The 144,179-nt window shown below is 39.3% G+C and overlaps 2 protein-coding genes and 1 long non-coding RNA gene across 3 annotated transcripts; 1 reads left to right on the top strand and 2 right to left on the bottom strand.

Annotated features, from left to right (window-relative positions):
• Nucleotides 1-28,856: 28,856 nt before the first annotated feature.
• ADAM7 (ADAM metallopeptidase domain 7) lies at nt 28,857-84,855 on the bottom strand. Its single transcript, XM_040262018.1, has 22 exons — nt 84,804-84,855; nt 82,965-83,068; nt 79,307-79,383; nt 73,858-73,936; nt 72,202-72,278; nt 69,986-70,178; nt 68,358-68,411; nt 66,884-66,955; nt 63,563-63,732; nt 59,584-59,668; nt 57,817-57,947; nt 56,083-56,257; nt 54,511-54,600; nt 53,375-53,570; nt 52,611-52,713; nt 47,780-47,966; nt 43,472-43,552; nt 42,058-42,136; nt 41,041-41,146; nt 40,555-40,654; nt 34,788-34,844; nt 28,857-28,964 (listed from the first exon to the last, which is right to left on the bottom strand). Exons 1-22 carry the CDS (start codon nt 84,853-84,855, stop codon nt 28,857-28,859), a joined length of 2,376 nt encoding a protein of 791 aa, XP_040117952.1.
• Nucleotides 84,856-86,699: 1,844 nt separating this feature from the next.
• LOC120865859 lies at nt 86,700-95,175 on the top strand. Its single transcript, XR_005721534.1, has 4 exons — nt 86,700-86,710; nt 87,938-87,949; nt 92,557-92,558; nt 95,101-95,175. It is a non-coding gene; the product is annotated as an uncharacterized LOC120865859 (long non-coding RNA).
• Nucleotides 95,176-117,470: 22,295 nt separating this feature from the next.
• On the bottom strand, nt 117,471-140,965 carry ADAMDEC1 (ADAM like decysin 1). Its single transcript, XM_040243255.1, has 13 exons — nt 139,796-140,965; nt 138,916-138,992; nt 137,142-137,220; nt 134,653-134,729; nt 133,235-133,421; nt 132,951-133,013; nt 132,191-132,262; nt 131,018-131,187; nt 130,579-130,660; nt 129,484-129,614; nt 128,527-128,701; nt 123,074-123,157; nt 117,471-118,139 (listed from the first exon to the last, which is right to left on the bottom strand). Exons 1-12 carry the CDS (start codon nt 140,090-140,092, stop codon nt 123,077-123,079), a joined length of 1,491 nt encoding a protein of 496 aa, XP_040099189.1. The 5' UTR covers nt 140,093-140,965; the 3' UTR covers nt 117,471-118,139; nt 123,074-123,076.
• Nucleotides 140,966-144,179: the final 3,214 nt, after the last annotated feature.

Below are 144,179 nucleotides of genomic sequence, written 5' to 3'. Positions count from 1 at the left end.
TCAGCTAAGGAAACGGAAAGAACCAGAGTTCAGCAGTGGGCCAGAAGGGATCCTGAGGCAATTTTCCAGGGAAAGTTTAAAAAAAAATCAGGGAAAAGGGAAAAGGAAAAGACTCTATGCTGCACTGAGTTGCTATAAAAATCAGATTAAATGCAGAACATCCCAGGTGAGAATTCTGTGAAAGAAAATAATTAAAAAATGTAATTTGATGTAAAAGCTGTATTCCAGAAGGACATACTGAGATTAATATTCGCTACCTTTGAAAGAGATGTGAGTGCTTCAGTCGGCTTTCCCAGGGCACATGTGAACACCGAGTGCTTGATGCTGTAATGCCATTATCCCGCTTATCATTCCCAACAGTCAGAACAGTCCCATTATCTCACTGGGAAAATGGATTGGGTTTAACTGCACTAAGCTCACAAACTGGCCATTTCCAGCTTTGTTCTTTCTGACTACTAAACCCCAACCATCATTCAAATCTGTCAAGCAGAGAAATTTTATAAAATGCACTTAAAACTTAAGTGGTTGAAAGAGCCTATGGTTGCCTAGCAACAGAGCTTTCAGAGGTAAGCAATGTGACGCACTGAAGAAATCTCTAGAGAAGAGAGGAAACCTTGCTTCTAGCTGTAGCTTTCTTGCTTCTTTAAGTAGGGGAAGCATTTCTGCACTTGAGGGAACTCATGTATAAACTGACGTGCTTGAGTTAGATTATCACTAGGGTTCCTTTCATTATTTTATCTGTGATTGGATGGAATATCAAATTAGTATCATCTCAGACTCTGAGATATGACCCTTGGGTTTAGATTCTAATTTTGCTTGCTTGCTAAATCGCTTCTGTCATGTTTGACTCTTTACAACCTGTAGTCTGCCAAACTCCTCTGTCCATGGGAGTCTCCAGGCAAGAATACTGGAGTGGGGTGCCATGCTCTCCTCCAGGGCATCTTCCCAGGGATTGAACCCACATCTCCTGCATTTCCAGCATTGCAGAGGATTCTTTACCCACTAAGCCATCTGGGAAGACCAGATTCTAATGTTTTCACTGATTAATGCATTTTTGACCATTCCCAGTCAAATTCCTTGCTTGCCTAACCCTCTAAGTAAGATACTGCCCTGTCAATATACAATTCTTTTGCATGGTTTACTTAAAGAACAAATGTTTCCTGAGAAAGTATAGAATACAAGGCACTATACTTGGGCTAAGGGAATAAGAATGAGTAAATCACAAACTGCATCTTCTAGGAACTTGCAGCCTTGCAGAGCCAAAAATAAATTTAAAAAGTATCTAGATGTTCTATTTCTTCTTGTGTTGGACCATTTCTCTTTAATCTTTGTTCCTTCCTCTGTTTTCCAGTACCTGGCAAAATGCAGTTGCTCAAGTAATATTTATTGAATAAGTAAATGACTTAAAAGTGGATTTGGACAGAGGACACGGGGGTGGGGGGAGAGGGCAGGTCCCAGTCCATAGGGTTGCACAGAGTAGAACATGACAGACCAACTAACACTTCCACACACATGCATATACATGTGTGTATTTCTAACTCTAGTGTTTAGCTGAGCATGACCATAAGCAGCTTTGCCATGAGGCTTCATAATCTCCAGATACTCAGCAAGAAGCAGAGTAAACAGACATAGGCTGGGTCAAAACTAACAGACACAAATGTAGTACTCATCTCTAAGAGCATACATAAACCTGAATGAGTTTATCCACAAGCAATGTTAATTATTTCTTGATTTGGGTTATCATTTAAACACAAAAGGGTGTGATCTGATGGATGGTGCAAACTAAAGAGAATGTCTAGATAATGGAGATATATCTAGTCAAGTGAAATCAACATATGATTGCAGGAGGTTCATTTGGCCTCAAACAAAATGGAAATCAATAAAGGAAGTAGAGAAAACAAATTGTTTTTAATAAAAGAAATCCATACTTTTTTAAAATTAAGAACTGGATAAGCAGACATAATGAAAACATGTAGCTGAAAAAGTACACTGACTGTATGACTACTGTCCTAAGTCATTACAATAGTCTCCTGACAGTAGCTGGCAAGAATAACTTGGAAAATAATTTAATCCAGTAGTAGGACAAAAACATCATCGGTAGTACTTAATATACCTTTTTTATATGTATATATCTATATGCATGCATGCATGCTAAATTGCTTCAGTTCAGTTCAGTTCAGTTCAGTCGCTCAGTAGTGTCTGACTCTTTGTGACCCCATGAATCGCAGCACGCCAGGCCTCTCTGTTCATCACCATTTCCCGGAGTTCACTCAGACTCAAGTCCATCGAGTCCGTGATGCCATCCAGCCATCTCATCCTCGGTCGTCCCCTTCTCCTCCTGCCCCCAATCCCTCCCAGCATCAGAGTTTTTTCCAATGAGTCAACTCTTTGCATAAGGTGGCCAAAGTACTGGAGTTTCAGCTTTAGCATCATTCCTTCCAAAGAAATCCCAGGATTGATCTCCTTCAGAATGGACTGGTTGGATCTCCTTGCAGTCCAAGGGACTCTCAAGAGTCTTCTCCAACACCACACTTCAAAAGCATCAATTCTTCGGTCCTCAGCCTTCTTCACAGTCCAACTCTCACATCCATACATGACCACTGGAAAAACCATAGCCTTGACTAGACGGACCTTAGACAGCAAAGTAATGTCTCTGCTTTTGAATATACTATCTAGGTTGGTCATAACTTTTCTTCCAAGGAGTAAGTGCCTTTTAATTTCATGGCTGCAGTCACCATCTGCAGTGATTCTGCAGCCCAAAAAAATAAAGTCTGACACTGTTTCCACTGTTTCCCCATCTATTTCCCATGAAGTGATGGGACCGGATGCCATGATCTTCGTTTTCTGAAAATTGAGCTTTAAGCCAACTTTTTCACTCTCCTCTTTCACTTTCATCAAGAGGCTTTTTAGCTCCTCTTCACTTTCTGCCATAAGGATGGTGTCATCTGCATATCTGAGGTTATTGATATTTCTCCTGGCAGTCTTGATTCCAGTTTGTGTTTCTTCCAGTCCAGCGTTTCTCATGATGTACTCTGCATAGAAGTTAAATAAGCAGGATGTCAATATACAGCCTTGACATACTCCTTTTCCTATTTGGAACCAGTCTGTTGCTCCATGTCCAGTTCTAACTGTTGCTTCCTGACCTGCATACAGATTTCTCAAGAGGCAGGTCAGGTGGTCTTGTATTCCCATCTCTTTCAGAATTTTCCACAGCTTATTGTGATCCACACAGTCAAAGGCTTTGGCATAGTCAATAAAGCAGAAGTAGATGTTTTTCTGGAAATTTCTTGCTTTTTCGATGATCCAGTGGATGTTGGCAATTTGATCTCTGGTTCCTCTGCCTTTTCTAAAACCAGCTTGAACGTCAGGGAGTTCACGGTTCATGTATTGCTGAAGCCTGGCTTGGAGAATTTTGAGCATTACTTTACTAGCATGTGAGATGAGTGCAATTGTGTGGTAGTTTGAGCATTCTTTGGCATTGCCTTTCTTTGGAATTGGAATGAAAACTGACCTTTTCCAGTCCTGTGGCCACTGCTGAGTTTTCCAGATTTGCTGGCATATTGAGTGCAGCACTTTCACAGCATCATCTTTCAGGATTTGAAACAGCTCAACTGAAATTCCATCACCTCCACTAGCTTTGTTCGTAGTGATGCTTTCTAAGGCCCACTTGACTTCACATTCCAAGATGTCTGGTTCTAGATTAGTGACCACATCATCATGATTATCTGGGTCATGAAGATCTTTTTTGTACAGTTCTTCCGTGATTCTTGCCACCTGTTCTTAATATCTTCTGCTTCTGTTAGGTCCATACCGTTTCTGTCCTTTATCGAGCCCATCTTTGCATGAAATGTTTCCTTGGTATCTCTAATTTTCTTGAAGAGATCTCTAGTCTTTCCCAATCTGTTGTTTTCCTCTGTTTCTGTGCATTGATCTCTGAGAAAAGCTTTCTTATCTCTTCTTGCTATTCTTTGGAACTCTGCATTTAGATGCCTATATCTTTCCTTTTCTCCTTTACTTTTTGCTTCTCTTCTTTTCACAGCTATTTGTAAGGCCTCTCCAGACAGCCATTTTGCTTTTTTGCATTTCTTTTCCATGGGGATGGTCTTGATCCCTGTCTCCTGCACAATGTCACAAACTTCATTCCATAGTTCATCAGGCACTCTATCTATCAGATCTAGTCCCTTAAATCTATTTCTCACTTCCACTGTATAATCATAAGGGATTTGATTTAGGTCATACCTGAATGGTCTAGTGGTTTTCCCCAGTCATGTCCAACTCTCCATGACCCCACAGACTGCAGCCCACCAGGCTCCTCTATCCATGGAATTCTCTAGGCAAGAACACTGGAGAGGCTTGCCATATCCTTGTCCAGGGGATCTTCTCAACCCAGGGGATTCTTCTCGACCCAGGGGATTCTTCTTGATTGAATCCCTGTCTCTTATTTCTCCTGCACTGGCAGGTAGGTTCATAACCACTATCGTCACCTGGGAAGCTCATATATCTATATATGAGTGAGAGAAAGTCAGTCGTGTCCGACTATCTGTGACCCTATGGACTATACAGTCCAGTGGAATTCACCAGGCTGTAATACTAGAGTGTGTTGCTGTTCCCTTCTCCAGGGGATCTTCCCAACCTAGGGATTGGACCCAGGTCTCCAGCATTGCAGGTAAATTATTTTCCAGCTGAACCACCAGAGAAGCCCATATATCTACATATAGGTTTGCAAATCCCCAAAGTATTAATAAATGCCACTGAAGCTTCAATTGTGTGTCAGAGTCCTGTACACTTCAGTTGGACTCCAGCTTCAAATTTCCAATGCCATCAGGACCTGGAGAGCAAATCAGGAAATGCAGACAGAAGCCCGGGTCTGTAGTCTGGAAACTAATAGTAGAAATTAATGCAAGACTGCAACACAATTTACAAACAGCTGCCTGTAAATAAATACAGCAGAATAGACCCTGGGCTTGAAGAAGTAAAACCAACACTTGACCCTCAAAATGGCAGCCAGTTTCTTTCTGGATCTCTTTGGTTTTATCTAACTTGACTCAGAGGTGAGTCTTCACATGATGGGCTCACAAACTATAGTCAGGCCTGCATGACTACGGCTGGAAGGGGCTCAGGGTGGTGATCCTGAAAAAGGTTTCAATTCTACGCATTCAATGAGGTCTCACTGTAGTTTGTCTGTTTTAAAGACAAAATTAGAAATTGTATTGCCTTATTCCTCGGGTAACAATCCCTTTTTCTCAGTGGAATGTGTAAACATTTAAGTCATGCACGAGATACAGAATCTGAAATAGTGCTTCCCCATTGGGACTTAATGCGAATACATGAAGAGGTAGGGCCAGCAAATTAACAATCTCAGAGACAAAGGTTTACAATAAACATCTTATGCCCGTGATATTCTAGTCAAAAAGAATACAAGCAATAATACTGAATTCAAAACAGGGGAATTAGATAGCAAACCTGCCCTCTGGTCCTCTTTACCAGTTGGAAGAAGATGCCTTTCATTTTCACATTCCTGAATTAGAGTCATGCATTGTGTTTTATGAAATTGCATTATTAAGATGTTTTGATTTGTTTGTACTCTAGGATGTAAAACCAACTGGGGGATCTGGGATGTGTAAGATGTTTATTTTTGCTCTTTGATTATTAATCATTGCCTTCACTTTCCCTTGCTCTTCACCCGGTATTTCAGTGTTCATAAATACCTGTCATAGGAATTATAAATAGAATAAGGACTCAGAGTTAATGAAGATATTTTTAGCATAGTGATATTGCTGACACGAACATTTCCTGTGTGCAGTTTCTGTCCTAATTTCTTTACATATATTAGCTCCTTTGATCCTTATAACAACCTTATGAGATGGATATTGTCATATTTTACGCTTGAGGAAAATCAGACATGGAAAGCTTACCAAATTTGACCAGGTTTACATGTGTAAGTGGTGTAGTTAAGAATGAAACATAGGATTTATTAATATGAGTCCCTTCTATACACTTAACCACCAAACTCTTCTGCCTCTTAAAAATGTTGGATGCTATCAGCAATCAGAAGACCCATTTAATAAGCCTAACTTTAGTGTCATCTATGAATTAGATATTAGGATCAGATGGTAAAAAAAATCTGCCTTCAATGCAGGAATGAAGTGAAGTGAAAGTGAAGGTTGCTCAGTTGTGTCTGACTCTTTGTGACCCCATGGTCTATATAGTCCATGAAATTCTCCAGGCCAGAATACTTGAGTGGGTAACCTTTCCCTTCTCCAGGGGATCTTCCCAACCCAGGGATCGAACCCAGGTCTTCTGCATTGCAGGTGGATTCTTTACCAGCTGAGCCACAAGGGAAGCCTGGGTTCATTCCCTGGGTTGGGTAAATCCACTGGATAAGGGAATGGCTACCCATTCAGGTATTCTTGCCCAGAGAATTCCATGGACAGAGGAGCCCAGTGGGCTATAGTCCACAGGGTCAGATATGACTGAGCGACTAACACTTTCACTGTTCAACACATGCTGTAGATGAGTAACAACACATTTTGTCAGTAGGTCAAAAAGATACATGACACAAACTACAAATGTGGGAAAAGGTACCCATATTCAGATTCTGTGTCTAATATTACTAAAAAAAAAAAAAATCGGGGCAGAACGAGAAGCAAGTTCAGATTTTTATAGCACCTGTCTTAGACTTGAGTTGCATCCTCATAGATTTCAGCCACAATATTTCACAGAGGAATTTGTTCCTGCAATGTTTTCAAACCTGCTGGTAAAAGTCCTTTATCACTACTGCATTTCTTGGTTTTCTTTCTGCTTGGGATCTAAATCATTTTGCATGCTCTATTTCTGTATCTGGAGGTAGGAGGGAAGACTAACTCCCACATCTTAGTTCAACCTCACAGTACCTCGATTTTGCTTAAATGTACTGTTCTCAAGGATTCATTTCTGGGAAACATGAGGCTAGAGTTTTTTGAGGATTGGTGTTTCTTAGTAGAGGTCACTGCAGTATAAACCAAACTAGCATCTTTGTTGTATTTATGTAAATTCATGCAGCCTAATCGATAGAGCCAAAGGAAATGGATAGGAAAGAAACTATTACATGGTAACATAGTTTCCTGCTCTCCTACCCCAGTGTATTGATCATGTTAGGTGGTTTAAGGCTGATGGCTCATTGGATTATATAAGTCACTGATATATCAGTGGCAGTAACAAGACTTCCACAAATCACAACCATGAGCTTCTGTGACTCCCAGGTCTATCTCTGTAATATTTTTCATTTTGCTTTTTAATAGAGAGATCTGATACTTTAGTTCATGAGACAATCAATCCTATGCTAAATCTAGACTTAAAAACTTATGGGCTTATCAACCTAAGGCATTAACAGAACTCAGGGAACTTTACAAGTTGTCATCCTTCCCTACTTCTAAGGCCCTAAAATGCCAGAGCTATCACTGCTCAGGCCCCTAGTCCTTGCTTTTTCTTTTTTCTTAGCCACAATGACTTGCAAAAATCACTCATAAAGATTTTCCCCATGAAGCAAGCAATAAAAAAGGATGCAAAGCATTTGGGAAATGCAAAATGCTACATAAATATAAGAGCAGTTCTGTTTATTGTAAAACTTGCATGAAAACAAATATGACTGGCTTAATTTAGGAGGAGAATTGATGTGTTCAGTGAGGAAACTGGTGCAGTGTGAAAAGCGTAGATTTGGGTTCTGAGAGACAAGAATTTTACTTTCAGCTTTGGCACTTACTAGGTAGGGGGTCTGGACAGATTAATCTCTCAGAGCTTCAGTTTTCTATATAAAAATATATAATATTATAATAATCACAGGTACCCATGAACACACATGCACACACACACACACACACACCCCTCAGAGATTTGTGAGAGCTACATGAGATAACAGGTAAAGTGCCCAGCAGAATGTCTATCTGACAGTTTTCCTAATGTTTTTGATGCTAAATCACTAGAGCAAATGTGCTCTATAGAAGACAAATATGCACATGGTGCATTCGGTAAGTAATCACAAAGGAAGAGAAAACCTTAATGATGTCTCATTCTTTCTCATCCTAGTGGCTCTGCTTGGAATAAAAATCCATGCAGACCTGGAATGACATTGAATGAATAGATAGAACTCTTCCTGAAACTACCCAATAACAGGTCATTGCAAGTTTATCAATGATGGGGGAATGATGTTGATGTTGGGAATGTAGCAAAGAAACACGGTGCAGAGGAAGCAATCCTGGACATGTGCCAGCTGTGGAGGGATCTGGTTCCACCCGGTTGCCAGCTAGCCAGCCCTCCACTCTTCGTGGGTGGCAGTTTCCTCACCTGAAAAAAAAATGTGGAAAATGGCCCAACAACCTGTGATAGCCTTGAACTGCATTTTGAATCTGTGAAGTGAAATTCCTTCATGAAAAAGAGATTTTCCACAGCTCCGCAAATAGGCCAGCTGCTAAGAAGAACTATAAGGTTTTTAGAGCAGGAAAGAAACCAATCTCTATTATTTCCAGGATGAGAATTTAGCTTCAGCCATCTCTGGAGCACTGGCTGTTGGCAAAGCCATGAGTTCCATCACTAAGGAGTAAAGCACAAATGACTTTATTCTAAGTTGGAAATGTCACATGTAGATGCAGCAACATTTTTCTAACCAGTATCATTAATAAAGTCGTCCCAGACCTTGAGGACTTTACAAGAAAGTGAAAAAGTAAATAAATAAATAAAAGAAAGATAAGAAAAACCTCTCGACTTGAACATTGAGAGTGAGACAAAGTGATTTTAAAAGCATCTTCCATTTCTAAATTTTCTATTTTTATTCTACATATATAATGGAGTTCTTAATAATCTCACAGTTGTATTTGGAAATGACACAGATTTAAGGAATGCTAAAATGACTTTTCTGCTCAGAAATATAAAATGACTCTTCAGTGCCTAAATAAATTTCAAGATCCCAAAAGCAGGCATTCAGATCCTTCACCACATACAATCTATCAGTTCAACATGATAGGTTTTCCAGGGTTTCTTTCAACATACATTACTCAATATACATTTAAAATTGCCTTTCTTTGTAAAAACTCCTTAAGTAAGGGATTGCAGTTTAATTTTTCCGGTAGTCCTTGTGAATGTCTTGCATATAGGTGGTGATAAAATATGAAAATATAAAAGAACAAACATCACGTCTTTTTTCTCAAACACAAAATGAAGGAGCAAAATAATTAAGGAAACCCAATGAAAGTGTCTTCCCTGATGGATCAGTGGTAAAGAATCCACATGTAAACGCAGGAGATGCGAGTTTGATCCCTGGGTTGGGAAGATCCCCTGGAAGAGGAGATGGTAACCCACTCCAGTATTCTTGCCTGGAGAATCCCATGGGCAGAGGAGCCTGGCGGGCTACAGTCCAGGAGGTTGCAAAGAGTCGGACATGAGTGAGCAACTAAACAACAAAAACAACAATGAAAGTGTCAGGGAAGGAATAGAGAGTGGATCTTCTTTAACTAGAGGCTTAATAGTTAAGCCTGGTGGTTCAGACGGTAAAGTGTCTGCCTGCAATGCGGGAGACTTGGGTTTGATCCCTGGTTCGTGAAGATCCCCTGGAGAAGGAAATGGCAGCCCACTCCACTATTCTTGCCTGGAAAATCCCATGGATGGTGGAGGCTGGTAAGCTACAGTCCATGGGATCGCAGTCAGTCAGGGCTGAGTGACTTCACTTCCTTTTCTTTCTTTAGATCAGAGAGATAAAGGACTGATTGCAAGCAGGCAGTCTTAGCTTGGCAGTGAACCTGTTGAAAATACTTGGAAGAAACAATCAGATCTATTGAGTTGAACATATATAGATCTGAACAAACTATTTCTGTTCAGTCAGTTATACCAGATGAGAAGCACATGAAAATCAGTGACTGTTCAAGATGGTGCATCCTAATTTATGACCTGGTGCTGTGTGATCTGGAGAAGGCAATGGCACCCCACTCCAGTACTCTTGCCTGGAAAATCCCATGGACGGAGGAGCCTGATAGGCTGCAGTCCATGGGGTCGCTAAGAGTCGGACAGGACTGCTCGACTTCACTTTCACTTTTCACTTTCATGCACTGGAGAAGGAAATGGCAACCCACTCCAGTGCTCTTGCCTGGAGAATCCCAGGGATGGGGGAGCCTGATGGGCTGCCGTCTATGGGGTCACACAGAGTCGGACACCACTGAAGAGACTTAGCAGCAGCAGCTGTGTGATCCTGCACAAATTCCTTAACAACCCTGAGCTTAATAAAACTGATATTAAAAGAGGAAATGCACAGAACAGCACAGAGCTCCATCCTTATTTTTTAAAGTCTTTATTTAATTTGTTACAATATTGCTACTGATACATGTTGCGGATTTTTGGCCAGAAGGTCTGTGGTATTCTTAGCTTCCATGATACCACGGATCACACCCATCCTCCCTGCATTCGAAGGCAGTTTAACCACTGGACCACCAGGGACGTCCCAGCCCTTCTTAAATGTTCAGAACCATGTTAGTATTTTTCCTCTCTGCTGATTCTGTATTTCTTATTCTCTATGAGATAATAAAGAAAAAGTCATGGGCAGTCATTTAGATGATCAAAAAACATACACCGATTTATGACCTGTAATCTTCTGGGGTCCACTGTGAATGAGCTTTCCTTGCAACCATTTGTGGGTCACTTTCATCTCTTTGCCCTTTTCTATATTAGTGCTTCTTTTAGACTGCAAATCAAACATGTGTCATGATACATGTAGCATGAGGCTAAAGAATTATTGACTCATTTTTTTTTCAGAAATGGAAATTAGGGAAACTTCCCTGTGCAGCCATCATTTTTGGATGAGTTTCTGGACATTTTGACAGCTTTGCAGATTCTGAGCTCAGAATTGTGTCCTAGCTCTATTTATCTGTCACCTCTCCTCTACCAAGCAGAGATTTAGCAAAGCACCATAACTCTTTTAACTAAAGATTTCAGGATTTCCAAATGGGCCATGATAGAAGAATTGGCTTGGCTCCTATTGGGTCCTGCATATTCCTGAAAGTCTAATGTGGCGCTTCTGAGGAGAAAAATGAAAAAAGTTAAAATGTTAGTTGCTAAGTTGTGTCCCACTCTTTGAGCCCCCATGAACTATAGCCTGCCAGGTTCCTCTGTCCTTGGAATTATCCAGGCAAGACTACTGGAGTGGGTAGCCATTCCTTTCTTCAGGAGATCTTTCCAACAGAGCACCATCACAAATCCAAAACCCTATTAAATTAACCAAAATCACTGAAACAATTTCTCCCAGTGGTCTCATCATGTTTAGCTTATAACGTCAATGTTTTTCTATTGCTAATTTAAATCTAACATCTAATTTAAATATTTCTACCTAGCTCTCAAGCTCTTCTACTGAAGAGCTTCATCTACTCATTAAATACCATCTTCCCTTTGCTCCCCAGCACCTGCTGCCCACAAGCTGCTAATGTTATACTGGGTTATTATGGAGTCCTGCCCCAAGGTCACAGCTGCAAGGCCTTCCACTTAGACCACAGAAGCAGAGCCCAGAACCAAGATCACCTTGGAAACTGACTGAGTCCCTGTGTAACTGTTGTCAAAAGCCCTCCTGATCATCACTAGCCAGCTTTCTGACTCCAAATTAGGCAAAAAATACCCACCCAGTGTTCACCTTATAGCACCCTAAGCAATCACCTAATGCCAGCTTTCCAGCAGGAATTTTTTTGGTCTTGAGAAAATTGCTACCAACCCATGAAAAGCATCAGTTCACCTTAAGCCAGCCCACTGTTATAACAACATCTCCCACTCAAATAATAAAATAAGTAATAATATAATAAATATAATAATAATAAAATAAAACTCTCCCTTCCAATGACTCTCCCTGGCCGGTTCAGGAGGTCTACACACGGCACTCACAGTGCCCAGTTATCTTTGCTCTTTGTTCTTAACAAACTCACTCCATTCTGAAATGCTCTGTATCTTGAAATTATTTTCCACCCTGTGTTTGGACTGCCATGACACCTATTTAACATAAACGTCACCTCCTTCCTGAAATGCACTCCAAGCTCCCTAGTCCCAAATCCTTTTTCTCCAAGATTGTGTTGGTCTCATCTTGTCCATAAAACTTTTCTGATTAGTCCAACTTTTGTAATTATGAATTTCTCACTCTTCCACTAACATCCTCACCATCCCCCCATCAATGTGGACAATTCTGTCTTGGAACTGTGAATGTTTTGCTTAGATAAGTTAATGGCCTCCACCAGTGACCCCCAAACATTTTTGGCACCAGGGACTGGTTTTGTGGAAGACAATTTTTCCACCAACAGGGAGGGGAAAGGAGGGGATGGTTTGGGGATGATTCCGGCACATTACATTTATTGTGCCCTTTATTTCTATCATTATTACATCAGCTGAACCTCAGGTCATCAGGCATTAAATCCTGGAGGTTGGGGACTCCTGCTCTAGGCCAAGTCTTCCTCCTCATAATCCTACCAGCCATGTCTCTTTGTATCCATACTTTATGCTTAAAAGAGGTGATGTCAATAGGAGCAGGGCCTAATGCAAAGGATGGAGAGGGTAGTTTAAGTTGTTTTTTTTTTTTGCATGTTTCCTGAGATTATAGTGAACTGAGTTTCATAATATTTTAATGACTTAACTAGATAAAAGCCGATTTGTTTTAGAGCCCATGTAATTGCATGCGGCACCAAATGAGGAGAAAGGATGAATGTTCTTCCCACCTCTGCATGAAACTAAGCAGAATTTTGACTTGTAGTCAATGGGGTCCAGGCAGGTCACAGATGCCACACTCAGCTGAGGATAATTGATGAGTATGCATGAAAAGAATAGCAAGAAGAGAATTTGCTGTTTTGGAAAAAGATGTGATTAGGGTTTTAGGAGAGTCAAAAAAGATGGCAAAGCATCTCACATCTACTCAGTGTCTTCCCGAGTTTTTTTTTTAAAAAACTAGGATTTCTCTCTCATACTAAATATTCAGCACAAAAGCCACATTTAAGTAAACAGTGGCCAAATGTCTTCATCCTAAGTGCTTATCCCCCAGTAGCACACGGGGTGGGTAGGGAACTCTAAATAGCTTCTTACTTAGGAGAGGGGTGGGCAGTGAGGCTGAAAATGCATGTTAACAATCTGCCTTCAGTGATAGCAGAGGCTGAGCATGGGATGCCCTTGTTACAGAAGATTATTTGTTCTCATTCTGACTGTTTTAGGACATCGACAAGCCATTTTCTATGCTGAGAATGGAGATGGGAAATCAGGCATGACTCATTTTTCTAAGTTGAAAACACAGTATTTCTTTCTATATTACAAAAGTAATCTCCATTGGCTTTTACCTAGTAAATTATGCAAACACACAAAGAAAAGTTTAATAATCTTCTTGCCTCCTTTATTTCCTTTTCTCTACAATAACCAAAGTTTTGAGCCTAAAAGATAGCCTATCAGAAAGTCTCTGGGGTTCAAATCCATCCACACTCACATATGAAGTAGTTTACTCTGTGTTCCTTTTCTATCTGGATAAGTGCTTGCCACTTAACATGAGACTTTTTTCTTAAAAAATTAACCTTTTTTCCCCAAGCTGATATAAGTAAGTGCCTTGAGAATAGGATGATTTAAAGTATCTTTTGGAGACTTCCCTGGCAGTCCAGTGGTTAAGACTCTGCTTTCTGGTGCAGGGGTGCAAGTTCGATCCCTGGTCAGGGAGCTAAGATCCTATATGTCTTGGACCAGAAAGTCAAAACATAAAAACAGAAGCAATATTGTAACAAATTCAATACAGAAAGTCTTTAAAAATGGTCCACATCAAAAAATCTTTGAAAACATAAAGTATCTTTTGTGTCTTATCAGATAAATCCTTACCTCCCAAAGCAACCAAACACACACAGCACCAAGGTGTACTGCAGACCATGTCTTGGGCTTCCTACCATAATCTGGTTGCCAATAGAAATACCAAAGTTTCCTTGGCTATCATTGGTTTTATTGAAAAAGCTAGCTAACTAAAGCAAATCTTGTAGTCCTATTTCTAATATGCTGTCAAAATGCAAGTGCCTTAAGGAGGAACTTCGTACCTCTTGTAATTAAGGGAAAAAGTATATACTTAACAATATGCATGGGCTTCCCTGATGGTTCACACAATAAAGAATTTGCTTGCAATGCAGGAAACCCAGATTCAATCCCTGGGTTGAGAATATCCTCTGATTCCAAGGGAATGGCTACCTACTCCAGTATTCTTGCCTGGAGAATCCCATGGACAGAGGAGCCTGGTGGGCTACAGTCCATGGGGTCACAAAGAGTCAATCATGGCTAAGCACATACAACATATACATAGATCCAAATTTTGGCATGAAAAAGGGAAGGATTTTAACCATAGGACTGCAAGTATTAGCATCATTGGCTTAGAAGATTTTATCATTTTTCTTGTGACATAGCTATTCCTTTTCTAAAAACCATTTTTAGTTATCTCATACAAGTGGGCATTCTCTGACTCCGCTAATAAAATTTTTTCTCAGTGGTAAGAAGAAAATTGCACTATCATCTGCTAAGTACTAGTGTAATGTAACGTAGTCTGATCACCACCACATCTAATTAAAATAGTAAATCGCTTTTTAAAATCCTGTATTATGAAGATTTGATTATAACAGTCCTATATTAGCAGTGCCCCTTAAAGAGGTTAAGTAAACCCATTACCCAGAAGATATCAGCCCTCAGTGCCAGACTTCTTAGTCAAAAGCAGGATGCTTTGTCAAGTCAGTCAGATTTCTAGTGGCACTGACATCGTATGATACTGTTTCAGCATTACAGCAAACCTGGGTTCTGTCTTGATCACTCAAAGACTGGTAATCTCATTGATTTACAGAAGCCATGCATTGAATTTCACAAGAGAGCAATTTACCCTTTGTATTCATACGTCTGTTTGTTTGTTCAATTTCTGAGCCTCTTCATAGGACTGAGCTTCCCTGGTGGCTCAGATGGTAAAGAATCTATCTGCAATGCAGAAGACCTGGGTTTGATCCCTGGGTTGGGAAGATTCCCTGGAGAAGGAAACAGCAACCCTCTCCAGGAATTCTATCCTGGAGAATTCCATGAACAGAGGAGCCTGACAGGCTACAGTCCACGGAGTCACAAAGAGTTGGACATGACTGAGCAACTATCACTCACTCATTCACTTCATAGGACAGTCTGATTTCTTGTCCCCTCCATCCTCTTTATTGCTTGAACTCACAGATACCAATGTATATGAGGAATTCACACAAGCCTAGTGGCAGGCACAGACTCCCATCTCTCTAATTATTCCAGTCCTCCTCCTATTCTACTCATTCCAACAAATTTTTCCTAAATTGCCTAGCTCTCCAATTCCAGTTAATTTTCAACACGCAGTTTCTTGACACTTCTACTGCATTTTAAGGACCCACTTTGTACATGTCTCTGTGGATCAGCCTCAGTTTTGTCTCTTAGTCAATTTTACATTGTCCCTCTGGCAGAATAATGATGGCACAGTCGTGGTGCTTGTTGAATCAACGCCGGGATTTAGTCTGCCCTGCCTAAACTCTCCACTGCTGCTGCTGCTGCAGCTGCTAAGTCGCTTCAGTCATGTCCGACTCTATGCAACCCTAGAGACGGCAGCCCACCAGGCTCCCCAGTCCCTGGGATTCTCCAGGCAAGAACACTGGAGTGGGTTGCCATTTCCTTCTCCAATGCATGAAAGTGAAAAGTGAAAGTGAAGTCGCTCCGTCATGTCTGACTCTTAGCTTCCCCATGGACTGCAGCCTAATGGGCTCCTCCGCCCATGGGCTTTTCCAGGCAAGAGTAATAGGGGAAACCAACTTGTAATATAGGGGAAAAAATGATTGTGAAGATCAGAAAAATGGCATCTTTTGATTTTCATCCAGAAAATAAATATATTAAATTTTCGTCACAATTGCCTACATTATTTACTTATTTATATGAACCAGAACTTTGATTTCTAAATTAGATTACTGAGTCTCATAAAGGACAGCTGTCTTATCTCTTTTAAAAGTTTTTTTTTTTTTTCAAAAGAATAGATGCATGCATACGTAACACCAAAACACTTTGCTGTACACCTGAAACTAACACATTATTAATCAACTATAAAAATATAGTATATAATTTAAAAAAAAATAAAATAATTTTTCATGAAATACATATAGTTTTAAATATCCGATAATATTCAAGATTTATAATGAAAGATAAGGGCTTCTGCTGTATACTTCCCCATTCCTGGTTTCCATCCACTATACACCAAACAATCAATACTATAAGTTATTTCCACTATCTCAATATTTCTAAATAAGTCACTTATGCTTCCCCTCAGCTATATCTCACAATGTACTACATAACTGGATATCTTCTTTAGACCTGTCATAAAACTTATTAGTTCTCTCTTTGGCTATGTCTAACATGCTGCTCAGCACATCCATTGCATTTTAATTTTTAATTATATTTTATCTATTTTTAAATCTACAGGTTATTTTTGTTCCTTATTTCTTTTTCTGTTCAACTTTTAACTCTTTAAAAGTAATTATGTACTTATTTCTTATTTTTGAAACTGCTAATTCAAACGTTAATTATATATGTGAACTTTAGTCTGTTGTTTTTTCCCTACTAATTCTCACTTCTAATGATTTAATTTCAATTCTGCTTTGAAATTTTCTAAAATGTAGTATGCTGTTCATTGATTCCTTACTATGAGACAAAAATTGAAATTGTGATTAAAGTGGCATTCATTTAGCTTGCATCTCTGAATTCATGTTTCCCATGGTTTCTGAATTCATAGAATTTCCTTTGCTTCTCTGGTGGCTCAGACTGTAAAGAATCTGCTTGCAATGAAGAAGAATCGGGTTTGATCCCTAGGTTGGGAAGATCCCTTGAAGAAAGGAATGGCTACTCACTTCAGTATTCTGGCCTGGAGAATTCCAAGCCAGAGGCTACAGTCCACAGGACTGCAAAGAGTCAGACATGACTAAGCAACTAAAACTTCCCCTTTCCTTCAGCTCCTCCTCTCTCTCCTCCAGTCAGTAACTCTTCTTGCCTGTTCATTTGATGCCAGCCCCCGTATGCCAGCTGTTGTACTGCACAGCAAGATTAAAAATGTTTTATTTATTTATTTTTGCTTTTATTTTTTATGCATTATTTGTGTGAAAAGTTTTATAAACCTATGACAGTACACTACTATATAGCCAATTGTGTTAGTTGGGTACCGAGGCTAACTTTGTTGGACTTACAAACAAACTGGATTTATGAACTGACTCTTGGAATGAAACTTGTATTTAGGGGACTTACTGTAGAAGAGCCCACCGTAATGACCTTGTTTAACTTAATTATATCTTTAGAAGCATTATCTCCAAATACAGTAAAATTCTGAGGTACTAGCTATTAGGACTTCAGCATATGAGTTTGCAGGTGGGGAATCAATTCAGCCCATAATACACCTCCCTCTGGCCTCTCCATATTCATGTCTTCATGCATGCAGAACACATTCACCCTATCACAACAGCCCTAAATGTCTTAACTCACTCTAGTATGTACTCTAAAAGTCCAAACTTTCATCTAAATATGATCTAAATCAGGTATGGGTGAGACTCAAGGTATCACTCAACCTAAGATGAAATTTCTCTCTAGCTGTGAACCTGCTTTTGTCCTGGCTCCTTGGAAATGGCAGCTGGGTTTTAGTCTTTATGTATCTTGCTGTCCATAATTTGCCACAACTGCACATGCACACATTTATTTTTAGTCCCTTATATTAATAGTTACTTGGTGTTTTGTTGCTTGAGGAAGTATTTGTCCAGGTGCAAACACTGCAGCAAAGGTCTCAGGTCCCAGGTCCCAGTCTGTCTCACCCGATCCAGCCATCAATCTGAGGATGGGGAGAAACTATGTACTGTACCAACATCTAGGGGAACTGAGTCCTATGCCAAGAATTATCAATTTCTCAGTTATTTTCCACTAAGTATCTGACTTCATTGGGCTTTATTTTAATTACTTTAAAAAGTAACACATTTATTTAAAATATAAACAGTAGGTAATGAACCCATCTTGTATTCAACCCTGTGCTACTGGTCCAAGGATCTGCTGGAGGTAGTCAGCTTTTAGCACAATAACTGAGAAAGTGAAGAAAAAGTGAAAAGTGTTAGTCGCTCAGTCGTGTCTGACTCTTTGTGATCTTATGAACTGTAGCACCCAGGCTCCTCTGTCCATGGAATTCTCTGGGCAAGAATACTGGAGAGGGTTATCATTTCTTTCTCCAGGGTATCTTCCTGACCCAGGGATCTAACCTGGATTTCCTGTATTCTTTACAATTCCTGGATTCTTTACAATCTGAGCTAAAAGAGGGAACAGAATAAATATTTTTAAGTTATCTTTTAAAAAAAAGTAATAAAACTTTTTGGAGTAATTTTCCCTAGTTTTACTTTCATTTCAGTTGCTCAGTCGTGTCCGACTCTTTGCTACCCCAAGATCCGCAGCACCCCAGGCCTCCCTATCCATCACCAACTACCTGAGTTCACTCAGATTCATGTCCATCGAGTCAGTGATCCCATCCAGCCATCTCATCCTCTGTCGTCCCCTTCTCCTCCTGCCCCTAATCCCTACCAGCATCAAAGACTTTTCCAATGAGTCAACTCTTTGCATGAGGTGGCCAAAGTACTGGAGTTTCAGCTTTAGCATCATTCCTTCCAAAGAATTTCCAGGGTTGATCTCCTTCAGAATGGACTGGTTGGATCTCCTTGCAGTCCAAGGGACTCTCAAGAGTCTTCTCCAACACCACAGTTCAAAAGCATCAATTCTTCGGTGCTCAGCCTTCTTCACAGTCCAACTCTCACATCCATACATGACCACTGGAAAAACCATAGTCTTGACTAGATGGACCTTTATTGGCAAAGTAATGTCTCTGCTTTTGAATATGCTATCTAGGTTGGTCATAACTTTCCTTCCAAGGAGTAAGTGTCTTTTAATTTCATGGCTGCAATCACCTTCTGCAGTGATTTAGGAGCCCAAACAAATAAAGTCTGACACTGTTTCCACTGTTTCCCCATCTATTTCCCATGGGACCTGATGCCATGATCTTTGTTTTCTGGATGTTGAGCTTTAAGCCAACTTTTTCACTCTCCTCTTTCACTTTCATCAAGAGGCATTTCAGTTCCTCTTCACTTTCTGCCATAAGAGTGGTGTCATCTGCATATCTGAAGTTATTGAGATTTCTCCTGGCAATCTTGATTCTAGCTTGTGTTTCTTCCAGTCCAGCGTTTCTCATGATGTACTCTGCATAGAAGTTAAATAAGCAGGGTGACAATATACAGCCTTGACGTATTCCTTTTCCTATTTGGAACCAGTCTGTTCCATGTCCAGTTCTAACTGTTGCTTCCTGACCTGCATACAGATTTCTCAAGAGGCAGGTCAGGTGGTCTGGTATTCCCATCTCTTGAAGAATTTTCCACAGTTTATTGTGATCCACACAGTCAAAGGCTTTGGCATAGTCAATAAAGCAGAAATAAATGTTTTTCTGGAACTCTCTTGCTTTTTCGATGATCCAGCGCATGTTGGCAATTTGATCTCTGGTTCCTCTGCCTTTTCTAAAACAAGCTTGAACATCAGGAAGTTCACGGTTCACGTATTGCTGAAGCCTGGCTTGGAGAATTTTGAGCATTACTTAACTAGTGTGTGAGATGAGTGCAATTGTGCGGTAGTTTGAGCATTCTTTGGCGTTGCCTTTCTTTGGGATTGGAATGAAAACTAACCTTTTCCAGTCCTGTGGCCACTGCTGAGTATTCCAAATTTGCTGGCATATTGAGTGCAGCACTTTCACAGCATCATCTTTCAGGATTTGCAATAGCTCAACTGGAATTACATGACCTCCACTAGCTTTGTTCATAGTAATGCTTTCTAAGGCCCACTTGACTTCACATTCCAGGATGTCTGGCTCTAGATGAGTGATTACACCATCGTGGTTATCCAGGTCATGAAGATCTTTTTTGTACAATTCTTCTGTGTATTCTTGCCACCTGTTCTTAATATCTTCTGCTTCTGTTAGGTCCATACCATTTCTGTCCTTTATCGAGCCCATCTTTGCATGAAATGTTCCCTTGGTATCTCTAATTTTCTTGAAGAGATCTCTAGTCTTTCCCATTCTGTTGTTTTCCTCTATTTCTTTGCATTGATCACTGAGGAAGGCTTTCTTATCTCTCCTTGCTATTCTTTGGAACTCTGCATTCAGATGCTTATTCACTTCTCTTCTTTTCTCAGATATTTGTAAGGCCTCCCCAGACAGTCATTTTGCTTTTTTGTATTTCTTTTCCAGGGGGATGGTCTTGATCTCTGTCTCCTGTACAATGTCACGAAACTCATTCCATAATTCATCAGGCACTCTGTCTATCAGATCTAGTCCCTTAAATCTACTTCTCACTTCCACTGTATAATCATAAGGGATTTGATTTAGGTCATACCTGAATGGTCTAGTGGTTTTCCCTACTTTCTTCAATTTAAGTCTGAATTTGGTAATAAGGAGTTCATGATCTGAGCCACAGTCAGCTCCTGGTCTTGTTTTTGTTGACTGTATAGAGCTTCTCCATCTTTGGCTGCATAGAATATAATCAATCTGATTTTGGTGTTGACCATCTAGTGATGTCCATGTGTAGAGTTTTCTCTTGTGTTGTTGGAAGAAAGTGTTTGCTATGACCAGTGCATTTTCTTGGCAAAACTCTATTAGCCTTTGCCATGCTTCATTCATATGCCAAGGCCAAATTTGCCTGTTACTCCAGGTGTTTCCTGACTTCCTACTTTTGCATTCCAGTCCCCTAGAATGAAAAGGACATCTCTTTTGGGTATTGGTTCTAAAAGGTCTTGTAGGTCTTCATAGAACCATTCAACTTCAGCTTCTTCAGCATTACTGGTTGGGGCATAGACTTGGATTACTGTGATACTGAATGGTTTGCCTTGGAAACGAACAGAGATCATTCTGTCGTTTTTGAGAGTGCATCCAAGTACTGCATTTTGGACTCTTTGATTGACCATGATGGCTACTCCATTTCTTCTGAGGGATTCCTGCCTGCAGTAGTAGATATAATGGTCATCTGAGTTAAATTCACCCATTCCAGTCCATTTTAATTCGCTGATTCCTAGAATGTCGACATTCACTCTTGCCATCTCTTGTTTGACCACTTCCAATTTACCTTGATTCATGGACCTAAAATTCCAGGTTCCTATGTGATATTGCTCTTTACAGCATTGGACCTTGCTTCTATCACCAGCACATCCACAGTTGGTTATTGTTTTTGCTTTGGCTCCATCCCTTCATTCTTTCTGGAGTTATTTCTCCACTGATCTCCAGTAGCATATTGGGCATCTACTGACCTGGGGAGTTCCTCTTTCAGTATCCTATCATTTTGCTTTTTCATACTGTTCATGGGGTTCTCAAGGCAAGGATACTGAAGTGGTTTGCCATTCCCTTCTCCAGTGGACCACATTCTCTCAGGCCTCTCCACCTTGGGTTGCCCCGCGGGCATGGCTTAGTTTCATTGAGTTAGACAAGGCTGTGGTCCTAGTGTGATTAGATTGAGTAGTTTTCTGTGAGTATGGTTTCAGTGTGTCTGCCCTCTGATGCCCTCTTGCAACACCTATCATCTTACTTGGGTTTCTCTCACCTTGGGCGTGGGGTATCTCTTTACAGCTGCTCCAGCAAAGCGCAGCCGCTGCTCCTTACCTTGGATGAGGGGTATCTCCTCACCGCCACCCTTCTTGACCTTCAACGTGGCAAAGTGCAGCCACTGCTCCTTGGACGCTCCTTAGTTTTACTTTGCTATCATATTAATTCACTATACTATCTACATAAAAGTCAGTTTAAAATGCCTCCAACTTACTATTGCCTCTAGTCTAAGCTGGCTCATCCTCTCTCTTGGTGAAAGACCTGATGAAGCCTTGTCTATATAAAACAGAACCCTAGAAGCCAATATAAACTTACCCTCTGCCCCATTCCTCTCCCCTCACTCAGAAAAAAAAACTTTGTGAAGCCACCCTCTTCTGTCTGTCTTTACCATCCTTGGTCTCTATAAAGAATGGCGTCTTCTAGTCTGGACAATTCATGAGTTTCTCTCTAATCCATATTTATTAGTGTCTTTTTTTTTTTTCCTTTAAAGACAAGTTTGATCATGCTGCTGTCCCTGAAATCCCTTTAATAAGTCCCACAGCCTTTAAGGTAAACTCACATTGAATATCCTCTACAGTCACCTTCAACATGTGCTGATTATACATGTTTTCCTATACACCTTATAATTCAGCTACAGTAACTACTCACTATGAATGGACCCATTAAACCCTGGTGTCCACAGACTTTCCTGTTCTCCTTGTAGTCCTCATTTTCTGCTTGGTAAATCTTTGTACATTTGTTAAGATCTTAATGAAAATGTGCCTTTCTTGAAGGCTCCTCCACTCTAACAAAGTGTACACCTCCTCTTCGTTAACCTGGGCAACCCTATCTATTACCTTCCTCCTTTGTGCCTTTCATCACCTGTTTTGCCTTTCCATGAGGCTTGGGTTCCTTGGGCTTTCCTGGTGGCTCAGATGGTAGAGAATCTGCAATGCAGGAAGCTCAGGTTCAGTCCCTGGGTCAGGAAGATCCCCTGGAGAAGGGAATGGCAATCCACTCCAGTTTTTTTGCCTGGGAAAACCGATGGACAGAGCACCCTGGTGGGCTACAGCCCATGGTTTCACAAAGAGTTGGGCACGACTGAGCAACTGACACCTTCACACTTTCACTTTGAATTTTCGTTGTTGTTCAGTCACTCAGTTGTGTCTAACTCTTTGTGACCCCATGCAGTGCAGCATGCCAGGATTCCCTGTCCTCCACCATCTCCCACAGCCTGCTCAAACTCATGTCCATCTAGTGGGTGATGCCATCCAACCATCTCATCCTCTGTCATTTTCTTCTCCTCTTGCCTTCAATCTTTCCCAGCATCAGGGTCTTTTCTAATGAGTTGGCTCTTTGTATCAGGTGGCCAAAGTATTGGAGTTTCAGCTTCAGCATCAGTCATTCCAATGAATATTCAGGACTGATTTCCTTTAGGATTGACAGGTTGGATCTCCTTGCAGTCCAAGGGACTCTCAAGAGTCTTCTCCATCACCGCAATTCAAAAGCATCAATTCTTTGGTGCTCAGCCTTCTTCATGGTCCAACTCTCACATCTGTACATGACTAATGGAAAAACCATAGCCTTGACTATATATAGGACCTTTATTGGCAAAGTATTGTCTCTGCTTTTTAATATTCTGCCTCGGTTGGTCATAACTTTTGTTTCAAGGAGCAAACCTCTTTTAATTTCATGGCTGTCATCATCATCTGCAGTGATTTTGGAGCCCAGGAAAATAAAGTCTCTCACTGTTTCCCCGTCTGTTTGCCAGATGTGATGGGACTGGATATACCATGATCTTTGTTTTTTGAACATTGAGTTTTAAGCCAGCTTTTTCACTCTCCTCTTTCACCTTCATCAAGAGGCTATTTAGTTCTTCACTTTCTGCCATTAGGGTGGTGACATCTGTTGTACCTAGAATAATAACCTCCAATACAGCAAGTATGCAATGAATCCATGCTGAATAATGGAGTAAATGGATAATTAAAGAAGCAGAACCTAAATTATATTGATCCATATTTGCTATATATTTAGTTATTTTAAGCCATTTTCCCCCTCTGAAATGTATAAGGATTATTGGTCCCTGTTTCTAGGTTTTTCTTGTTTGCTTAAAGAGTTAGAGATCATGTTTTGGCTGTTCTGTGATCCTGGGAATGATTTTCATTGTAACACTCTCTTTTTTAAATTTTTATTGGAGTATAGCTGCTTTACAATGTTGCGTTGATTTCTACTGCACAGCAAAGTGAATCAGCTATATGTATTGTATACATGCATTCTCAGTCGGTCACTCAGTCATGTCCGATTCTTTGGGATGCTTTGGACTGTAGTCTAACAGGCTCTTCTGTTCAGTGGGATTTCCCAGGCAAGAATACTGGAGTGGGTTGCCATTTCCTCCTCCAGGGGATCTTCCTGACGCAGGGATTGAACTCTTATCTCCTCTGTCTCCTGCTTTGCAGGTGGATTTTATTTTACCTGCTGAGCCACAGGGGCAGCCTTGTATGTATACATATATTCCCTCCCTTTTAGATTTCTCACTCTTCTTCTGAGAGTTGAATATCCAAGTGAATCCAGGGTGTAGTTGGCATTACACTGGACTTATGACTGCTAATTCATTTCTGAAGGCGGGATATTGCATGTCAAGTGTTCAGCTGGTGTTATTTTCAGCATAGAAACTGTTAAACCACCAAGGCAGCATTAATGAGATAGAATGAATTGATTTCTACTCTGGATTGACCAGCACGGCTTCAATATTGTGGCATCAAATGTGCTCTGTGTGTTACTTGGAAGATATTTTTTTCATTCCTTCAGCAGCATAAACACTCCAGTAGGTAACAATATCTAAATCCAAGTCTCTCTTCAGAAAGAGCACCACACACATTTCTGAAATCAAACTCATCTCCATTTACTTTCCCTGGACCTGAATAAGCAGGTCCCTGAGTCAGGACCTCAGGTTAAAAAAAAAATTTTTTTTTAATTTCACCATTCCTGGATTATCAGTATAAGCTATTATATCAAGAGCCTGATGCTGATAAGGTAAGAGAATGGAAGAGTTTAAATATGAGATGAGAATGATTTTTATTATTTCTTTATTTATTGAAATAAATGGGACATTGTTATCTTTTTAAAAAGATATTAAAAAAATATAGTTTGGCTGTGCCACGCAGCATGCAGAATCTCAATTCCCTGATCACGAATCAAACGCTTGCCCCCTAAAGGGGAAGCTCAGAGTTTTAACAACCAGACTTCCAGGGAAATTCCAAGAATGATTTTTAAATGCTGGATGATTTGCCTAAAATCATTTGTTTTTCTATCCAATGAGCATTTTTTGAGTCCAGCTGGAATGATGACAGACCTTTGAATATTTCCTTCCCTCTAATCATTAGCTTGAAGAACCTACAGAAGATGTGAAAATGAAACTGATATCTGCTGCTTTATGGCAAAACACAGGCCCACTCACTGCACCTGGGTGGCAAACCACTTTCTAGATCAATGTTGCCTTCTCCAAGAATAAACTCTCAAGTCATTCTGTGACCACCTGTGATGCTGTTGTCATCTTGGGGCATGACTCAGTGCTCAGTTACTAAGTTGTGTCTAGTTCTTTGAAATTCCACGAACTGTAGCACACCAGGCTCCCCAGTCGATGGGATTTCCCAATCAAGAATACTAGTTCAGTTCAGTTCAGTTCAGTCGCTCAGTCAGGTCTGACTCTTTGCAACCCCATGAATCGCAGCACCCAGGCCTCCCTGTCCATCACCAACTCCCGGAGTTCACTCAGACTCATGTCCATCGAGTCGGTGATGCCATCCAGCCATCTCATCCTCTGTCGTCCCCTTCTCCTCCTGCCCCCAATCCTTCCCAGCATTAGAGTCTTTTCCAATCAGTCAGCTCTTCGCATGAGGTGGCCAAAGTACTGGAGTTTCAGCTTCAGCATCATTCCCTCCAAAGAAATCCCAGGGCTGATCTCCTTCAGAATGGGCTGGTTGGATCCCCTTGCAGTCCAAGGGACTCTCAAGAGTCTTCTCCAACACCACACTTCAAAAGCATCAATTCTTCAGCGCTCAGCTTTCTTCACAGTCCAACTCTCATATCCATACATGACCACTGGAAAAACCTTAGCCTTGACTAGACGGACCTTAGTTGGCAAAGTAATGTCTCTGCTTTTCAATATGCTGTTTAGGTTGGTCATTACTTTTCTTCCAAGGAGTAAGCGTCTTTTAATTTCATGGCTGTGATCACCATCTGCAGTGATTTTGGAGCCCCCCCAAAATAAAGTCTGACACTAGAGTGGGTGACTATTTCCTCCTGCAGGGGCTCTTCCTGACCCAGGGATGGAACCCGCATGTCCTGCATTGGCAGGCAGATTCCTTACTACTGAGCCACCTGGCATGACCAGTCAGCCTCAAAACTTGAGTGGGGAAGAGTTCCGATTGTGGCTTTGGTCTGAAACATATGATCAGATTTTTTTGTTTTGCCATTTACAGCTGCATATCTGGGGACTGATGATGCTTAGTTTTCCCATCTGTAAAATAATACTGGTCACAAATCTTTGCAGTGGACATCCCAGGGTGAGTGTATAAAAGTCTGGAAGTTTAGGCCTGGTGTCTAAAAGGGTGGAGTACAAATGTCCTCTCTTTCCTTACCTATTAAAGATGACCATTCATCTGGCACATTCTTTATTCAAACAAGGAAGAAGCTTTCATTAGAGACTCTGCCTCTGTAGTGATGCCTACCATCCCCCCATGCATTGCTCCTTTCGAGTGTCAATAATTCTGCTGGTCTTCCTTCTCTGCACAGAATGTGGGGCAGCATCAGACAGCTTTCTTAGGCATGCTAAAATGAAGTAGAACATCACCCAGAGAGAGCCCTGTCCTGTTGAGAAAGCATCTTCCAGAACCTAGAAAGTTCAAGTGTTAGTTGCTCAGTGTGTTGGACTCTTTGTGATCCCATGAAATGTAGCCTGCTAGGCTTTTCCGTCCACGGGTTTCTCTAGACAAGAATACTGCAGTGGATTTTCGTTCTCTTTTCCAGGGGATCTTCCTGACACAGGGTTCGAACCCAGGTTTCCAGCATTGCAGGCAGATTCTTTACCACCTGAGCCCCCAGGGAAGCCAGAACCTAAAGTAGTTGTAAAACACAGAAAAGATTCCAGGATCACAAGCACCCCCTAGGGAGTGGCTAATAGAATGGTAGAAGGAATTGAAGCCTCAGCTGTATCCCCAAACACAGCCCTCTGTGAACAACAGCATCTCAACTAGCGATTGCCTAAATTGGGGGGTCACTCCTGGGTGGATTCTCTTGTCTTTCCTGGCTGTGTAAACCTATGAATCATTGTCCCTGTGGCTCCAAAGGTTAGGAGGTTTGCTGGATGGAAAATGAAAGTGGGAGTGAGATATATTCATTTCCTTTCTAGGAGTCTGAAATTGAAGGAGTCTGCCTTTTCCTTGTCAAAATTGTATTTACCTGAGGAGCATGGGAGTGATTGAAAGCATACTCTTTGGAGTCAGACTTCCTGGGTCGATGTCCTGACTATGATATTTAATTAGCTAGCTCTCTCTAAGTGGATTATTTGACTTTTGATCTTAATTTTCCTCAAACTGTAAAATGAGGATAATAATATCAGCTCATATATACGAATGTAAGAGTTAGATCATAAATAAAGATGAGCACTGAACAACTGGTGTTTTTTAATTGTGGTATTGAAGAAGACTCTTGAGAATCTCTTGGATGGCAATGAGATCAAACCAGTCAATCTTAAAGGAAAGCAACCCTGAATAGTCATTGGAAGGACTGATGCTGAAGCTGAAGCTCCAATATTTTGGCCACCTGATGTGAAGAGCTGACTCACTGGACAAGACCTTGGTCCTGGGAAAGACCAGGTGGGAGGAGGGTGGGAGGGTGGGAGGAGAAGGGACGACAGGATGGGGTGGTTAGATGGCATCACCACCTCAATGGACATGAATTTGAGCAACCTGCAAGAGATAGAGGAAGACAGAGGAGTTTGGCATACAGTCCATGAGATCACAAAGAACTGGACTCGACTTAACGACTGAACAATACTCACAGAGTTGTTTCAATTTAAAAATGAAATTATGCTATTAAGTACTTAGATTAATGCTTAACAAATAGCATGCACTCCATAAACGCTGTCTTTGCTCTCCTGGTAGCAAATCGCTGGTGTCCATGGCTTTTGCAGTCACTTATCTAGGATTCTCTAAGATAGCTCTGGCATGGTTTCTTCCAAACTAGCCCTCTTTTTTCTATGTCTTTCGTCTCTGGAGACCCCAGAAGGTTTAAAGTTATATCTTCTTTTCTGAGCAATCGATATCCATTATGTATAGCTCAGGATAGCTTTTCCTGGAGAAAGATGTTAATGCATTCTGTCAAAGCCTTGAGGCAGCCACTTCCTTACATAATGGCTTCTGAGTTTCCTAAAAGCCTGACCTTCAGTAGGAAAGTGATCAGGAAGCTGCCAATCAGCTCAGTCTCCCAATTATTTCTCAGTCTTTGGTGATGATCCATTGTCATCAAGGGTCCACCATTGAGTCCCACAGTCACACAGGCTGTGGCTTCTCCTGACATTTAAAATCCATTAGGTGTACCTGGTTAGCAAGGGGTGGGGGAGGGTGGAACCTTCAAGCATCCCTGGCCGCAGTGGCCAAACTGATGGACTCCAAAAACTAAGTAAACAAGATACTACACAATTTAAAAACAAAAGCAAAACTCACAAGAGTCTTCAGGAGACTGGGTTATTTGGGGCTATTGACAAGTCAGCTTCAAGAAGACTGGATTTCAAAACAGAGTAAATAGGGTTTGTCTTTCCAGTTAGAATCTCCAATCAAACCTTTCAGGCTGCCAACCCGGCTCTCCTTTCTTTTCAGCGATATGCTCTTTATTTTCTCCCTCAACCCACAATCCTGGCAGACAGGGAAGTTTTGTCTGTCAAAATTCACCCAGAGCTACTTCCTTAATAATCAGGAAGAGGACTTTAACAAAATTCTTAGTGAGTTAGTTTAAAGTCACTGTTTCCTAGGACTGGTGTCTAACAAAGGAATGGAATCAGGCTACCTGCTCGATTTAGTTTCCTATGTCGCCTCCTAGTGATCCTTCTAGAAACTTCATTGATGGGTTATCAGGTACCGAGAGACCTGCCACAGAAGTGGCAGGGAAATGTTTTGCTTTCCTCAGAATGATTTCACAATTTTAGCACATCCAAAGTCCATTTTTTTAAATTCCACAATCACCTATCAGTCCAGATGCATTGATAAAGAGGCAGAGTGGCTCTATATCTGGCTGATATTTGAGAAGATTCTCTGTAATCACGGTTCGCATCCAGGAATTCAACCAACTATGGATGAAAAAACATTGAAAAAATAAATTCAAAAGTTCCAAAAGGCAAAAATTGAATTTGCCACATCTCAGCTATTATTTATGTAGCATTTACATTGTATTTATAACTATTAACAAAAGTACTGTTTTCTTTGCATCAAGTATTATAAGTAATATAGAAATGATTTAAAGTATACATTTGCATTGCATAAGTCTTAGACTCTCAGTCTTGTTAATCGCTCAGTCTTGTTAGTTGCCTAGTCTTGTCTGATTCTTTGCGACCCTATGGACCATAGCCTGCCAGGCACCTCTGTCCATGGAATTTCCCAGGCAGGAATACTGGAGTGGGTAGCTATTCCCTTTTCTATGGGATCTTCCAGATCCAGAGCTTGAACCCAAGTGTCCTGCATAGCAGGTGAATTCTTTACCATCTGAACCACCAAAGAAGCCCATAGGTTGCATGCAAATAATAGGGGAAAATAAAAAACAAAAAGGAACATCTTCACCATTTTATGTAAGCTACTTGAGCTTGGGAGGATGTTAGTCTCCCCTGGGAGCTTGGAACTAATCGTCCGTTGATACCCAAGGAGGACTGTAATGGATGCTACTGGGAATGTTGCGTTTGTTTCAGTTTGTGTTGTCATCACTGCAGTCCTAGACTTCCCTGGTGGCTGTGCAATTCAAAAATCTGTGTGCAGTTCAGGAGACCTGGGCTCTATACCTGAGTTGGGAAGGTCCCCCGGAGAAGGGAATGGCTCACTGCAGTCCTGGCAGGACTGATGTAAAAATATACTTGGTATTCCTTGGCACCATAACATTTAGATAATATAGTGTAACAAATATAGATTTTAATTTATTTTTTCAGAGGATATTTTAAAATGACTTGCAGAAACTTACATTGCAGAATTCATCCCCTGCCCATCCTTCACCCTTTGAGATGTACAGCCACTAGTATCTCTGATCAATTTGACTTCTTTTTATATTTTATACTGTTTTTTCTATGGGGTTCCCTGATCCTGCATCACTCAGTGGTTGGAGATTTGGGCCCTGGTTTTGTCCAAACGCTGGGAGCCTATAAACCTTTGGCCCTCAGCCGTTGATCTGCATGTGGGCTGGGGAGCATAGTCAGGGTTCAGCTGGGTTTCGCTCCAGTCTTGGATTTTCCTCTTTGTGGTGTTCTCCTGAGTACTCAACACCCAGGCAGGTCTTTCCCCAGTTATCTGGGAGAATGTGGGAGGATCATCAAACCTACCATGCTTCTCCTATGCCCACATCCTTTTTGTACCATTTCAGGCTGGTCCACTCTCACCCTCCATGTGATTACAACTTCAGTCTAACTAAGGTGCATCTTTGTCCTATTTGTTTCCTATTGGCACTTTTAAAAATTAATTAATTAATTATTAATTAATAATTAATTAAGTCTTATAAGTGGAATATAGTTGCTTTATACTGCTGTGTCAGTTTCTGCTGTACAACAAAGTGATCAGCCATATGCATACACACATCCCTCCTTTTGGGGATTTCCTTCCCATTTAGGTCACCACAGAGCACTGAGTAGAGTACTGTGCTATATATACACACTGAGTAGTGTGTTCCCTGTGTTATACAATAGGTTCTCATGGCTGATATATGGTTTGAATTTCTTCTTCCCAACCCACAATGGCCAACTGAATGTCATTTAAAAAAATATAAATGCAAAATTAGATAAAAGGTCTTAGCGGCACATGTGATGGGCCCTGAAGAGCCCCAGATTCGTTAGCTTCCAGATAAATCCACCTCTGTCCAGGGCAGAGGGCACTTGACCTAAGTGCAGAGAGCCAGTCCAGCATCTCAAGACACAACATTCCAAGCTGGTAGCAAGTTCAGTCTAAGCTGAGGCATTAATAAGGGCTGTTTATTCATGACTGGACAGCACGACGTTCAGGGGGCTGAAGTGAAGGGCAGAATTGCTAAGATAGTAGGTCTAGCAGGTGTGTCCATTCCAAGAAGGAACCTTGACAGTGCTTGTGGATTCAAGGGATAGGATTCAAACCCTGGGGAAATGACAAGAGCCAGAAATATTAGGGCTATAAAATAGTAACTGATCCACAACCAGAGACAGAACTCTGTCTACAAGGGGACCGCTGGTTAGAGGTAGCTGTGAAAATGCTTCTGAGTCTGTAGACAGTATTAGAAGAAGATCCCTAGGAAATAGAGCAGAGAGAGGCATTTGAAACAAATGTAAAGTCTTAAAGGCCTAGGGTGAGTGATATGGATGAGCATGATGAATATTACTGAAAATTAAAAAGAAGCTTAATTGTCAGAAAGCTCCTGGGGTTGTTTGAAAAACAGGGCAGCAGATAAGAAGTCTAGAATGATTATCTAGGTAGGAAGCAATGAAGTGGGAGGACCTAAGGAATTCCAAACATTTATAATTGGAGAGAGAGAGAAATTTGAAAAAAAAAAAAAAAACACTAGAAATTGGTAGTTAGTTGAATGTGGAGCCCAGGACAGAGGAAATGAGTGATGATGGAGAGTTTCCTGAAAGAGATGTGGAAACAATAAGGAAAGTAAAAACTCAAAAACAAAATATGATTATTTTAAAGGGAGAATAAGATATCACCAAAATCTATATTGTTCATCAGCACATGTATTGTTCAGGGGACTGGAATATGTGAACATCTCTCCATTTTGTCCATGAAAAAAAAAACCAATTTATAGTTGATATACAAATGTTGTGTTAGTTTCAGATGTACAGCAAAGTGAATCAGTTGTACATATACATATATCCACTTTTTTATATTTTTTCCCATATAAGTCATTACAGAGTATTGAACAGTTACCAATTTTTATATAGATATGTGTGTATATGTCAATTCCAATCTCCCGATTTATCCTTCCCCCCAGCCCCATAATCATGTTTGTTTTCTACATCTGTGAGTCTATTTCTGTAAATAAGCTCATTTATACCACTTTTTTAGACTTCACATATAAGCAGTATCACATGATATTTGTCTTGGATATGAAGATTATTGCTTGCTTTAATGAGACTAGTGTATATGATACAGAATTTTTCTTTTTTTCAAAAATTTACATAAAATGTTTCAATTAGCATGTTTTGCTTTAAGCATGCATTTATCAGTATTCTTTCTCAAGGAATGGCTTTAATAAGAACAGATGCTTACTGAAAGCACATTAGGTATAAAGTGCTGAGTCACTGCTATCCTTTGCTGATTTAACTAGCTCCTCCCATCAACCAGTCAACATTGCAACAGAAATTCACCAGGAACAACCAGCTTTCTTCTTTCATTTGCAGCTTTTATTTCATTGAATCAGAAAATGTGCATTTAGCACTTAAAAACTTAATTTCAGTAAATGAAAAAATGATTGCAGGTAGCTTGAGCAGTTAAGAAAAAAGAAAATAGAGAACATAGGAGAAAATGATAAGATGCACCCTTATAAGAAAGAGCTGAAATCATTCCCAGGACAATCCCACATACCAAAGTAATCAACTGGAAACAGCACAGAAATTGCACACTGGAGTGCTCAAACCCATATATTGCAAGGATCTCAAAAGCCTTCAAGGGAAATTGTATTTCCTCTCTGCTGGAGTCAATTTTTTGAAAATTTTATACGTCTACGAGTTTTCTGGCTAGTTCTTAAAGAAGTCTAAAAAATTAAGGAAGTTAGAATTGACTTCTTGGCTTTTTGAATGACCAGGAGAGCTTCATGTCCTCTTTGGCCACCCTCACAAGTTTAAGAAAGATATGGTAGCTGAAGTGACTATTCTTTTTCCTCCTTCACCAATAGGGAATGATCAGAACAGCCATTGACCTTTTAATTAGGTAGTGGAATCTGATGCTTCCTGCATGGATTTCCTGGGCATCTCTGCAGGAAAGAACTTTATTTAAACCATAATTAGTGGTAATTATGAAGTACTTTTATGTTCCCAAAGAAATAACCTGTAATAAAAGATGTTTTCCTTCTTAGACTCAACATTGTAATTTACTTCCAAGTTTTGACTCATGTTTTAAGTAATTAGATTAATATTTTGTAAGAACATACTAGCGTAAGAAGACTACTTATTGTTGTATGAAGCTAAAGGAGCATGTGAAAAAGGATAGATTTTTTTTTTTTTTGGTATATTAGCATATGTCTAAGCCACAGGTTGTGAATTCTACAAGTAAATGTTATAGAAAGATGCTGTTTCTCTTCAGCATGTTCTGTCTGGATAAAGAACAGCTGAGAAACTACCAGAATTTGTGTAGCAAATATTTAGGGAAGGTTAAGAAGATCTTGCTTCCAGGATCCTCAGCCTAGCCTCGCACAGCCATTTTGGATATCCAATTTCAAGCTCTAAATAAAAAGAGATGGTTAAAAATGAATTATTTTCTGCAAAATCTATAAGCATGTTATATTTCAGTGACTCATTTATATCTGCTAATTACAGTAACCTTTTCACATTTCTGTTTGTACTACATTTATCCATGCTTTCCCAGATCTCCTTAGCCATGGCTGATTAAGCAGTTATTGTAAAATCGACCAGTCTGTCACAGAAGAAAGAAAGCCATTTTGTTTTTTAATACAGAAAGGCAGTCTGCTTGCCCTAAGAACCATCTCTCTCCGCTCTCCAATATGAGGCCGCTTCATCTTTGTGGAGTGGAAGGACCGCTTGAAAACATTTCTGGCAGCTCAGTGGTAAAGAATCTGCCTGCCAATGCAGGAGACATGGGTTGGATCCCTGGCCCAGGGAAGATCCCACATGCAGCGGAGCAACTAAGACTGTGCACCTCAACTACTGAGCCTATGCTCTGGAGCCCATGCTCCACAACAAGAGAAGTCACTGCAATGAGAAGCCCACACACCCCAACTAGAGAGGAGCCCCCGCTAGCCGCAGCTAGAGAAAAGCCTGCACAGCCTCAAAGACCTAGCACAGCCAAAAATAAAATAAATAAAATTATATTTTAAAAAAGAGCAAATTTCTAAAAAGCATTTCCTTCTCCATCCCCAAAGGGAAAGTGTAATGGGCAGGATTTCCAGTAAGAATGCTTTCTAGGGAAAACCCTCCTATTAACCCAGTGCTTTGTAGACACCCAAGAAAAGTCGATGAGTGGATGAATGAGGGAATGAAAACAAAAACTTTAAATTGTAGTCAGTCACACAGTGCTCTTTTGTCCCCCTTTGGCAAAAAATACAACTTTCTGATTAATTTTCTATCATTAGACATAGTCATTCAAAATAAAATTATCCATCAGGTTCAGTGAATTATTGATTTTTAAGTGAAAGCTTCAGCAAAGCAATCATGAAGCAAACTGTTCCATTAGAAAGGATAACTTTTCTATAATTGTTTAGTTGCTCAGTCATGTTGGACTCTTTGCAACCCCATGGACTTGTAGTCCGCCAGGCTCCTCTGCCCATGAGATTTCCCAGGCAAGAATACTGGAGTGGGTTTCCATTTCCTCCTCCAGGGGATCTTCTTGAACCAGGGATCAAACTCTCATCTCCTGTATTGGCAGGCAGATTCTTTACCACTGAACCACCGGGGAGCCCATTTTCTATGATTACCAGTACTATCATATCTTTATTTTGTTTTTGTTATTATTTCCAAAATGTATTCAGACTCCGACACTGTTAAATTCTAGCTTGCTCCTTTGGTAAGGTTGAAAACTCCTGGACTAAAATGAGCACTGCTGAATTATCTGTGAGACATTTAAGCATATCACGGAAAACAATTTTAATCATCTCAATCTTTTGATAAGAACAGAGAATCTCTCCAATCAATGAGTAGGCAAAAAAAAAAAAAAAAAACACAAAAATAAGCTAGCATTTGAAGAGGAGGGAACGATTTGATGTGGGAACTTACCATTTTGGCACTTGAATTGGGATTTGCCATTCCTCTGTGCTCTTTATTTGCAGATTTCTATAATAAACACTTTGTTGTGTCAGGAACTGAACCAGAAGATATCATGCACAGAAACACATACACACTAAGACCACCCCTTTTTGATCCATGAAAAACTAAGCCTGTGTAGGAATGAAGTGGGCAAAGGTGAGTGAGGGTGGAGGTAGTACTGGTTAAGTGACGTTTTATCAGAAACCACGTTTTCTTCTTAGCCTTGCTGTAACTCCAACAGACAGTGCCACCCTGACTGTCCAGCACTCTCTGAGACCCTTTTGTGTGATATGAGGATTCTGTGAAGCCACAGACTGAACACTATCTTGGTCACCCCCTTCTATCCATTAAAGAATGCAGAATGAGAATTGCTGATTTTATAGAGATATAGGTGAGCATCTTGGTGATTAGCACCCAGCTCTAAATAACACATGTTCTATGTGTGCTTGAGGATACAGGTGCAGATAAAGACTCCAGTGGTTCCGGTGATCTTAGAGACCCTGTAATCTCTCTCTTCTTTTTGAATCTAAGTAAATGATGACTTCAGGAAGTAAGCCCATCAAAGACACTGGAGATTATGAGATATTGGTGCATATTCAGAGATTGCATGATTCACTCAAATTTCCTGTCATGAATAATCATCTCTTAAAGAAGGCTGAGCACTGAAAAATTGATGCTTTTGAACTGTGGGGCTGGAGAAGATTCTTGAGAGTCCCTTGAACTACAAGGAGATCCAACCAGTCAATCCTAAAGGAAACCAACCCTGAACATTGGAAAGACTGATGCTGAAGCTCCAATCCTTTGGACACCTGATGCACAGAGCTGACTCACTGGAAAAGACCCTGATGCTGGGAAAGACTGAGGGCAGGGTGAGAAGGGGGCAGAAGAGGGTGAGATGGTAAGATGGCATCACTGACTCAATGGACATGAGTCTGAGCAAGCTCCAAGAGATAGTGAAGAACAGGGAAGACTGGAGTGCTGCAATCCAGGGAGTAGCAAAGAGTCAGACACAGCTGAGCGACTAAGTAACAATAAGGTGGTAAAAATTATAATGGAAACCTATAAATCTGAGCTAAGGAAAAATATCTCAGCTCATTTATCTTAAAGAAAGATATATTTTACTTCTCTGCTTTCCTACTTATGTAATGTCTCTGTTTTGGCTTCATGTCTCTCATGCACGTGTGTGCTGATTTAGCTAACTGGTTTCTCTGTCATCAATACTGATTCGGGAAACACACCTCCTCAGTTAGTGGAAAGCCCTCTGCTGCTCAAGGCCTCTCTGGAAGCCATCATTCAGCTTGACCCCTGAGAAGCAGGGCTGGGTCTAGAGCAGGGTGAGCAAGGCATTTGTCCCAGGAATAACATTTAAGGGCTACAGACAAACTCTGTGATCACAGTAAATAACATGTTACTGTGTTGTTTTTTTTTTAAATCAGAACTAATTCCCAAGAATTCATGATGAGACAGTCAGTGTTTTAAATAAAGACAGCATCTGTGTACTTAATAGGAGTCATTGTACTCCTGTCACCATAATCTCAGCCCTGCCAAGAAGTTCCTATTTCTGCCCAGAGTCAGAGAGCTGTGTTATATCACTGGACCTTTGTGGTTAAGTGGCACGAAGATTATTGGTGACATGGACACAGATTAGCACAACTAATAGAGAGGGGGGACATACCAAAGTGATGTAGTGTGGACTGGAGAAGCTGGTTGGAAGTTTCTCCAAGGACTCCATGGTTCTTTGCTGCTGCTGAAAAGAGGTACTCTTTAATGCTCAGACAAATAGGACTATTTCCCATGCCTACAAAATCAATTTTCAAGTCCTCCCTAGAATACAGTCTTAGTAAATGTACAAATGTTGAAACACACAGAGATAATGTTCTTGCATATGTTGTTCTCTTGTGAAGGATGAGTCTAAAAACCTACCTACAAAGCAATCATACTGTAGAGAGTGGGAGTTTCTTTGCATGCGTTAGTGCTAAGTTATTTCAGACTCTTTGAGATCCCATGGACTGCAGCCCGCCAGGCTCCTCTGTCCATGACATTCTCCAGGCAAGAATAACCAGAATGTGCTGCCATGCCTTCCTCCAGGGGATCTTCCCGACCCAGGGATTGAACCCATATCTCTGTATGTGTCCTGCATTGCAGGCAGGTTCTTTACCACTAGTGCCACCTGGGAAGCCCAGGAGTTTCTTTACGTTCTGGCCTAAGTTACCCTGTTAAGTGCTGTCTCTTAACCTTCAGTGGTTTTTATAATACAATCAGAAAGAATGGTTCAGTGGAAACAGAACCAGGGAGAGGCCCTGGGTCCCAAAAATCTAACCAAGCATCATTAACGTAACTGAAAAAGGATCCCAAACACCATCTTTCCCCAAATCACAGTTTTCCTAAGAATTAGCCTTTTGATGGGTAACCAATGTATCAAACAGGCATCAGTTGAATCATTATTATTTATATAATTTTATGACAGATAATACAAAAAGCCTAAACAAGAGATGCAAGGACTCGAACTGTCCTATAAAATCTGCTGCTGCTGCTACTAAGTTGCTTCAGTCGTGTTCGACTCTTTGTGACCCCATAAACAGCAGCCCGCCAGATACCTCCGTCCCTGGGATTCTCCAGGAAAGAACACTGGCATGGGTTTCCATTTCCTTCTCCAAGGCATGGAAGTGAAAAGTGAAAGTGAAGTCGCTCAGTCGTGTCCAACTCTTTGTGACCCCATGGACTGCAGCCCACTTGGCTCCTCGGTCCATGGAATTTTCCAGGCAAGAGGACCAGAGTGGGTTGCCATTGCCTTCTCTGGTCCTGTACAATCTACACTTAAATAGATCATGCTATGTGCATGTGTGTGCTCAGTCGCTTACTCATATCTGATTCTTTGTGACTCCATGGACTGTAGCCTGCCAGGCTTCTCTGTCCATGGGATTCTCCAGGCAAGAATACTGGAGGGGTTGTCATTTCTTCCTCCTGGGGATCTTCCTGAATCATGGATTGAACCTGTGTCTCTTATGTTTGTTTCATTGGCAAGAAGATTCTTTACCACCGTGCTACCTGGGAAGCCTCATATTATTCTATATGGTTAAATTCAATCAAATATTTATTAAGCTCTTCTTCTAAGTTCCCCCATTTAATTACAATTTTGGATAGCTCTTAAGGATTTTGTATTCTAGAAGTGCAACAAATATGCCCCAGGCTCTATTTGAACCTCTGGTAACTATTTATCATTGATCATGTGGTCAGAGGATAAGATGGTTAGACAGGATCACCGACTCAATGGACATGAATCTGAGCAAACTCTGGGAGATAGGGGCTTCCCTGGTGGCTCAGATAGCAAAGAACCTGCCTGTAATGCAGAGACCCTGGTTCAGTTCCTAGGTCGGCAAGATCCCCTAGAGAAGGGAATGCCTACCCACTCCAGTATTCTTGCCTGGAGAATTCCATGGACAGAGGACCCTGGTGGGCTACAGTTCATGGGATTGCAAAGATTCGGACACAACTGAGTGACTAACACTAACAACAGGAATTAGTGAAAGACAGAAGAAACTGATGTGCTACAGTCCATGGGACTGCAAAGAATCAGACATGGCATAGTGACTGAACAACAGCAACATATAGTCAGACTACCTTCTCCCAACTACCTTCTCTGAGAGTGAAACTGTTTTGCATATTAATTTAAAGAAAATGCAATTGGGAAAGTTACTGCAACAGTGTATGAGCATAGTAGATAATTAACAGACATTAGTGCTAAATATATACAAACACGGGGCTAAGTGCAGTTACATACAGTTTCCTATTTAACCCTGACATTGGTATCCTGTGTTTCCATATCAGAAAATCTCAGTGTAAGCTTAAAAAATTACCACACAATATTTTCTGTTCATCTGAATGGGCAATGAAGACTTGTTTCTTGGGATCACTATTGTCATAATAAAAAGTAAGAATGGATAAAAATGATAAACCATCATATTACCACAGAAGGGGTATACAATCCTGAGTAAGAGAAGTTCAGTAAAAGCCTTTCTGCTATAATGTCGTAGATATGTCCCTGTGGGTATGGTGGGAGCTTGTTCTATAATACTGTATGGTAAAAAGCACAGGACTTATGGGAAAGGGAGAGTTGGGGCAGGATCACTAACCAAAAAAAAAAAAATTCCTAATTTTAAAACACTAACACCATTATATTTTCATTGGCATTTGCGTCTATCAATAATCAGTTCATACTTCCTTCAAGAAATAGGTCCTTGTGGGCAGTTTCATTGGTATAATCTTGTCACCAAGTTTTCTTCATTGGTTAATTTTTTTTAAGAATGCTTTTGTAACTTCCTAATCAGCACTCACACTTGTTTTCCCCCCACTGAGCCAAATACATTGGAAATCATAACTATTGTTAAAGGTACTAAACAAGCCATGACTTTCTGGGATTTCTCCAGGATTGTCATCTTTCCCCCCTCCCATGGGTATTATTTTAATAAGCTTTCCCTTTAAAGTAAAAAGATACACAAAGAAATATATGAATAGAAAGTGTTGAGATGGGTGAATTTTCACAAATGATCACATCTGGGTAACCAAGCCCCACCCAGATCAAAAAAAGAACTTTATTGCCACCCCTTACCCCTCCCCCCAATCCACTCTTCCCTGTGATAACAACTACCCTGACATCTAATATCATAGATTGGTTTTGTCAGTTCAAACTTATGTGAGTTGAGTTGTACAGTTTGCCTTTGAGTTTGACATGTTGTCTAGCAGTATGTTTGTAGTAGTAATATATCACCTACAATGATATGTTGTAAACATCAGGAGTTTGTCCATTTTTCCTTCTCTGTAGTGTTCCATGGTATGAATATATAGTGAATCGTTCACCTTTTTTGTTACTAGATATTTGTATTGCTTTTGCTTTTTGCAAATAATGCTGTTGGAACATTATTGTTGATGTTTTCTGATATGCACATGTACCTCTTTTTGTTGAGTGTATTCATATGACTGAAATTGCTAGATTACAGGGAATGTGTATGATCAGTTTTAGGCCATACAGTCTATATATCCCCACTAATAATTGGCATTATCATCCTTATTCATCTCTAGTCATTTCATGAGAAAATACAATACAGATAAAAAAACATACACAAAACAGATTCATGGCTTAATGAAACATTTAAGGTAAATACCCTTGTAATTACTAAACTGATTAAGAAATTTCAAGTTTCCCATCGTTACTGCCACCCACTTCACCCACTTCCTACCCTTCTAAATTAACCACTTTCCAAACTTAATGACCTCCTCCTTGCATACAATTATATTTTCACCCCTGAATATTTATCTGTCAACACTACACTGTACATTTTTAATTTTTATGAGAAAAAGACTTTTTCCAATATTTTTCTGCCACTGATTTCTAATAGAATTTTATTTTGAGGACATATTTTGTATGACACCAACTCTTTTAGATTTATTAAGACTTGTCTTATATCCCAGTGGTGGTTTATATTTGTAATATTTTCCAGCTGTGCACAAATTAGTATTTCATTTAACCAATATATTCTGTTCAGAAATAATGTCTTGATTTATTTGAGTCCTGCCATTCTTTCCTTCCCTACACGTCAATGGAAGATCATTGATGTGGAATCATGTTAGCTGTTCTTCTACATTTCCCACTTCACTTAGCTTAGGGATAGTTCACTTCAAACATACATATAGCTACTTTGGTAATTGATTAAAACTACTGCAATCAATATTTTCTTACATGTAGAGGATGAATATCAGGTAAGATGGGCTCATTCCTTGTCTGCTGCTCATCACCAAAGTATCCTTTATTCTCCACTCCTAGGGTTTCTCGAGGTGGGCTATCAAGAAGAAATTGAATATTGATACCAGCTATAGTATGGGATAAGCCTGTGGTTAATAGTAAATCATCTAGGAGATTTTTAAAAGACTGATTGATACTCATGTGCCACTCTATAACAATCACATCTGAAGGAGGAATTTAGTGTTAAAATTTAGTGTTAAAAACAACAACAACAACAACTTGTAATTCTGATGGGCAGAGAAGTTGGGAACCATGGGGCTATCTCAATGAGAATGAAGTGTGTAAAGGCTCAGCTTGTTCCACTGTTACTTGGTCTTCAGTAAGAGGCTTATACCTTCTTCCCATCAAATATTCTTTGTGGCCACAAAGTTTATATTGTCTCGGAAATGGTCCCCCTTCAACACATAAAGAATACAGACCTACCTTTGAACTTGCTTCAACCTAATACATTTTTTGTAACGAAACAGTAATATGACAACCACAACACCAAAAATAACCAGGACAAGCACGACCACCAGGATGGAGATATCTGTAATAGTAAAACACATGAGCTTCAACCAAGACATCAACCTTGGAACAATGGAATCTTAGCGCTTAACTGAGAAGTTACAGTTATGTTTCTGTCTTCCTTGAAGGACTTTAATTTTACCCTCCTCTGTTTTTTTTTTTTTTTTAATAAAGTTAAAGACCAGGACATTGTACAAATTATTATCTGTATTGGGAATGGACACTCCACCCAAGATTCCACTATGTTTAAGAGAATCCCAGTCAGTGGGAAAACTTGGATTATCAGTGATTAACTGACTATAGCATAGGCCTTACTGGGTTAAGGGTTCTTGGAGGAACTAATCCACATTTAAGTGGAAGAAGATACATTCATTCCAGATCAATTGTAGTAAATTCAAACTTGGGTATTTAAACATTAACAATAAGAAAAATATCATACAAATCCATACCGAAATACAACACATGTATAGCAGTCCTGGCATATAAGTAGAAAGTATTCTCACTGGTGAGGTTTCTGATATATGCAAGATATTATGTATATATACTTTGTTGTTTTATTGTTTAGTTGCTAAGTCATGTCCGACCCTTTGTGACCCCATGGACTGTGGCCTGCCAGGCTCCTCTGTGCATGGGATTTCCCAGGCAAAAATACTGGAGTCAGTTGACATTTCCTACCCCACGGGATCTTCCCAACCCAGGGATCAAACCCATGTCTCCTGCATTGGCAGGCGAAATCTTTACCACTGAGCCACCAGGCAAGCCCCTATATATTTTTTAATGATTATTATTTATTTATTTATTGGTCACAGTTCACAGAATGCAGAACTTCCCTGACCAAGGATCGAACCTATGCCCCTTTCAGTGGAAGCACAGAGTCTTAGCCACAGGACCACCAGGACGTTCTAAGATAGTATATTATTCTGGGATACTCACTGGTAATATTTAAGGTTTCCTCCCATTCCGTAGATGCCTGAATTCCCTCGCACTGACACTCAAGTTCACCGTCATCCACCTGGAAGAGCCATCAATCAAATAATTCATCACATGACTGACATGAAACTTGTGTTTTACACCTCACTCAGCTTAGTGTTCACACACACCCAAAATACACACACCCACACAGTCATGAACTTTTTATTGATTAATTAACTAATCCAAAATCAAGGTTGGGAAAAATAAGGCAATAAAATACAAGGAGCAGCTATCTTTGAAGATGGCCTTGGAGCAAGAGAAGAATTCTACAAATTTGGAACTGAATGAACCAGATGGTTTGGCTTATCTTTCCAGAAGCCATCAGTCTTATTGAATGAATAGCTTTTGCTAAAGTTGGGCATATCATAAACAAAGAGAAGACTTCAACTAGATTTAGTGAGATGACATTAATGTGAGAAAAAAAAGCAGTGGCATAAATGTTTACTTCATCCAAAGGCATTGTGTAATGGTTAAGGACATACACTGTTTCTATACTGAAAGCTCAGCTTTTCCTTTCATAGAATATCAGTGTGATTGCTTCACAATCTCTAAAAGAGGGCATAGGAATAGTACTTATCTTTTAATGTGATTATGAAACTTTAAAAATTTAATATATACATAAAACTCTTGAACGAGTACAACTCTATATAAGTGTTACTGATTAACTTGATTTAGGAAAGATGTTACCCACAAAAGCAAACTGCTAGATACTGCTAGTATTGAACAGCGTCAAAATGAGTGGAAAAAATTGTTGTTGCTTTTTTTGTTTGTTGTTTGTTTGTTTTTCTCAAAAGCTTTGGGCTAATGTTAATACTGGTATAATTTAACTGTAAGAGAAATTATGATAGATGCAACTTTTTAAAAAGATTTTTTTGGAAGTAGATCAATTTTAAAGTCTTTATTGAATTTGTTACAATACTGGTTCTGTTTTATGCTTTGGGTTTTGGGCCAAGAGGCTTGTGGGATCTCAGTTCCCTGATGAGGGATTGAACCTGCATCTCTTGTATTGGAAGGTGAAGTCTTAAAGTCTTAACCATGGTCTGCCAAGGAAGTCCCAATAGACCCTTTTGGTTTAAACTTCATAGATACATAAATTACTGGGTTTCTAGATTACCAGTCCAATAAGACATATACTTGCAGTATTGGCATTATCTATGTATAACACTTGGTTTGGCTCTTTGGTTCAGTATTATTAATGCATGAAAAAATATGAATCCCAAATGCATATTTGATTTAAAAATCACCAAGCATACATATATACATATATATACACACACTCATGGGTGCACCTGTGCTTATACACAGGCTTGGGAATGAAGTCTTGTGCAAACAAGTGACTGGTAAGACATCAATTTAAAAAGGAGTCAAACCTTACAGAATTTTCATTGCACTGAGCAGAGCAATCAGTTGAATTGTAGGCCTTTTCAATAGTCACGCATTCACCATTGCTGCATACCTAGAAATGAAGTCACCAAGATCAATTAGAATTACTCACTCAGAATTTGCATTATTTGTCCCAATGAAAAACCACATGTAGAGTCTTCTGTGGAAGAGGAAATCTTCTATAAATGTTAAGTGGGTATTTGAAAAAAATTCACTGTACAGTCAAATATTATTGTATACAAATACATTGATCATTATAATGTCTATGTCCTCATGACTTCTTCAAATGTTAGACTATCAACAATTCTACCATTGTAATTGCAGCAATTTCTTCTATTATTTCTACCACATTTTCTTCTAATTTGATAAGGATCCATGTTTGTTATATCACAGTTGCTAGCTGGGATATTTTGTCAATATCCATTAATCTTATCCTTATGATTTATACTTATTAATTTTGTTTTAAATTATGCTTTTTTGGGGGGGGTAAGTTTTATGACCAAATTACTGTTCTGTTACTCTTGGTTATTACCTGGCTTATCTTAGCTCATTTATTTGCAAAGAGTCAGACACGATTAAGGGACTAAACAAACAATTTCTTTATCTAGAATTCCTACTAAATCTGTGTCAGATTTCTTAGAACTGCATTTCTTACTTTAATTCACTTTCTTTTCTTTTTGGAAACTTCATCTTAGTTTTCTTTTTTAAGAAGAGTAGCTTTCAATTTACTGATTTTTTATAGTTTTGATTCCATGGCTTACTGCATAAATTGCATAAAAGCAATTGTGATTCATTTTGTACTCTGAAGGCAGTGCTTCTGGATTTAAAATTGTATCATTTTTATAAATTTAGTACCCTTTTAAAAAGTTTTTAAATAATAGCATCTTTTATTTTTTAAATTAACTTTAGTGGCACATATTTGCTTTATAATGTTATGTTTATTATATGTTATATATAACATATATATGTTATGTTTCTTCTATGTTGCTATATAATGTTATATATCCATTAAAATATACATTTAATTCATTTCTAAAGGATTTTCCTCTTTCTAAAAATGTGCCCGTTTCACAGGAACTATCATCTTTGATTTCTCAGACTGTCTCCTTTGTTCACCATCCTGATTTCTTTCATGTCTGTTTTCTAGCATTCTTTCCTTATGTTTACAGAATGGGTTTTCTACATACATGATTAAACACTGAGAAACTGTTTTAAAACCCATGCTGACCTCTTTTCAAGAATTTCAGGCTCAACCAAAGGAAAATACTGAGATGTTTCTTATTTTTATTTTGCAATTTTGAATGTTTACTAAAGAGATAGCTACAGAGACCAATTTTGAGCAATTCTTTATGAAAGAAGGAACCAATGAATTTCTTCTTTTCTCTACTCTTATTCTCTCTGCAGTCCACTATCTTTCTATCTTACCTTCTCTTCTCTTTTATTTTTTTGTCTTTTTTTTTTCTTATCTATGTTGTAAATTCTGTGGTATGACTAAGGAAAAGGGCACCTAGGTATTTAAATTCACCAAGAAAGAATAACTGCTAAGAGAAACTAAAATGCTTTTAAGGCATTTGAAGTTCCTCATGTCTAAAAAACTGGTAACTCAGTGTAAATATGAAAATGGCAGATTTTGTAGGTAGTGTCTTTGTGGTATCTCTATAGACTAGCGTTTGCTATGCACGGCTTCCCTTATGAGGAAATGGCTTAAGAACCGACAGCGTTATGAGTGGCGTGCTTCTGCACTAAGCTTTCTTTTGAAAGAAGCAGGTACTCTGTGTGGTGCTGGTGCCTAGTCACAGTGTGTTTGCACCGTCAGCAAATGTTCCTTAACCACTGCTCCCCTTTCAACCTCTGTTTAATCCCAGTCAATCTATGAAGGGGACCTCATACTTTTGCTTGATACCTCTGGCTGATTTTCCTTACCTGAAATGAACAGAAAACTATTTGGTAGTTTCTTTAAACTGATGCCTCATACACTCTGTTATTGAAAGCTCTCGACCTTTCTAGATTGTGGTTGGTACACAAACAAATTTTCATCACTATTGACTCTTCACCATTTTTATATTTATTTAGTCATTTTCATGAGGTGTGTAGCTCACTTGTGTCCGACTCTGTGACCCATGGACTGTAGCCTGCCAGGCTCCTCTGTCCCTCTATAGTTAAAATTATGCACTTGAAATATAGGTCTCTATGAAATTATTAACTTCTGATTCCTTTTTTATATGCTGAATTTTTACTTTCCAATTAATTTTTCTATCTCATTATACGAATGATACTGTAATGTTTGTGGGTGGTGGTGTAGAGAGGGGGTGGATGTCATAGATACTTTTCAGTTTCAAAGTTGCTGATTTTAATACAGTATTATATTTTTCAAATACTCTGGTGCTTATAAACCTTGATGCTCTGGTTATTGTTTTTAGTATACATTCTCAAGTTTTCATCTCAGAGTGATAAAACCTTTCCAAATCTAGCTTCATTCTACCTGTTCGACTTAGTTTTCTACCATTTCACCTAGAACTCCAATCACACTAAAACTATCAGTTACCTGTATATGCCATATATTATACTTTGTACCTTTGTATACTATGTAGGTATGCCTTTAAAAAAAAAGCATTTCCTCAAACCATGAATAAGATGAAAAGACAACCCTCAGTATAGGAGAAAATATTTGCAAATGAAGCAATGGGCAAGGGATTAATCTTCAAAATATATCAACAACTCATGCTACTCAAATATCAAAAAACAAGCACCCAATTTAAAAAAAGAGCAGAAGATCTAAGCCGACATTTTTCCAAAGAGGACTTACAGATGACCAACATACACATGAAAATATGCTCATCACTGATTATTAGGGAAATGTAAATCAAAATTACAATGATATATCACCTCACACCTCATAATGGTCAGAATGACCATTATCAAAATACATACAAACAATAAATGCTGGAGAGGGTATGGAGAAAAGGGAACCTTCTTGCACTATTGCTGGGAATGTAAATTGATACAGTCACTATAGAGAACTGTGTGTAGATTCCATAAAAATACTAAAAATAGAGCTACCATATGGTCCAGCAATCCTATTGGGTATATACACAGAGAAAGCCATAATTCAAAAAGACACATGCACTGCAATATGTATTGCAGCACTATTTATAATAGCCAGGACATGGAATCAACCTGAATGTTCATAGACAGAAGAATGGATAAAGAAGACATGATACATACATACAATGAAATATTATTCAGAATAATATTTAAAAGGAACAAAATTGGGTCATTTGTAGAGATGTAAATAGACCAGGGGTCTGCCATACAGAGTAAAGCAAGTCAGAAAAAGGAAGACAAATATATATTAATGCATATATGTAGAACTGAGAAAAATGATCTTATTTGCAAAGCAGAAGCAGACACAGATGTAGAGCTCAAACACATGGACACCAAGGGGGAAAGGAAGGAGTGGAATGAATTGGGAGATTGGGATTGACATGTATACAATACTGATACAATACATAAAATAGATAACTGATGAGAGTCCACTGTATAGCACAGGGACCTCTACTCAGTGCTCTGTGGTGATATAAATGGGAAGGAAATCCAAAATAGAGGGGATATATGTAAATGTATAGCTGATTCATTTTACTGTACAGTAGAAGCTACTACAACATTATAAAGCAACTATATGCCAATAAAAGTTAGTTAAAACATAGAAACATGTCTTTCCTCTTCTTCTGTATGTTGAAAAATGTTCATAAAATTGAAACTGAAATGTCTCTCATTTAATGCATCAGGAGATGCCATTCCATGTTCTCTAAGAAACGTCAGTCACTTCCTTTGGACTCGTACACATTGATCACATCACAATGAAAGCAACTGAGTTGAATTGTAATGATACACTTGATTTAATCTAAGAAATTCTCAAGTACACACATCTTTACATCATCTGTGTCCTGCACAGATACTGGCATCGTAGTGCATGCCCAGTAAATACATCTGAATGAATAAAATAAATGAAGACTGTATGGCTACTTCATAGTCAATAAAATTCAAAACATTAAGTCTATAATTTCATTAAGCATCTACTGTAAGACACTAAGCACATTTGTAACATTTACATAATTGGTATAAAAATATTAAGATGAATATTTACTATAGTGTTATTGCTACTCTGCTCATTTAAAAAATGTTGCATATTTTTTTCTGTGTTCCCATAGATAGGCCCTCTGGGGCCAATTACACGATCCAATGAAGTTTTAAGTGACTGAACAAGAAGTTTTAATAAAACAAAGGGCATTCATCTTACCATTCCATCGCCACATTTTGTGCCAGGTGCCACCAGGCCAAAATCCTTAGAATCATGGTATAAATAGAAGGTTTTGCATTCACTGGTATTCTGTTTCAGATGCTTCATAAGGTGGTAGATCTTCTCTTCTCCAAGGACAGAAGAGTGATGCCCACCTGTGCAAAATATCTTTCCACATTTGATATCTCTGAAGGGAAGCAAGAATATATTCTCACACTTGGGACAAGAAATACAACTTTAGAAACTAGGCTGGCAGTGGAGTGGCCTGCTTTTTTTTTTTTTTTTCCTAAACCTAGGCTTGTCAGAGCCTAGGAGAGGCCAGGTAAGCCTCTGGACAAAGTCTTGACCCTGAAAACTGAGATGAGCAGACAAAGATGCTAAATGACTGTATTTCTTTATGATACCTAGGTAATTCTCATAAAGCAATATTAGCTCAAGCTTACAGGAGAATCTTATTAGTAACTTGGATGAGCATAACTTGAATCAGTAGCATACTGGGCACCTGTTGACCTAGGGAGTTCACTTTCAGTGTCCTATCTTTTTGCCTATTCATACTGTTCATGGTTTCTCAAGGCAAGAATACTGAAGTGGTTTGCCAGTCCCTTTTCCAGTGGATTATATTTTGTCAGAACTGTCCACTATGACTCGTCTGTCTTGGGTGGCCCTACTCGCCATGGCTCATAGTTTCATTGAGTTAGACAAGGCTGTTGTCTATGTGATAAGATTGGTTAGTTTTCTGTGGCTGTGGTTTTCAGTCTGTCTGCTTTCTGATAGAGAAGGATAAGAGGCTTATGGAAGCTTCCTGATGGGAGAGACTGACTGAGGGGGAAACTGGGTCTTGTTCTGATAGGTGGGGCCAGGCTCAGTAAATCTTTAATCCAATTTTCTGTTGACCAGGGGAGCTGTGTTGCCTTCCTGTTATTTACCTGGGGCCAAACTATGGTGGAGGTAATGAAGATAATGGCGACTTCCTTCAAAAGATCCAATGCGTGTACAGCTACACTCAGTGCCCACAACCCTGCAGCAACCCACACCCCCACTGGAGACTCCTGGACACTCTCAGGAAACTCTGGGTCAGTCTCTTGTGGGGTCACTGTTCCTTTCTCCAACAGGAAATGGCAAGAGTGAACGGTGACATTTTAGGAATCTGTGAGCTAAAATGGAGTGGAATGGGTGAATTTAACTCAGATGACCATTATATCTACTACTGTGGGCAAGAATCCCTCAGAAGAAATGGAGTAGCCATCACAGTCAAGAAAAGAGTCTGAAATGCAGTACTTGGATGCAATCTCAAAAATGACAGAATGATCTCTGTTCATTTCCAAGGCAAACCATTCAATATCACAGTAATCTAAGTCTATTCCCTGACCAAGAATGCTGAAGTTGAATGGTTCTATAAAGACCTACAAGACCTTATAGAACTAACACCCGAAAAAGATGTCCTTTTCATTATATGGGACTGGAATGCAAAAGTAGGAAGTCAAGAAACACCTGGAGTAACAGGCAAATTTGGCCTTGGCATACAGAATGAAGCAGGGCAAAGGCTAATAGAGTTTGGCCAAGAGAACACACTGGTCATAGCAAACACACTGTTCCAACAACACAAGAGAAGACTCTACACATGGACATCATCAGATGGTCAACACTGAAATCAGATTGATTATATTCTTTGCAGCCAAAGATGGGGATGCTTTATACAGTCAGCAAAAACAAGACTGGGAGCTGACTGTGGCTCAGATCATGAACTCCTTATTGCCAAATTCAGACTTAAATTTAAGAAAGTAGGGAAAACCACTAGACAATTCAAGTATGACCTAAATCAAATCCCTTATGATTATACAGTAGAAGTGACAAATAGATTCGTGGAATTAGATCTGATAGACAGAGTGCCTGAGGAACTAAGGATGGAGGTTCATGACATTGTACAGGAGACAGGGTTCAAGACCATCCCCAAGAAAAAGGCAAAAAAGCAAAATGGCTGTCTGAGGAGGGCTTACAAACAGCTGTGAAAAGAAGAAAAGTGAAAAGCAAAGGAGAAGAGGAAATATATACCCATTTTAATGCAGAGTTGCAAAGAATAGCAAGGAGAGATAAGAAAACCTTCCTCAGTGATCAGTGCAAAGAAATAGAGGAAAAGATCAGTGCAAAGAAATAAAGGAAAACAATAGAATGGGAAAGGCTGGAGATCTCTTCAAGAAAATTAAAGAACCAAGGGAACATTTCATGCAAAGATGGGCACAATAAACGACAGAAATGGTATGGACCTAACAGAAGCAGAAGAGGTGGCAAGAATATTAAGAGGTGGCAAGAATACACAGAAGAACTATACAAAAAAGATCTTCATGACCCAGATAATCACAATGGTATGATCACTCACCTAGAGCCAGACATTCTGGAATGAGAAGTCAAGTGGGCCTTAGGAATCATCACTAGGAACAAAGCTAGTGAATGTGATGGAATTCCAGTTGAGCTATCTCAAATCTAAAAGATGATGCTGTGAAAGTGGTACACTCTATAGGCCAGCAAATTTGGAAAACTCAGCAGTGGCCACAGAACTGGAAAAGGTCAGTTTTCATTCCAATCCCAAAGAAAAGCAATGCCAAAGAATGTCCAAACTAGCACAAAATTGTACTCATCTCACACACTAGTAAAGTAATGCTCAAAATTCTCTAAGCTAGGCTTCAACAGAATGTGAACTGTGAACTTCCAGATGTTCAAGCTGGATTTAGAAAAGGTAGAGGAACCAGAGATCAAATTTCCAACATCCATTGGATGATTGAAAAAGCAAGAGAGTTCCAGAAAAACATCTACTTCTTCTTTATTGACTGTGCCAAAGCCTTTGACTGTGTGGATTACAATGAACTGCGGACAATTCTTCAAGAGATGAGAATACCAGATTACCTGACCTGCCTCCTGAGAAATACGTGTGCAGGTCAGGAAGCAATAGTTAGAACTTGACATGGAACAACAGACTGGTTCCAAATCAGGAAAGGAGTATGTCAAGGCTCTATATTGTCACTCTGCTTATTTAACTTATATGCAGAGTACATCATGAGAAATGCTGGGCTGGATTAAGCACAAGCTGGAATCAAGATTGTTGGGAGAAATATCAATAACCTCAGATATGCAGATGACACCACCCTTATGGCAGAAAGCCAAGAAGAACTAAAGAGCCTCTTGATGAAAGTGGAAGAGGAGAGTGAAAAAGTTGGCTTAAAGCGCAACATTCAGAACACTAAGATCATGGTATCTGGTCCCATCATTTCAAGGCAAATAGATGGGGAAACAATGCAAAAAGTGGCAGACTTTATTTTTAGGGACTCCAAAATCACTGCAGATGGTGACTGCAGCCATGAAATTAAAAGACGCTTACTCCTTGGAAGGAAAGTTATGACCAACCTAGACAGCATATTGAAAAGCAGAGACATTATTTTGCCAACAAAAGTCTGTCTAGTCAAGGCTATGGTTTTTCCAGTAGTCATGTGTGGATGTGAGATTTGGACTATAAAGAAAGCTGAGTGTCAAAGAATTGATGCTTTTGAACTGTGGTGTTGGAGAAGACTCTTGAGAGTCCCTTAGACAGGTAGGAGATCCATCTAGTCCATCCTAAAGGAAATTAGTCCTGAATATTCATTGGAAGGACTGATGATGAAGCTGAAACTCCAATACTTTGGCCACCTAATGCGAAAAACTGACTCCTTTGAAAAGACCCGGATGCTGGGAAAGATTAAAGGCAGGAGGAGAAGGGAACGACAGAGGATGAGATGGTTTGATGGCATCACCGACTCAATGGACATGAGTTTGAGTAAACTCTGGGAGATGGTGATGGACAGGGAAGCCTGGCATGCTGCAGCCCATGGGGTCACAAAAAGTGGGACATGACTGAGCAACTGAACTGAATTGACTGAACGTGAGTCAGGACAGTAAATTCTTTTCTTGCTCACATAAAGCACATCAGATGATTCTCATTTAAAAAATTCTATGAGATTGCTATTATCATAACCCCCTTGTCACAGATGATGCAACAGTTGGAAATAAAGCAAATTAAGTGACTGCCCATATTTATAAGTATATTTAGAAGCAAAGTTGAACTTGACTCTAGGTTTTTATCATTGCATTCAGTACAGATCCTGTTTGGGAGAATACAGAAACCATGTCATACATCAGTAACAAACCCAGAAGATGGGTTTAGCACATGTGTTATAGAAAGTGGATCTAATATTCAATTCTCCCATTCTGTCTTCAATGTCAGTGTCTATCATTCTTTCTTCTGATGACTTTCCTTCTTTCTTTTTCTTTCCCCCTTTTCTACCTATTTCCCCCTCCTCTTTCCTTCTATCTCTTTCTTTTTCTGCTGTTTCTTCACTTCCTTTTCTTTCTAAGAATCTTAAATCTTTCCAATCCTTCTTTCCTGCATTCCATGTTACAAAATACAGAACATAAAACCAGTTAATTCCATCAGGGATGTGTGCCCTCTCCCTTCTTGCTCCCCTTTCTTTCTAAAAAGCAAAAGTTTTAGTCGCTCAGTCATGTCCAACTCTTTGCCACCCCATGGACTGTAGCCCATCAGTCTCCTTTGTCTGTGGAATTCTCCAGGCAATAATTCTAAAATAGGTCGCCATCCCTACTCCACAGGATCTTTCTGACCCAGGGATCAAACCCAGGTCATCTGCATTGCTTGCAGATTCTTTACCACTTGAGCCACCAGGGAAACCCTCTCTTCCTAATCTCCTGAGTGAAAAAGAGAGACTGTCAGCTGTCAGAGTAAAAGCTGTTCTGATTTTGCAAAATGCTTTGAGAGGGCACATGCTTTTCTTTACAAGGTACTTACTTTTCTTCACAAGGAATTAATATGCGCCCCTTGTTTTTGCAGTATCCAAATTTATTTCCAATTGTATTCATCTTGTAGCAAATATCAGGACTGGATTTCGCTTCTGGGATCCAAAGCAGTATGGTAAAAGTAAAACAATGACAACGTGAGTGTGACAAATCATAAACGCCTTACTTTTCTAATATCATTGAAATTTCATTAGCACTTACATAGTAGTGAAACAGATGGGATAAATAAATAATTTTAAAACTATCTTATTGCCTCAGGAGAATATTTTAGGAAGGAATATGGAAGGAAACAAACATACCTTAGGAAGGAAACAAACATACCTTAACCCACATACTTAGATAGTCAGTTAACGTGTGTGTGTGCATTCTCAGTGGCTCAGTTGTGTCTGACACTTTGTGACTCCATGGGCCATAGCCCGCCAGGCTCCTCTGTGCATGGGATTCTCCAGGCAAGAATACTGGAGTGGGTTGCCATTTCCTCCTCCAGGGCATCTTCCCCACCCAGGGATTGAACCTGTGTCTCCTACATCTCCTGCGTTGACAGGTGGCTCCTTTACCACTGAGCCACCTGGGAAGCCAGTCAATTAATATTAGAGGCAAAATCAATGAATATTAAAGGTATTATTTATAAAGGTGCCAGGTCATATCTGCCATAAATGACATTATCTCCAATCCTGCCCCCAAATCCCTAAAGGACAGTAACAGAGAAATAGCGGCTATTATCTTTATCTATCATTCACTGTTATTGTCTCTTACCATGATCAAACAATTCAGAGCACTGATCATCATGGGTGGGACAGTTCCCCATGAAGCAGTAGCCTTTTGAGTTCTTGCAAGGAAAGCCATTTACTTGGAATTGGTCCTTAGGACACCCTGGTGAGTGGCCAGTGCACCTCTCAGGGAAATCACATTCCGTTTTTGCTGGTCTGCATATAGACCCTGCTTTTTTCATCTGTGGAAGAAAAATGAAGAGATTAATTCTTGGGCATCCTTAGGCAGGCAAGGAAGGGTCAGTTGGTAGGAGGAAGTAAGTAGGTTGACCCATTTAATTTAACTAAAAGAAGTTTTAAGGATGGGTCATGAGATCATGATTTCCTTCTCCTTTCCACTGAGAATTACTATCTTTATTGGCTTGTATATAATTTTAGGAATGACAAGCTTGTGGTAATGAAATTTGGTATTAGAACAGCCTTGGGGCAGAGTTGGAATGGTTATAAAATGGGGAAATGAGCTTGTGTTCTTCTCATCTTGCCTTCTTCATTTCTTCGTCCCTCTCCCCCCAGCCTGCCATACACACAAAACCGGGAACCCCTGACTCTAATGAGAAATCTCCACTCACAAGAAATCAATATGTATTTGATTTTGCTGGGGTTTTGGAGAGATTTGAAGATGAATTAAACACACTTCCTTTCCTTTTTTAGTTCATGATCCAGTGGCATTAAGGAAGAGTCAGTAAAACCTTGGACAGAAGCATTTGGGTTTCTGATAATCTTTTTTAGGGATCTATCTCTAGGTACTAGTTACTGCTGCTGCTGGCTACCAATATAACTGTTTTCCCTGTTAGTCCACTGCAGTTGGGGTGCCATTTTCCCCCTCAGCTAAGGTGAAATCAGCTAGTGGTCATTGAAAAAAGACCAAAAATAATGTTGGTTGTATGACTCCACTTCTAAAATTCTAAGCACTGCTTACCCACTTCTCCACTTCCCAAACCACGGCACAGATCAGTGTTTAAAACTCAGAGCATTTCAGAAGAGGGTCTATTGAGTACCAGCATATCTGGCTGCAATCTGGGATTGGTAATGTAAGGTCACTCAGTGATCAGACAGCTCCTTGGTTCTATGTATACTTAATAAACTGAAAATAGAGAAACGGGTCCTAGCAGAGTCTCGTACCTGGCAATATTCACAGCATTCTCCTTCAGCACAAGTAAACCCTGGCTTCAACATACATTTGCGTGCATCACAGCAAGGATTAGTGCAGTCCTGGCAATCATCAGAAATGAAAGATCAGAAGTGCTTTGTACTTTGGCTCCTGTTTAAAGAGTTCATTTACTGTGTTTCTGTGGAACTTAGCCTTAATTGTTTTTCAGAGTTCAATTTAAATGCATGGTCCTTGACTATGATATGTGTATAAAGGCTACTGCTTACAACTAGTGTTTGGGACTTTTATTTTGTTTCCTTCCCTTGCAGCTGCTCAGTACTCCACAGCTAGTGAATTCTCACAAGCCCAAAGTTTGTGACCTTTTTGGCACCAGGGGCCAGTTTTATAGAAGACACTTTTTCTATGGACTGAGAGTTTGAGGGATGGTTTCAGGATGATTTAAGTGCATTATATTTATTATACCTCCAAAGATACGATGGGAGGCAGAGCTCAGGTAGTAATGTGAACAACGGGAGCAGCTGTAAATACAAATGAAGCTTTGCTCACTCTCGCACTGCTCACCTGCTGAGGTGCAGACCAGTTCCTAACAGGTTACAGACTGGTCCATGGCCTGAATTAGGAACCCCAAAATAAGGTATTTCAAGTGTTAGAATGAAGCTGTAGCAGTATTCCAAGCAATGCACATGGGAAAAGCATCAGTTTCCGAAGTTAAGATTTTCTTCACATTTCATCCTAGACATTTGAAAACTAGAAGCTGTAACCTCTGGACCTGTCACAGTCTCCACTCTGATTATGGAGTCTCTTTGTGGCCATCTTACTACACTTCTTTTGAACTGTGCAATGTCTACAGCATAGCTACTAAAAATGTGGTCCTTGGACTTCCAGCATCATCACAATGTTACAGGTTGGTAGGAACAGGATCTCAGTTCTACTCCAGACACACTGAATCAGAGTCCACATTCTAACAACATGCCGGGGTGACTCATGAGCACCTGATAATGCGAGAAGTCGTTACCTAGGACACATACCTATGTGATGAGCTCTTGAAAGAAAGAGCTTCTACGTAGGAGAAAAGCAGATTAAGAATTAATTTAAAATATGCCTGCAAGGCTTATTCTAAATGTTCCAAAGACTGCTATAAATCTGTGTACATTTGGAAGGTTTCTGCTCAATTAAATTTTCTAATAATGTCAACTGGTCAACAGGGATATAGACTAGCGTCATAAGGCCCTGAGTCAAACTCAACTGACACTGAGGGATTTTGTAGAACAAATCCTATTGTGCAAGAGAGGTTGGACTTAAGGAGACCTATGGGCCCTTCACACTAGAAGAGCCAATTAGCATATAAACCAGGCTAATGAAACGCTTTGGACCTGAGGCAAGATCACTGCACACAATTCATGACTTGGGAAGAAGCTTTGCAAAGAGGCTACCCAACAGCATGTTTCCAATTCTTTTTTTTTTTAATCATACTTTTTGAAGCTTTACAAGGATTACCATGGTTGATTAATGGCTACATCCTTGCCTAGGTTCTAGCTGAGTTGACACTTTGTAAATTGAAAGACAGCATTGTTTGCAAATACCTGAACAAGGCCACAATCACACTCCTCTCCATCATCCAACCTGTTGTTTCCACAATATGGGTAATCAGAAAACTTGTCAGAAAATGGAACATTGAACATGCACGTTGGCCTGTAATCCTTGAGAAATTGCTGGTACTGGGTTTTGCTGCATTTACTGAACTTCAGTGCAGGAATGCTAGAGATAGGACAAGTTAAAAATAAAGATTAATCATATCAATGCATAGTGGTAGAACAGCTGTGAAAATTCTATGAAGAAATGAGAACAAAAAACAAAGAGAGGACTTCTCTGGTGGTCCAGTAGTTGGGAGTCTGCCTGCCAATGCAGGGGATGTAGGTTCAGTTCCTGATCCAGGAATATTCCACATACCTCAGGGCAACAAAGTCCATGCGCCGCAACTACTGAACCCATGCTCTAGAGCCTGTACCCCACAAGAAGAGAAGCCACTGCAATGAGAAGCCCATGCACCACACCTAGAGAGTAGTCCCTGCTCGTCTCAGCTAGAGAAAAGCCCCCACGCAGCAACAAAGACCCAGAGCAGCCAAAACAAAACAAATAGAAATGATGGGCTCAAAGTCCATTTACCTTTCTTATTCTTGGCTTACTGTTACAGCAGAGCAGTAACTGGGCTCTTCGTTATATGAAATGTCTTTTTGGAATACAGCCAACACAGGCTAGTTTAGTGAAAATATTCAGACTATGTATCTTCCAGAATATGCTTCCTGAAGCCTGTGTGCATACGTGCTAAGTCACTTCAGCCCTGTTCACCTCTGCGACGCTATGGACTGTAGCCTACCAGGCTTCTCTGTCCATGGAATTTTCCAGGCAAGAATACTGGAGTGAGTTGCCATGCCCTCCTCCAGGGAATTTTCCCAACCCAGGTATTGAACCCACGTCTCTTGTGTTTGCTGCATTGGTAGACAGGCTCTTTACCATTAGTCCTACCTGGGAAGCCCCCTGAAGCCTACATCTAGGCCAACCGTACCTGCTGTTTCCATGTCACTTCTTATTGTTCCACTTGAAATAATCTATATTTTTGTCTATCATGTGTGCAAGATTACTAGCTTCTCAATACAGGGACTGAATCATGTTCAAGTTTTTAAAAAGTAAGCACTAGCTAACAAGATACCTGGCAAAAATTGTTCTCTATAACACTTCTTGAAGCAATTTATTTTCATAAACATCCTAGGAATGTGATATACTTCTTTTCAAATTGAAACTCACCTACCTTCTATCTTCCTCTGATTTTGACTCCCTGCTCATTATTATTGATACAATGATTAACTACAGATGGATTTTTAAAGTCTTGAAGACATTTGAGAGGGATGGTGTGTTTCCCTCCCAAATATTACTAATTATGTAGATAATGATGTAAAATTAGATATCAGTTACTAAGTTCTTACCCAGGATATATTAGGAAAATTCCAGATAATAACCATAGTGCTAGTCATTCAGTTGTGTCAGACTCGTGACCCCATAGACTACAGCCCACCATGTTCCTCCTGTCCATGGGATTCTCCAGGCAATACTGAGTGGGTTGCCATTCCCTTTTCCAGGGGATCTTACTGACCCAGGGATCAAATCTGGGCCACCTGCATTGTAGGCAGATTCTTTACCCTTGAAGCCACCAGGGAAACCATAGCCATATAATAATCATATAGCCCTATAACACTGAGTTTCAATCAAAGTCATTCCTCCAATATGGAAGTATTTTCTCTATATTGTTGGAACCTCACCTTCCACCACTGTGCATCACACATGTTTCCAAAGCACAGGTACACGGGTAATCCTCATGACTCATCCCAAGGTTATGCCCCAGCTGGTGTGCCATTCTGCTCGCAATTGCATTGAGGTCAGGTAAAAGGTCCTGAGGCCAAAAAAGCCTTGCATTAGAAACTTCTATAAAATAGCACACTACAGTAAATAAGCTTTGAATTAGTCACTAAGATCTGGTTTCTAGCTTCTGGCTAATTAGTATCTTCTCTGAGAGATTAAGAACTTAATTATCTTCCATTCTTGCACCTTAATTTCCTCACTTATATAATGAAGTTGGACAAAACCTTTTTATGGTCTCTAACTCTAACATTTGTAATTTTTTTGTGTGTGAAGCAACAGTCATTATTGATTTTATATAGACTCATTCTTACAAATAGCTCAAACTTATTAATTAACATCCTAACAATAAAATAAACATTATTGATTATCTCCTATTACTAGATATTCAAAGGGCATAAAAATAAAAATATGTGAGCTTAGGGTTTTCAATTTATAATCTCACATTAAACAATAATGTGATACAATCATGAGGAGGGAGTTACTACTGTGAAAAAAGTCAGAAGATCAGTAATGGAAAATCAAAGGCAATGTTGATTGCTATCACTGTTCTTAGTTCTATTTTATATTTTAATTTCTATGTTAGTGGAAAATTTTAATTTCTGAAGAGGGGTGGGAATCAGGTTACTATAAAGGAAAAACACCCCTAATTTGGTAATTTCATCTTACTCATATGATATTTAAAATGTATCCTGGATGGGTTATAATGTCATAATTAGAATGCACAGCCTATATTAGATTAATTTGACTCTATTATACAAAATTTTATTTCTGAAATACTATAGGCAATATCATAATCATAAAAAGAACCATGGGAATGAAAAATCAGGTAGTCATCTTAATAAGTACTAGCCTTTAAGTTCAAGGTCTTACAAGACTGTCTTGAGCATAGCAACAACTAGGTAAAGACACTAAAGGAAATCAACTTTGATATTTTAAAGCTTATCTTAGGGTTATTTGGACAGAATTTACTGGAAGCCTAGTGACTTGGGAAGGGATCAGGTAAACAAGGGGTGTTGGCAGTTTGTAGTTGTAGGCTTGCTAAAATTGAATGGTAAGGCCATCTAGATATGATATTTGAAGTAGTTTATACATTTCCTGAATAAAAGCAATTATGTTCACTTGCTAAACCAGCCATCAAGTTTTATGTACATCACATGTCTTTATAAATAACTATATGTAATAGGCAAAAGAGCTTTCCTAGTCTTTGTATGTTAATTCATATATTAACATAAGTACTGAATACTCTTTTGATACGTAGGAACCTTTAAGTAGGCTTATACCATTAATAGGAGTTTGACAGAAAGTTGCTGCTGAAATCTTCAGATTTCATATTTGACTTTGTAAAAAAATAGAAATATATACCAAAATTCTATCAGTGTGATTATTTTTATCATGCTAGAGAAGATTTCAAAGGCAGGAAGAATCATCCAAAATCCAATGTTCTTTCAAATTCTGAAAAGCACTGGTTTATCTTCATTATGTATCTATAGTTTTTATAGTACATTTCCCACTTAAAAAAGAAACAAGACAGCTTCATCATGACATATTTTGATGGGAATGTATGATAAGATGCATACGTGGTTCCTTTCAACAGAATACAGAAAATTACAGTAATTTAAGGCAAACGTTCTAATTAAGTAATGTAACATAAATAAAACACAGCTCACCTTAACAACACTGGAGGAATAATAGGGCAGGCACATCCCCCCTGGATAGGAAGTTCCATGCACCTGTGTGTAGAGCCACTTTCCACTATGAACAAGATACAAATAAACCCGTAGTTCAATTAACACAAAGACTGAAGTGAAGTGAACCCCCCAGTGCTAGTACCCTGGTACATGAAAAGTGCCTTTTCTTTTTCCTGGAATTCTGGAATGGAGGATGACCTTAGTTGATATCAAGCTCATTTTAAACCTGTGGCATTTTAGAGGCATTGAGAAAGTCAATGTAATCTTGAAATTAAATTATAAAAATGCTCTTTCCAAAAAAAATAATAATAAAGTCAGAGTCCATTTGACTTAACTTTAGTTTGCCCTACACTCAACTTTGGATAAGGTCACTTAAAAGACAGAAATATTTAAAAGGGTTCAGAGGGGAAAATGCAGCATAGTGAACAGACTCAGCATCATGATTAGTTTGCTGTGCTTGAAAATTAAAACAAAAATAATTAACCATAGAAACTCATAGAGAATTGGATAACTATTATCAGATATTTTAAAAACACTTGTCATGTAAAAAAGGCCTATTCCTGGATTGTCTAAAAAGACAGATGTAGATGCATATTCTAAAGGGACCCAAATCTCATATGCTTTCAAGAACATTTAGAGTTTTACCACTCTAAAGATAACTATCATAGGTTGGAGGGCCATTCTTAGAGTATCATAAAGTGAAAGTAAAAGTCACTCAGTCATGTCCAGCTGTTTGCTATGCCATGGATTATACAGTCCATGGAATTCTCTAGGCCACAATACTGGAGTGGGTAGCTGTTACCTCTCCAGGGGACCTTCCCAACCCAGGGATTGAACCCAGGTTTCCCGAATTGCAGGCGGATTCTTTACTGTCTGAGCCACCAGGGTAGCTCAGAGTATAATATGGAAAGTGCAAATACAAAAAAGATTGTCAGGTCAGGTGACCACTCTCAGTCTTCAAATTTTTTCGTCAAGAAGAGATGCTATTTTTCTGTCTTCACTACTGAAATATTCTTCTCCCTATATTTAAAAGTCTTAGTATTTGACTATGCATCTTGGAAGAATTTAAGATTCTGATCTTTCCAGACTCTGGGGATCTGGAGAGAATATCAGCTATGGGGATGAACCACAAGAAAGCACCATCTGGATTCTAACTTAGCTCATCATCACTGAAAACCAAAAGTCACAGCATGATAATGTCATATGTGATATCCAATCACTTCTAGATCTATGTGAATATAGAAGGAAGAGATATAAGAAACCCAACACATAAGAAGTTCCGAATATGATGGTCAGTTAAAGATTTAGCATTCCCCTCCCCATATTCCTATTTGTAGACATTCTATTAGTGTGTGAAGCTACTGCTCAGAATAAGAGACATTTGTGGAAGTAAAAGTTTGTCTACGTAAAACAAATTAATATTCCTAGACTAACTTATTAAGTATTTTAAGACATACATCCACAGATTAGGCATGGTCCTTGCCTCCTATGAAGCTTACCCCCCATGATTTTGGGACATAGTAGTACATGAATGTGTGAAACTAAACCAGATACAGTTACTCCCCTGGAGCTATATGTTTCAGTCATTGTGATACCAGAAATGATATCTGGAGTTCTGGTTTGCTCATCAGTCTGCCAAATAACTAGACCTGGGCTCCGATTATGGGCCTTGCAAGCTTCATAGTTCAGACTGAAAGTTAACATTGAGATAATGCTGTGGTTATTGTTGTTCAGTCACCAAGTCGTGTCTGAGTCTTTGTGACCCCATGGACTAGAGCACACTAGACTTCCCTGTCTTTCACTATTTCCTGGAGTTTGCTCAAACTTATGTCCTTTGAATCAATGATGCCATCCAATCATCTCATCCTTTGTTGCCTCATCTCCTCCTATCCTCCCAGAATCAGGGTCTTTTCCAAAGAGTCAGCTCTTTGCATCAGGTGGCCAAAGTATTGGAGCTTCAGCTTCAGCATCAGTCCTTCCAACATTCAGGGTTAATTTCCTTTAGAATTGACTGGTTTGATCTTCTTTCAGTCCAAGGGACTCTCAAGAGTCTTTTCCAAGACTGCAATTCAAAAGCATTGATTCTTTGGCACTCAGCCTTCTTTATGATCCAACTCTCACATCCTTACATGACTATTGGAAAAACCATAGCTTTGACTATACACACCTTTGTTGGCAAAGTGATGTCTCTATAGTTTTTAATACACTGTCTAAGTTTGTCATAACTTTCCTTCCAAGGAGGACATGTCTTTTAATTTCATGGCTGCAGTCACCGTCCACAGTTATTTGGGAATCCAAGAAAAGAAAATATGCTGCTGCTTTCACTTTTTCCCCCTCTACTTGCCATGAAGTGATAGGATCAGATGCCATAATCTTACTTTTTGAATGTTGAGTTTTAAGCCAGCTTTTTAACTCTCCTCTTTCACCCTCATCAAGAGGCTCTTTAGTTTATCTTCACTTCTGCTATTAGTGTGGTATCATCTGCATATCTGGGCTTCCAGGTGGTGTGAGTGGTAAAGAAGCCACTTGCTAATTCAGGAGACCTAAGAGATGTAGGTTCTATCCCTGGGTCAAGATCACCTCGAGGAGGGCAAGGCAACCCATTCCACTATTCTTGCCTGGAGAATCCCATGGATAGAGGAGGAGCCTGATGGGCTACAGTCCACAAGGTAGCAAAGAACTGGACACAACTGAAGCAACCTAGCACACGTACACATCTGCATATCTGAAGTTGTTGATATTTCTCCTGGATATCTTGATTCCAGCTTGTGATTCATCCAGCCTGGCATTTGGCATGATGTACTCTGCATGTGACAGGCAGGGTGACAATATACAGCTTTGTTGTACTCCTTTCCCAATTTTGAACCAGTCAGTTGTTCCATGTAAGGTTCTGACTGTTGCTTCTTGACTTGCATACAGGTTTCACAGGAGACAGGCAAGGTGGGCTGGTATTTCCATTTCTTTTAGAATTTTTCAGAGTCTGTTGTGATCTATACAGCATATTCAATGAAGAAGAAGTAGATGTTTTTCTGGAATTCCCTTGCTTTCTTTATGATCCAATGGGTGTTGACAATTTGATCTCTGGTTCCTCTGCCTTTTCTAAATCCAGCTTATACATCTGGAAGCTCTCTGTTCATATACTGCTAAAACCTAGTTTGAAGGATTTTGAGCATAATCTTAACAGCATGTGAAATGAGCACAACTGTATGGTAATTTGAACATTCTTTGAAATTGCCTCTTTGGGATTGGAATGAAAACTGACTTTTTCCAGTCCTGTGGCCACTGCTGAGTTTTCCAAATTTACTGGCATATTGAGTGCAATACTTCAACAGCATCATCTTTTAGGATTTGAAATAGCTCAGCTGGAATTCCATTATCTCCACCAGGTTTGTTTGTAGTAATACTTCCTAAGGCCTGCTTGACTTCACACTCCAGGATGCCTGACTCTAGTTGAGATCATACCATCATGGTTATCTGGATCATGAAGACCTTTTTGCATAGTTCTTCTGTGTATTCTTGTCACCTCTTCTTAATCTCTGCTGCTTCTGTTAGGTCCTTATTGTTTTCTGTTCTTTATCATGCTTATCCTTTCATGAAATGTTCCCTTGATATCTCCAATTTTCTTGAAGAAATCTCTACAAAGTGTATTTGTGGGCTGTTTTGTAGGCCTTAAGAGAAATTTACAGGTAGGGATTACAGGTAGATGGAATAGGTAAAGCTGGTACCACCCTTATATAGTAGCTTTAAGGACATCAAAAGAGATGCTGAAAGACCATTATTAGGAAAAAGATCATTTACAAGGTCATTTGGAAATTTTCTATATAACCACATATAATGTTTTATTCCTGTGACTTTTATCCAAAAGTCAACTGCTTTAAAAATATTTTAGTTTATTTGTATTATTTTCTTTTTAAAAATAATCCATCTAATATGCAGAAAAAATAGAGCAGTTACATACCTGAGTAACATACTGTGATCAAAATTTTTCCTTTTTTTAAGGATTATTTCTTGCCAAGCTGAAAAACGCAGTAAGGTAGTTTCTATGTTTGAATCTACCTCTATTTTGTCTCCATTTGTCCATATTTCAAGGCCAACTAATGTCACATGAATGTTCAAGGTTTTATAAATCTGTTCAAAAGAAAAACAATTTTCACAATATCAAATTGCAGAAGGATCCTTTATTGTGACTATATTTCTTTATATTAAAAAAGTAATTTTGATGTGTGAAGTACATAGTCAAAAGTTCAGGCCTATTTTTATAAATAGTTGTATTGAAACAGAATATGAGGTTGAATCATCCAGAATATTGGGTGAACCGCCGTGGCCAACCAAGAAACTTGACTAAAAACATATGATTCTCTTTGAATTATAATTCTGATAGGCACTGGGCTCAGGATATGTCTAAAATAAATACATAAGTAAAGCTCTGAGATAATACTTGGCCTGAAAACATGAATTTATGAACCCTGGCACACAACGAAATGAATATTCCTTATCCATTTCTCTGCTGAGGTCATGAGTTGGTTTGGTAGTAGGCTAGAACGTTGATATTGCATTGTCTGCAAAGGGATTTGTGCAAAAATGTTCATAACAGCTTCATTCACAGTAGCCCAGATTGGAAACTACTCAAATGAATATCAATGGGAGAGTGTGTGAGCAAATTGTGATTTCCATACCCTAGAAAACTACCTAGAAATGTCAGAGGACAAACCACCAAGGCACACACAGCAACATGAATGCATCTCAGGCATTGTGCTAAGCAAGAGAAGTCAGACACAGACGAGGACACATGGTGTAATTCCATTTGTGTAAAGCTCTTAGAGTAGAACTAATCTACAGTGAAATTTTTCAGAAAAGTGGTGTGGAGAGCCAGCAGGTTACTCCTAGGGATACAGGAATTTTGTGGCAAATGGATTCTATTATGGTCATAGGAGTGTGGCTCACATAGGTGGGTTCATTATTCAAATTTTTATAGCTAAGACTTGTGCATTTCAAACTATTGAACTTACCACTCTCAAACCTGTAAAATAATAATAAGAAGAATGCAGACTTGTGTATTTCAAAGTATTGAATTTACCTCCCAAAACTTGTAAAAGTACAATAATAATAATGCAAGTGGTAGGTATTGGCTAGTGATATTGATAAAGAGTAGAATGATGATAATTGTTGAAATTGGATGATGGATATATAGAGGTTCATTATACTGTTCTGCTTACTTTGTATATGATTAAAATTTTCCACAAATAAAAAGTTGTAGAAATTTAAAAAAAAAAAAAAACAGTAACCTAGGTGTCATGTTTGTGCTCCATGTTTGATTTTTAGAATTACTTTGTTGTGTAAGAAAACTTATTGGGAATTGCTCAAAGCTTCAAAGCAGACAAAAATAGTTGTAGCTCAAGCCTTCTCACCCTTATTCCCATCTGCCTTTGTAAAAACATAGTTGATAGATACTTTGATGCCAGGACAGAAAGAATTAAAGCAAATATTATGAAGATTTTGAGACAAAGAACTATGTGATAAATTAATTTTATATCTCAAAATAGCCAGTACAAGTCAGTTGAAAGGAGGAGTGGATGATAAACTATAAACACTGAGTTAAGAACAGAAATAGAGAGGTCAACTTGATAATATTCATAGAAGATGTAACTGATTATTAAGAAGTTTAATATTCACATCATTGCTATAACAATAATTGTGTACTAATTTTTCACTTTTTTTTAACCTGCATAATATGACTATATAGAATTTCATGTGTCAACACAATAATCATGATTCATGGTCATTTCATAACCATGAAGAACTATGGTTTTCATAAACTCTTATAAAGTTAGATCTTTAGCTAAACCATGATCTCAAACCTAACTAGATGTCCACTCCTTTGTATTTCTTGATGAGTTAGGTCCCATAAGATTTTTTCTTAACCTGGGTTCTTTGGACTCTCTACCTTCTTGGGTGGACTTCAGGTTCATAAAATTGTAATCAAGTGCAAATGGAAACAGTATTTGCCATTCTCTGGATATATTCTCTTCTAGTGAGAAGATATCACTGAACTGAAATGAAAATATTTAGTACAAATTCAGCAATGTGCAACAGTTTGGGGATGGGAACTCAAGGAGAGAGAGAGATCTGTGTTATATTTGGATCCATATTAGGGGAGTAATAAAGATGACTGCAAGAAATAGGAGAAGCAGCCCTTGAAATTCCCCCAGAGCAAAGCCCCTTCTGGACTGGTGAAAACCCCTGAAAGATGGGCATCCCAGCAGTGCTCAGCCTAAGAGATGGGCAGACAGAGCTAATAGTCTTCAAGCCAAGTCAGTGATCCTGTTCAGCTAGGAAAGGGGATCAACTTGACTTAAGACAGCTAACAGAGCTTTACCAGTTTCAAAGCTGCTTCTCCTGCTGTGCCCAAGCAGGGAATCTGATTTGCAGCCCGGCTCATTGCTAAATATAGACTTCAATCTGTCTGACCAGGGACCCTCACCATGGAATCTTCATAGCCCATTCAACAGCCCTAGGCCCAGTAGAATTTGAATAGAGGTCAGCTCATGACTTCCCCTATCTGCAGAGCAAAATTGGTGGCCTCACTTAACCCGGGAATTTAGTGCACAGTCAGGGCTGGTTCAGGTTCTCAAACATTCTAGTGAAAAACTAGAAACAGATCAGCTGATGAATGAAAAAAATCACTGACCAAAAGGGGTGATTTCTAGTGTCTTTTTGGGGGGCCCTCTTTATCCTAGTAAAGGAGCTGGCTAACTCAGAAGGAGTCAGTTTTTAAAAGATGTGTAAAATTCACAGTATTATTTATTTAAAAGGGTTCTAGTTCATTCTAAGTTAGACAAAGTAATCATTCTGCTGCTTTTCATAGAAATATTTCCCCTGATCTCTCTGTCTGAAGATGGACTATAAATTAGTGCTTGAAAGCCTTTTTGCTATACAATGCAAGGTCTCGGAACAGTAATCTGAAAGAATGGGTTTTATTATTCATGGTGGGTAGTCAAGTCTTCGTACACTGCCTTGTAAATTTTGTGCTTAGTAATGAATGTTTGAAAGTTATCTAAATATTAAATGTCATTTACTTAGAAAACTTAAAACTTACAGTTGTGATTCATTTGTTGCTTTGATTTTTTTTTCCAATGGAATTTTGTTAATTAGTGGCCTTGGTGAATTGTATTTTGGGCTGTATCAGTATCAGGATGACTACAAAAATCCAGCAGAGATCTAGCCTAAAAGTTTCTTTCATTTGTGTTTTTGGCTTGATTCAAACTGTGTCAAATCTTACCATGTTGACAAAATTGACCATTCCCCAAACTCGGTTCCTCAGTCTACTGTGAGGTTGACTATTTCTGCGATACTGGAAAAATAGACATTCAATTAACATTCATCGATCATAGAAACTGAATGCAATTTCAACAAAATTATTCCCATCATAGTATATTTCAAAGAAAAAAATTCATTAGCTTTCCTTCCAGTGAGCTGAAAAATCTAGACAACTTATGCAGAAATATACACTTTTAATATAAAATAACCAGATATAGCAGTTTCTAAAGGCAGCTTTAACTTGGCCCTATTTTAAGGTGTTTCTTTATAACTCTGTTTCCTCTTCACATTACATTATATAACATTATACTTATTTATTAAGCCAACTGATAATTGTTCTTTAAAGCAGGGGTCCCCAACCTCTGAGATCAAATGCCTGATGATCTGAGGTGGAGCTAAAGAAATAATAATAGAAATAAAGTGCCCCAAAAGTGTAATGCACTTGAAACCATCTCCCTGTTTCCTGGTCCATGGAAAAATTGTCTTCCAAGATACCAATTCCTGGTGCCAAAATGGGTTGGGGACTGCTGCTTTAGAGTCCATATTTATAACAAAATTTATTAAAGCTGCATAGCAACCACTATATTGCAAAAAACAACAACTTTATCAGCCCTCCTGTATCCATGGTGGCCACAGGCTCAGGAGCATATAATCAAGGATCATCCTGGAGCCAGAGATATGACGGAGAAGGACAAGAAACTGTGGTCCACCCCACTTCTTTCCACTTGGGCTTCCCTGGTGGCTTAGCAGTAAAGAATTTGCTTGTGATGCAGGAGACTGCCAGTAATGCAGGACACACAGGTTCAATTCTGGGTCAAGAAGATCCCCTGAAGAAGGAAATGGCAGCACATTGCAACTTTCTTGCCTGGGAAGGACAGAGGAGCCTGGTGGGCTACAGTCCATGGGGTGGCAAAGAGTCAAACACGACTGAGCAATTGAGCAAAAACCCACATACAGACTGTAAACATATTTTCAATTTTTTTGTAAGTTGTTTTTCATTTCCTTATGTTTATAATGGAGAGGGAGGGTTCTACTTTGGCTTAATCTGCTGTATACCCAAAGGACCTTATCAGTTCAGTTCAGTTCAGTTCATTTCAGTCGCTCAGTCGTGTCCAACTCTTTGCAACCCCATGAACCACAGCACACCAGGCCTCCTTATCCATCACCAACTCCCAGAGGTCACTCAGACTGATGTCCATAGAGTCGGTGATGCCATCCAGCCATCTCATCCTCTGTCATCCCCTTCTCCTGCCCCCAATCCGTCCCAGCATCAGAGTTTTTTCCAATGAGTCAACTCTTTGCAGTCTCTTACATATGTCCAGGGAAGCTAAAAACAGAACTTTGAACCTGGAATTAAATTCTGATAAAAATACTACTTTCTCTTTGCTAAAAAATCACAACTACAATAGAGAGCAAATGTTTAAGTGAAAACTTACCACATTATCATCGGCAACAATGAATAGTTCAATATGCTTTTCTTTTTCCTTGCTCTGGAAATTTATGCAAAATTGAATGAAGTATGGTTAATATTTCTTATCTTAACATTTTAAGTTAAAATTTTTAAGGTGAAAAATGTTGGTATTATGTAAGATGAGGTCCAAGAGTATATCTAATAATTCTAGAAATTTAGGTAAATAAAACCCATTATGTTATTAAAACATGCGGCTCTATTCATCAGGTTTTAGTGAAACTGAAAAACATTCCATATTTTATATTCCTTCATTTCTTTGTTTAGTCTTTCAGGTAAAATAAGAGTTATAAGTAAATAATCATGAATACAATTTTTAACATTTAGTTTTTTTTTCTTTTATAAAGTAAACACTTAATAAGTAAGTTCATATAAAAAAGGCCATCTATAGTTGAGAGCAGGACATATAACCAGTCAATAGGATTGACTGTATTCCTTCTACTTCTCTGTCTCCCAATCTCCCTTTGTTGAAATTCAATTCCAAGGAAACTTGTAAAACATTGCTAATTATAGATCTTTATTTTATAAAACACAGTTCCAGGAAATTCTAAGTTTTCAGCCTTCGGTATCAGGTGCTAGGTACATGCCTATTCTCTTGAGTATAAACCAGAGGCATATAATTCACCTATTTGCCTAAGTTATTCTTTTCTGAGCTAACTAATCATTTATTAATTGATTGATTTAATCAGAAAACCCCTCTTAGGCATCTAGAAAGTTTCAGACACAGCCTAAACCATGGATATGTGAAGAAGACAAATACTCACAGATCTTAAGGCTAACACCTCACGGAGATTTAAGATGATATGAGCTAGGATGCTGCTACTGCTGCTGCTGCTAAGTCACTTCAGTCATGTCTGATTCTGTGTGACCCCATAGACGGCAGCTACCAGGCTCCCCTGTCCCTGGGATTCTCCAGGCAAGAACACTGGAGTGGGTTGCCATTTCCTTCTCCAATGCATGAAAGTGAAAAGTGAAAGTGAAGTCGCTCAGTCGTGTCCGACTCTTCGAAACCCCATGGACTGCAGCCTACCAGGCTCCTCCACCCATGGGATTTTCCAGGCAAGAGTACTGGAGTGGGGTGAAATCACCTTCTCCAATGAGCTAGTATAGAAAAGCCTAAAACACAGAAGACTGTCATTGTACTGTCATTCCACTAGAAATTCCACCTCAACAATTAGACTATTTGGCTTGATGTGAGGGAGATAATCTAGTTTATCATCAACAACTCCTCCCCCATAAAATGTGGCAAGAAAGACAAGGAAAGAAAAGACAATATTTAGGAGAGATTTCAGGATGTAAATTTCATTCCTTCCAACCACGTTTAGCTCTAATACTATAAATCTATATATTTAGGGTTGTAGATATCCACCTTCTTTGAAATTGGTGAGACAAACTGAGATTTGCTATAGGAAATGAACACTTTCTATAAAGATAAGAACAACAAAAAATTGTATTTCAGATTTCAAACAGTGAAGAGTCAGATTCAGGTAGCATATACACTGCTTTCATTGGGCTTATAATCTCTCTTTTGAGATGAGAAGGAAAATAAGAGGCATTTGACATGGGATAAAAATGATTTTAAAATAAAGCACTCACTTCCATTTTGGAATCTTCCAGGGATTTAGTATTATCCTTTGGAACAGTTGTCCTGGTAAAGTTGAGCTCTGTACAAGAATAATTGGCAGGCTGCTGAGTCAAGGGGTCATATTTGAACACCAAATGTTCTCCCTCATCTGAATATTTCACTGGTTCAATGAGATATCTTTGATCTCTCACCCTGAAGAACCCCCTGTGGAAATTGGGAATACAATGTCTATTTAAAATCTCTCTCATTTTACTGCTACATTCAGTTCAGTTCAGTCGCTCAGTCGTGTCCAACTCTTTGGGACCCCATGAATCACAGAATGCCAGGCCTCCCTGTCCATCACCAACTCCGGAGTTCACTCAGACTCATGTGCATCGAGTCGATGATGCCATCCAGCCATCTCATCCTCTGTCGTCCCCTTCTCTTCCTGCCCCCAATCCCTCCCAGCATCAGGGCCTTTCCCAGTGAGTCAACTCTTCGCATGAGGTGGCCAAAGTATTGGAGTTTCAGCTTCAACATCAGTCCTTCCAATAAATATTCAGGACTGATCTCATTTAGGATGGACTGGTTGGGTCTCCTTGCAGTCCAAGGGACTCTCAAGAGTCTTCTCCAACACCACAGTTCAAAAGCATCAATTCTTCGGCGCTCAGCTTTCTTCAGAGTCCAACTCTCACATCCATACATGACCACTGGAAAAACCATAACCTTGACTAGACAGACCTTTGTTGGCAAAGTAATGTCTCTGCTTTTTAATATGCTATCTAGGTTGGTCATAACTTTCCTTCCAAGGAGTAAGCATCTTTTAATTTCATGGCTGCAATCACCATCTGTGGTGGTTTTGGAGCCCCCAAAATAAAATCAGCCACTGTTTCCACTGTTTCCCCATCTATTTCCCACGAAGTGATAGGACTGGGTGCCATGACCTTAGTTTTCTGAATGTTGAGCTTTAAGCCAACTTTTTCACTCTCCTCTTTCACTTTCATCAAGAGGCTTTTTAGTTGCTCTTCACTTTCTGCCATAGGGGTGGTGTCATCTGCATATCTGAGGTTATTGACATTTCTAGTACAGTATTTCTCTGTTCCACTTTATGGAGTTTGCCTTTTTAGGAAAGGGAAACATATTATAAAGCAATTATCCTCCGATTAAAATAAATAAAATTTTAAAAGTAAGAAAAGGAAACAGTGGAGTCAAGGCCTCATATCAGCAGGTAGCCAGGTATTCTGAGTGAATAAGAGGTGATATATTGATGAGATGATTGGATGGCATCACTGTCTCAACGGACATGAGTTTGAGCAAACCCTCGAAGATAGTGAAGGACAGGGAAGCCTGGTATGCTGTAGTCCATGGGATCACCAAAGAGTCAGACATGACTTAGAGACTGAACAACAAGAGGTGATATGGCATGTGACTCCTTGCTAAGAGACAGCTCATCTGGATTTCAGAACTTTGACAGCTCCATCTTTCCTCTGAAGCATGAGTAGAGTAGCAATTCCCACTCATGGTTGAGGACCCCTGGCAAGTCTGAGTTCATGAAAAAATTTTTGTGAATTTGTATGTATTAATTCAAGAGTAAATATATGAAGGTACAGACACTGCTATGTGGTAATTGTGTTGTTAAAGGGTTTTTTATTCTTGGAAATACTGAAAACTGAACACATAAAATCCTCATAAATGAAGATACAAGTTTCTTGTTTTTCTACTTTGCCTCCCAACATCTTCTTCCTTTGTCCTTGAGCCCAAGATCTAGAGACAACTTAGATCAGCTTTACTTCTGACTTTTTTACTTTCCAGAGACTGGAAACACTGCCTAATTTAGTAAAAAGTTGTGAAGCATTGTGCTGTGATGTGGTAGGAATGTATAGGATTAGGAAGTAGAAGGCCCATTTTTGGACAGAGTTCAACCACCAGCAAAATGAATGTTCAGGAACAGATCTCTGATGTCAGTATCCTGATCAATTACATGAGAGGCCAGGCTGGATGAATCTCAGTTATCTTCCAGCTCTGAATTCCTTGATCATATATTGAAAAATCAGTCTTTCTTAGAGCATGTTGTATCTTTTTGTCTAAAATGAACATAAAAAATGTGCTGGATTGGATATTCATGCCAAAAATATACAATATTTTTTGCCATTAATTTTTCTGTATGAAGTGTCTTTAAAAAAATAAAAGAGAATGTCTTTGAAAATTCATAGAATAACTCATTTAAGTAGAAAGATATGGTGCATACCTCAGACCATGACATGTGCTGATGCTGACAGCAGAATCAAACTCATGTAAGATAGATCCTTGGTAAAAACAGTGGTCCTAAAAGAGATGAAGAGGCTATTGACATAAGTACATGTTTGGGTATATATCAATATTAATATCTATACATTTTATATTCATAATACATTTATATTCATAATAATCATTATTTTATTTTCAGAAATTACACTTATATTCATTAATGCATTCATTCATTGCATTCTTGTGTTGGAAGATATATTCATTAATGCATTCATTCATTGCATTCTTGTGTTGGAAGATTTTAAAGCTACTTTAGAATCCTTTTAATTGCTTGATTATTTTGTTTAAAAGAGTATATAAATTCTTCCCTCACAATTTTAACAGTCTATGAGTTGATGCTAACTTCAGAATGTGATGCTTTTCCTTAGAAATATTATTCCTTAATCCATCTTAATACCTCTATCAAACTACCTTCCCAGTGCTATCATTATCCATTTCCCCCTGTTGCATATGAAATCAAATCAAAGTTTTTGATGATCACAAAAATTAGGTCTTAGTCGCTAACCAGGTTCCTTCATGACTTCCCTGCCTCTCTGCTTTGATCATTTGGTATCTTTATTACTTCCTTCTTGGTCCTCCATTCATGGTGATTCCACCGATAATTTCTCTTTCCATCAATTCCTTCTGTTCGCTTCCTGTCTATGTGTGACAATTTCTATGGCCCTAGACCTCAGACCCTCACAGACTAATATCCACTCCCTTTGTAGAAGAATGTAACCCAGCTTTCTTACTGTTCTATTTTGCAAAGAGTGCATGATGACTTAGATTTCATAGCTGATAACTGCCTTAAATAAAGGTGATATGGTTTAAAAAGTATACATTTGGTAGAAGAGAATAAAGTCATCCTTGGCTAAAAGGCTGCAGTGGGCATCTTCTGGAATGGAAAATAAATATAAAAACAGAAGTTGTATCCACTGAAATAATAGTATAATAAATGAACCAAAACTCATTTAGAGAATGAAAGAAAGGACTCAGTGTTGGTGAATCAGAAGCACCAGGCAAGGGGATTGGATTCACATAAGAGTCAAATAGATGGAGGTTTTAAAATAGTTTCAGATCTTTAAGTTTGATCCTTTAGCTTAACTACTACTCCATCAGGGTACCTCATACTTCTTTGGTGTCCTGCTTTACCCTTCTTACAGATTTAACACCATTTCGGGTACAGAGAAATCAATAAGGTCCATTAGCAGTCACTGATTTGCTTGTTAGGCAGTAATCAGCCTCCTTTAGCATTCAGAGGATCATAGCTTCTATTCTAGGATCATTCAGTGATGGTAGCCAATGCAAGATTAATTTCTTTTTTTTAAATTTTATACTTACTCTATTTATTTCCCACACTCTGACCAGTATTAGTGGGAGAAGCAAGTGAACAGTAGTGCTTAGAAGGTCTCATGAGTTGACAGAACCAAATTAACTCTTCAGTTTCTAAAATTTTTAAAAATTGTTTATGATTATTATTTTTTAACTAACACTTCCCACAACTTTCTGATTCTGATGTAACACTTTCTGCAACTACTTGTAAAGCTAGAATGGTTTCAAAATTATGCAAGGAAATAATATTTTCAAAGAAGAGACAGAGGAAGGTCCTGTAAGATACCGTGATCTGAGGATGTTTGGTGATTTCCTCTCCTTTTGTAGAGTAGTACGTCTCACTGTAATTTAAGGCTAAAAGCTCCCTGGAAAAGAGGACAGGGAGACGGTGAAATTCATTTATTATAATAAGAGAACAGATAAAACTTATTATGTGAGAGAGATGCCTCTAGCTCAGTTCAGTCGCTCAGTCATGTCCGATTCTTTGCGACCCCATGAATTGCAGCACGCCAGGCCTCCATGTCCATCACCATCTCCTGGAGTTCACCCAAACTCACATCCATCGAGTCCGTGATGCCATCCAGCCATCTCATCCTCTGTCGTCCCCTTCTCCTCCTGCCCCCAATCTCTCCCAGCATCAGAGTCTTTTCCAATGAGTCAACTCTTTGCATGAGGTGGCCATATTACTGGAGCTTCATCTTTAGCATCATTCCTTCCAAGGAAATCCCAGGGTTGATCTCCTTCAGAATGGACTGGTTGGATTTCCTTGCAGTCCAAGGGACGCTCAAGAGTCTTCTCCAACACCACAGTTCAAAAGCATCAATTCTTCAGCACTCAGCTTTCTTCACAGTCCAACTCTCACATCCATACATGACCACAGGAAAAACCATAGCCTTGACTAGACGGACCTTAGTCAGCAAAGTAATGTCTCTGCTTTTGAATATACTATCTAGGTTGGTCATAACTTTTCTTCCAAGAAGTAAGCCTCTTTTAATTTCATGGCTGCTGTCACCATCTGCAGTGATTTTGGAGCCCCCCAAAATAAAGTCTGACACTGTTTCCACTGTTTCCCCATCTATTTCCCATGAAGTGATGGGACCGAATGACATGATCTTCGTTTTCTGAATGTTGAGCTTTAAGCCAACTTTTTCACTCTCCTCTTTCACTTTCATCAAGAGGCTTTTTAGTTCCTCTTCACTTTCTGCCATAAGGGTGGTGTCATCTGCATATCTGAGGTGATTGATATTTCTCCCGGCAATCTTGATTCCAGCTTGTGTTTCTTCCAGTCCAGCGTTTCTCATGATGTACTCTGCATAGAAGTTAAATAAGCAGGGTGACAATATACAGCCTTGACATACTCCTTTTCCTATTTGGAACCAGTCTGTTGTTCCATGTCCAGTTCTAACTGTTGCTTCATGACCTGCATACAGATTTCTCAAGAGGCAGGTTAGGTGGTCTGGTATTCCCATCTCTTTGGAATTTTCCACAGTTTCTTGTTATCCACACAGTCAAAGGCTTTGGCATAGTCAATAAAGCAGAAATAGATGTTTTTCTGGAACTCTCTTGCTTTTTCCATGATCCAGAGGATGTTGGCAATTTGATCTCTGGTTCCTCTGCCTTTTCTAAAACCAGCTTGAATATCAGGGAGTTCACGGTTCATGTATTGCTGAAGCCTGGCTTGGAGAATTTTGAGCATTACTTTACTAGCATATGAGATGAGTGCAATTGTGCCATAGTTTGAGCATTCTTTGGCATTGCCTTTCTTTGGGATTGGAATGAAAACTGACCTTTTCCAGTCCTGTGGCCACTGCTGAGTTTTCCAACTTTGCTGGCATATTGAGTGCAGCACTTTCACAGCATCATCTTTCAGGATTTGAAACAGCTCAACTGAAATTCCATCACCTCCACTAGCTTTGTTCATAGTGATGCTTTCTAAGGCCCACTTGACTTCACATTCCAAGATGTCTGGCTTTAGATTAGTGATCACATCATCATGATTATCTGGGTCATGAAAATCTTTTTTGTACAGTTCTTCCGTGTATTCTTGCCACCTCTTCTTAATATCTTCTGCTTCGGTTATGTCCATATCATTTCTGGATGTCTCTAGGCTGCTTTCAATTCTCATCCAGATCCTCTTATACTAAAGATAAGCAAAATCAATCCCAGTCACATGAGAAGACTCTCTATCTAGATTTTAGGGTATGGTACAGGCAGCGAAAGAAACAGAAAAAGATCCTGGAAGTTTTAAAACTGCATCATTTTGAGAAGAACCTAGGAAAAATATTATCTAAGGAAAAATCTCTTGCCTTAAGTGCCAAAATTAATGCAAAATATTTGTGATATTATATATCATATATGTATATATGATATACATGTATATGCTGCTGCTGCTGCTAAGTTGCTTCAGTTGTGTCCAACTCTGTGCAACCCCATAGACAGCAGCCCATCAGGATCCACCATCCCTGGGATTCTCCAGGCAAGAACACTGGAGTGGGTTGCCATTTCCATCTCCAATGCATGAAAGTGAAAAGTGAAAGTGAAGTTGCTCAGTCCTGTCTGACTCTTAGCGACCCCATGGACTGCAGCCTACCAGGCTCCTCCATCCATGGGATTTTCCAGGCAAGAGTACTGGAGTGGGGTGCCATTGCCTTCTCTGATACATGTATATATATAGCATATATTTTATCAAATTATGTACCTGTTGGGTTAATGTGCATTAAGATATATGTATCATGTACATATGATACATGGACTTAAAATGATTGCAGTTTTTACATTTTATAAAAAATTATGCAACATTCCCTTGTGGCTCAGCTGATAAAGAAGGTAAAGAATCCGCCTGCATTGTGGGAGACCTGGGTTCGATCCCAGGGTTAGGAAGTTCCCCTGGAGAAGGGAAAGGCTACCCACTCCAGTATTCTGGCCTGGAGGATTCCATGTACTACAGTCCATGGGGTCGCAAAGAGTCAGACACAACTGAGAGACTTTAACTTCACTATCATACAATATTAACTGTAAATATATATTTTAATCTCTAAAATAAAAAACTTTAAATTAAAGCAGAGAGATATTGCTAAAAAGACAATAGATCAACAAAAAGCCAGTAGATAAAGTAAAAAAGAAGTCAAATAATTCAAAGATCCAAAGAAGAGTAGGAAAAGAAAGCCAGAGAAACAAAAAACAGAGACAAACAGAAATTAAATACAACCAAATCATTCATTCATAACATTATAATGTATCATTCATTACATTGAATGTTAATGGCTTAAACTTTCCAATTAGCAATCAGACTTTCCAATTAGAAATAGTGTCAGAAGTCACTAAAAGGCAGCAACCAACCACTTGCCATCTTACATGAGACACATTTTAAATGTTAAAGCACAGGTAGATTGAAGAAAATGGATGAAAAACCGTACATTATGGAAACAGTAAACATGTGAAGACAGAGCTAAACTGTACTAATATCAGGTAAAATATATTTCCAGCAAGAGTGACATTTTATAATGACACAATGAGAAAAGAGTCAGTCCACCATAAAGAAAAAACAATAATAAGTATGAATGAATCTAACTGCTAAACTTCAAAATACATAAAGCAGTTATTTTAAAAATTCAAAGGATAAAAATTCCAAATCATAATTGGATGTTTTAATACTCATTCCTTGGCAACTGACAGAACAAATAAAAGAGTAATGTAAGTAAAAATAAAAGATCTAAATAATTCTATTAACCTAGAACTCTTCATCCAGTAACTGAAAAAAAAATTTTTTTCCCCAAGGGCATATGATATGTTTAACAAGTTAGAACACAGGTTTGGCTATAAAACAAATTGCAATAAATTTTTATTAAAAAAATGATATCATACAAATCTTGACAAAGGTTGTACCATAAACTATCAGATATTGGTATCAAGTAAATAACACACGCTTAAGTAATCCATGAGTCAAATAAGAAGTCTCAAAAGAAATTAGAAAATATTTTGAAAAGAATGATAATAACAATAAAACATGTCAAGGTTTTTTAGATGCATATAAATTAATACTTGAAGGAAATATTATGGTTTTAAATAGTTTAAATACTTATGACAGAAAAGATGAAATGTTTCTATAAAAAGAGAAAAGTAAACCCTAGATAAGTAGAAAAATTAAATAATAAAGATAATAGATGGATTCTGTGAAATAAATAGATTAGAGCAATAATGAACAAATCCAGATTTGGCTATTTGAAAAGATGAACTAATTGGTAAACCTCTTCAGATTTGTCAAGAGAAAAGGATGGGGAACTCAGCTTACCAGCATTAGAAACTATAGAAGTGTTATCAGATACTATAGATATTAAAGGAATAATAAAATAATATTATAAAAAACACTTTATACCAAAATTTGACATCTTACATGAATGTACATTTTCCTTGTGAATTACAATTTAAAACTGATACAAAGTGAAGTAAAAAATTTGAATAACCCTCTCTGAATAAAATTGAATTTGTAATAATAAAACCACTCCCCCCCCACACACAAATCCTCAAGGCACAGGTAGTTTCATTCATGAATTCCATCAAACATTCTAAAACTGACATCTTTTGGGAAATATAGGAAGAGAGAATACTTCCTAACTCATTTTTGAGGCCAACATAATGTTAATATAAAAATGTGTCAAACATCACAAAAAGGTAGAAATGCTTAATAATATTCATCATTAACATGGTTTCAAAAACCTTTAACAAAATCTAAGTGAACTGAATACAGCAAAGAGGGTTTTATCATAAGGATGCAAGTATGGTTTAACATTCAAATATCAATCGGTATAAATTACCATGTGGACATGTCAATGGATGCAGAGGTTAACACTTTCAGAACTTTTGGGGCCTAAAAGAGAACTTTGAGGAAAGGCACATAGAAATTTCTCAATAAATGTTAGCTTCCTTCCATCCTGAGGATGTTAGAATATGCAGATTTTGAACAAATTATCAATATAAGTATGTTATTAGGTTCATATTTCTGTACATTTGTCCAGTGGGAGACTCAAAGTGGAAGGAGATTTTGTTGTTGTTTATTTATTTACTTAATTTTTTTAGCTAATAGGCCAGAGTCTCAATTCTTCAGTGGAGTTATCCTTATATTTTACTCATTTGATGATTCTTCATGAGTTATACTTATATTTTACTCATTTGACAATTCTTCATGATTTCAATGTTTGAGTCTGGGAGGAAGAGCTATTGTGTGTAGGACCAACAGAAAAGAAGTGGAAATTCAGCAAAAACAGCAGCAACAGTTGTGAAGAGAGCTAATGAAGAAAGTTTAATGCATTAGAATTATTTAAGGTACACAAAATAACCTGATAAACTAAATTCTTCCCATCCCTCAGAGTCCTCTCCAGCAGAACTCTATTTGATGTCTATTTTCAATAATTTAGAAGTCACTTTAAAAAAATTTAGTTTTCAAGTTTCTTTTGTTCCACTGATTCACAAAGCATTAATGTATAAGCTCTTAAAGTGAGCATACTCCAGGTGCCCCAGATAGGAAGTAATTTGGGAACAGGAGAGCAGTGTATATAATTGTTGTTAAATGTTATTAAATTGTTGAAATGATACAAGCTTATTTTAGAAGAGTTAGAATTCAGATTACATATACATAAAAAGGGCTTAAGGACTTCACTTTACCAGAAGTTTTTTATGAAAACTAGGATACTATAGACTAATACATCTCTAAGGTATTGGATTATCATAGAACTTACCTTGATTTTAGAAGGTGAATTATTAAGATTTTTCTGTTTAGGTTTAGTTGATACAACAATTCTTCTTCATAAGCTTCCTGAAAAACAGTATTCATCATGTGACTTAAATGTGTGCCCATTGAGTGTGTGTTGGTGGTGGGTAGAGGGGTAGGTAGGGGGAAAATTACGGATCTTTCACATTCTACCCAGCAAACCAAAAGTCCTTTCAGGCAAAATAATAAATACTGATAAAGCTGAATTTCTATGAAAAATTTTGCTTTCAAGTTATTTTTCAAGTTTTTTTTTCACATAGACCATTTAAACAATCTTTATTCAATTTATTACAATATTGCTTCTGTTTTGTATTTTACTTTTTTGGCAAAGATCCAAAGATCTCAGCCTGTGGGAGCTTAGATCACCAACCAGGGACCCAACCAGCCTCTCCACATTGGAAAGTGAAGTCTTAACCACTGGACTGCTAGGGAAGTCCCCTCAAGTTATTTTTTTAATTTTATTTTATATTGGAGTTTTTTAAATTTATTTATTTTAATTGCAGGATAATTGTCAAGTTATTTTTTTTCAACTTTGGTGGACTTGTTCTCCAGTTATAAAATGAAGTTAATTGAAAAGAAAAAGCATACTTTCCCTACTTTCCCCTTATTCAGAGGTATACAAGTTACTATATATCCTTATAGTTTTACTGTCCTGGATCTTCTGTTTATGTATTATTAACAGTTGGTAAACACTGTCCTATACTCTACATCTTCACATAAAAATAAATCATGACCATTTTCTGTTCTAATATATCTTCTTTTACAGTATGCATTTTTATTTTTTTCCTGGAAAACACAAAATGAACTTATTTAATCTACATCTATGTTAGAAATTTCACTTGGGATATTCACTACAGTTAGAATTTCACTATTAACAATGTAGGGGGCAAACGTAAAGCTTTTGGTAAATATTACCAGATAGCTTTGAATAAAGGAAGTTCAAAATTAGAATTTCAACAGAAATTTATAGTCATTCTTGTTTCCTTGCCTTAGATATTGTTGCTAATAAAAGTCTTTTGAATAATGAAATGATAACATTGTGATAAATTATTCTTTTTGATTACTTTTGAAATTGATATTTTCCTTTTAGTTGTATATGACTTTTCAATTTATATCCTTTTTTTGTTGTTGTTTTTCAGTCACTAAGTCATGCCTGACTCTTTGTGACCTCATGGACTATAGTCTGTCAGGCTCCTCTGTCCATGGGATTGTCATTTCTTCTGAGGCTCCTCTAAATTGTGATAATTTTTCAGACTTCCCTTATTTCTGATGACCTTGACAGTTTTGAAGAGTACTGGTCAAAAATACTGGTCATGTTTTTTGTGGGATGTCTCTCAGTTTAGGTTTATCTGATGTTTTTTTCATGTTTAGACTGCAGTTATGAAGAATTGATAGAAAACAATAAAATCAAATGTCATTTTTCATAGCATCATATCAGAAGAACATACTGTCAGTATGACTTATTACTGATGTTAACCTGGACCATCTCACCGAGGCAACATTTTTCAGCCTTCTTCACTGTAAGTTATATTTTTTTCTTTCTTCCATATTATTCTATCTACTCTTGGGAAGGAAGTCATGAAGTACAGCCCATGCTCAAAGGTGGGGTGCTATGCTCTACCTCCTGGGGAGGGGGGTGAATTTCTGCATCAAGTTTTTGATTCTTCTTTAAGAGAGATTTGTCTATTCTCCCTCATTAATTTCCTTGTTCAATCACTTTTTACGTAAACATGGGCTTCTGGATATTAACCGATACTTTGTGCTATGGTCTAAAACCATGTTATCGACTTTGTTGCTCAAATTTTTCTCTTGGAAACTGGGAGATCCTTCTGTTGATCCCTCTGTTTTCTTGACACATTCCCATCAGTGTGAGGTTGGGTTTGTTTGAGAACCTCCTTACTTTCTACAGCTGCAAGATGCTCCAAACTCATATTTCCTGCCCTGTCCAGGCTTGTTTTATAGGTTCATCCTGGAACTTTTCACCTTAGTCTGGATTAAGTCTTCAGACAATAGATACCAGAAGAGCCCACCGGCTTTTGCACAACGGATAGTAGAAAGCAGGTTTTGACCTCTTGGCTGAGCACCAACATCCAACCATTAAAAGGTCTGAGAAGATGAGGAAAGAATTGAAAATCAAGAGAAAAACTATTTGCAAGGAGATTATCAAAGAGAAAAATAGTTAGACTTTATTTCCATATGGCAGTAGATGGAGTTACTTTTTTAATCATCTCAAGCCATGGGAAAGAGGCCTTATAGGACCATTTGAAAAGTTGAACTGTGTCTTACTTGTGACCGAGAAACCTAAAAAGTGAGAGCCTGGAAGGCTGGCTCCTGTTACGGTGGAGGGAGAACAAGTCATTGCATTTGAAAGGTCTGCTTTCTCAAGGAGTGCAGGGGCAAAGTGACAGTCAGGATGCTCCATGGGTCAAATGAGAAACCTAAGTCTCAAAAACCAGTCATTGACATGTATATGTATGGTTGAGTCACTTTGCAGTTCACCTGAAACTATCACAACATTGTTTGTTAATCAACTATACCCTAATACAAAATAAAAAATTTTAAATTAAACAAAATAATTTAAACATAAAAATAAAAACAATCATTGAATGTCTTTGACAATGCAGTGTTGCTCAGTTGCTAAGTCATCTCCAAGTCTTTACAACCCCATGGACTGCAGCAAGCCAGGCTTCCCTGTCTCTCACCATCTCCAGAGTTTGCTCAAACTCATGTCCATTGAGTCGGTGATGACATCCAACCATCACATCCTCTGTCACTCCCTTCTCCTCCTGCCTTTAATCTTTCCCAGCATCAGTTTCTTTTCCAATGAGTCAGCTCTTCACATCAGGCAAAAGTATTGGGGCTTCGACTTCAGCATCAGTCCTTCCACTGAATATTCAGGGATGATTTCCTTTAGGATTGACTGGTTTGATGTCCTTGCTGTCCAAGGGACTCTCAAGAGTCTTCTCCAGCACCACAGTTTAAAAGCATAAGTTCTTTTGGTGCTCAGCCTTCTTTATAGTCTGAGCCACCAGAGAAGTCCTCTTTGACAGTAGTGGGCATTGAAAAGAACCTAATTTTGAAGGTTTCTCCCCAGTAGGAGTATTGTGCATTTTCTACATAAATATTTATTATTTTCAGGATTAACATTTTAAATATTTAAATATTTTAACACTTGAATTAAACACTCTTCTCAGCAGCAGGCCTTTGTATTCCTGTGAAAGTTGTTCAGCCATGCTGTAGATTCTGTGAGGTCAATAAACCTGCAGATCAGATCACTGGGAGAGCAAAATGCTCAAGGGTGACACTCAATGGCCATCAGCTCAGAACAAATGAGGCTGTCTTGGATCAGCCTGGAAAACTGTTAGTGGAACTCCTCATGTAAACTGGAGGATTTTAAATACTCCCCCACCCACCAACAAACCTGAACTTTTTTTGTTTGTTTGTTTTCTAATCCATAAAGGGATTGGTCCCCCCCGCTCCCCGCCACCCAACCTCTACTCCACTCTCCACCCAAGCATATGTGTTAAGAGGAGTAAGAATCCTCAGAAAAGACAAGACACCGCACTTGTTTGCTTTCTTCATACCTGCGAAACAATGCATTTTATTTATTAAATCAAAGCCCATACCTGTATGTCATCTTCATGGATGTGCCAAACATCTCGCTTCTGAATCAGAGGAAGCCTTTTAGGATGAACCAGTTCTTGACCCTCTACTCCAAGGATGACCTTTTCTAAAAGGGAACATAAGCGGGGGGCCGGGGTGGGGTGGGGGGAGATATATTTGACATTAACATCCCTCCATGGTAATTGGATAACAGAATTATTCTCATGGAGTTCATTTGCTCCCAATTAGCAGCCAGGTGGAAGAGCATCTCCACTTTACAAGTATGGAAATTGAGACTGATATATCTAAGGAAAATATGGACTTCCTTGGTGGCTCAGACACTAAAGAGTCTGCTTGCAATGTGAGAGACCCAGGTTCGATCCTTGGGTTGAGAAGACTCCCTGGAGAAGGGAATGGCTACCCACTCCAGTATTCTTGCCTGGAGAATTCCACTGGAAAGTAGGCAAACAGATTGGGGTACTTCGGTTTCTTACATCTTTTCACTTTATTCTGCAGGTGTGACCTTTGTCTTCTTCTCCTGCCTGTCTCTGGATCCTGCCTCCTGTTGAAGCCAGTCACTGCAATAGTTTGTTTCAATGTAAATTACTGATTTTATCTCTATGGGGCATTTGTATTTGAAGTCAACTCTCATAGCTAAATATAAGACTTTCCTATGTGAAAGGGATTTTAGATACTTTGAATCAGTGCTAAAATAATCTCTATATTACCTATCAGATTGGTAATCATCTATCAGGTGAGCCCTGCCAACCCCACTACAGAGTGATGGAGAGGAAAGAGCATAGGCTTTTGGAATCTGTTCTTATTGGAACCAGAGTTTTACTGGTTTATTAGCAGTATGACTATGAGTGGGGTTTCCCAAGTGGTGCAGTGGTAAAGAATCTGCCTGACAATGCAGGAGACACAAGAGATGTGGGTTTGATCTCTGGGTTAGGAAGATGTCCTAGAGGAGGAAATGGCAACCCACTCCATTTTTCTGGGAAATTCCATGGACAGAGGAGCCGGGTGGGCTACAGTCTATGGGGTTGCAAAGAGTTGGACATGACTGAGCAACTGAACCAGAGAAGGCAACAGCAACCCACTCCAGTCCTCTTGCCTGGAAAATCCCATGGATGGGGGAGCCTGGTAGGCTGCAGTCCATGGGGTCGCAAACTCAGGAAAGACTGAGCAACTTCACTTTCACTTCACTTTCATGCATTGGAGAAGGAAATGGCAAACCACTCCAGTGTTATTGCCTAGAGATTCCCAGGGACGGGGGAGCCTGATGGGCTGCCGTCTATGGGGTCGCACAGAGTCGGACACGACTGAAGCGACTTAGCAGTAGCAGTAGCAGAGCAACTGAGCACACATACATGACCATGAGTAATACGTCTAATCTCTCTGATCTACAGATATTAATCTCAATTTTGTTACCGCTAAATGGAGATAATATAGAATTTTAAGCATGCTAATACACAAAGTGGTTAATGGCTAACATGTTATCTCAGTTCCAGTTCAGTCATTCAGTTGTGTCCAATTCTTTGCGACTCCATGGGCTACATACAGCATGCCAGGCTTCCCTGTCCGTCACCAAGTCCCGGAGCTTGCTCAAACATGGTGTCTACTGCCTTGCAAATATTCAGTAAAATCCTTCTCACCATCTATCAGAGTACTTAAGATTAATACAGCGATTTATAGAACTATTGAATCTCAAGATTAACCATAATCTAGTCCAAATTCTATGCTATGTTCTCAGCAAAATCAGTGAATATTAATATTTTATCATTACAATTTAAACTTGGTGACAAAAGAGATGTTGCCTCATAGCATGTTAAGAAAACTATCATAAAAAGATTAACACATACCTTTAATCTGAAAAATGAGTAAAATCATGAAACATAAAGTCCCGGGAAACATTCTGAATGATTCTGGCAAACTGGGGCACATGTGTTTGAGAAAAGATGTGCACAGTTCTTGGTTCTTGCTGCCACAGAGAGGATGAAGACCCTAGCAGACAGACAGGCAGTTTTGATCCAGCACAAGGAAGTGTTCCTTATCGTGTTACACAATTTGTGAGGTGCTTTAGGCTAAAACCTGGAGGGTGGACGTCATGTACTAATTAAAGGTAACCAGTGAGATGGTGGTGGTGGAGGAAGTGGGCTGGACAGAGATCCCTATATTATCCCTGTTATAAATATGACTCCAGATGTACTGAATTATTTTTAAAGTGAAAACATCACATTTGTCTTGGGAAAAATTATTGAAGCATGTTCATATAAACTGTGGTGGAAGAAAGTCATCTATGCTGAAAGCCACATGTAAGAACTGTCAAGGAAAATTTGATAAAATAAAGTAGATAGAAATATTGAGAACTTTTATTTTCTTAGCCAAACAAAGGCCTGGACCATGTAGGACGTGAGGATAATAATGTTTACAGTACTAAATGAAACTAAAGATATGAATCCATATTTCATCCCCACCTTGATAAAAGAATCCAGTCACTAGGGTAAGAGGGAGAGATGAAGGGAAATAACTTTCCCTTTTCTCCCTGGTTTTATTAAGATATAATGGACAACAGATTAAGGTATATGTCATACAGATTTGACGGTATATATTATGAAATAGCTCATGTCATATAGACACCAACCACCCCTCCCACCCTTTTTTTCCTCTTTTTGATGAGAATTCTAAAGATCTATTGTCTGAACAACTTTAAATATACCACCTAGCCCTGTCCACTACAGTCATTCATGCTGTACATTATTACATCCCTAGTACTTATTGGTCTGACAGCTAGGATAGATCACTTTCATCTAAACATTTATGAAAACTCATTTATGCTATAAATCACAAATTAATTTCAAAAAAGGCAAATAAAAACTCCCAAAATACAAAACAACATATATAATAAAATGTGAGGGCATAGATCCTGATAATATAGAACTCTTTCAAATCAATACAAAAAGAAAACATTAATGGGGAAACGTGCAAAGGACCTGTACAAACCCTTCTATATGCAGGTGTTCGCTCATTATATTAGAAGAGATATACCTTTGCAATATAACTGCATATCTGCTTGGGATTCTATCCCTGCACTATCTCCATTATTGATTATCCCCATAATATTCCCATAAACTGAACCAGTCTACCATAACTGGAAGTTTTCTTTAACTCTTTATTTTGTATTGGGGTATAGCCAATTAACGGGCTTCCCTGGTGGTTCAGATGGTAAAGAAAATGCCTGCAATGCAGAAGACCCAGGTTCAATCCCTGGGTCAGGAAGATCCCCTGGAGAATGGAATGTCTACCCACTCCAGTATTCTTGCCTGGAGAATCCCATGGACAGAGGAGCCTGGCAGGCTACATTCCTGAGGTCGTAAAAGAGACATGACTGAGCAACTAAGCACACATATTAACATATTGAAGAGTTTGGAAAAATACTCGGTAATAGTAAGCACCCAATAAAAGTAGACTATAATTATTTAACTTAACTAGGAGGAGGTTTTATAATACAGTAAATAAAAGTGGACATTTAGATCCAAACCAGCTGGGTTCTGTTCTCAGCACTTACTTTTCCTACCTACAAACCTTGGACAAGGTCTGACCTCTCCATACCTCAGTTTTCTTTTCTCCCAAAATAAGTATAACAACAGTATCTTGGCGGTTCTCTGCTAGTTCAAATGGTAAAGAATCTGCCTGCAATGGAGGAGTTAATCCCTAGGTTGGAAAGTCCCCTAGAGGAGGGTAGAGTTAATAATCAGGTTTAAATGGGGTTAATTTAACTGAATCACTTAAAACTGGTATCTGCTACATATTAAAGGCTAGATAAGTGATGATTTTTTAAAGGACTACATAAATGTTGAATTTTGCTTTTATTATTTTTTCTGTATCGATTTTATCCACTTCTCATCTTCGTCTCCTTCCCTGAGACTCAGGAGCTCTGGCTTCCTTTCTTTACCCCCAACATGCTGTTTTCTCCTATCCAAGAACCTCTGGATACAATTGTTTCTCTGCCTTTCTGTGGCCGGATTAATTCCTCCTGCTTCAGTTCTTAGTTCAAGGGTCACTCTCTCAAGAAAGACTCCTCTAACTTCAGGGTCTAGAACAAGCTTCTTGTTGAAACAAGATACCCTTTTCTTTTCTGAAAAGTTGTTAGTTTATCACAAACTTATTCATCCAATTGCTTATCTGTATCCTGAAACAAAATATAACTTCCAGAAAGCAAACTCTGCTTGCTTTTTCTTACTCTGGAACCATAAATGTAGAAGTGTCTTGCATATACACAGTGTATTCAATATAAATTTGTTGAATGCAATAAAACTAATTTGCAATATGAGTAGGATCTGCTTCCATCTTCATGTGTTTCTCAAAATTTTGAAAGTAATTGGAATAACTTTAAGTGATCACTTCTACCAGCCGAGTTTCTTTCAGGTCAATACAAGAGATAGTTGAAGACCAAAGGGCATACTTAATATATCCGACCTGTCTTCAAACAAATATTCATCCACATATCAGATGGAACTTACCAGCTTCATTCACAGTGATGGTTACAGACAGCATTTTAAATTGGGTGATAGGTAGGAACCATATTGAAGTTGCCTTTATTACAGTAAAAATTAAAAAAAAATTAAATACCAGTTGTAGAATCCTAATTATTTATGGTGTCATGTTAAATGATAAGGCTTAAAGGCATTTGTCTGATGCCTTTAGCTATGGCTGAGCTACTTTCCAGCATGTCTAAAATATTAGAGATACGACATTATCCACAGTTAATCCAGGTGAAACAACCCAGAACTTTCCAAGAAGAAAAATTTTTGTAACTTAATCAGGCCTCATAATCAATAAGGGGAAAGCAGGCATTAAAATTTCTGCCTGACCCCATGTTCTTTTTATATGCTAATGGTTTTTTGGACATAGAAATAAGCTTTATTTTCCCATAATCACTCTATAATCAAGCATTCAAAGCTGGAAAATATTATACTTCAATTCTGAACCCTAGCAAGTGACTAGAGTAGCACAGGGAAATATTATAGCTAGTTTATATATTTTTTTCACTCTCAAGTCACAGCTTTCTGTTTTCAAAATAACAGCATCACTAAAGTATATAAAGCTTTAAAAACAAACAAATGATTAACCCTGAAGCAGATTTCAATGAAAGTGGCTGTGGGAAGTCCAATTATCATACAAAAGCAGATTTTAAGGATTAAACAAATATGAGAATGTTCTGTTTTCTCCTTATTTCTCTGCTGCAAATTTGTGGAGCAACCTCTCATAGGAGGTTCTCAAATCTACTCCTATCTTGGTTTCAGTGAGGGTTTTGGAAGTTGTAGGTTATTTAGTTTTTTGGCTGTGTCTCATGGCTTGTGGGATCTTAGTCCCCTGACCAGGGATTAATCCCACCTCCCCTGTACTGGAAGCATGGAGTCTTAACCACTAGACCACCAGGGAAATCCTGAGATTTTAGATTCTTGTGTTCAATCCTTATGGATGCTAGGATCAACCCTTTAAGTCAGGCAGGAGTATGTGTCTCAGGGGCCTCCTAGCTTTGATAAGAGCATGTCTGCTTTCTCCCTTTGACCTCCCTCACAATCCACGTACCCCTTCAGGTTTCCTCTTGAGATTCCTTCTCCCTTTCTTTTCCTCAGTCTTGCTTCCTCTCTCTGAGCTAGCAACTTAGAGAGCAAGTCCTCAGCCCTTCTTAAAGACTTAGAGTGAGTTCACAATCGTGGAGGCCCAGGAAGTATGACAGGTGATAAAGAATACACTCTAAGTCAGAAACAAGAGGCGGTCCACTATGCAGACTCAAACAGCTTATTCTCTTCTGTCTTTTGCAAAGAGAAACATGGGAAAAGGGGCAATAAATCAAGTGAATAAAGAAAATCTTATCCAAATTACAATAGAAACGGCAAAAACTAAACACAGAAATACTGGATGAAAGATTAGCATTTTCTATCTGACTTTAAAAGAAATATCATTATAAAGTACTCCAAAGTCACATTCATTAAAGGTAACTTGCAATTCTTTTTGTAGAAGCTAATTTCAGCCCATTAATTGTGTTTTCAGTGCATTGAAAAGAACACTAGATTCAAAATAAAGAACTCTATGTTCACCTGTGAGTAATTATTCTTTCTTTGGCAAATCATTTATTTTCTTGGCCCCAGTGTTTCATGTATAAGTTAGGGATATTAGATTGTTTGATCTCTGAGATCCTTTTTTTTTTTTTTAAACATCATGGTGCTATGTTTCCATGCTTTTACTGAATTTCCTTTTCTAAGACCTCTTCATTGTAAATAGAAATTTTGACTTGTTAGAAAAACGACGTTAGATTTTTTTTTTCTCACTATCCTTTTTTGTTGTTGTTCAGTTGCCAAGTCATACTTCTGCGACTCCATGAATTGCAGCACGCCAGGCTTCCCTGTCCTTCACCATCTCCTAGAGTTTGCTCAAACTCATGTCCACTGAGTCAGCTATGCCATCCAACCATCTTATCCTGTGTCACCCCCTTCTTCTCTTGTCCTCAATCTTTCTCAGGATTAGGGTATTTTCTAGTGAATCCTACTGTCTATAAATTGATATACACAGTATATGTTATGATATAGATGCCACAAGAGCAATAAAAAAATTGACTTACTTTGCCATGCAAAAAAAAGTTATTCGTGGGGAATAGCAGATCCTGAGTAAAAAGAGTGCATAGACATTTCACCCTTTAATTCTGACAATCAAATTACTTAGCTAATGACATTGAACAAATTACTTAATATTCCTAGAGTTTTGGTTTCTTCATGGCAAATTAAAGGTAATAGTGCTTCCTATACCAGATCACTGTGTAGATTAAGTAGGATCATTAATGACGAGTAATAATACATAGCACACATACTACTCGCAATTTTGTTGAAGGGTTGACATTATTCCTCACCTTCAATTTCACTCTACTTCATAACAACTTTAGGAAATACATTAACTTCAGTGAGGTCAAAATGCTTAAACAACATAGACTTAAAGTCAATGGGTGACAAGGTGTGAAATGAAATGTAATTAAGTTTTCTCCAGTTGGATAAGTGGCAGCATTCGTGATCCTATCCATAAGTCCAGTTCCTACAGAACGGTGTCACACATTCACCTCACTTCTCAACAAACTGTAACATTCATATTTTAATAAATTATAGTAACTTTCTTGATCTCTCATGCCCTTCCAGCAACCTCGATCTTTTTCTGATCCCTTTATAACAAAGTCCTCTCAAGGAGTTTTCAATAATTCCTGTTCTTAGTTCTTCATTCTCTCTTTAAGTTACTCTCTTATGTCTCCTGCATTGACAGGCAGTTACGTTACCACTAGTGCTACCTGGGAAACCCTTCGTAGTAGCACGAATGGTCAAATGTAAGGAGACATATGTTACTCTAGCTAGCCACTGTTTGCACAGTATTTTAAGATCATCAACGAAAAGAGTGGCGCAACTTTACTTTGAGGGATTGTTCGGTTGGTTGGCCTGTTCAGTTCTTGGTGCCCCTGCTCCTTTCATCGGTGCGCCCGTGTGAGTTCTCCTATACAGTTGGCCACCCTTTCATCTGCCTACAGAAACATCTTTTTCAAGGTTGGTTAAATAGAACTCAGAGTATACTTGTCAGTCTTTTGTGGTTTCATCGTATTCTTCATTTCATGCTATTCTTTGCCTCCAGTTTGACAAATATAATAAATTACTCTCTCAGTGAGGGGCCACCCTGCCCACCTTCCCCAAACCCAACACATCTAGTAACACATTCTTCATGATATTTCTGTTAGCCACCATAGCACACACTGGTCCTTCCTTCCCGTGATTCCTAAAACCCTGCCTAGCTCTGGTGTACAGTTGGCATATTGGTATGTAAGCATCTTTGAGTGAATCTTTCTTCTCTTTGTTAAAATCTCTCTTCTCCTTGTTATAATAGACTTGATATAATGGAGCCTGCAGTATTGAGTGAGCTTTCTTGTTTATATCTTAATAAAGTAAAATGAGAGTTGGACCATAAAGAAATCTGAGTGTTTAAGAATTGATGTTTTGGAATTGTGGTGCTGGAGAAGACTCTTGAGAGTCGCTTGCACTGTGAGGAGACCAAACCAATCAATCCTAAAGGAAATCAGCCCTGAATATTCATTGGAAGGACTGATGCTGAAGCTCCAATACTTTGGCCATCTGATGTGAAGAGCTGACTCATTGGAAAAGATCCTGATGCTGGAAAGATTGAAGACAAAAGGAGAAGAAGGTGGCAGAGGATAAGATGGTTAGATAGCATCACTGACTCAATGGACTTGAGAGTGAGCAAACTCTGAGAGATGGTGAAGGACAGGGAAGCCTGGTGTGTTGCAGTCCATGGCTGGCAGAATCAGATATGACTTAGCAACTGAACAACGACAATGTCTGAGTTATCCTGTGCCTATCACTGCTCTCAAATATCTGCAATGATAGAGATCACTAGTATAATTTTCACCTTATCTCCTGATGTATGTGCGAGCCTTTTGAAAACAGAGACCATGGCAAACATTCACACATCCTCCGTGGAGTCTAAGAGTACCAGAGCTTGTATGTTGTTAGTACTCAATAAATAGCAATTTAAGAAGTTGATTGTAATTTATCATGACATTATTGCTGCACTTAATTTACAGATGATAAATACGAGTTTACCAGAACTGAATAAAGTTCAATTTTATACTAAAATTCCTATTTTCCTGAATTTGAGCTTCTTTGGCTCTCTGTTATAGCTAACCCAAGGCTTAACAGCCCCAGAACCACCTGGAACTAGGAGCTACTCATGGACCATCAAGTATGAGGAGCCAGGGTCATATTAATGTTTCAGATAGCTTGGATATTCATTGTGCCTTTCTTCTGAAACCAGGAAAGGATGTGATACGATCTCCAGAGTCTGCCCATTCAAATTCTGCAGTTTACTTTCACCCACAAGGATACCTTCCGGCACAACTTGATCTTGGTGTGCCTGTACCAGTAGCACTTCATTAATCATGGGGCAGAGGCTGGGAATGGCCCTCAAGCCTGTGCCAGAAACTCCCCCACAGGGCCAATGTTGTCTTCTCACAGAGGGAACATTAAGGAAGGGAGGGGATGTTGGCACCTGGATATCTCTTAACTCAGAATGTACAGTCTTGATTCATCCTTGAAATTAACCCCACCACTTCATAATGATATAAAACTTACACCCTGAGCACTCACTCTGTGAGGCATTTGCTTGTTCAGTGTTAACAATATTTGGCAGTTAAATGAAATAATAACTCAGCCATTTGACAAATGAAAAAACTGAGTCTCAAAAAAGAAACTCATCCATTTGAGAGTGGTCAGCAAGTGGTGGTGCTTTGTGTACACCCAAGTCCCTAAGGCAATGTGTAGTGGTTCTGTTGCTAAGCCATGTTTTGACTCTTAACAACCCAACAGACTGTAACCCTCTAGGCTCTTCTGTCTATGGGATTTCCCAGACAAGAATACTGGAGTGGGTTGTCATTTTCCTCCTCCAGGAGATCTTCCCAACCCAGGGCTCAAACCCAGGTCTCCTACATTAGCAAGCAAGTACTTCACTGCTGAGCCACAAGGAAAGCACTCAAAATTAATGTGTGCTGCTAAGTCGCTTCAGTCGTGTCTGACTCTGTGCAACCCCATAGATGGCAGCCCACCAGGCTCCCCCATCCCTGGGATTCTCCAGGCAAGAACACTGGAGTGGGTTGCCATTTCCTTCTCCAGTGCATGAAAGTGAAAAGTCAAAGTGAAATCATTCAGTTGTGTCCGACTCTTTGAGACCCCATGGACTGCAGCCTACCAAGCTCCTCTGTCCATGGGATTTTCCAGGCAAGAGCACTGGAGTGGGGTGCCATTGCCTTCTCTGGGATTAATGTGTGAGGTTCCAAATCTTCTACTCTCACCCTTCTGAGTATCAAGAAATCCTACAGCAGTGATATCTTAAAAAAAAATTTTTTTTTAATCTTTCAAAGTAACCAGCCTCTGTGTAAGGTTTGAAATTTCCTTCCTGTTTCAAACTCCAGCCACATGCCATACAGACATGAAGGGAGTATTTCAAACCTTTGGTTTTCATGGTGTTCTGTTGGTGATGGTCCTACAGCCTGCTTGTGCCCATGGTTAGAAAAAGAAATAGAAATTTGAGAGTTTTAATTTTCTCATCCATTTCTTCTTTTAAGAATCATATTCAGGGAATTCCCTGTGGTCCAGTGGTTAGGACTCAGTCCTCTCGCTGTCATGGCCCAGGTTCAGTTCAGTGCCTCACAGTATGGCAAAATAAATAAATAAAAAGCCACTTAAAAACAAACAAACAAAAGAATCACACTCCGTTCTCCCTTATGATTAAACAGAATTCAGCCAAGAAAACTATTTGCTCTCATTCTCTTCCTATGAAGTCAAGAAATGTGTGTTTAATTCTGTGTTACATTATTTTCTTTTGTTCCTTGCTGCGGTTTAAGCCCCTCATGTTTTTGCTGTCTGTGCATCTGCTCTTTCCTTTGTTGAACTTTCTCAGTTGCTTCAGTTGAGTAATATGTACTTATGGAAATTGTATTAGTCTCTTAAGTCAGACAAAAACCAAAACCCTAGCTAGATATTAATGGGATGATGAGATTTGTTCACGGGTATGAACTCTCTTTGGGTTTCCCAGGTGGCTCATTGGTAAAGAATCCGCCTACCAGTGCAGGAGACGTGCATTTGATCCCTAGGTTGGGGAGATCCCCTGAGAAGGAAAAGACAGCTTATTCCAGTATTGCCTGGGAAATCCCATGGACAGAGGAGACTGGCAGGCTACAGTCTACGGAGTCACAGAGAGTCAGACACAACTGAGTATGCACGCTTGCAAACATACTCTGTATAATACAGCATCTGTCCTTTGTAGTATTTTCCCAATGTTGTTGAAAACTTCAGTTCAGTTCAGTCACTCAGTCGTGTCTGACTCTTTGTGACCCCATGGACTGCAGAATGCCAGGCTTTCCTGTCCATCACCAACTCCCAGAGCTTGCTCAAGGTCATGTCCATTGAGTCGGTGATGCCATCTAATCATCTCACCCCCATCATCTCCTTCTCCTCCTGCCTTCAATCTTTCCCAGAATCAGGGAAAGATTTCCAATGAGTCAGTTCTTCACATCAAGTGGTCAAAGTATTGGAATTTCAGCTTCAGCATCAGTCCTTCTAATGAATATTCAGGACTGTTTTCCTTTAGGATTGACTGGTTTGATCTCCTTGCAGTCCAAAGGACTCTCAAGAGTCTTCTCCAACACCACAGTTCAAAAGCATCAATTCTTCAACACTCAGCCTTATGGTTCAACTCTCACATCCGTACATGGCTACTGGAAAAAGCATATCTTTGACTAGAGAGACCTTTGTTAGCAAAGTAATGTCTCTACTTTTTAATGTGCTGTCAAGGTTGGTTATAGCTTTTCTTGGTTGCAATCACCATCTGCAGTGATTTTGGAGCCCAAAAAAGAAAGTCTGTCACTGTTTCTGTTGTTTCCCCATCTCTTTGCCGTGAAGTGATGGGACCGGATGCCATGATGTTAATTTTTTGAATGTTGAGTTTTAAGTAAGCTTTTTCACTCTCTTCTTTCACTTTTATCAAGAGGCTCTCTAGTTTATCTTTGCTTTCTGCCATAAGGGTGGTGTCATTTGCATATCTGAGGTTATTGATATTTCTCCTGGCAGTCTTGATTCCAGCTTGTGCTTCTTCCAGCCTGGTTTCACTTGATGTACTCTGCATATAAGTTAAATAAGCAGGGTGACAATATACAGCCTTGATGTACTCCTTTCCCAATTTGGAACCAGTCTGTTGTTCCATGTCCGGTTCTAACTGTTGCTTCTTGACCTGCATACAGGTTTCTCAGGAGGCAGATAAGGTGACCACAAATACCAAAGGTGAATACCAAAGAATGGTATTCCCATTTCTTTAAGAATTTTCCACAGTTTGTTGTGATCCACACAGTCAAAGGCTTTAGCATAGTCTGTGAAGAAGAAGTAGATGTTTCTTCTGGAATTCTCTTGTTTTTTCCTATGATCCAATGGATGTTGGCAATTTGATCTCTGGTTCCTCTGCCTTTTCTAAATCCAGCTTGAACATGTGGAATTTCTTGATTCATGTACTTTTGAAGCCTAGCTTGGGGAATTTTGAACATTACCATGCTGATAGGGCCCACATGGGGTCTCATTGATAAGATGGCTCATTAGGTCAACCTCACAAACAAAGAATAAAATCACAGTGATCTATGAGACTGACCAAATTGCCCAAATGGCATGATATTTTCTCACTGGTGCCTATCTTCTCAAAGCTGTGAGACCACCAGATTCCAGACCTCTGGCTACATGGCCATCCCTTCAGAGAATTTTTCATTGATGGAGTATAAGAAAGACCCCAACAGAAAGGGAGGGCGCTGGTTCTTAAGGGCCAGTCACCCTCTCTTTTCCCTTTAATAAATTTCCCTTTTCTTGCCTGACTGCTGGGCTCACTCTCTTTTTCTCTGCACTCGCCTTACATTCTGGTGCTGAAACCTGGGAAGGAAGAGCACCACAACTGGGTGGGCTCCTCTCACGAGCCCACCTCCGGTGGTCCCTCCCTTGGACCTTGCCGAGAAACTGCGATGTGCTCCAGGACAAGACTATCCACTTGCCTTGCTGGACTGACATCCACACACTGGCCCACGTTTCATCCATCAGTTAGAAGGGCAAGTGAAATCCCATTCTCTTGGATCCTCTCTCGCACACGCACCTCATTTCCAAGTCCTAGCGCTAGTTGGGAGGATCCCCAAGGCGCTTGGGCCCTTGGCCTTGTGCCCACGTCTAACTTTGAAGTAGGGGACCCCCATTTCAAAGCAGACTATTATTACACTCTGAGAAAGTTCTGAGAACAGGGACGCCTTTTCTCTCTGACCTTTCTCCTCCTTTCTCTTACCCTTGTCTAACTTCCCTATTCAGCTGCAATGGGAAATTCTCAATCCCAGCCCTCAAAATCTACTACTTCTCTAGGATGCCTTCTCCGAAACCTTGGTTTTTCAAGGAGAGTTAAGACCACAATGACTTATTTACTCTTCTAACACACTCTGGTCACAATACAGACTTGATAACAGGTCCCAGTGGCCAGAAAACGGAACTTTTGATTATAATACTCTACAGGACCTCGGTAACTTATGCCGCTGCAATGGCAAGTGGTTAGAGATCCCTTATGTTCAGGCTTTCTTTGCTCTTTGCTTTCGACCCTCTCTCTGTGAGTCCTGTTCTACTTCTCAAATTCTCTTAGCCCACTCTGGGTCACATCCCCCTAATACAATGTCTCCTGATCCCTGTGCAGACTTTTCTTCTTCTTCCTTGACCTTTGAGACCACAGCCCACCCCCTATCACTCCCAATCCCATTCCAGATCCAGTTCCACAACCTCCACCTTAAGTCCCCATCCTCCCTCCCTCCTTCTCAAGTGCAGGCCACAGCTCCCAACCCCACCCTCAGCCTGTGCCTGAGGCAAGCTCTGAGACCTCAGCCCCACCCTCTACCCTGAGGGTCCCTCGATCCCCTCCCCGAACAAAACAGGAAACCTCACTGCAGGATCCTGCTCCTTCCCCTGCTCCACTGCTCCTTTTATGGGAAGTAGCTGGAGCAGAAGGCATTGTTTGGGTTGATGTCCCATTCTTCCTCATGGATCTATCTCAGATTGAAAATCGTCTTGGCTGCTTTTCCTCAGACCCCGATAATTATCTAAAAGAATTCAAGTATCTTATCCAGTCTTACAACTTAACCTGGCAAGATATTTACATCATACATTCCTCCACTCTTCTCCCAGAAGAGAAGGAATGAGGATGGCAAGACTCTCAAGGCATGCTGACGAGATACACAGGACAGATAACATTAAGTCCCTGGAGCTGTCCCTGGAGGGGCTGTCCCTGGAGGGGCTGTCCCTGGAGATGATCCCAACAGGGATTATCAGGCAGGGAGACCAGTCATAATCAAATGACTGCTTGCCTCATTGTGGGCCTTCAAAAGGTAGGGCATAAAGCTGTCAACTTTGATAAGTTCCAGGAAATAACCAGAAAAAACTAGATGAAAACCCAGCACAATGTCTAGCCAAGTTAACAGAAGCCCGGCGGCGGCAAGGAGATACCCTTCATCCAAGATAAGGAGCAGTGGCTGTGCTTTGCTGGAGCAGCCATGAAGAGATACCCCACGCCCAAGGTAACAGGAACCCAAGTAAGATGGTAGGTGTTGCAAGAGGGCATCAGAGGGCAGACACACTGAAACCATACTCACAGAAAACTAGTCAATCTAATCACACTAGGACCACAGCCATGTCTAACTCAATGAAACCAAGCCATGCCTGCGGGGCATCCCAAGACTGGTGGGTCATGGTGGAGAGGTCTGACAGAATGTGGTCCACTGGAGAAGGGAATGGCAAACCACTTCCGTATTCTTGCCTTGAGAACCCCATGAACAGTATGAAAAGGCAAAATGATAGGATACTGAAAGAGGAACTCCCCAGGTCAGTAGGTGCCCAATATGCTACTGGAGATCAGTGGAGAAATAACTCCAGAAAGAATGAGGGGATGGAGCCAAAGCAAAAACAATACCCAGTTGTGGATGTGACTGGTGATAGACGCAAGATCGATGCTGTAAAGAGCAATATTGCATAGGAACCTGGAATGTCAGGCCCATGAATCAAGGCAAATTGGAAGTGGTCAAACAAGAGATGGCAAGGGTGAACGTCGACATTCTAGGACTCAGCGAACTAAAATGGACTGGAATGGGTGAATTTAACTCAGATGACCGTTATATCTACTACTGCAGGCAGGAAGCCCTCAGAAGAAATGGAGTAGCCATCATGGTCAACCAAAGAGTCCAAAATGCAGTACTTGGATGCAATCTCAAAAATGACAGAATGATCTCTGTTCATCTCCAAGGCAAACCATTCAATATCACAGTTATCCAAGTCTATGCCCCAACCAGTAACGCTGAAGAAACTGAAGTTGAACGGTTTTATGAAGACCTACAAGACCTTTTAGAACTAACACCCAAAAAAGATGTCCTTTTCATTATAGGGAACTGGAATGCAACAGTAGGAAGTCAAGAAACACCTGGAGTAAGAGGCAAATTTGGCCTTGGAATGCAGAATGAAGCAGGGCAAAGACTAATAGAATTTTTCCAAGAAAATGCACTGGTCATAGCGAACACCCTCTTCCAACAACACAAGAGAAGACTCTACATATGGACATCACCAGATGGTCAACACCGAAATCAAATTGATTATATTCTTTGTAGCCAAAGATGGAGAAGCTCTATACAGTCAGCAAAAACAAGACCAGGAGCTGACTGTGGCTCAGATCATGAACTCCTTATTACCAAATTCAGACTCAAATTGAAGAAAATAGGGAAAACCCCTAGACCATTCAGGTATGACCTAAATCAAATCCCTTATGATTATACAGTGGAAGTGAGAAATAGATTTAAGGGCCTAGATCTGATAGGTAGAGTGCCTGATGAGCTATGGACAGAGGTTTGTGACAATGTACAGGAGACAGGGATCAAGACCATCCCCATGGAAAAGAAATACAAAAAAGCCAAATGACTGTCTGGGGAGGCCTTACAAATAGCTGTGAAAAGAAGAGAGGTGAAAAGCAAAGGAGAAAAGGAAAAATATAAGCATCTGAATGCAGAGTTCCAAAGAATAGCAAGGAGAGATAAGAAAGCCTTCTTCATCGATCAATGCAAAGAAATAGAGGAAAACAACAGAATGGGAAAGACTTAGGATCTCTTTAAGAAAATTAGAGATACCAAGGGAACATTTCATGCAAAAATGGGCTCAATAAAAGACAGAAATGGTCTGGACCTAACAGAAGCAGAAGATATTAAGAACAGGTGGCAAGAATACACCGAAGAACTGTACAAAAAAGATCTTCACGACCCAGATAATCATGATGATGTGATCACTAATCTAGAGCCAGACATCTCAGAATGTGAAGTCAAGTGAGCCTTAGAAAGCATCACTACGAACAAAGCTAGTGGAGGTGATGGAATTCCAGTTGAGCTGTTTCAAATCCTGGAAGATGATGCTGTGAAAGTGCTGCACTCAATATGCCAACAAATTTGGAAAACTCAGCAGTGGCCACAGTTTTCGTTCCAAAAGGTCAGTTTTCATTCCAATTCCAAAGAAAGGCAATTCCAGAGAATGCTCAAACTACCACACAGTTGCACTCATCTCACATGCTATTAAAGTAATGCTCAAAATTCTCCAAGCCAGGCTTCAGCAATACATGAAGCGTGAACTCCCTGACGTTCAAGCTGGTTTTAGAAAAGGCAGAGGAACCAGAGATCAAATTGCAAACATCCGCTGGATCATGGAAAAAGCAAGAGAGTTCCAGAAAAACATCTATTTCTGCTTTCTTGACTATTCCAAAGCCTTTGACTGTGTGGATCACAGTAAACTGTGGAAAATTCTGAAAGAGATGGGAATACCAGACCACCTGACCTGCCTCTTGAGAAACCTGTATGCCAGTGAGAAAGCAACAGTTAGAACTGGACATGGAACAACAGACTGGTTCCAAATAGGAAAAGGAGTACGTCAAGGCTGTATATTGTCACCCTGCTTATTTAACTTCTATGCAGAGTACATCATGAGAAACGCTGGGCTGGAAGAAACACAAGCTGAAATTAAGATTGCTGGGAGAAATATCTATAACCTCAGATATGCAGATGACACCACCCTTATGGCAGAAAGTGAAGAGGAGCTAAAAAGCCTCTTGATGAAAGTTAAAGAGGAGAGCGAAAAAGTTGGCATAAAGCTCAACATTCAGAAAATGAAGATCATGGCATCTGGTCCCATCACTTCATGGGAAATAGATGGGGAAACAGTGGGAAAAGTGTCAGACTTTATTTTTTGGGGCTCCAGAATCACTGCAGATGGTGACTGCAGCCATGAAATTAAAAGACGCTTACTTCTTGGAAGAAAAGTTATGACCAACCTAGATAGTATATTCAAAAGCAGAGACATTACTTTGCCGACTAAGGTCCGTCTAGTCAAGGCTATGGTTTTTCCTGTGGTCATGTATGGATGTTGAGAGTTGGACTGTGAAGAAGGCTGAGTGCCAAAGAATTGATGCTTTTGAACTGTGGTGTTGGAGAAGACTCTTAAGAGTCCCTTGGACTGCAAGGATATCCAACCAGTCCATTCTGAAGGAGATCAACCCTGGGGTTTCTTTGGAAGGAATGATGCTAAAGCTGAAGCCACCTCATGCGAAGAGTTGAGTCATTGGAAAAGACTCTGATGCTGGGAGGGATTGGGGGCAGGAGGAGAAGGGGACGACCGAGGATGAGATGGCTGGATGGCATCACTGACTCGATGGACGTGAGTCTGAGTGAACTCCGGGAGATGGTGATGGACAGGGAGGCCCGGCGTGCTGCGATTCATGGGGTCGCAAAGAATCGGACACGACTGAGTGACTGAACTGAACTGAACTACAAAAATATAGAAAATTAGGTCTTACTTCAGCAGAAGGCACCATTGTCCTTAACACCCATTTTATCTCCCAGTCATCCCCAGATATCTGAAAGAAACCAAAAAATGCAGAAGAAAGCCCTCAAACTCCTCAACAAGACCTTTTAAATTTAGTCTTTAAGATTTTCAATAACCGGGAAGAACAGGCAAAGCTAGAAAAGGCCTAACAAAATCAGGCCAAATGCCACCTTTTAGCACTGCCATACATGGCTCCAAGCTTCCCACAACCAACAAAGAAAGGAAGCCACCTGGGCCCTGCTTCAAATGTGGCAAAGAAGACCACTGGGCCCGCTCATGCCTAAAGCCAAGGCCTGCTTTAGGTCCATGTCCCATCTGTGGTATAAAGGGACATTGGAAGGTCGACTGCCCAAATCTCCTTCCAGGAATCCAGACATCCCCTCCTGCTCCTGAGCAGGAGTCCTCTGACCCAGCTCTGCCCAGCCTCCTTGGACTCACTGCTGAAATCTGAAGTTGCCCAGCCCAGGTTCCAACTCTCGTCACCTCTAAGGAGCCCAGGGTAACTCTTACAGTGGCAGATAAGCTGGTCTCTTTTCTCATTGACACAGGGCCATTTAATCTGCTATGCTTGCCTACTCCGGAAAAACCAAGGTCTCTCAGGTCTCTCTTATGGGGATTGCTGGTTTACTATCTACACCATGAATAACCGAGCCTCTACCTTGCACACTTCAAGATACCTCATTTTCCCATTGTTTTCTCATACTCCCTAAATGCCCCACTCTTATTCTTGGGAGAGACTTTCTCTCAAAATTCAAAGCCTCTATTACTATCCCAAGCTCACCCTCTGATCTAGCCTGGCTACTGCTCCTCAACCCCACCTCCTCTTCCCCTGCCCCATTGCCCTCTTTGTCCGTAAATCCCATAGTCTGGGATACAGATAACCCATCTGTTGCTTCTCACCATGATCTAATTCATATCCATCTCAAAGACCCCCTATGTTCCTGTCAGGCGAGTGTATGCTCCTCAGTTCTGTCTCGTCACAACAAAGATTTGGAGTGACGGACATTAAAGCCCTCAGCATGTCACAGCTCTCAGGTCTTGGGCCAACCATGTTATAGCTCTTAGACAAATCAGTGTTACAGCTCTATCTTATTTAGAAGATAGCAGGAGAATCCATCCTTGAAGTGTGAGGGCATGTCAACCCAGACGCGAAGAGAAGAGAGTGGAGGAGTGTGCCAGCGCAGGAAAGAGAGAGAGAGCCCTTTGGCTCCTCTTTTTATGTTTTCCCCTCCCCCTGGGCCTTCCCTATGCTAATTGGGCTAGCCAGGAGTGCTGTTTGTTCTACCTGAAGTCCTCACTGCAGTCCTCTGACCTTCCTTTGTTCTATTTTCACGGGCTTTTCCCCTCCTTGTCTTTTAGCCACCGCCATTTTGGACTCCTGTTTCCTATTCTAACTACCTAACAGTTCCCCAATCAACCACAAGACCCTATCTCCCCAAAACATCAACAAGGCTTAAAGCCTATTGTCATTAAACTCCTACATCAGGGCCTCTTGCACCCAACTCACTCTCCCTATAACATATATATCCTACCTGTCAAAAAGCTAAATGGCTCCTATTGCCTGGTCCAGGACCTGAGACTTATCCATGTGGCTGTTATCCCCATACACCCAGTAGTTCCAAATCCCTATTCTCTCTCTCATTCCCTCTTCCACGACCCACTTCACTGTTCTAGACCTCAAAGATGCCTTCTTTACTATTCCTTTACACCTAGACTCTCAAGACCTCTTTGCTTTTACCTGGACTGATCCAGACAATCATTGCTCCCAACAATTGACATGGACAGTCCTCCCAAAAGGCTTTCGTGATAGCCCTCATTTCTTTGGCCAAGCTCTAGCATCAGACCTAACCTCTCTTGACCTTACTCCAAGTACTGTCCTCCAATATGTGGACAATCTCCTCCTTTGTAGTCCTTCACTTACATACTCTCAACAACACACTATATACAACTTTTCAATTTTCTAGCTGATTGAGGCTACTGAGTATCTCCCACCAAGGTTCAGCTCTCTCTTCCTAGAGTCATCTGTCTTGAAGTCCTTTTAACACCAATGAAAAGATATATTACTACCAATAGAAAGTCCCCTATATCCACCCTACCACTCTCTACATCAAAACCAGAGATCCAGTCCTTCTCAGGATTAGCTGGATATCTATGCCTCTGGATTCCTAATTTCATCCTCTTGGCACAACCCCTATATCAAGCCACCCGAGGAGCTCTTTCAGATTCTCTAAAGTTAAAATCAAATATCTGCTCAGCCTTTAACAGCCTTAAGCAAGCCATTCTCTCAGCCCCAGCTCTAACACTTCCTGACCTTTCTTACTCCTTTATACTCTACACTACTGAGAGACACAAAATTGCCCTAGGAATTTTCAGACAAAATCAGGGCCTCTCTTTCACGCCTGTGGCTTACCTGTCAAAGCACTTATATACCACAATTCAAGGATGGCCACTCTGCCTACATGCTCTGGCAGCAGCTGCACACCTCGCTCAGAAAAGTAAAAAACTTACTTTCGGAGTAGCCACTGTCATTTGTTCACCACATGACTTTAAGGACTTACTTTCTTACAAATCCATGACCCTTCTATCTCCTTCACGCATTCAACTAATTCATGCCACCCTTCTCAAATCTCCCGAGTTTTCCTTTGAACGCTGTCCTACTCTCAACCTTGCCACAATTATCCCTAATTCTTCTGGGCTCCCCCATTCACACTTGCAAAGAGGCATTAGAAGACCTGATGCCCCATTTCTCCCACATCAACCCCTTTAAATAACCCTGACTTTACTTGGTATATTGATGGTAGCTCCACTACAACATCAGAAGAAAAAAAACGTAGCTGGATATGCAATGGTCTCTGATATCAAAATTATTGAATCCCAACCTCTCCCCTTGGGAACCTCTTCCCAAAAGGCAGAACTTATTGCCTAACTCGAGCCCTTACCCTTGCAGCTAACAAGAGAGCAAATGTATACACTGACTCTAAATATATTTTCCACATCATGCACTCATATGCTGCCATTTGGAAGGAACGAGGGCTCCTATCTACTAAAGGCTCTTCCATAACTAACTCTCCACTTATATTCCAACTTTTAAAAGCAGCTAACATGCCAGTTGAAGTAGGCATCCTGCATTGCCGAGGTCACCAGGTGGCCTCAGACTCCATTTCACAGGGCAATGATGCCTCAGACAGAGAAGCAAAACAAGCCTCACTATGATCATCAACTCAACAACTTATAGTATTCCACAACATAAAGCTCCTTTACCTCCCTGAAGAAAAATCACAGTTATTGCAAGAGGGAGCTCAACCACAAGGAGACTGGTTACAAAAACAGGGCTGCTATATCTTTCCCCAATCTCAGGCCACACAGATTCTTACAGATATTCATTCGGTCCTACACATAGGCACTAAACTTCTTTATCATCTCCTAAGACCTCTTATCACCTATCTTAACTTTGGCCACCTCATGCAAAGAGTTGACTCATTGGAAAAGACTCTGATGCTGGGAGGGATTGGGGGCAGGAGGAGAAGGGGACGACAGAGAATGAGATGGCTGGATGGCATCACTGACTCGATGGACGTGAGTCTGAGTGAACTCCGGGAGTTGGTGATGGACAGGGAGGCCTAGCGTGCTGCAATTCATGGGGTCGCAAAGAGTCGGACATGACTGAGCGACTGAACTGAACTGAACTGAATCTCCTTTCACTCCTACAACAAATCACTCACTCTTCCATTATCTGTTCCTCAGTCTCACCACAGGGAGCCCTAAAGCCTATTCCCTCATTTCCAACACATCAGGCTCAAGGACATAACCCAAGAGAGGACTGGCAAATTGACTTCACTCACATGCCTCCAACATGAAAAATAAAACTCATGCTCACTCTAGTAGACACTTTTCAGTGTGGATTGAGGCTTTTCCTACAAGATCAGAAACTGCCTAAGAGATAACACAGTTTGTCATATGAGAAATCATCCTTTGCTTTGGCCTCCCACTCTCTCTTCAATCCAATAATGGGCCAGCTTTTATCTCCCAAATCACTCAACAGGTAGCCCAATCCCTTGGCATAACCTGGAAATTACATATTCCTTACTGACCCCAGTCCTCGGGAAAAGTAGCAAAGGCAAATTTTATTCTCAAAATACACCTAAACACACTCTCTCTAGAACTACAAAGGCCATGGACTGAACTCCTTCCCATGGCTTTGATCACCTCAGGAATACTCCACAGGGCCCATCTTTCCTCAGTCCTTTTGAGCGTCTGAGATCAGGGGCGGTAGCCAAGAGTGCCAGCCTACGACGGCACAGGAGCAGCCAAGAGGAGCTACCCCCCGCCCGATCCCAGGAGCGGTGGCTGAGAGGAGCAATCCCACGTCCAAGGAGCAGTATCTGTGTGGGGAGGGCTGAGAGGAGCTACTCCATATTCAAGGTCAGGGGGGTGGTGGTGAGGAGATACCCCTCGTCCAAGGTAAGGAGCAGCAGCTGCACTTTGCTGGAGCAGCCATGAAAAGATACCCCACATCCAAGGTAAGAGAAATCCAAGTAAGACGGTAGGTGTTGCGAGAGGCATCAGAGGGCAGTGACACTGAAACCATACTCACAGAAAATTAGTCAGTCTAATCACGTGGACCACAGCCTTGTCTAACTCAATGAAACCAAGCCATGCCCTGTGGGGCCACTCAAGATGGGTGGGTCATGGTGGAGAGGTTTGACAGAATGTGGCCCACTGGAGAAGGGAATGGCAAACCGCTTCAGTATTCTTGCCTTGAGAACCCCATGAACAGTATGAAAAGGCAAAATGATAGGATACTGAAAGAGGAACTCCCCAGGTCAGTAGGTGCCCAATATGCTACTGGAGATCAGTGGAGAAATAACTCCAGAAAGAATGAAGGGATGGAGCCAAAGCAAAAACAATACCCAGCTGTGGATATGACTGGTGATAGAAGCAAGGTCCGATGCTGTAAAGAGCAATATTGCATAGGAACCTGGAATGTCAGGCCCATGAATCAAGGGAAATTGGAAGTGGTCAAACAGGAGATGGCAAGAGTGAACGTCAACATTCTAGGAATCAGTGAACTAAAATGGACTGGAATGGGTGAATTTAACTCAGATGACCATTATATCTACTACTGTGGGCAGGAATCCCTTAGAAGAAATGGAGTAGCCATCATGGTCAACCAAAGAGTCCAAAATGCAGTACTTGGATGCAGTCTCAAAAATGACAGAATGATCTCTGTTCGTTTCCAAGGCAAACCATTCAATATCATGGTAATCCAAGTCTATGCCCCAACCAGTAATGCTGAAGAAACTGAAGTTGAACAGTTCTATGAAAACCTACAAGACCTTTTAGAACTAACACCTTAAAAAGATGCCTTTTCATTCTAGGGGACTGGAATGCAAAAGTAGGAAGTCAGGAAACACCTGGAGTAACAGGCAAATTTGGCCTTGGCATACGGAATGAAGCAGGGCAAAGGCTAATAGAGTTTTGCCAAGAGAACACAAAGGTCATAGCAAACATCCTATTTCAACAACACAAGAGAAGACTCTACACATGGACATCACCAGATGGTCAACACTGAAATCAGATTGATTATATTCTTTGCAGCCAAAGATGGAGAAGCTCTATACAGTCAGCAAAAACAAGACCAGGAGCTGACTGTGGCTCAGATCATGAACTCCTTATTGCCAAATTCAGACTTAAATTAAAGAAAGTAGGGAAAACCACTAGACCAATCAGGTATGACCTAAATCAAATCCCTTATGATTATACAGTGGAAGTGAGAAAAGATTCAAGGGACTAGATCTGATAGACAGAGTGCCTGATGAACTATGGATGGAGGTTCGTGACAATGTACAGGAGACAGGGATCAAGATCATCCCCATGGAAAAGAAATGCAAAAAAAGCAAAATGGCTGTCTGAGGAGGCCTTACAGATAGCTATGAAAAGGAGAGAAGTGAAAAGCAAAGGAGAAAAGGAAAGATATAAGCATCTGAATGCAGAGTTCCAAAGAATAGCAAGGAGAGATAAGAAAGTCTTTCTTAGAGATCAGTGCAAAGAAATAGAGGAAAAGAACAGAATGGGAAAGACTAGAGATCTCTTCAAGAAAATTAGAGATACCAAGGGAACATTTCATGCAAAGATGGGCTCGATAAAGGACAGAAATGGTCTGGACCTAACAGAAGCAGAAGATATTAAGAAGAGGTGGCAAGAATACACCGAAGAACAGTACAAAAAAGATCTTCACGACCCAGATAATCATGATGGTGTGATCACTCATCTAGAGCCAGACATCCTGGACTGTGAAGTCAAGTGGGCCTTAGAAAGCATCACTGCGAACAAAGCTAGTGGAGGTGATGGAATCCCAGTTGAGCTGTTTCAAATCCTGAAAGATGATGCTGTGAAAGTGCTGCACTCAGTATGCCAGCAAATGTGGAAAACTCAGCAGTGGCCACAGTTTTCGTTCCAAAAGGTCAGTTTTCATTCCAATTCCAAAGAAAGGCAATGCCAAAGAATGCTCAAACTACCGCACAATTGCACTCATTTCACATGCTATTAAAGTAATGCTCAAAATTCTCCAAGCCAGGCTTCAGCAATACGTGAACCGTGAACTTCCTGATGTTCAAGCTGGTTTTAGAAAAGGCAGAGGAACCAGACGTCAAATTGCCATCATCTGCTGGATCATGGAAAAAGCAAGAGTTCCAGAAAAACATCTATTTCTGCTTTATTGACTACACCAAAGCCTTTGACTGTGTGGATCACAAGAAACTGTGGAAAATTCCGAAAGAGATGGGAATACCAAACCACCTGACCTGCCTCTTGAGAAATCTGTATGCAGGTCAGGAAACAACAGTTAGAACTGGACATGGAACAGACTGGTTCCAAATAGGAAAAGAAGTACATCAAGGCTGTATATTGTTACCCTGCTTATTTAACTTCTATGCAGAGTACATCAGGAGAAACACTGGGCTGGAAGAAGCACAAGCTGGAATCAAGATTGCCAGGAGAAATATCAATAACCTCAGATATGCAGATGACACCACCCTTATGGCAGAAAGTGAAGAAAAACTAAAGAGCCTCTTGACGAAAGTGAAAGAGGAGAGTGAAAAAGTTGGCTTAAAGCTCAATATTCAGAAAATGAAGATCATAGCATCTAGTCCCATCACTTCATGGGAAATAGATGGGAAACAGTGGAAATAGTGTCAGACTTTCTTTTGGGGGGCTCCTAAATCACTGCAGATGGTGACTGCAGCCATGAAATTAAAAGACGCTTACTCCTTGGAAGGAAGTTATGACCAACCTCGATATCATATTGAAAAGCAGAGACATACTTTGCCAACAAAGGTCTGTCTAGTCAAGGCTATGGTTTTTCCTGTGGTCACGTATGGAAGTAAGAGTTGGACTGTGAAGAAAGCTGAGCGCTGAAGAATTGATGCTTTTGAACTGTGGTGTTGGAGAAGACTCTTGAGAGTCCCTTGGACTGCAAGGAGATTCAACCAGTCCTTTCTGAAGGAGATCAGTCCTGGGTGCTCTTTGGAAGGAATGATGCTAAAGCCGAAACTCCAGTACTTTGGCCACCTCATGTGAAGAGTTGAGTCATTGGAAAAGACTCTGATGCTGGGAGCGATTGAGGGCAGGAGGAGAAGGGGACGACAGAGGATGAGATGGCTGGATGGCATCACCGACTCGATGACGGTGACCTCTGGGAGTTGGTGATGGACAGGGAGGCCTGGCGTGCTGCAATTCATGGGGTCGCAAAGAGTCGGACATGACTGAGCAACTGAACTGAACTGAACTGATGCTTATTTTTGGAGGAACCCTCCTGTTTCTACAGCAATAAATCAGACGTTGTAAAGGAAGTTGCAAGAAATTTGACAAACAGGGCCTCGAGAATACGTCCACGCCTCAGTAATTCATGGGAAAACTGGTTAAGCGCTTGGAATTGGATGCCCTGGGTCCTACCTTTTCTAGACCCTCTCCTTCTGTTACACTTATTCTAATTTTTGGCCCATATTTAATGTGTCTTTTTTCAAAATTTTTTCAGGACTGCTTACTAGACTTCACCAACCGAACTATCCACGAGCTAACTAAGTCAGATTATCAAAAACTTTGACCCCACACAAATCCCCTTGACCCACATTCCAGCCTTTTCTTATGTCACGCCCATGACATCCCTGTCCCACAGGAAGCAGTTACAGAGGATTGACCTTAGGCCCTTATCCTAAATCAAAAAGGCTAGAATGATAGGGCCCACATGGGGCCTCATTGATAAGATGGCTCATTATGTCAACCTTGCAAACCAATAATAAAATCACAGTGATCCGTGAGACTGACCAAATTGCCCAAATGCCATGCTGTTTTCTCACTGGTGTCTATCTCCTCAAAGCTGTGAGACCGCCAGATTGCAGACCTCCAGCTATGTGACCATCCCTTCAGATAAATTTTCACTTGTGGGGTAGAAGAAAGACCCTGATAGAAAGGGAGGATACTGGTTCTCCTTAAGCGCCAGTCACCCTCTCTTTTCCCTCTAATAAATTTCCCTTTTCTGGCCTGACTGTTGGGCTTGCTCTCTTTTTCTCCGCACTCATCTTACACATCCTAGCTTTGAAAACTTCAGTCCACACAAAAATATAACTCTTTTCTTCATACTTGTCAAAACTTGGAAATAACCAAGTTGTTCTTTAGTAGGTAAATGGATAAATACACTGTGGTTTCCATCCAGACAATGGACTATTATTCAGGGCTAAAAAAAAAAAAAAGATATCAAGCATGAAAAGATAGGAAAATACATTAAATACACATTGCTATTGAAAGAGTGTAAGAAACCAATTTGAAAAAGTTACATACTATATGAGTCTAACTGTATATATGACATTTACAGTGAAAGAAAGCAGATCAGTGATTGCCTGGAACCTGGGGGAGAGGAGGCTTGGGATTGACTGGAAGATGGACATAAAGGATGGGGAATGGAAATGCTCTGTATGTTGATTGTGATGATGTTTGTCAAAATTCATTGAAATAGATCCTTAAAGTAAGTACATTTTATTGTATGCAAATTGTACCTCTATAAAATTGTGTGAAAATACAGAGGGGACAGACGTAGGGAAATAGAAACTAGTGAAGGGTGCTATCTATCCGCTCAAAGAATGGGTGAAAGTGAAGTGAAGTCGCTCAGTCGTGTCCAATTCTTTGTGACCCCATGGACTGTAGCACACCAGGCCCCTCCGTCCATGGGATTCTCCAGGCAAGAATACTGGAGTGGGTTGCCATTTCTTTCTCCAGGGGAATCTTCCTGACCCAGGGATCGAACCCAGGTCTCCTGCATTGCAGGCAGAGGCTTTAACCTCTAAGCCACCAAAGAATGGGTGAATGTTTGCAAATATTTGTCCATCTAGTGGTCAGCAAGTCACTCATCGCCATATCCTCAGGAAAATATAGGGGAAACCCAGAGACACCTCTTGGGTTGCTTCCACGTTTCAACACATAATGCTGCCTACTTTATACTGGGATTTCAATGGTCAGAAAAAAAATCACCTGTTATTTGCTCATTTTCTTCTAGAAGGTTTCATGTTCTGGCAGTATTTAGCTGTTTTCCATAGGAGAGACCAGCAAGGGACTAGGAAGTATATACTTTGTTTCTGACAGCAGGTGTCAGGATTGCCTAATAAAAGAGAAGCATATTCAAAGTTTTTTATTTTTATTTTTTTAATGCAAAAGAGAAAGGGACTAATCACCTTGATGTAGCCCATCAGGCTCCTCCGTCCATGGGGTTCTCCAGGCAGTAATACTGGAGTGGGTTACCATTTCCTTCTCCAGGGGATCTTCCTGACCCAGGGATCGAATCCAGGTCTCCCTCATTGCAGGCAGATGCTTTAACCTCTAAGCCACGAGGGAAGGCCTAAAATATATGCAGCTAGTATCATTAACACATTGTGAAATTTGACAAGCGTGCATTGCCCTCAGTGGCGAGTAACATACTGGTAAGCTATAGCATTGATTTAATAACAGTTGTTAGAATCTGCCTGCCAAAGCAGGAGCCACAGGAGATACAGCTTCGATCCCTGGGTCTGGGAGATCCTCTGGAGGAGGAAATGGAAACCCACTCCAGTATTCTTGCCTGGAGTATCCCCATGGACAGAGGAGCCTGGCGGTCTACAGTCCATGAGGTCACAAAGAGTAGGACACGATTGAGCATGCGCACTGAAGGGAAAAAGGAAACACCGCCTCATCAAATGTGTTTATGTAAAAAAATACATCCGTGTATACTAAGAGCAGTGTCTCAACTTCAGAAATGTTAAAGTGTGGAAGGATGTTACCCTTAGTACAAAGGAAATATGGTTCCTAACCACATGCTATTTGCAAGTGGCAGGTGAGTTGCACCCCTCCACTGCCTCCCCATGTCCCAGACATCTACCCAGTTCAGTTTCCTTTGCGCAGAACCTAATGGTGGAGGGTTCCTACCAAGCATCATTATGCTGCTGGCCAATGCTTTAAGAAAACAATAGAGAAGTTTGAGGCCACAGGGTCTGGGATGGTGAAGAATGGTGGTGGCCCCAGTATTTGCTGATGGACACTGGAGGCGGTACACTCCTTTCCATTTATATTTTGGTGTGATTCAGAAGGGAATGGGCTTCTCAGGTAGCGATAGTGGTAAAGAACCCATCACCAATGCAGGGGATGTGAGAGACAGGGGTTTGATTCCCGGGTTGGGAAGATCCCCTGGAGGAGGGCATGGCAACCCTCTAGTTGCCATTTGCCAATACTCCACTCCAGTATTCTTGCCTGGAGAATCCCATGGACACAGGAGCCTGGCAGGCTACAGTCCATAGGGTCACAAAGAGTCAGACACAACTGAAGCTACACAAGAAGGAAATAAATAATTCTCTCTGCTCTCTGAAAAAGGAGCCCGCAGCAGGGGCCTGCTGTTTTTTCCCTTGGCCTACAGTAGGAACTCAATAAGTAGAGGGAAAATAAACTAGCTAGCAATCTCCTCACAATGACCATCCAAAGCCTGCAACAGACTTTGATAAACTGTATCTCCCAGTGTTCAGCGGAAGCTTTTATTTTTCTTTGCTCACTTTCTTGGAGATGGCTTTACTATTGAATACTACTTGTTTGCATTTCTCTTTTTTTAAAAAAGTAAATTTGCCCCTAAGTTTTCTTGTAGCTGAGTTGTGAAAAATATCCTAGCATATTCCAGACATGAGTCCATCTTCCTCAAACTTACTATTTCTTCTGTTCTGTTTACTTATGAAGGGAAAAAATATTGCCCTAAAAAATCAAATATCAAATGCACACTGAACATGTTCGTGCTCAGTTGCACCCAACTCTTTGTGACCCCATGGGCTGTAGCCCACCAGGCTCCCTTGTCCATGGGATTCTCCAGGCAAGAAAACTGGAGTGGGTTGCCATTTCTTTTGCCAGGGAATCTTCCCGACCCAGGGACTGAACCCAGGCTCCTGTACTGGCAGGTGGATTCTTTACCACTGAGTCACCTGGGGCCTATAACCCAATTTAAAAAATTAATAAAGTTCAGACCAAAAGTAGAACCAAGATACCAGCTTCCTCATTCAACAGTTAACCAGAGAGCAGTTTGTTCTATTGAACTGAATGGGTAAAGCTTGGCCAGGGAGGCAGCTTTCAATCCCACCCAGCGGATAAACTTCGTTAAGATGACTTGAAGGAAATGCAGATTGGACCGGTAATTGAGGCTGCAGGAAGGCCTTAATTCAGGGACAGATGCTAAGTAATTGTGGAAGTATATTTCTTCTCTCTGCCGTTGTAGCAAGGTCACGTATGCTTCACAAGCACACTAAGGGTTGGCAGTAAAGGTGTCTCAGGATCATGGTTAACAGCGGATTTCTACATAGGCTCTGCTGCTATATATATTTTGGCCACACGAGGGCGCACAAAGTCCTAAGTGTTGTCCACAACTTTGCAAGCAGGCTTTGATTCCACAACCCACGGCCCTGCCTGGGTCCCTCTTTAAGCTCCCAGACTTAAAGTCCACTCGCCCTTCTCCCGAAGTCTTCTGTTTTTGTTTTTGTTTTTTTGTTTTTTTTTTTTTCCTCAAATGCAGGAGAAAAGTAGAATAGACGGGATGCAAGAATAGGACAAGGCAGGAAATCCTTGCTCCGGGAGGTCCTGCCAATCACCTTTCCTTGGAGACCCCCGTCCACTCTGCTCTGTGTCCCCAAAGCCAGGCTGAGCAAATCTGCTGTCTGTTCCCTGTCACTGGAAGCCCGTTCCTTGTCCAGAGCATTCCTGAAAGAGAATGTCCTGCAGGGGAATAAGCGGCTTTCCTGGAAATTTACAGGGAGGACCCTCGCGGACAGTTCTTAGACGGGATTTTTATTGATGAGTAGAAAAGTTATGACCAACCTAGACAGCGTATTAAAAAGTAGAGACATCACTTTGCCAGCAAAGGTCCATCTAGTCAAAGCTATGGTTTTTCCAGTAGTCATGTATGGATACGAGAGTTGGACTATAAAGAAAGCTGAACACCAAAAAATTGAAGCTTTTGAACTGTGGTGTTGGAGAAGACTCTTGAGAGTCCCTTGGACTGAAAGGAGATCAAACCCGTCCAACCTAAAGGAAATCAGTCCTGACTATTCATTGGAAGGACTAATGCTGAAGTTGAAACTCCAATACTTTGGCCACCTGATGCGACAAACTGACTCATTTGAAAATATCCTGATGCTGGGAAAGATTGAAGGCAGGAGGAGAACGGGACAACAGTATGAGATGGTTGGATGGCATCACCGACTCAATGGACATGAGTTTGAGTAAAGTCCAGAACTTGGTGATGGACAGGGAGGCCTGGCATGCTGCAGTCCCTGGGGTCACAAAGAGTCAGACACAACTGAGTGACTGAACTGAACTGAACTGAACTGAAGCATCAGAAATTGAGGAAGAAACATTAATAGGTAATAACTTAAATAAGTTATTAGCTTATTTATTATGAATTAATAACATAATAATAAAATGAAATCCTTCCCAGAGAAATAAAGGGGAGGACCAAGGGGAGTGGGGAAAGTACAGAAGATTTACAGTCCTGGGTCTTCCCTGGAGGTTCAGTGGTTAAGCCTACCAATGCAGGGGATTCAGCGTCCCATCTCTGGTCAGGGAGCTAAGATCCCGCTTGCTTCAGTGACTAAGAAAATAAGCCATAAAAGAGAAGTAATATTGTAACAAATTCAAGAAAGACTTTGTAAATGGTCTACATCAAAAAAACATTTTTAAAAAATGTAGTCCTTTGGCTGATGTTTGTCAAAAGAACAGTGCCGCTCTGTGGGAAGACAGCTATGTATGCTTGCTTTTTATAGAGCTATTTATCTCTTCCCATTATGAAGATTATAGTAAAGTGGTTTTTTTTTTTTTTTTTAATTTTGTTAGCTCTGCTAAGGGAAACTCAAGAAAGAAGGTATTATTTTTCACTATTTAAGGTTAGCTTGTAACAAGGGAGGAATAACTATATCAGGAATTTTCATGGAGCATCAGGAGAAGGAAAATGAATGAGTCCAGCCCAGTAGGACAGTTGGGGCTCCAACATATTCGAAGAAGTTATGCATGCTTCCTATAGGATGGATTCGATTCCTTATAAGTAGTCTCTATAAAGCTGAACTAACCATGTAAAATTCTAATTTGATTCCACAGCACTGATCTTTCAAACCTTGATTCTCCCTCTCAGTGTCCTCCTATCTGTCCCTTGATCCTAATTTCTCACTGCTTTCTTAAATTCCATGGACATTATTCTCTCTGAGAAAACAGTACTCTTTTTTTTTTTTTTTCCACTCCCAAGATGGGTATGGGAAGACTCTCCCTTTTACAGGTTTATCTTTCTTTGATTATTGTCATTTGTCTAGGAAGTTGCCAAAATCCCGATTAGTTTTATTTCAGAAATTCAAAGTTCTGTCCATTTTAGCCGGTCTCTAGGGGAAGGCAATGGCAACCCACTCCAGTACTCTTGCCTGGAAAATCCCATGGACGGAGGAGCCTGGTAAACTGCAGTCCATGGGACCGCTAAGAGTCCGACAGGACTCATCGACTTCCCTTTCACTTTTCACTTTCATGCATTGGAGATGGAAATGGCAACCCACTTCAGTGTTCTTGCCTGGAGAATCCCAGGGGCAGGGGAGCCTGGTGGGCTGCCGTCTATGGGGTCGCACTAAGTCGAACATGACTGAAGCGACGCAGCAGCAGCAGCAGCAGCAGGTGGTGGTAAACTTGGGGATGAGCAAAGCTGAATAGATGTGAGTGAAGTGAAGCTGCTCAATCGTGTATGACACTTTGAGATCCTGTGGACTATAGCCTACCAGGCTCCTCTGTCCATGGAATTTTCCAGGCAAGAGTATTGGAGTGGGTTGCCATTTCCTTCTCCAGGGGATCTTGCCAACCCGGGGATCGAACCCAGTCTCCTGCATTGCAGGCAGATGCTTTACCCTCTGAGCCACCAGGGAAGCCCATAGATGTGAGTAGCGCTCTATGTTTCTGATATTTTGATGCTGGATGGTCAAAATGAAGAATGATTTTTACAGTCATCTAGAACAGAGAGGTAGCCACTGAGAAAGGGTATTTTCTGATACATCCATTGAGGACAGTAGATTTCTTTCCATTCTGTTCTCTCTGACCCTTACCTTTTCCTTCTGGTGAGCTTTTAGTTTAGTTTTGTTTTGTTTTTAATATTTTTTGGTTTTTAAACTTATGTATTTATTTTAAAATTTTTTATTGAGGCATAGTTAATTTAGAATGCTTTGTTAGTTTCAGGGGTAGAGCAAAGTGAATTCTGTGTGATTATATGAACTCATTTTTAGAGTCTTTACCCATATAGGCCATTACAGAGTGTTCAGTAGAGCTCTCTGTACTATACAATAGGTTCTTACTAGTCATCTATTTTATACAGAGTAGTGTGTATGTGTCGATCCCAATCTCCCAATTTATTCCCTCCTGCTTACTCCTTGGTAACCAGGGACCATCGCACACCAGGCTCCTCTGTCCTCCACTGTCTCCCAAAGTTTGCTCAAGTTCATTGCTCCATTAAGTTGGCAATGCTCTCTAAGCATCTCATCTTCTGCTGCCCACTTCTCCTTTTGCCTTCAATCTTTCCTGGCATCAGGGCCTTTTTCAGTAAGTTGGATATTCATATCAGGTGGCCAAAGTGTTGAAGCTTCAGCTTCAGCTACAGTCCTTCCAATGAATATTTAGGGTTGATTTCCTTTAGGATTGACTGATTTGATCTCCTTGCAGTCCAAGGGACTCTCAAGAGTCTTCTCCAGCACCACAGTTCAAAAGCATCAATTCTTTTGGGGGCTCAGTCTTCTTTATGGTTCAACTCTCACATCTATACATGACTACTGGAAAAACCATAGCTTTGACTATATGGACCTTTGTTTCCAAAGTGATGTCTCTGTTTTGTTTTTGTTTTTTTAATTTTTGCAGTATAATTCTATTTATATAACATTTTTAGTGTGATGGTTAACTTTATGGGTCAACTTGACTGCACCACAGGATGTCATTGGGCTCGGTAAAGCAGATTGCCCTCCTTAGGGTAGGTGGGAATCATCTAATCTGTTGAGAATCTGAGTAGAACAAAAGTTGGTGAAAAGAAGAATCTTTGTTTTTTCTTCTTCTTGCCTGCCTGCTCAAACTGGTACATCTCATCTCATTTTCTCCTGCCCTTGGACATCACCAGCTCTCCTAGGTCTCCAACTCGCAAATAGCAGATTTGGGTATTTCTCAGGTTTCATAATTGTGAGCTAATTTCTCCTAACATAAGTCCATTTCTCTTTCTCTTACATAGAAATATAGATAGGCAGATGATAGAAACAGACATATATATGTATCTCTTAAAACATATTAGAACTCCACAAACACCATGCATACTGTATTTACATTTGGTCACTCTGTGATTTAGATAGATAGATACATATCTATATAGCTCTCTATCTATTTATCTATATCACAGAGTGAATAAATATAAATATAGGATGTATGATGTTTCTCTGAAGAACTCTAAGTTTTGATATGATTTTTAATTGAAAATTTATACAGGCTGTTTTTTTAGTAATGGTTGTTTCACAACAAGTTCATAATATTCCTGATCATTTTAGCAGTTGACACTCATGAACCAGCATGCTACTTGCTAAATCCCTGTAGCTCAAACTGTTTTATTATAGGAAGCCTCTATCTGTTCATGGAGTGTGGGAGAAACAAGCCTAAAGAAGCCCCTTTCCCTTGGAAGATTTGGGTGGAGTTTCCAAGTGTCTCAGTGGTAAAGAATCTATCTGCCAGTGCCGGAGGTACAGGAGACACGGGCTCCATTCCTGGGTCGGGAAGGTCCCCTGGAGAAGAAGATGGCAACCCACTCCAGTGTTCTTGCCTGGACAGTCCCATGGACAGAGAACCTGGTGGGCTGCAGTCCATGGGGGTCACAAAAGAATCAGACATGACTGAGCAAATAAGCACACACACACACACACACATGTGCACATGTACGCACACACACACACAGTGGACAGTTGCGGATATTGACAAGTCATGGCTGCAGCATGGCCACCAGTGACATCAGACATACACTGTCAGTGTAACACTTGTAGAGCCAAAGCCTCCAACCACATGGAGGCAAGGAAGGGGGAGGCAGCCAACACCAGCAAGCAGGGCTTTCTGGAAAGCTGCTTGTTTCACAAAGTTGCTTGCTTTTACCAGTATGTCTAAGTTCTTGTTCTCCTGACCCCCAGTGGAAATTTGAACATTTATTTTGAGTAAATTGTTTAAAAAGAAAAAACAAAACAGTTTAGAGAAACTTTGAAAAGTTTGTGTGACTGGCCTCAAGTCATTTCATTCTGGGTGTTAAAAGAGAATGTGGCCTTTCTCCTCCCCATCATGATGCCTGGCTCTCTGGGGCAGTGCTGTCAAATGACCAAAGGGAAAATTGTCTAATTATGTGAGGTTTTACCATCTAACACAGACCTACAACAAAGCTGGAAAATATTCATTTTTGAAAATGACCACACAAACAAATTCCTCAAAAAGTTGTGCTTTTATTCACTGTGGTTCATTAAGCCAATAGGTGAATGAAGCAATTCTTGGTGGCTAAATGACAGTGTAAGCAATACAGACCTCTTCAAATTAGCATTAAATGTGATGGTGAAAGGATTATACATGATAAAAAATACTTCATTAGCCTTGACATGATATAGAGCAAGGAAAGCAGAATACTGAGGAGTAAGAAATGACACATGAACTTTGCCTTCCTATCTTCCACCAAAGATTACACTCATCAAATGATTTTATTTTTTCATGGACTAAACTAAAATAAAAGAGGGATTAAAACACAAGTCACTTGCCATTATACAATTCTGAAATGAGCTTGCATAATTCAGTAGAGCATTTTGCAGTGCTTTAGTCAAAGACTAATTTCTTTTGTTCTCCAAAGAAAAGAGTTAAACAACAGCTTCAAGATCCTTAAAAAATGCATTTAAAGATCAGACTTATAGGCAGCTTCCCTAAATACATCTATTGACCTGCTGACTGGAGAGGTAAAAATTACAGGAAGTATAAGGACAAGTGAAAAGCAAAATACAGTTACAGACAATGGTAAGACTATGTAAGATTCCTGGCATATTTGGATTTCTTGATTCTTGTCCTGGCAAGTAGCATCTCAATGAAGCAGATGTTTGGATTCATCCTCTGATCAAAAGAAAAATTTGGAAGCCACGGTCTTTATAAATTATAAAATATTATGTAATAATAGCAAATATTTATAGAATTTAAATAATTCTAACAACCCTACTGAAAGACAATACCATTAGCTTCATTTTACAGGTGAGAAAATGAAGTAAATAATTTGACTTTAAGTGCTACAGGTATTTTGTACCTAACCTGAGAAAATAATCAAAGTATCCCAAGTCCAAGTTCAGTTTTCTTTCCAAGATACTAAATTGCCAATATTGGCCAGTAATGGTGCAAGCCCACCTATCATTCCAAGCCCCTAAAAGAATTGAATGATTATGGTTTGTGATGATATACTTCTGATCTCTGTCACAAAAGAAGAAGATGGGACTAATTTCTAGCATTTCCTGTAGAGTGGATCACACTAGGGGTTCAACTGAGTGAAATGATACTTGGTAAGAGAATGAATGATGTGTATGCTCAGTAGCTCATTGTGTCTGACTCTTTGCGACCCCATGGACTATAGCCTGCCAGGCACCTCTATCCATGGAATTTTCCAGGAATGAATTCAGAAGCCCTGAATGAGTGATACTCCTTATTGTATGACCTTGCTTGTCCTTTCCTTGAAGAGGTGATAGTCAGTGATCTTTCAGTTGATTGGATGGGAGTAATTGAATCACTAAGTCTTGTTTGACTCTTGCAATCCCATGGACTGTAGCCTGCCAAGCTCTTCTGTTCATGGAATTCTCCAGGAAAGAATACTGGAGTGGGTTGCCATTTCCTCCTCCAGGGGATCTTCCAAACTCAGGGATCAAACTCATATCTCTTGTGTCTCCTGAATTGGCAGGAAAATTCTTTACCACTGACAGAGAAGCTATTTTGAGTTGATTATTCCCTTGATAATCTCTGTACAAGTTCAGCTCCAGAAAAGAAAGTCAACAAAATTAGAAATGAAAATGGAGAAGTCACCACAGACAACACAGAAATACAAAGGATCATGAGAGACTACTATCAGCAACTATATGTCAATAAAATGGACAAATTGGAAGAAATGGACAAATTCTTAGAAAAGTATAACTTTTCAAAACTGAACCAGGAAGAAATAGAAAATCTTAACAGACTCATCACAAACACAGAAATTGAAGCAGTAATCAGCAATCTTCCAACAAACAAAAGCCCAGGACCAGATGGCTTCACAGCTGAATTCTACTAAAAATTTAGAGAAGAGCTAACACCTATCCTATTCAAACTCTTCCGGAAAATTGCAGAGGAAGGTAAACTTCCAAACTCATTCTATGAGGCCACCATCACCCTAATACCAAAACCTGACAAAGATGCCACCAATAAAAAAGAAAGAAAGAAAGAAAACTACAAGCCAATATCACTGATGAACATAGATGCAAAATCCTTAACAAAATTCTAGCAAACAGAATTCAACAACATATTAAAAAGACCATACATCATGACCAAGTGGGCTTTATCTCAGGGATGCAAGGATTCTTCAATATTTGCAAATCAATCAATGTAATATACCACATTAACAAATTGAAAGATAAAAACCATATGAGTATCTCAATAGATGCAGAGAAAGCCTTTGACAAAATCCAACACCCATTTATGATAAAAACCATCCAGAAAGCAGGAATAGAAGGAACATACCTCAGCATAATAAAAGCTATCTATGACAACCCACAGCAAACATTACCTTCAATGGTGAAAAATTGAAAGCAGTTCCCCCAAAGTCAGGAACAAGACAAGGGTGCCCACTCTCACCACTACTATTCAACATAGTTTTGGAAGTTTTGGCTACAGCAATCAGAGCAGAAAAAGAAATAAAAGGAATCCAGATTGGAAAAGAAGAAGTAAAATTCTACTGTTTGCAGATGACATGATCCTCTACATAGAAAACCCTAAACACTTCACCAGAAAATTACTAGAGCTAATCAATGAATATAGTAAAGTTGCAGGATATAAAATTAACACACAGAAATTCCTTGCATTCCTATACATTAACAAGTGAAAACAGAAAGGGAAACAATTAAGGAAACAATCCCATTCACCATTGCAATGAAAAGAATAAAATACTTAGGAATAAAGCTACCTAAAAAACAAAAGACCTATATATAGAAAACTATAAAATATTGATGAAATAAATCAAAGATGACACAAATAGTTGGAGAAATATACCATGTTCATGGATTGGAGGAATCAATATAGTGAAAATGAGTATACGGTCCAAAGTGATCTATAGATTCAATGCAATCCCTATCAAGCTACCAACAGTATTTTTCAGAGTTAGAACAAATAATTTCACAATTTGTATGGAAATACAAAAAACCTTGAATAGCCAAAACAGTCTTGAGAAAGAAGAATGGGCCTGGAGGAATCAACCTGCCTGACTTCAGGCTATACTACAAAGCTACAGTCATCAGGACAGCATGGTATGGGCATAAAGACAGAAATATAGATCAATGAAACAAAATAGAAAGCCCAGAGATAAATCCATGCCCCTATGGACACCTTATCTTTGACAAAAGAGGCAAGAATATACAATGGAGAAAAGACAATCTCTCTAACAAGTGGTGCTGGGAAAACTGGTCAACCACTTGTAAAACAATGAAACTAGAACACTTTCTAACACCATTCACAAAAATAAACTCAAAATGGATTAAAGATCTAAATATAAGACCAGAAACTATAAAAATCCTAGAGTGAAACATAGGCAAAACACTCTCTGACATAAATAACAGCAGGATCCTCTATGACCCACCTCCCAGCATAATGGAAATAAAAGCAAAAATAAACAAATGGGACTTAATTAAACTTAAAAGCTTTTGCACAATGAAGGAAACTATAAGCAAGGTGAAAAGACAGCCTTCAGAATGGGAGAAAATAATAGCAAATGAAGCAACTGACAAAGAATTAATCTCAAAAATATACAAGCAACTCCTGCAGCTCAATTCCAGAAAAATAAACGACCCAATCAAAAAATGGGCCAAAGAACTAAACAGATATTTCTCCAAAGAAGACATACAGATGGCAGACAAAAACATGAAAAGATGCTCAACATCACTCATTATCAGAGAAATGCAAATCAAAACCACAATGAGGTACCATCTCACGCCAGTCAGAATGGCTGTGATCCAAAGGTCTACAAGCAATAAATGCTGGAGAGGGTCCATAGAAAAGGGAACCCTCTTACACTGTTGGTGGGAATGCAAACTAGTACAGCCACTATGGAAAACAGTGTGGAGATTCCTTAAAAAACTGGAAATAGAACTGTCATATGACCCAGCGATCCCGCTGTTGGGGATACACACCGAGGAAACCAGAATTGAAAGAGACACATGTACCCCAATGTTCATTACAGCACTGTTTACAATAGCCAGGACATGGAAGCAACCTAGATGTCCATCAGCAAGAAAGCTGTGGTACATATACACAATGGAGTATTACTCAGCTATTAAAAAGAATGCATTTGAATACATTCTAATGAGGTGGATGAAACTGGAGCCTATTATACAGAGTGAAGTAAGCCAGAAAGAAAAACACCAATACAGTATACTAATGCATATATATGGAATTTAAAAAGATGTTGATGAGGACCCTATATGGAAGACAGCGAAAGAGACCCAGATATAAAGAACAGACTTTTGGACTCTGTGGGAGAAGGCGAGGATGGGATGATTTTAGAGACTAGCACTGAAACACGTATATTATCATATGTGAAATAGATCGCCAGTCCAGGTTTAATGCATGAGACAGAGTGCTCAGGGCTGGTGCACTGGGATGACCCTGAGGGATGGGATTAGGGAGGGAAGTAGGAGGGAGGTTCAGGATGGGGAACACATGTACACCCATGGCTGATTCATGTGAATGTATGGCAAAAACCTCAACAATATTGTAAAGTAATTAGCCTCCAATTAAAATAAATAAATTTTAAAAAATTCCAGAAAAGATTCAGGAAATTCAGGAAAGGGTGGTAGTTGGTAAGAATAACTCCATTCATATATTAATAATTTGTCCCAAGTCTTTCTCCTATTCATAATTTTTGGTTGTTGCTGCCATTTTCAGATTTAGAGACTAGTTTTTACTGAAAGGAATATATCAAAACCAATTAGGTTTCCTAGCCCAACTTATGTAGCAGTGTGTAAAATACAAAAATAATACATGAATTATACATTATTGAAGCATTTTATTTATTTCAAAAAAATCTTTTGGCCATGCCGTGCAGCTTATAGTTCCCAGACCAGAGATTGAACCCAGGCCTATGGCAGTGAAAGTACTGGGTCTTAACTACTGGACCACCAGGGAATTCCCTAGGCATTTTAAAAGGAATAAAATTGTCAAATCTTGTAGTGTGTTGTTAAATTTTATCTTCTGACTACCTTGCAATTTCAGTGATCAGCACTTAAACAAGAAAAGAATTTTCTCATCAATTGAGGTCTTTGCTTCCCTCATGGTTCAGCTGGTAAAGAATACACCTGCAATGCAAGAGACCTGGGTTTGATCCCTGGTTCGGGAAGATCCCCTGGATCTACCCACTCCAGTATTCTGGCTTGGAGAATTCCAGGGACTTTATAGTCCAAGGGGTTGCAAAGAGTTGGACACAACTGAGCAACCTTCACTTTCACTTTTCTGTTTGTTATATTACTTTGTATTAAACTCATTATTACCTTTCAGAATTTCATACAATTTTAACACAGGTTTCAGAAGTCCTAGTTTCATGATGACAAAATAGCCACTTTTATCATTAGTGTATTAGTATATACACAACTCTGAGCTATTTATGTTAATAATAGGGGCTTTTTTTAATTTCTGAAATTGAGTCATTTAAAAAATGTAAAATGAAATAAATTGAGTTTTAGCTTTGTTGAACTCAGTGTCATATTTTTCTTGAATCACATAAAAATGTGAAAATGAGAACAAAGAAAGAAAAAAAAAGGTCTTACATGTTATTGCTCAGTCTCTTTTCCACAATTAACTTCATGTTTTAACATACAGGTCATGGCTTCACAGCAAGGATTGGTGCATTCCTTTAAAACACATACACACAATGCAAAAGTGGGTTAAAGCATTTTTTCCCCTATAGACTAGGTGCACAGAATTCTGGTATAAGATGACAATGAAATTTCATTTTTTAAACTAAATTACTCTGCTATACAAATTCGAGTTGAAATGACCAAGGAAATTTAATGATAGAAAAAAATGCTGAGTAATGAAAACTATCTTTTAAAAGGACAAACATAGAATAATCCAAGAATTATACCAAATAAATTCACCTAGATGATATTATATGTAAGTTAATTCGAAATTCAAGGGAGAATATTTCTATTCTCTTCAAACAGCTTGACGATAGAGAAAAAAATTATTTTTAATCCTCAATTCATTTTACCAAGCCTGCATAATCCTGATAATGAGAACTGGTAATGAATATATACACCATACCATTCTCATTTGTGTGTATAAATGCAAAAACTTGAGTAAAATATTAGCCAAACACTAGCCTATTAATATAATAATTCTCCATTACAAATTCTGCAGAGCCTTTTGTCACCAAAAATGCAAGAGTGTCTCAACAGTACAAAATAAAGTAACATTATCCATTATATTAAAAGACTGAGGGAAGAAAACAACTAATACTAATGTGATAGATGGCAAAAATTAGTACAAATTAGGCAACTGTTATTTAATTAACACATATTAGTAAACTATGAACAGTGTTTTGATCATCATGATAAAGAAAATCTATCTGGTGAATAGTAAAAACACATCCAATAAAGTATAAAACAAGAATTATTTTTGTGCTATATTATTATGTAAATTATGACAAATGCTATGAGACAAAAAATATATGAAAGCATAATCAGATATATAATTATTATCTATAAATACTAATAATGTTTTCACTATTTATATATGATATAATTCTTGAGCTAGAAAAAAAAGAGGATCAACTCTAAAAACATTGAGTTAGTTACTAACATAGCTATTTAAGATAATAATTAAATAATGTCAAGAACAGTAATAAATGAGAACCTAAATAAAAAGAAAACATTATATGTATTAACAACAAAAAGAAAAAAATTGAAAATATTTCAAAATAAAATTTCAAAAAGTTCAAGAACTGCATGAAGAATTTTTTATTTAACTTCTCTGAAAAACTCCAAAGGCAACTTATCTTTTAAGACAATACTTAATATTGTGAAAATGCCAGTGGCCTTTAGAGTGAATTGTAAATTTTACAAATACCAACCAGAATCTCAACTGTATTTGCCGGCAAACTGACAAAAAAATAAAAATAAAACCAAGATATTTATGAAAGAATGAACACTGAATAATTACTATGCAAACACTGCAAAAAAAAGTCGGTGAAGAAATTTTCCATTACTTATATTAAAATGTGTTACATAGTTTGAATCATTAAAATAGCATGATGGTTGTTTGATAATATCTAGACAGAAAGAATGATTATTTTTATTAAAAATAATAAAATAGCATGTAAGATCCTGGAAAATGGATTTTTCATTAAAGAATTCTATATAAAGTATATATACTACTTTTTAGATAAAAAAACAGCTATTTAAAAATTCAGTTGTTCTTAAGTTTGGACTCTCTAGCTCTCTAATTTTATTCAGCTACAGAAGAAGAAAATCAACAAGATATGGAAAGAATATGGGAACTGGATAATATAGTTAAAGAAAATAAGATATTAAACACCATATAATAGTAGTTTCTCCTCTCCTGTTCTCTTCCTGCCCTCCCTGTGTGTGTGTGTGTGTGTGTGTGTGTGTGTGTGTGTGTATGTACTGAACACAGAGCATTTTACCTGTTGAAATTAGAAATACCAAAGATTGTGAACAATTTCAGTTATCCTCCACTCTAGAAACCATATGGGAATATAAGTAAGAATGAGATAAACATAAATCTGAATTATTGTAAAGCATCAGATCACTTGTAAAATTTCATATCTCATTATAATTAACAGAATATTTACATTATTCTTTGTGATTCAGTTGCACCGTGTAAACTTTTAATATAATTTAATAACAAAATTTCTTTTTGTTTTGTTTTGTTTTTCTTTTTTGATGTACAGGCTTAGTTGCTTCATGGGATCTTCTCAGATCATGGATGGAACCCATGTCTTCTGCACTGGCAGGCAAATTCTTTACCACTCAGCCACCAGGGGAACCCTCAATAACTTACCATTTCTGAATAAATAAACAGCATAGAATGATTATATATCTTCCCCATTGTCACAAAGCCTCTTAAAGTAATGGGTAAATCTTGGGTTGCAACAGGTTTCACCAATTACTAGCTTTGTATCCTTGGATCTAGCTACTTAGCTTTTCTGAGTTTCACTTCTTTTCTAAATTGGGAAAATAACAAACTGTTTTGCAGGTTTGTAATAAAGGAGACTGTGATTATAAAAGCATTCGGCAGATTGACATGTAAAAAGTCTCTTCAAATCGTAATTCATTTTTTTAGTTTTAAATAGAACGCTTTCTTTTAGAAACCTAGTCTGATGCTGCTAATGAACATTCTATCAGAGATATGCTTTAGGGTACACTGATTTCTCAAAGGGGTTAGATTTTTATGAAGATTAGCCAGAAGTATAGTACTTATCTTAGATGTTCTATGTTAATCCATCTTCTACAGACTTGTGTGATTTTTCTTTTTCCTCTTTACGTCTTAATTTCTCCTTCTCACACACTGCTTGATGCTGCTACTGCTCAGTTGTGTCAGTGGTGTCCAACCCTGTGCAGTCCCACAGATGGCAGCCCAACAGGCTCCTCTGTCCCTGGGATTCTCCAGGCAAGAACACTGGAGTGGGTTGCCATTTCCTTCTCCAATGCATGAAAATGAAAAGTGAAAGTGAAGTCGCGCAGTCGTGTCCGACTCTTAGCAACCCCATGGACTGCAGCCCACCAGGCTCCTCCGTCCATGGGATTCTCCAGGCAAGAGTACTGGAGTGGGGTGCCATTGCCTTCTCCCACTGCTTGATGAAAGAAGGCGAATTCTCTCTCAATGGAGAGAATTTACTTCTGGATTTTCAATTGTTGCATCTCTGTGTACATACTTTGTCTCTCAGTTGTGTCTTACTCTTGGAGGCCCTATGGACTGTATCCCTCCAGGCTCCTCTCTGTTCATGGGATTTTCCAGGCAAGAATACTGGAGTGGGGTGCCATTTCCTCCTTCAGGGGCTCTTCCAGACCCAGGGATATAACCCACATCTCCTGCATTGGCAGGCAGATTCTTTACCACTGAGCCACATGGGAAACCCCTTTTTAATTGTTATTGTTCAACAAAACAATCAGCTGGGAGTTTATGTGATTTAGAAATTTGACTAATACATTTAAGAAAGTTCATAAGTGACACGTATAGTTAAGGATTTACTTTTTAAAAGAATGTACACTTGCTTTATAATGTGTTAGTTTCTACTGTACAGCAAAGTAGAGTATAGTAGAAACTATATGCTTATGTATATCCCCTCTTTATTGGATTTCCTTCCCCTTTAGGACAACACAGAGCACTACAGAGTTCCCTGTGCTAGACAATAGGTTCTCATTAGTTATCTATTTTCTGGAGAAGGATATAGCAACCCACTCCAGTATTCTTGCCTGGAGAATCCTGTGGATGGAGGAGCCTCGTGGGCTGCTGTCCATAGGGTCGCACAGAGTCAGACACGACTGAAGCAACTTAGCATGCACTGGAGAAGGAAATGGCAACCCACTCCACTATTCTTGCCTGGAGAATCCCAGGGACAGAGGAACCTGGTGGACTGCCATCTATGGCGTCACACAGAGTTGAACACGTCTGAAGCGACTTAGCAGTAGCAGCAGCAGCAGCAGTAGTTATCTATTTTATACATAATATCAATAGTGTTTATATATCAGTTCCAATCTCCCAGTTCATCCCACACCCCTAGGCCCTAGAATCCATACATCCATTCTCTATGTCTGTGTCTCTATTTCTGCTTTGCAAATAAGTTCATCTGAATCACTTTTCTAGATTCCACATGTAAGTGATACCATATGACATTTGTTTTTCTCTTTCTGACTTACTTCACTCTGTATGACAGTCTCTAGGTTCATCCACATATCTGCAAATTGCACAGTTTTGTTCCTTTTTGTGGCTGAGTAATATTCCATTGTATATATATGTACCACATTTTCTTTATTCCTCCACCAATGGACATTTAGGTTGCTTCCACATCCTGGCTATTGTGAATAGGGCTACAATGAACATTATGATGCTTGTATCTTTTTGAATTATGGTTTTCTCCAGATACATGCTCAGGAATGGGATTGCTGGGGTATATGGTAGCTCTGGGGGCTTCCCAAGTGGTGCTAGTGGTAAAAAACCTGCCTGCCAATGCAGGAGACTAAAAGACAAGGGTTCAGTCCCTGGGTTGGGAAAATACCCTGAGGAAGGTCATGGCAACCCACTCCGGTACTTTTGCTTGAGGACTTCATGGGCAGAGGAGCCTGGTGGACTATGGTCTATAGGGCCACAAAGGATCAGACACCACTGAAGCAACTTAGCATACACACACGGTAGTGATATGTTTAGATTTTTAAGGAACCTCCATACTATTCTCGATAGTGACTGTACCAATTTACATTCTCACCATCAGTGTATGAGGGTTCCCTTTTTTCCACATCCTCTCCACCACTTATTTGTAGATTTTTTAATGATGACCATTCTGAGCAGTGTGAGGTGATACCTCATTATAGTTTTGATTTGCATTTCTCTAATATTTAGTGATGTTGAGCATCTTTTCATGTATTTTTTGGCCATCCATATATCTTCTTTGGAGAAATGTCTATTAAGGTCTCCTACCTATTTTAAGATTTTTTTTTTCTTTTTTTACACTGAGCTGCATGAACTGTTTGTATCACAAGGGATATTAGTCCCTTGTTACTTGTTTCTTTTGCAAATGTTTTTTTCCATTCTGAGAGTTGTCTTTTCACCTTAATGATTTACCTCTTTTCATTGACATTCTTATACAATCATATGATAAGCGTATCCTGGCTTTTGAAATGCTTTTCAAGAGATGACTAAAGTCAGTACTGAAAACAAATACAAGCCTACTTTTTACTAAGATGCCAAGTTTGTCTTTAGAAAGAATTTCCAAAAGATTATTTTAAAAGGAAAAAAAAGATAACATTCTGAACACCACAGGGAGCTCAGCCTGGTGCTCTGTAATGACCTAGAGGTGTGGGATGTGGTTGGGAGTGGAGGGAGGTGCAAGAGGGAAATGATATATGTATACATATAGCTGATTCACGTTGTGCAGCAGAAACTGACACAATATTGTAAAGCAATTATACTCTAATTAAAACTAAAAAGAAAGTCACAATAACTCTCTAGTAAATTTTTTAGACTGCAGATATTTGCATACCTCAGAAGAGCCACAATCACAGTCTTCACCTACTTCCAAAAGTTGGTTCCCACACACTGGTTTTGTCCTATTTTTAGGAACCAATGCTTGCAGTAGGCATCTTGGCTTTTGAGATAACATGTATTTTTTAAAATGTGAGCGACTAAGTGTACTGAAATCCTTTGGGAATTTTGAACTGTAACCAGAAGAAAAATGAGAAATACCATGTTATATACAGTGATAAGTTAACATAAGAATCTGACTTGTCTTACTAGCTCAACAAAAACTCCAAATTTAGTATAAATGAACCATGTTATATGTGGAGTGTGATAGAGCATGAATACTACTCTCATTGGAAAATTCTTTTTCTAGATACAGGAAGAATTTCAATTCCTGTGCAGATTCAATTCTGCCCTAGATGGCAGCAGTGATGAGCGTCACCATTTGTTATCATTCACTCATCTCACTATTGAAGGCTGAGACGTAAGTGATAATAACAATGAATAGTGAAAGGAAGTAACTGTAGACTTAGAGGTTCAATGGAGATATTTAACTTCCTATTTATGAGCTCTTCAATAGTAAGATATGTTTATTGATTTTTCTATCACAAGTCCTTACAAAGTGCTTAGAATTAAAAGGCAGCATTAATAACATAAAAATGAATTAATTGGTGACAGGGATTTATAAGGATGTTCTCATCTTAATTATATAAATATTTTTAGAAAAGACTTTTAAGCTAAAATTATTTTAAGTTAGATTAACATGATCACTATACTTACAAACTCTACCTTGGCATATTTGGAAATCTTAAATAATGAGTTCTGCTAGCTGGTAAATCCTGTACATCAAGAAGCTAGAGCATGAATTAGTTGGAAACACAGCCATTACATTAAAAAATGTTCATCCAATTATATAGCCTGCATCTGAATTCTTTAAGATTTAAGAATTTTGTTTTCCTCTAGAGTGACAAGGTCTCACCTTAGATATTTATTCATCACACAACTCCCAGAGGGACACTTGGTGTTATATGGAACATCAGGCATACCGAGGACATGACCTAATTCATGTGACATCACTGCTACAAGAGAGACACTGTTCTTTCTCTTACCCTGGTGGAAAAAAAAAAAGAAATATCTATTATCTGTGATTTTATTCAATTATTTGTTCATTATCACTGATGTTTGGTATTACAAAGAATAATAGTTTGACATGAAAATTATTGATTCATTGAGCTTCTTCCCTTATAGTCTATAGTAAATTGTAGACATTTGAGACAATGGACAGAACATTGTAAACATTAAAAATGTTTACACTTCAAACATCAAAAATGACATTGTAAACATTTGAAATGATTTGCTATTGGAAATCTAACCGCTGAGCCAGTGCTCAATCAATTTGGATTATTGATAAACCATGGTTTAATCATGATAATTCCATTATTCATTGTTGTTGTTTAGTTGCTAAGTGGATTCTGACTCTTTTGTGACTCCATGAACTGTAGCCCTCCAAGCTCCCCTGTCTATGACATTTCCCAGACAAGAATACTGGGGGGGGTTACCATTTCCTTCTCCAAGGGATCATCCCAACCCAGGGATAGGTCTCACACTGGCAAGGAGATTCTTTACCAACAAGCCACCAGGGAAGCTCATTCTTCACAGAAGTACTAAAAGACGTCACACTATGTCCTCAATCCCACACAATGTTGCTATGATGCCTATGGCGCCTTGTGACACTAACATGAACTTTGTCCAACTTCCCTGGCCATAGATACTAGTGATGAGTAATTTGAAGTTACCTCAAATCCCAGAGGCCACCTGAGTTTTGTTTTTGTCCTGATCTTCCTCTTCTAACTCCCTAACACCAACTAAAGAGTGAAACCTCTGGGAGGGTCAATGTAAAGAGATAGTCTGTTTCATAATCCAAGGAATCCTCAGTATAGTGATCTACTAATACAGGTTCATTTCTACTTTTATTTACTGACTCAGAAAATATACATTGTGCTAACTCTAAATAAGACATTGTGCTTGTCTTCATAGAGGTTGTAGAACCTCAGGGATCTATATGTTTACAAACCTCAATAACAGCGACGGATGATGGGGAGCACAAGGAATTCGAGGTTGCCAGTCCTGTAATTCGAGTTTTGAAGCCAACTCCACTGCATGAAAGTTACAGGTACATTGTCACAATATGAGTCTTTTGAACCATCAGCTTCTGTCAACTCAGTCTGAGACTTTCCTAGTTCCCCTACCCTTTTCATATTTATGAGGACCCAGAAAAGCCATTGCTATTCTATAGCAATTAGAATGACCACATATCCCACATCCAAGAGTTGATTTTAGTGATCTGACATGGGTCTGCAACAATCCCACAGGTGAGTTGCTAATAATAGAACTTTAGGCTCTCTGATCACTGAACAGGGAGGTAGAATTGAATAGGAATCTCTGCCAAGAAACCTTTGGGATAACTATCTTCTCTGTCAAAATAGACCTGGCCCTGGCCAGTGTGTGCTTACCTGAGTAGCTGAGCATGGTCATGGGTCTTCATTTTCCCCAGGTTAGAATGATGCCATTTCAGAAAGTTGTTAAAGGTGACACGTGTGTTGGGTACCACCTTTATCTTGTCACTGTTAGACCATATTTCCATACCTACCAAGGACACTTGAACATCTATGGTATTGTAAATCTGAGGGAAGAACATTTTTCATTATGAAAATGTTTGATATTTCTTTTTTAAAAAAATTATTGAAGTATAGCTGATTTACAATGTTATGTTAATATCTGCTATATAGCAAAGTGACTGAGTTTTGTTTGTTTGTTTTCAGTTATTCATATATATGTGTGTCAGGCAAGCGTATGCTCCTCAGTTCTGTCTCATCGCAACAAAGATTTGGAGTGACAGACGTTAAAGCCCTCGGCACGTCACAGCTCTTGGATCTTGGACAGACCGTGTTATAGCTCTTAGGTCTCGAACAGACCATATTATAGCTCTTAGACAAATCAGTGTTACAGCTCCGTGTTACAGCTCTATTTTATTTAGAAAATAGCAGGAAAATCCATCCTCAAGGCGTGAAGGCATGTCAACCCAAAGACGGAAGAGAAGAGCAGCGCGCAGGAGAGAGAGAGAAAGAGAGAGACCCCTGGCCCTATGGCTCCTCTTTTTATATGTTCCCTCCCTCCCCGCCCTGGGCCTGCCCTATGTAAACTGGGCTAACTAAGAGTGTTGTTCTACCTGAGGACCTCACTCTGGTCCTCAGACCTTCCTTTGTTCTATTTTCGTGGGCTTTTCCCTTCCTTATCTTTTAGCCACCGCCATTCTAGGCTCCTGTTTTCTATTCTAACTACCTAACATATATATGTTCTTTTTCATTCTTTTCCATTATGGTTTATCCTAGAATATTGTATGTAGTTCCCTGTGCTATACAGTAGGAAAGATTTATTTGGTTTTTTAAAGATATTTCACTGATTGCAAGTCATGGATAAATGTATCCCATTTTGAAAACAGAAAACCTAGAAGTTGCCTTTGCTACAGTATACAGTGATTTTACCTTGATGTTAATCCTTGTCTACCAAATTTCCCCAAACTGCTGACCTTAATCCATTGTAATTCTACCAATTCTTATTTGCTTAAAATATAGAAAAGCCCTAAACTCCTATGTAGAAACATGTTTATAGAACAAATATCTTACCACATTGAGTAGGTTTATCACATCAAACACAAAGCTTCTTATCACAGTCATATTCTCATTATACATCTTATACTGTAAAATACAAAATGCAAAGAGTAATTAAAATCACAAATTAAAGTGAGAAAGCTGATGGGGATTTTATAGTTTAAGAAAACGTACACATTTCAATGTAAATAAATGTCTGTTCATTCCATATCTACCTTAATGAGACTTATCTAAGAATCTGTTTCAACAAATTCTATTTCAAATGTAAGAAGTTTTTGGCAAAAGAAAACTTAAGCATTCATATAAAATATCAATTCAAATTAAGCTGAATAAATCATATTAATTTTAATGTTTTCAAGCCAATTTGATTTTTTAAAAATTTGATTATGAAGCATAAATTCTCATATATTTTAATATATGAATGTAATTAATAAATTATAGATGATTTTATATCTATTTTATATTTACATGTTCTAGTGAGAACTTTAAAAAGATATTAAAAACCAACTCTTTCATGTTTCTAGTTATTGTGGTTGTTTTACTGTTGCTATCTGCCATTAAGTTTATTTCCCATATCTGAATATTTTGGCAGCAGATGAATTTTAAAGAGCAGGAATGAATGAAAACTATTTCTGACACGGCAGGTAGAACAGATAAGACAATTACATGGACAGGTTTCATATTTTTCATGAGAATGGTTTATTGCTTGCATCTGCTTGATAAGAAAACTGAAAAATTGACTTAACTACCCAAGAAGTGTTCATTTCATACTCACAAAGGCATTATCCAGCACCAAAAGTAGATCAATGTATTTCTCAGCCTGAAGAAATTTTTCTGTCTTCATGAAAAATGAAAGAACATTGTTAGTAATGTCTTCAACCTAAGAGATTAAAAAGCTTACAAAAGGGTTTATTTATTTATTTTCCTTCAGAGGAAAAGTAAATTGAAGAATAAGTAAATAAGGGTTGGACTTTACTCACACAAGCCATTTCTGGGTATACCAGTATACATCATTACTGGGTCAGTCAAAATGAATTGATGGTGGGAAACTGCACTCACCTCTGAAATTTTGAGTGACCTTGAGGTTCGAATAAGGTCCTGTTTCCTGCCGACATTTCTTACACCACAGGTGTGATTAGCTGGGTTGAGCTCCTCCTGGTTGTATGTGAGTACAGCGTGTTCTTCTCGGTCTGTGCTTTTCAGAGGCTTTATCATATATCTTTGATCATGATGTGTAAAATAGCCCCTGTGAGACACAGAGGCTCATATTTCAAGATTCTCTGCCAGAGTCACACCTGCTGACCAGAGTGAAGGTATTCCTCTCCCTCAATACCAAGCTCACACATAGTGTTCATTCATATGTCTTACAGCTAACTTTTGCTAATTTAAGTTATAATCAGTGTTTGTCAATACAAAAATAGATCCTATTTTAATTACCCAGGGCATCCTGAACAAGAAGTACTAAGATGAAGCTATCCCCCCAAATTTGAAATTTATACCATGAGCTCAGTAAATATTTGTCCATAGTTTATTTTCATATTTAGCAAATATTTCTTGGCATATCCCAGGAATACAAGGGAGAATGTAGTAAAGGAGTAGATACCTTTCAAAGGATACCTTGCAAAGGAATAGATATCTTGTAGATACCAAGAACCCCAGAAAGAAAGATTGATGAGCAGATCAGCCAGAGGAACAAGTTGGAACTAGTAGTAACTTAAAGATTTTCTCTTCTTAGAAGGAAAATTAGTTCAGAAATATATAGTGAAACTGTATGATGAAATATTAGAAAGCCAACACAGCTGTTAAAAAAAAATTATATCTGCAAAAGCATTGTATGATATGGGAAAAGGCTTTTCATGTCACGTGGTATGTCCCATGTTGGACAAAGAATCGTGTATTTTATTTTACATTTCAATCATATAAATGATATTTTTGTTTATCTGTATAAAAGACTGAACCGTGATCAAACACTAATAATAGTGACTCAGAGGTAAAACTTTTTAGTGGTTATTTTCTTATTTGTGCTTTCTCACCCTTTACAAATTTTCCCTAGCTGGCAAGAATCACCTTTGTAAACAGAAATACCACACAGATACACAAACACATTCATACCCACAAACTACTAAAAATTATATTTAATGTGACAACTGCAGGGTAGCATCTTTAAGAAGATAAAACATGGTTTCAGGGAATGAAGGGTGAATGTGTAATAAATATGAAAGTGAATCCAGATGTCATCATGCTCCTGAAATTAGTACTTGTTTAAAAATTATTAACTCTAACTTTTACTAGAACTTCAGATAATGAGATAATTGCAAGGATGATACATTATTCTTCACTTTAACCACACAGATTCAGCATTTTATCAATGAAGACAATTCTACTAAAATAGTAAGAAGACATGGTGTCCAGGAAGACTCAGTATTATGTAACAAAATAGGGCTTGATGTTTAATATTTTTACAAGTTGCGACTCACCTTAATCCCTCACAAGTACTAATGCTGGCAACAGAGTCCTTTTCATTTAGGATGTGTCCTTTATAGTAGCAGTGTTCCTAAGGTTGGAAAAAAATCTTTAACTACAAAAATAAATGTATCACAGTTGTGTTGAAAACTCCTATCTTGAATATGTAAGAATGTTCTTCAAATAGTGGCTGTGACCAGACTAGCTCCCAGAAACAAAAACATGGAGAATCTCAGCAGTTTTATGGACCTCTCCATCTATGACCTTGGAAACTCTCCATATTTGGTGGTTGAGCAGTCTTTGTGACACTAATTCACACTAAAGAAAAGTTCAGGAAATTTGAACCTAAATGGACTGAGTAGACACTGCATTTGAGAAGTAACCAGTTGCTTTATGTGGTCTATAGCACTCCCCAAGAACTCTCAGGTTCGAGTGCCAATTTTGGAGAATTTAGTACCTCTGTGCCAGCTCCACTATGCATTATATATCAATAAAATAAGGTATTCATTTTTCTAAATTCTAGAGTCCTCAAGAGGCCATACCACCATGTCTGAGACCCTCTGATTCATGGGTCCAACTCATTTTTTTAAAAACTGGTGTGTTAGTGGTAGCCTTTTACTAGCCTCAAAAGCCCAGAGAATTTGTGTACAGCTAGAGATTCAGACTGGCTTCCCGGGTAACTCAGTGGTAAAGAATCTGCCTGCCAAGCAGGAAACACAGATTGGATCCCTGGGTTGGGAAGATGCCCTGGAGAAGGAAATGGCATCCCACTCCAGTATTCTTGCTTGGGAAATCCCATGGACAGAGGAGCTTGGTGGGCTAGATACCATGGGGTTGCAAAGAGCTGGACACGACTGAACAACTAAACCACCACACAGAGATTCAGACATTTTGGCACTTCATATAAGCAAAGTAGGGGATCACTTGTGTAGAACAGTCCAAGAAAGCTAATGAATAAACTCTTGTTCAAAACAAATTGACTTTCCTCAGGGTCTGACATTCCATCTGTATCTTTCTTGCCTTTACAAGAAACCTTGTCATTATAACATTTTTATTATAACAATGTCATTAACATTTTCTTGTAGGCAAGTTGGAAAAGATACCATATTAAGATGTCACTGGCCATTCACACTAAGTAAAGTCACTCAGTCATGTCCAACTCTTTGCAACCCCATGGACTGTAGCCTACCAGGCTCCTCTGTCCATGGGATTTTTCCAGGCAAGAGTACTGGAGTGGGTTACCATTTCCTTCTTCAGGGGATCTTCCCGACCCAGGGATCGAACCTGGGTCTCCAGCATTGCAGACAGACGTTTTACCATCTGAGCCACCAGGGAAGCCACACTTAAGTATGAACTAATTTGTCAGATCCTTTCCCCATTGTTAGCAAAACTCCAGATGCCCTTGAAATAAGAGAGTAAGAAGGGAACAAAGGGTCATTCTGTGGCCAAAGTCTTGTTTGTTTATTTACAGAGACATAGATGTTTGGGACCGGAGAAGGAAATGGCAACCCACTCCAGTACTCTTGCCTGGAAAATCCCAGGGGGGAAGAGCCTGGTAGGCTGCAGTCCATGGGGTCGCTAAGAGTTGGACAGGACTGAAGTGACTTAGCAGCAGCAGCAGCAGATATTTGGGACACCATGGAGGGTGGCTCTGATAAACGCCCTAGCTTGATAGTACTCATGACTGAGCCTTTTTTTAAAAATTAAATTTATTTATTTTTAATGGAAAGATAATTGCTTTACAGTATTGTGTTGGTTTCTGCCAAACATCAACATGAATCAACCATAGGTATACATATGACTGAGCCTTTTTATGTTCTCTTCCTGTTCTTTACTTGACCTTGATCTTCTATGTCTGACACCTACACCTTGGCATCATTTCTATGATGGTGTTTTAACTGGATAAAATTTTTTATTAACTAAATAATTGATATACCATTGTGAATCTCAGGATAAATGCATTTATTACTACAAAATAGTAAATAATTGCATAACATTTTGAGTACTTAGGAGAGAATATTTCTAACCTGGTGATAAAATCGTTCAAGGGAAAATAGATTTTTAGTTGCTTCTTAAAATGCAACACTTGAGGGACTTCCCTGGTGGTCTGGTGGTGAAGAATCTGCCTTGCAATGCAGAGGTTGTGGGTTCACTTCTTGGTCAGGGAACTAAGATCCCACATGCCGAGGAGCAACTAAGTCCATGCACCACAATGAAATATTGACCATGATGCAATGAAGATCCCATGTGCCACAATTAAGATCCAACACACTCAAATACATGAATATTAAAAAAAAGTTTAATGCAACACTTGAGAGCCTCCTCCTACTCCTATCTTTTTAAAAGATATAATTCTTTTTTTCACCTGTTGTCTCCTTGGTCATAGATGAGCCCTTTGCTTTCAAGTCCTTTGATTTTGTTTTTAAGCTGACCTTGGACTTATGAATCTCATGATGTAAGCAGCTGATCCAAGTTAAGAGTCCTAGAAAGCATTCAGACCTACCATGTTCTGAGGTCTTGTGGTGATTTCTTCTCCACCAGGTGAGTAATATGTTTCAGTGTAGTCTGGTCCCAGGAGATGCCTGTAGAGAGCAGAAAGTTGAACAATACTCTCATGGTGATAATTAAGGCTAATATCCCTGATCCGATCTTTAGCACTACAGGAATGATAATGTTTACAGTGAGAAAAAGCTGACTTTCTGATACACTGATCCTTTTCCAATATCATGAGTCTGCTCCTGAAGCAAATCAAACTTTCAGTTATACTTCTTAGGAGGACAGAAATGTCTTCCAATACTTTACTAACACAGAAATCAGAGAGTGATTTTTCTAACTTCACATGTATTATTGGGATTCTTTGCACCAAGGACACAGCCTCTAAGCAATTTCGGAAGGGTGTTGGGTCACAAGTACACATAAAGGACCACTGCATTCAGGGAGAAGTTTACTATTATAGAACTTGGTGTAACCCTGTTCCCTGAGTATCTCAAGGCTGTGTGCCCTGAATGAGCCTTAGATATAAAAGCAGAGACATTACTTTGCTGACAAAGGTCCATCTAGTCAAAGCTATGGTTTTTCCAGTAGTCATGTATGGATGTAAGAGCTGGACCATAAAGAAAACTGAGTGCCGAAGAACTGATGATTTTGTACTGTGGTGTTGGACTTCTCCCCTAGAGAGACCCTTGGATTGCAAGGAGATCAAACCAGTCAATCCTAAAGGAAATCAGTCCTGAATGTTCATTGGAAGGACTGACGCTGAAGCTGAAATTCCAATACTTTGGCCACCTGATACGAAGAACTGACTCATTTGAAAAGACCCTGATGCTGGAAAAGATTGAAGGCGGGAGGAGAAGGGGATGACAGATCAAATGGTTGGATGGCTTCACCAACTCGATGGACATGAGTTTGAGCAAGCTCTGGGAGTTGGTGATGGACAGGGAAGCCTGGTGTGCTACAGTCCATGGGGTCGCAAAGAGTTGGACACAACTGAGCGACTGAACAAAACTGAGCTGAAGTGATGTATCAAATGGATAACTAATGAGAACCCACTGTATAGCACAGGAAACTCTACTCAATGCTCTGTGGCGACCTAAATGGGAAGGAAATTCAAGAAAGGGGATATACATATATGTATAGCTGATTCACTTTTCTGTACAGTAGAAACTAACATAATATTTTAAAGAAAATATACTCCAATTAAATAAAAGTACTGGAAAGTCACATCAAAGGTTTGAGTTTATCTGGCAATGGCACCCCTCTCCAGTACTTTTGCCTGGAAAATTCCATGGATGGAGGAGCCTGGTAGGCTGCAGTCCATGGGGTCGCTGAGGGTCGGACACGACTGAGCGACTTCACTTTCACTTTTCACTTTCATGCATTGGAGAAGGAAATGGCAACCCACTCCAGTGTTCTTGCATGGAGAATCCCAGGGACGAGGAAGCCTGGTTGGCTGCCGTCTGTGGGGTCGCACAGAGTCGGACATGACTGAAGCGACTTAGTAGCAGCAGCAGCAGGGTAGAATATATTTGCAGCAAATTCCAAAATTACCAAGGAAGAAAGTTGTTTGTGCAGCTGCCTTTGTTTTATACTTTGCATATTAATTTCCTAGAGAAACATCAAGCTTCTTTGATAATATTAGCACAAACTATTAGCATCTAATGATCAATATGCTTCATGTCTTCTTTGGTGAAATTACACTATATAGAATTTCAAGATTTATTTTCCTACATTTTTTTTAGAATAATCCAGTGATTAGACTTGCAGAAAATACAACTTACTCAGTTTTTTGTAGGGAAAGAATGACTTCTTCTCCATTTAACATCATCTGATATTGAAGTTCAGGTTCATATCTTTCCTAAAAATATTTAATAACATAATGATAATTTACATTTCTGAATCTATCTAAAATAATTATAATGTATAGGTAGCTGTACTGAATAATAATTTCAAATGCATGTAAGATAAAAGCAATTCTCATGCTTCTAAAAGTTCTCATGCTTCTAAAATATGTAAAAGAAAACACAAATTTTACACCAAGATAGATTTCCAAAAAGTACAATAACATGGGAATAATACAGATCAAATTCACTCTAATATGTAAGATAGGGACTTATCATTTGCTCTAACGTATGGTATACAGCTCTGTACCCTAATGGATCCTAACAGGGTAATAATAAGGCATATATTTTTACTGCTTTAAAGCTAAACCAAATACACTGAAAAAGCTCAAACAAAAAACATACTAAAAATTAAAGTAAAAATTATAAAATAAGAAAATATTTGCAAAAAGGTAATAGTCAAAGAGTATCTTCAACACAGTAAAAAAAAAAAAAAAACTTGTAAATTAATGAGATAAATTTATCTCCCAGAAATGGCTGCCATTCCCGTCTTCCTTTATTTTCTTCTCCCCACAAACTTGGAGAAATGTTCAAGCTGCTCTATTCTTTCTGATCCAGGGAGTCAGTTAACTTCCTTCCTGCTGCTTCAGTGCAAAAAACCATTTGAAGAAAACCTATGCCCTCTCCAGGGCAAAGGGGAGCTTTTGTATAAATGGATTTCAAAATTAAACTATTAGATGTTGACTGTGACATCACTTCTACTAGTAAAAAGATCCTTTACTGTCTCATTAGATGACACCATAGTCAATCCATTGCTTACCTCTTTGCCACGCTTCTCTGTTTGGTTATTCTGTATCTCTCTTTTGTGTAAAATGTGTAGTTTCTTAGGATGAACTACTTCATACAGGTCTGATTCAAGTGTTATGGCTATTGATAGAGAAAGAGACATAATATTGATATAAAATATGTAAATATTTTTGTGGACTGGTTTGTTGAAATCGCGTGGAAGACAATTCCCATTGAGAAGAGAAATGCTGAGAATAATTTCCTTCTTCTGTTTAAGCTTTGATAACAAAGAATTTTTCTTTAGCTTTCTCTCCCTCTCCTGGAAAGACATGACAATGATGAAATAATTCTTTGGAATTGTCAGTATGTTAGTGCTTACCTTGAGTCTGAATGATGAGCCCAAGGATGGAGAGCAGGACCAAAGACATGCTGGCTACTGCAGGGAGCTGAGAAGTCCTACTCAGCACAAAGTTGTGATCTCCCCAGTTGTCCAGTTTTATCTCCCCTACTTCACCATCCAGCTTTATCTTCCCCCTACTTCTCTTTACAAATTGAAAAAAAAAGTTTTAAAAACCTCAAACCTTCTTTGGATGTTTGGGGAGTGTTTCCTAATGGCTTTGAAAAGTTGCCAAGACATTGCACTGTCAAGATCATGAGAATGTTCCTCATTTCTGAGAGGTATTTATGTCTGTGGTTACATCTTGTTAAGGACTCACATCTGGGCAACTGCTTGGCCCTGGTGCTCCAATAGCATGGGAAATTACCTACTAAGACTGAGATATCTGTATATAGAAGAAAATCTATCAGTCTCAGTCTGTACATGTTTTGGAAAAGTGTGTTGATTTTCTGGACCAGCAAAAGATATAAATGCTTATAGAGAAAACTTAAATTGAGGGGAAAATAGTTGGTCACCCAATGGCCCAACATTATATTTCTTTGATTTCAGATGACTTCTTTTGGATAAGATACTAGAAACAGTATTATTTAGTAAAAAAGGTAAAACAATTTGAGATTCTTGGTATCCATTGACTTGGTATTTCTCAGAGTTAACTCTAAATTATATTCCTATTAGTAGAGTTTTCCCAATCTAAAAATCTATCCTCTTTGACTACTGAGTTTTTTTTTTTTACTGATACATTTGGAAGTTTGCAAGCATCAGATTGTAAGTTTTATAGTAATCTCTTCATGTCTATGCTTCTCTTTGTTTTTCTACATTCTTTTGAGTCATTTAAGTTTTCTCTATAATTTTCTATATCTTTTGCTGATCTAGAAGATCAACATTCTACATGTATCCTAGTATGCATGCATGCATGCTAAGTCTCTCCAGTCGTGACTGACTCTGTGCAATCCCATGGACAGCAGCCCACCATGCTCCTCTGCCCATGGGAATAGGCAAGAATACTGGAGTGGGTTTCTATTTCCTTCTCCGATTTAATTGCTAAGTCACATCTAATTCTTTGGAACCCCACGGACCTTAGCCCACCAGGCCCCTCTGTCCATGGGATTTGCCAGGCAAGAATACCGGAGTGGGTTGCCATTTCCTTCTCCTGTATCCTATAGTAGTTACCATTAAAATTTAGCAAAATGAAATCCTAATAACATCTAACTACCATCAAATAATGCAAGATCCTGAAATGGTGTAACTCTTATCAGCATCCCACCCCTAGCCACCTTACATGTTGTTGTCAGGTGTTTTAATTCTACCATGATTTTCGTCCCCTGGTCATTACAGTTCTTTTTGTGTTTTATACAGATGCTATTTGAAATTACTCATAAGCATACCATCTTCTTTTCTCCAAGATTCTTTTTTGTAAAACATATTTTTTAACAAATCATCTCTTAGAGTAAACAGTACTGTGTTTTAAAATTCTTTCCCAGGAGACTATATTTATTTCACTATATTCTTTAATGGTAGTTAGGTGGGAATACAGTTTTAGGATGACAATAAATGTATCAGCATTTGGGAACTACTGTTTTACTGTTTTTTTTTTGGAGGGGGAGGGGGACTCATATTACTATTGAAAATTCTGCTTTCAGGCTATTAAAAAACAAATTATTATTATTAGTTTTTTGCTATTTATACAAATAACAGGGCTTCCCAGGTGGCGCTAGTGGTAAAAGTACTTGCCTAACAATGCAGAAGACATAAGACATGGAGGTTCCATGCCTGGGTTGGGAAGAGCCTCTGGAGGAGGGCATGACAATTCACTCCAGTATTCTTGCCTGAAGAATCCCACGGACAGAGCAGCCTGGCAGGCTACAGTCCATAGGGTTGCAAAGAGTCGGACATGACTGAAGCAACTTAGCAGCAGCAGCATACTACTAATATTGCAAGATAAATTAAATATTTATTGAGATCATGTTAATTTGAGTTTACACTAAATTAATACTACATTTTTGGGCATTTCAAGATGACCCTGATACTGTCCTTGAAAATGAAAGTGTAAGTTGTTCAGTGGTTTCCAACTGAACACCAACTCTCCCACATTGCAGGTGGATTCTTTACCATTTGAGCCACCAGGGAAGCCCAAGAATACTGGAGTGGGTAATCTACCCTCTTCTCCAGCAGATCTTCCTGATCCAGGAATTGAACCGGATCTACTGCTTTGCAGGTGGATTCTTTACCAGCTGAGCTACCAGGGAAGCCTGATACTATCCTTAGTATTCCTGTAATAAAGCCTAATAATAGAGATTAATCTACAAATAGATACAGTTTATGCAAATGGTAAATGTTGTGACTGAAGCTTGTGCATTATATTCAGGTAGATTTTAGAATACATCATTTGGTGCAGGGGGGTGGGGGGAGAGAGTCAGATTATTATTAGCTAGAAAAGAAATCGTGGAAGGAGTATTTTGATGAGAGAAAACTAAGTGAGAAAAGCCAATGGATATATAGAAAACACAAATGTATGTATAACTACAGTCCATTTCCATGACCTGAATACAGCATAAAAAGTATGTATTCACACCACTCTGGTATTCTTGCTTGGGAAATCCCATGAACAGAGGAGCCTGGTGGGCTATAATCTACAGGATTGCAAAGAGTTGGAAACAACTTAGTGACTAACCAACAACAAGCTTATGGAGAGACAAATATTAAAGGCCTTGAAGACAATGGTGCATATTGGTATATATCTTAGAAATAGTTAGCTCATAAAATTATCACATTTGCTAATTGATTGGATGTAGCAACTAAGGGATATAGAAAAATCTTGAATGATTTTTAAGGTGGAGTTTGAGCAACTGTATGAATTTTACAGATGTCATCTTCCAATTTGGTCAGTTAGTGGGAGTTGCAGTTTAGTTAAAACTCTTAAAGAGAGGATATATAAATCCTGGTGTGTCCTTCAGGAGCACAGTACCCTGAAGATAACAGATGTTTGAAAATATGAATGTTCAGTGAAAGAAGTTTGTAAACTGCACTATCTGCCCAAGATACTGATGCTGTTTGTCAGACAGTTGAGTATCAGTCTATAAATTAAAGCTGGGGAAATAACAGTGAAAGGTTGTTTACTTAATGCATCTGGAGGGAACAAGGAATGATATATACATGTACTACATGTATTCTTCTGAATAAAATATCCAAGGAATTACTAAACATAGGGCTTAATTTGTGACCATAAAACTAAGAAATCATGGCAAATATCCTGACCACAGAGAATTTTGTTCCCATAAAACTCAACAACTTAACAGTAATTGGAAAGTTTCATGATAAAGTATACTTGGTGATTAGGGAAGTTGTTTAAATACTGTTTAACTAGAAATGAAACAGCAACATAAATAAAAATAACAAAATCCCTTAAAATGTAAATATTTTGCATGCTTTCTTTTATTTGGTAATTGTAATAGATTTAAGTCTTTGGTTCAAAGATTATGATTCCCAATTTATAGATGACTCAAAGATACGTAGTACAAATCATCCAGAAGGTATGTAATATCTGTCTTTTAAGTCACTGACATAGAAGAGTTGCTTGATATGAGAAGTAAAGTATTTCAAATATTTTATTGAGGGAGATATCCATGATGGCTTCAATTGCTTCAAGGAAAAAGTCTATTTTAAAAATATGAGAGGGTAGTAATTAGTGGGTTGAGTGAGAAGTTTGAGATGAGAAGAGAGGGTGTAGAATAATTAAACATAAGGGTTGATACATATACACTATTGATATTATGTATGAAATAGGTAACTAGTGACAATATACTGTATAGCACAGGGAACTCTACTTAGTGCACTCTGCTGTCCTGAATGGGAAGAAAGTACAAAAGGAGGGGATATATGTATGTGTATACACATGTATGGGCTTCCCAGCTGGTTCTAGTGGTAAAGAACCCACCTGCCAATGCAGGAGATGCGAGAGACCCAGGAAGATTCAATCCCTGGGTCAGGAGGATCCCCTGGAGGAGTGCAAGGTAGCCCACTC

The sequence above is a fragment of the Oryx dammah genome, unplaced genomic scaffold (assembly GCF_014754425.2).
Source record: "Oryx dammah isolate SB20612 unplaced genomic scaffold, SCBI_Odam_1.1 HiC_scaffold_1, whole genome shotgun sequence".
NCBI lineage: Eukaryota > Metazoa > Chordata > Mammalia > Artiodactyla > Bovidae > Oryx > Oryx dammah.
The sequence above is the reverse complement of the archived record's forward strand: the minus strand, read 5'-3'. Positions and strand labels throughout refer to the sequence as shown.

Excerpts from the sequence above, each read along its gene's own strand:
- ADAM7 (XM_040262018.1), bottom strand. The coding sequence starts at position 84,855 with ATGTTTCCCGGGACTTTATGTTTCATGATTTTACTCATTTTTCAGATT. Across the intron at positions 68,412-69,985 it reads TGGAAGATTCCAAAATGGAA|AGCAAGGAAAAAGAAAAGCA; the intron begins GTGAGTGCTTTA and ends ATAAATTTCCAG. Across the intron at positions 47,967-52,610 it reads TTAATTCCTTGTGAAGAAAA|AGATATCAAATGTGGAAAGA; the intron begins GTAAGTACCTTG and ends GCTTCCCTTCAG.
- ADAMDEC1 (XM_040243255.1), bottom strand. The coding sequence starts at position 140,092 with ATGTCTTTCCAGGAGAGGGAGAGAAAGCTAAAGAAAAATTCTTTGTTA. Across the intron at positions 137,221-138,915 it reads CTTTCCCTACAAAAAACTGA|GCATCTCCTGGGACCAGACT; the intron begins GTAAGTTGTATT and ends TGCTCTCTACAG. Across the intron at positions 134,730-137,141 it reads CCACAAGACCTCAGAACATG|GAACACTGCTACTATAAAGG; the intron begins GTAGGTCTGAAT and ends TTCCAACCTTAG.